Below are 117378 nucleotides of genomic sequence, written 5' to 3'. Positions count from 1 at the left end.
CAGGCACAAGGCTCCCACCCTGCCTGGCTGCACCACTCAGCATGGGCATGGCAGTCACATCCTCACACCAGGATCTCATGACTTGGCAGCCTGTTTTTTTACCCCAGAATGCCCAAGAGAAAGTCTGTGATGGTATTTATTCAGTCTCCGTAAAAAAAGACAGCACAATAGAGAGACGTAAAAGGTGGATACATGTCACAAACAATTACTAGCAGTGATTTAATGCCAAATGAAAATATAATGAGTAATAAAATGGACTTATTTTCTTGTTCTACCTTTCTCTTGCCTGTCAAGTTGTTGCATCATGTGCTGCACACATGTCACTGGTGGCACCACATCCCTCCAGCAGTGGAATGATGGATGGAGCAGATTCACTGTGGATTAGCTGCCTGCCCATGGCTGCACAGCAGTGATTGCAGCAGGAGCAGGGAAATTATGGCAAATTGCTCCATTCCAGGAAATGCAACATGATTAGAGCTGATCCTCCTGGGGCAGGAGAGGCAGCAGATGTGGCAGCAAACAGCAGGACAGGTGATGGATCAGGACATCCCTGATTCCTTTTCCTCAGCAAATTCTGTGATTTGGAATGTGACTTTGGATAGGGACTGGCACCAGGGTATGCACAGACACACAGAGTGTGTGCATCACCTGTCCAGGTGACACAACAGCGGCAGATGATCACATTATCAGGCATGAAAATTGCAGGTTTTGTAACACCAGAGAGGATATTTGATTTTGGCAAATGCAAAGGAGATGGACCTCCTAAGACATTTGGAAGTGGTCCGAGGAAATATGGAGAAGGGTGGTCCCAGAGGGCTGACTGAAGGCCTCACCTTCACCAGGCAGTGAAACAACAGATGAAATTGCATAAAACAAATGTAACATGATCCATTGGGGAAACCACAATACTCATTTTCAATAGGCAGCAGTGAGCTCTGTGTGAGCTAAATGTCACTTAGAAATAATCCATCTCAAACAGAAAATAGCAGACCCCCTCAAAAAAACCCAAACAGAACTCAGAGAAGGGCAGCAAGGGCAAGCCAAGGTCCAGGCTGGCTGCTGCATGAAGGACAACTGTGTGGACTGGGACTCTTCAGCCTGGAAAAAGCTACTGAGGTGCCCATGACTGAGGAATACACAGCTGAGAGGGGCAAGGAGAACAAGTCAAATTAGCAGGAGGCAAAATAAGTGAAAAGGAGATGTTTCCTCCCTCCCTTTGGCTTTAGGCTACTCCCACACATGGCGATGGCTGTTCAATGTCAACAGGGATTAATAAAATCCACAGGACAAATCTGTGGAAAGAAAATCTCCTGAGGTTTATGCAGTATGAAGACATTACCTTCAGTTCAAGAAATGCTTGAGCTGCATAAGAATATTCAATTCAATGTGTGCATGCCCTGATCTCACACCCTTTGCTCTGCTCTGGCTGCTGCCCAAATGTGGGAGGCAGGATGCTGGGCTGGGAGAACCCAAGCTGGCATTCTCCTGATCCCATGCCTTTCTGTGGAAAGAGAAAGAGGATTTTCAGGTCCCACAACTTCAGGAAACCTGAAGTCCCAACATATGAATTACACATTATTTTACAATGAGCCCAGTCTCTTGGCGTATTGATCTGAGAGAACAGAACCCAAACCAGCTAAGAAGGGTGTCCAGTACAGGTAGGTTTCTGCTTTGGGCCTGGAACCCTGTCTGGTTTCAGATTCCCAAATACAGGAAAGACACTAATATGATGGATCAAGTCCAGTGAAGGCCACCAAAAAGACTGAAGGAGCTCAGACGCCTAACACAGGAGAAGAGGATGAGAGAAACTGGGATTTGGGCTTCAGGGAAAGGCTAAATGGAGACCTCCTTGTTTTCTTCACTGCCTCATGGGAGGGCACAGCCTCAGAGGTGCAGAGTGATGGAATGAGAGGCCAACATGCAAATGGCAAGGAGGAAAGTTCTGATTAGATATTAGGAAAATTACTTGCCCTGTGAAGGGGATCAAGCAGTACCACAGGGACCCAAGAGACACACAATCCCCATTTTGTGTGACAGTGTCTGTGGATGGGACAGGGTGCTGAGCAGCTGATTGACATCCTGCTCAGAGTGGGGGGCTGGACCAGAGACCCCCAGAGCTCCCTTCCCACCCTGGTCATGTCATGGTTTGGTGCTGCACCCCGTCAGTGGAGAGAAGCCTGGATGGTGAGTGCAGGTTTAGCTCAGATGTGACGAGAAAGAGCCTGCTGTGGTGTTTGATCCTCCCCCCGACGTGCAGGGCTTATATTCCTTTTCTGCCCTTTCAAGCTCTGAATGGTTCTTGTGCCTGTTGCCTGCTGAGACAGCTTCCTCTCACAGCATCTGCTCTGCCGTCAGTCTGCTCGGAGAGTGACAGTGCCCTCTGCTCCTGGCTCCGGGGGAAACGCGTTCAGCTGCTGGAGCCTGAGCCAGCCACAAACGCGGCTTCAGACCTCGTTAGCAAAGCTTTCTTCCTCTGCCTGCAAATCCAGCACCGACTCGCACAGTCACAGATGTTTTCTCACTCCTCTTGCACAATTTATCCTTCCTTTTCCCATCCTGCACCCTTAAGTTCCTCCCTTTCTAAAATGACAGGCTTCTTCCTGCACTCCAACAATAAGCTCTCACCTCTGGTTCTTCCCCAAATATTAACGGGTGGTGCCAGGGCAGGGCTCTGACAGAGGATGAGCACAATGGGCTTCCTGAGGAGGTATTTTGAGGAGGATTCTTTCTCTCAAGCATGGAGAAACAGTCCACAGGGAACACAGCAACCTCTAGCTGTTTGAAGAGATTCTGCATCAGCCAGAAGTGTCATCCTTAGCTATGGGAGAGTGCTGGGGTTAATTTAATGATAATTTTTATTAGCTATGTGTGTCGCATAGATAATAACTCTGCAGGATAGACGTGCCACAGAGCTGCTGCCACATACTCAGCCAGAACCTTCATTTTCAATCTTTTATAGATACATTTCCAAATGCCTAGCTGGACCCTGGAGAAAATAGGAAAAAGAAGGGTCTGTGTGATCTCAGACAGCTGGGGAGATGAGCACAAAGGAAGGTCCTATGCTATGCATCACCTTTTACTGTATCCATGGAAGGAGAGGACCAGTCCTTGTTGGAGCAGGGATTGCTCTGGGTCAGACTGAGTGGACAGGGTATAGCAGATTTTCCTGCCTTTGAAATGTAACTATCCCATTCTGCACAAAGGAAAGGACATGGAGGGAGAAAGTCTTGTGTGTTGGGTTTGGCTTTTTCCTACCACCTTCTTCTACATCTGTTGTAAAGGAAAAGCAGCAGTTAGAGGTGCATCCTTCAGCCTTGCTTAGTCCCTCTGGCCCTATGGCACAGCTCAGCCCTGCCCTGGGTTCCATAGGGCATGGATCCATGAGCACTCAGCCACAACTGCTTCTCTCTGCCATTCTGATGCCCCTGTTTGTGCCCTTTCATTCTGCCTCCTGGGAAAGACATCCCTGATGGCCTCACTTTTCCTTTGTCAGCTACAGGATAGAGAAATTTCAGCAGCAGAGTGAGAGTCTGCTCCATGGTCCCCCTCAAGCTGAAGTCCTGGTCCCCATCTGGCACCATGGGAGCCTGCTTCCTAGGACTATTAACACAGGGAGAAGCCAGCCAGATGCAAATTTGTCTGCCCTGAGTTCATTCCTCCAAGCTTTGTGTCACACTCCCTTCCCAGTCACTTCAAAGTTCTTTCGGAATGACAATCAGTCACTCCCTGGCCACCCTCTGTCCTCCCTAGCCACCATTTCCAGCTAATTTCCTTGTAGTCCTGATGCCTTTGGAAAGGTGATGAGTTTTGGATTAATGAGCCTGACCTTGCCCTAACCTTGCAAGTCTGGCACAGCGCTGTGGAGTCCTCCATGTGCCCCTTCTTTCCCAGAGGGGCTTGTGCAACCTCCGGAGGGCTGGCCCATGGCCACTTCCCCTGGGGCGCTGGTGATGCCCGGCCCAGCTGGCAGGGGCTTCTCGGAGGAAGGGGGTTCCACACACCCACCCTGGGCGTGCTGGCTCCACCATGAACCTGTCGGGCCGTGCTCCCCAGGAGAGACGTGAGTGCAGCCTGGAGCCTGGGGGGCGAGGGCGGTGGGCATGGGGGGTGTGGGCAGGGGGAAAGAGTGGCTGAGGGGATGAGAGCGTGGGTGACCATGGGGGACGGACAAGGCCACCTGTGGGGACACGGTGAGGACACCCGAGGGGATGTGGGTGAGTATAGGACATCTGTGAGGAGAGGGGCGAGTATACCTGTAAGGAGTGGAGAGGGGACTGTGGGGAGGAGGGAAGGACACTCCTGGTAAGCAGTTGATGTCACCAGTCAGAATGGGGACAGGGACGCCTGTGGCGAAGGGGAAATGACTATTGTGTGGATTGGATGAGGTCACCAGTGGGAACGGGGGTGAAAACTCCCGTGGGGAAGGGGTCAGGATATCTGTGGCATATAGACAAGTACGCCTGTAACGGGGGGAGTGGGCTGGTGGGACTGGACGGGACGACGACACACTGTAGGGAGGAGGGAAGGACACCCGTGTGCATGAGGGTGAGGTCAGCAGTGGCGCTGGAGAGGCCACCTGTACGGAGTGCAGGAGCGGGGCGAGGTCACCAGTGGCGGTGGGCGTGAGGACACCCCTGGGGAGGGCGAGCGGTCACTCGTGGGCATGCGGGCAGCCCCGGCATCCTGGCGAGGGGCGCGTCCTGCACCGTCCCCGTCGGAGCGGGCCAGACTTGCGGAGCCGGTCCGCGCGGTGCCGGTCCATATGGAGCCGATCCGGTCTGTGCCGGTCCGTGCGGTGCCGGTCCATACGGAGCCGATCCGGTCTGTGAGGTGCCGTGCGGAGCCGGTCTGTGCGGTGCCGTGCCGGTCTGTGCGGTGCCGTGCCGGTCCGTGCCGTGCCGTGCCGTGCCGGGCCGGTCCGTGCCGTGCCGGTCCGTGCCGTGCCGGTCCGTGCGGCGCCGTGCCGTGCCGGTCCGTGCCGGTCCGTGCCGTGCCGCCGCAGCCCCGGCGCGGGGCGGCGCCGCCCCCGGTGGCGGCGGGCGCGGGGCGGGCCGGGAGCGCGGAAGTGCGGGGCCGCGGGGCCGGCGGCAGCCGAGTGCGGGCCCCGGCCCGGCGCCGCAGCCCCCAGCCGCCATGGGCCGCCGCGCCGGCTGAGCGGGCCCTCGCCCGGGCCCCACCCGCCCCAGCGCCGCCGTCCCTCGCCGCAGGTGCCGCCGCCGCGTCCCGGGGACAGGAACCGCCGCGGGGCCGGCCGGCGGCCGCACAGGCCGGGGAGGAGCCGCCGGAGAAGCGATGCAGGAAGGTGAGTGACCGACCACGGGGCTGAGTGACCGTGCCAGCCCCCGGGGCACTTGCGAGAATATCCAGAAGAGCCGCATGTCATCCATCCACCCACCCATACTTCCATCCACCCATCCCCTTGTCCATTCACCTACACACCATCCATCCATCCATCCATCCATCCATCCATCCATCCATCCATCCATCCATCCATCCATCCATCCATCCAATCTCTCCATTTTTGGCCACAAGAGCATCCCTGTTCTTCCAATCTTCCCTGCCTGCTGGGATGGGTGTCCCTGTTGAAGCCCACCATGCCTGGCCACTGGCTGACAGTGGGATGCTGGGCAGTGACTGCAGTGTGGTTCCCACCTCCACCTGCTGTTTCTCCGCAGCCATTACCATAACGGAGCAGCCGGTGTCTGTCTCTGTCCCGGTGGGATATTCCTTCACGCTGCGGTGCCGAGCCCAGGGACGTACCTCGCTGCAGTACCAGTGGTTCTGTCAGTACCAGGTAAGGATGGGGTGGCCCTGGGTATGGCACCAGGCTGGGTCCCTGCACACAGTGGGGGAGCTGAAGGAGGGGAGGAAATCAGGCCCACTGCCTATGTTTTCCCTTCAGTCTGACTGCCGCCTGATTCCTGGAGCAACCAACCAAGACCTGCCCATCATTGCAGAGCAGACCCAGCTCTACACCTGCAGAGTCAATGACCTCCACAGAAATGCTGTCTTCTCTGACTGGGTGAAGGTAGAGGTCCATCAGTGCGTTGCCAGAGGTACAAGCTTCTCTTTGACCTTCTTGATGTATTATGGAATCACAGAACGGTTTGGGTTGGAAGGGATCTTCAAGCTCATCTTGTTCTGCCCCTTGCCATGGTCAGAGACACCTCTCAATAGACCAGGTTGCTCCAAGCCCCGTCCAAGCACCTGCACCTCATGCTTGCCATGGCTTTCCCAGAGTTATTCTGGGTATTGGGACTAGAAGAACCCATCTGGCTACTTAAAAGTTGACCAAAAATGGGGTGTGGTTTTCTTTAGAATGTTGACTTCACCTTTGCCAGGAAAGGGCGAGGATCAGGTTTGGGAAGCCAGAGGCAGGGCTTTGGTGTGGCATTTGCTATCACAGGCATTGCTCCCAAGGCTTCCCCGCTCTCCAAGGAGAAAGGTGCAGTAGTGATGGTCGAAGATGGCACTGTTTGCTGTCCCTGTGGAGGGAGGGCCAATTCTGTCTTGCTGCCTTGCAGGTCTGCCCCCTCGGCTGTGGCAAGGAGAGCCAGTCATTGTCCTGAACCCCCGGGAGCAGCGGGTGGAGGTGGGGCAGCCGCTGCAGCTGCAGTGTGCTGCCATGGGGGTCCCGGCCCCCAGCTACCAGTGGTACCGCAATGGGAACCTGCTGGAGCAGCAGAAGAGAAAAAAGCTCTGGGTAAGGTTTTCTGGGGATAGTACAGGAGCTTTGGGTGCTGGGAGAAGCTGATTGCAGGGTTGTGAGAAAGCCCTCCACGTATCACCCTGCTGCTCTGGCAGCTGGCTGGATGACTCTGTGTGAAGGGGGAATATGTTTTATGGATTTCTTTCAAAGTTATGGATATTCTTCTAAGAGGTGACCAATCCATAGACGTGTCAAGGGTTCTCAGCACATCTCTTGTGCCCTTTTATGCAGAGACTTGAGAACAGTTACTGTCTGTGTGTGAAGGGGACTGTGGATTGGGGACTGGGAGCTGTGGGAATCCTGTCTGCCTGCTGGAGACCTAGAAGGAAATGTGGTTGGTCCTGACAGAAGAGGGTCAGGGAGGCAGGAGAGGGGCTGGCTTTATTCTGTGTCTCTGGCTGAGTGTAAATCAGTGCTATGTTCTTGAATCAGGAAAGGAGATTCCCTCCCAGGGCATCATGTGAAAGGCACAAGGAGAAGACATCCAGTCTCTCCTCAGTAGTGGTCAGTGGTATAACACATGGTCTTAGATGGTGTTACATGGTGGCCTTAGATTGCAATTCTGATGGGAAAGTGCAGTCTGGGCACTAAGAAGAGGTTGTTTTTGGAGGTGGATGGTGCTGTGCTGGAGCCAGAAAGGCAGCAATGTGCTTGGAGGTGTTCAGGGCTTGAACAGACAGAACCATGGCCCCCCTGACTCAGTGGTGGCTTTAGTCCCTCTCTGAGCAGGAGCCTGGGCTGGAGAACCAGAGTCCTCACCAGCTGGTACTGCTCTGGTTCTTGTCCCTGTCCTGATTCTTTGTGAGGTAAAATTTGTGCAAACAGCGGGAAAAATACTTTTTATTCCATGAACACCAGTGCCTTTGGCAGATCCTGGCATGGAGCTTCAGACTTTCACCATAAATAATGTGATTTAACTTTTGATCTGCCTAGATCAGCCACACCAAGGTCAGTGACTCTGGCACGTACCTCTGCTGTGCCTCCAACAGCCACGGGGAGCACTGGACCAACGCCGTGGACGTTCACGTCGGTGAGCAGAGCCACCCACATCACTTTGCTGCATGTCACCTGCTGTGAGACATCATTAGAGGGGACAGAGGAGTTTGGTGCTCTCTGGAGGCGAACAAGGACCATGATAAACGGGATTCCTTGACAATGGGGCTCTGAGGGAGCAAAGGGAGCAGTGGCTGGAAGAGCCCCCGAATGCAGTGGTGTGCTGTCAGGCTGGTGGGATGCTGCTGGGCCCTGCTGTGGGTCAGGCACCTGCTGTGCTCAGTGCTCTCAGCTGCTTCCTGCAGACCTGCCCAGACACCTTGCCAAGGTGCTGCTTTCACAGCTCCCGGCCAAATCACAGCAGGCTCCTGTGGCCATACTCATTTCCAGTCTCGCTGACACAAAGGGATGTGCTCGGATACAGAGCTGGAGTGGGTGGTGTTTATTTGGGAAGGTTCAGGCCCCTTGGGCTGGCAGCTCAGGGCTGATGCTGTGTGAGTGATGGATCCCAGGGAGAGGATGTGTTCCCAGAGCCTCGGGCATGCTCCACCTCTGGCTGCTTTGGCTTTCTGCCTTTACCTTATGTGAGGCAGGAATAGCTCAGGAATAGCTTATAGCTCAGGCTGACTTTGCTGGCTCTTTACTCCACCTAGAGATTTTTCTATGCCATAAGCTTCTTATCCTGCCTTTTATGCTGGCTTTAAAATTTCTCCAAAGTGCAAATTGATCTTGTGTAGCCAGACAGCACTCAGCCTGCCTCCTCACAGCTGGCAAAACACATCCTGGGGGGACAGACAGTGAGAAAAGGACCCAGATTGGGTTGGGTCCAATGAATTACTGCTGGGGAGCTTTCACAAGATACAGGTGCCTCTGTAGGAGGTGGAAAAGAATGAGTGGTTTTTTTCTGCAGCTTTTCGGGCATCTCTTGTGTATCAGCAGCACTGGTTCAGGAGCCAGAGGTCTTCAAGACCCATGAGATTTATGCAATTTATTCTTAATTTCTTCTTTTAGAGCAGGGTTTAGGGTTCTAGAATTTTCTCCTGGGCTGGATTTTTAAATTTATTTCTGATTGAAATAGGAAAAGCTGGAGCTATTAGGGTAATAATGATTTTAAAAGACTGGAAGTGCTCAGGCAGGAGAGCTTGTGGACCAAAGTGAGTGGCTTTTCTGAGCCAGAACTGCTAAAACAACAGGGAAAGGCACAGCAGGGAGATGAAAAACTCTGGGAATATTGTTGCAATCAAAAGGATACTGCACATTTATGGGGAGAAACTCTTGTTTTGGAGCTTGTATTGACCTTGAGTCATTTTGTTTGCTTTGCTTTTGCTGCAGCAAGGTAGCAGGTGAGTCACATCAGGTATGAGTTCTCCATATTGATCCTCCTTCCCTGGTCTGCCACTTCTCCAGGCTTTGCTTCCCAGCTGCTCAGGATGTCCTAAATCAGGCTGGATTTCATAAATCCTCCTAGCATCACACCAGTGTCTCCAAGGTTAGCAGTCAGGTTATGAAGGAGTTGCCTGAGGAATGTTGCTTGTGCAGATCCTCTGTGTGTGTTTGATCCAGCTGGGCATTGTCAGGGCTATTGGAGCAGAACTCACACTGGGTATTGGGCCCAGGCTTACTGAACCCAGGCTTATAATTTCCTTCTTTCTTTCCCAGGTACGTGCCCAGGCTCTGGAAAGTTTTTTGGTGAGTACTGTCATCTTTTCTTCCTGAGCAATTATTCCCTTAATTAAAAGCCAGGCTCCAGGGTGGATGGGAGGACAAGGAATGGGAGTGCTTTTCCTGCAAAGACTGCTTCAAGCCTTTATGACCACATTGCCACAGGCTCTGCACTTTTGGATTAGAGCTGCACAGAATAAAATGAGTTCCATCCCCTGCCAAGCCCTGATCTTTTTCAGCAAGTGGAGTAAGATTATTCCTAATGAGTAACTGAGACTTAAGCTCTGTGCCTGCCAAACGATTTTAAAAAGCATTGTTCAAATGACAACTTATCCCTACTTGAAATACCTCTTCAGAGCAGGGCAAAGTTCCTTACTCCCACCACCACTGAGCAACACAAATCCCTTTTTTTTACAGTAGGAGGTGGGATTAGAATCAAAGCAGGAGCCATGGGTTTCTCTCCTTCAGTCCTGGGAAGGAAAGGACCCCTCAGCCTGGCTCAGTGCATCCCCCTCCCATGCACACTGACATGCCAGACCCCAGGGCAGGCAGAGCAGAGCCTCTGCATTCCTGGGATTTTGGTTGTCGACTGAAAACTTTTCAAGCCTTTCTGCCAAAATGATTATGTATTTTGTCAAAGTGTTCAGAAAGCCATGGGCTTTCTGGAGGGTGCTCCAGGCTTGCAGCAGCCTCGAGTCTATCCTTGCTCAGATTGCCCACATCCTCACTGCAGCAGGAGGAGGTGAGATCTTGCCTCCTGCTGAGCATTTACAGCTTTTTCACTCGGTGTTTGTTTCAGCTACAGGCAAAATAGCACTTTTAGTGGGCAACAACCGCTACCAGCATCACCCCAACCTCATGGCTCCTGTGAGGGATGTGTTTGAGCTGAGGCATCTTCTGGAGCATCTGGGCTTCCAGGTTGTCTCCCTGCTGGATCTGAACAAGGCTGAGATGGCGACAGCGGTCACTCAGTTCCTGCAGCTCCTGGGCAAGGGAGTCTATGGTAAGGCCAAGCCAGCTCAGCCACCTGTGCTGGGTGGGGATGAGGTAATTTTCTGAGCAGCTCTTGGATTAAAAGAGAAGAAATTGAATGTTGCTGTCTCAAAGGAGACCAGGCTTGGCAGGAGCCTTTGCATGGTTTAGTTTTGGCAGATGTTTCTCCAATATGTGGCTCACCTCCAATCCCAACAGCATGGGCTCATACTGAGTTTTTGGGGAGCCAGTTCTTCCAAGAGTGAATGGGAAAGTTTTGATTTTTCCTTGAATAAAAGAATTGAGGAGACTGACTGATTGCCCCCCCCACTCATGTGTGAGGAGGGGAGCTCCTTTTGGGCCCTGACTGCTGCATCTGGTCATGAATTCCTTGTTTCTCTTTCCTGAAGGTCTAATTTGGGCCCCTGACAACCCTTTTGCAGAAGAGCATTTCCAGCTGCAGGTGGCTTTGAGGTTGGGCTTTGTGCTGAATTGTGCACTGTGCTCAGTTAGGAAGCGTTCCTCAACCACAAACCCAACCAGCAGATCTTGTGGATCTTAAAGCAGGTGTTCAGATTTGGTGGTGAAAGTAGCATCTGAGATTGTCACAGCATGGCAGATAACCCTGAAAACACCTTGCAGGTGGTTTTTTTTTTTTGCTTCCAAACCTCAGTGTGAGGCTTACATGCCAGCTGAGTGGCACCCAGACAGTGAAATCAGAGTGGGCTGATTCCAGGCTGGCATTCAGCATGAGGTTTGGAGGTTGTGCAGTGGAGGGGACCTGGCCACGAGGTAAATGCTGCACAACCACCTTGTTCTGGGAAGCACTGACTCATGTGGGGAGCTGAGCTGGTGGAAGGGCCAGGTGCAGTCCTGGCACTCTGAGCACATCACCTGTGACAGAATATTCCCACGGCTTCACTTGCAGCTTCCTTTCCTTGTTGCTCTCTGAAATCTCCTTGTATCCCAGGCTTTACCTCTCCCAGGTCAGTCATCCCAGCTGCCATTCTTACCCTCTATCCATGGCACGTGAGGACCAAAAGGCATTTTATCCATGGCCCTTCCTAAGCGCTGGAGAGAAAAAAAGGCTTGGAAACAGCAAACCTTTCATATTGTCATGCCTTATTTAAACTTTTAGAGCTTCTCTGCATTCGTGGCCGCTGGTCCTTCCTGGCAAAATTGATTTTGTGTGCTGAGTTGTGTGTTTGTGAGGCAATGCCTGCTTAAGTTGAGGTTTTCTTAACAGCTCTCCAGGCTGAGTAGTGTGCTGTTTGAAGGCAATGAACCCCAGTGTGGGCTGGATCCAGCAGTGATTGGGTTCAGGATTCTTGCCACATTTGCTGGAATCCTAACTGAATGGTGGGACATTCAGGCTGCCTGCTGAGTGCCCCAGTTGTGGTGGGAGAGCAGCTCCAGGAGCAGCTCAGGCAGCCTGGTGGAGACCCCAGAGGTGCCTGTGACAGCCAGTCCTGTACACTGTGCATGTTGGACATGCTCCTGTGGCATCCCAGTGTTCTTGCTTGAGGAACCTGGAGGTGCCACCCCCTGTGTGGCAACCAGCAGAGCTGAAGTCAGGAGAGCAGATACAGAGGGAGGAGAGGGCTGGCTGGTGAACATGAACCTCCACGGGTTGGTGCTCATTGCCCCTTGTTGTATGGTCTGTGCTGACGAGGACAGTTGGGGTTTTTGGTGTCCCTCCAGAGACTTTCCAGACTTCCCACATCTCCAGACCATCCCAGCACAGCTCCCCTGGAAAGTGTTCAAAAAACAAGTGGCTGTGGCAGTGCATGATATGGTTTGGTGGGCATGGTGTGGTTCAGTCCAAGGTTGGACTTGATCATCTTGGAGGTCTTTTCCAGCCCTGGTGATCCTATGATCCAAAGGTTTGTCCAACTCATTGTATGGAGGTGGTGGATTATTGGGCTGCTTTTCCTCCAGATCTCATCTCAAAAAAGCTTCACAGGATTTTTGAAAGCCCCTGAAACATCCTCTAAGTGATCTAATTATTGCACCCTCAGGCAAGTGAGGAATCCCCGTGGATGTTATTTTAAGCATCCTAAAAAGTCCCAAATAAAAAAAAAATTATGTTGGAAATGCAACGCAAGCAGAAAATTGTGAGTGGAATACTAGAAATATGGAGCCACGCCTTTATTCAGCCTCATGCTGACATTTCCTGCATTATAAGCAGTGCTTGGAGCTTCCCCTTTTTAATTTGGTACTCAGAAGTTTTTTCTGTGATGAGCAGTTCTGACTCATACAATGTGGGAAGAACTCAGAATGAAACATCCCTTTCCTTCTCTGGGCAAATTGTTGACTTTCCTGTTCAGAAGGAAAGAATCAGTCTAGGAGAGGTTGGAGAAGTTGCTCAGGTGATGTGAAACTCACCTTTTTTGATTTGAACACAAGCCTTTGTGGTTTATATAGCATGGGGAGCACTTGGTGGTACATTCAGGTACTGAGCAAGACCTCAAAAGTTAGAAGATTTAAGGAGTGAATCATTCATTGTGGGCTTTCCTGTTACATTTCATTTTTTCCAAGCCTCAGTGATGGTGCCTGGTAACAGATGTCATCACTTCCCTTGCATGGACAGCAGAAGGATGAAAGCCACCAGTGCTCAGTGGCTCAAGGGGCCCAACCTGCATCTAATTTTTCTAGAAGGCTTCCTGTTTTATACTCTTTTCTAGTCTCAGGGGAGGGTTCTGTGGCTTTGATTTGCAAGCTACGAAAGTTTAAAGCTTCTGCAAATCAGAGCCTGCTGTCTCTGGCTGCTGGTCCACCAGAAGAGGAACCCAAATCTCATGGGCACCTGTGAAAATGGCCATTTGAGAAACTTTCCATTGTCCCCTGAGAATAGAAACCAAAGGTGACTCGAGGTCTTTTTGACTATGAGATCATGTTTTCCATTCTCCACGCAGTGAGATCATGCTTTCAGCCCTTCAGCTCCTGCCCCTGTTACTGCATCCCTGCAGAATCACACCAAAGTGAGCACAGAGCCAAGTGCAGGGGCAGGAGCAGAGGAAGGAAAATAGAGGAGAGGTTACTCACTGAAGTGTGGGCTTTGGCAGTGAATCTGAGTGGAGAATTTCTCCTGCTGTTGCCTCTTAGCTGCTTTTTCCCACTTCTGACCTCTCACTCTTCACTGTCCCCCAGCTGTAGTGACACAACTCTCTGTGTCACCTCATAGAGCTATTTTTAACCCATTTCAATTCCCCAGGTTTCACCAACCAGCATCCCCAGACAGTGGCATTGGTCCTGGGTGTTGCAGCACAGAGGGTTTGGAAGTGTGTAAACCCAGGGCCTTCAGGAGACAGACAGTGCAGGAATCCACAAGCACAGGAGAGCCTCTTGGGGCTGCTTCCAACACTAATGAAGGGAATAAATTGGGGAAAAGTTGAAATTGTGAGATCAACGTTCACCACTTCCATAGGTGCTACTAGTCTAGGTCTGCCCTGCACCTTTCAGGACAGGGGGTGGGACGTGGCCACGGGGAGCTGGTTACAGACCTGCAGGTTGGAATCCTGATTCATCCTCTCCTCTCCCTGTTCCCAGCTATATTCTACTATGCTGGGCATGGCTACGAACATCTGGGGAGAAACTACATGGTCCCTGTGGATGCTCCACAGCCCTATGCCCCTGAGAACTGCATCAGCGTGCAGAGGATCCTCCAGAAGATGCAGCAGCAGCAGACAGCCCTGAACATCATCCTGCTGGACACCTGCAGGAAGTGGTAGGGGCCTCTTTCTCCTTCCTCACCTGGGCATTCTGAGGGCTGGGGAGGGGAGCCATGCTCAGCTGTGGGTTTTGACAGCCCCCGTGGTGCTGCTGAGCCCCTGCCAGAGGTTATTGATCTATGCCATAAAAGCAACCACGCTGTCAGGTCCTGCAGGGTGTCCTGGGGATGGGTCAGTCATGTCTTAGTGCAGCCCTTGTCTGAGTTCTGCTGGAGAGAAGGAGCTGGAAACCCTCCCGTGGTTTTTTGAGGTGAAGAAGCCTGGCAAATACAGGCAGGTTGCCTCAAGCCTATGGAGGTATGGCTCTGCCTGGCATAAATTGTGGGCTGAAACTCAGCACAGGGTTTGTCTTTTGTGATTCAAGCCTGACCCACCTGACCTGATCTTGCTGACTGTGTGCTTTCCTGGTCCATATTTCCCACATGCTCATGCTGGGAGTGTTCAGTTCACCTCTCTTCTCCTGGCTCCATTTTTGTTAACATCTGTGAGAAGAGTACAATATGACAGGAAAATATTTTAAGCCCTGCTACTTCTTTTTTGCTGGGCTTAAATCCTTCTGAAGTGGTTGTGTTGTGAAGCTGCTGCTGCTGAGGTCAGGGATCAGCATTTTCCCACTTTCTGTGGAAAACCCATCATCCTCCCTTGGCCTGCAGACTTCTATCCTGCTGCAGGAAATTACTACTTGTCCAATTTCAGCAGAGGTGGGTGGACTGTTGCAGTAGAAGCTGTCATTAGTTCATTTGTTTCAGGCTCCTGAGGCAGATTTACAGGTCAGAGAGCACCTGGAGAGCAAATGTAGGAATATCTCTCTCTCTCTGCTGTGGTTCCTGTGCTAAGAATTGGAAAGACAACAGAGCTTTTGTTACCCTGAGAGAGCTGCCAGCCCCTGGAGGGATGATAAATTTTGGATGCCTTTTAGCTGCAGTGATGGGGCTGCTTGCTTTGAATAGCCTAAAGCTGGCTGTGCTGGGATTTGTCCCACAGCTCTGGAGCTTGGTGTCCCTTGGTGCTGCCTGAACTCCCCAGAGAGGAGCATCCCCTTTCTCCCTTCCTGCTGGTAGCAGAGTGTTGCTTCCCTGGTGCACCTGGCTGCCCTCCCCAGCATGATCAGAGGCAGGGGATGGCTGCAGCAAAGCAGGAACACCTGGATCTCGTGGATTCTCTGCTGGAGCTGGGCTGGTGCAGCTCTGGGCTGCTGGTGTGCCATCTGTGAGATGGGGAGGCAGTGTGGGCCTCACCAGTGCAAGTGTCAACAATCTGTGAAACAGCTTTTGAGATGCTCTCTGTCTCCCTTTGAGCTGCTGTGTCCTTCCCTGGCATTGCCATTGGTTCCTTTGCCCAGTGGAGTCTCAGTGGTGCTCGGAGGATGCAGTGTGAGATCTGCTGTTATATTTAGGCAAACTTGTGCAGCTGGTTTTCTCCCTCCTTCCCTGAAGTTCACACCTCCCCTTTGCCACAGCAAGCACAGCACTTCATGCAGTGGGTGTTATCCCTGATCTTGGGGCAGGAGCTCTCTCCTGAGCTCATTTTTTCTCTGGAAGTCACCATTTCAGCTCAGGAAAGCATCTGGATTTCATAGCTGTGTGTGTTTACACCGCTGTGCAAAACAAGGCTCCCAGGGCCTCCTTTCCCAACACCCTCCTGGTCAGACTCATGCATGAAGCTGTGTCTGTGCTGAGAGGGAGCTCACCCCATGTGTTGGCATCAGAAACGCCAGGGTGGTGAGAAACACATCTCCCTGTGCCAAGTGGGAGCAGATGCTCAGCCTTAGCAGGGAGGAATCAGAGCACAGAGCCTGTGTGTAGCCTCATACATTTATATACTGATTTTGGGTGGATGTGATTGCCTTTTCCAGGAATTCCCTGATTTATCCTAGGATCTGGAACCAAAGATTTCTGCTTTACATTAAGAGCAATTGAAGAGCAGATAAATCTCAATATTCAGATTTAGAAATATGTCTCCTTTCTCACGTTTTCTCTTCTGATCATCTTTAGGACAATTTACACAAGCCAGTTGAATTCTGCCATTGAACATCTCCAGACTGTGCCACCAGCAGTAGGTCACACTGGCTGCTGGCAGTACCCCTGTCCTTTCTGCTGTCCTTAGTGTGCCAGCTCCAGCCCCAGGAAACTGTGCTGGAATTGAATTACATGGACTAACACAGCCTCTGTCACTGTGTGACTGGGCACAGCTCCGAGTCACTGGTGTGAACTGGAGGCAGTCTGTCCCCACACTGTCAGTCTGGCTGCAGGCAGATGGGCAAGGTTTAGCCATTCAATGCAACCAAGATATCTGTTTTGTTGGAAGTCAGATGCTGTCACCATGGATCTACCCAATTCTGGGAATAATAGGGGCTGTGCTCATTCAGCTGTGTCTAGACCAAAGTGCCAGGAACAGTTCTGGGCTTTGAGACTTGTGTGTGTGTCCTGACCCCATCTCTCAGGGAGATCTGGGGGTGTATCACCCATAGCCTGTTTGGTTCCCTAAGGCAAAGGTGTGGGCATGGTCTGGAAGGGCCCTGTGGGGTGTTCCAGACTCCCAGCAAAGACAGTTGAGCTGCCACCCCTGAGAGATGGACGTGAGGAATGTGTGGGATTTGTCCCCTGACACATGTCCTTGACATTTGATGCTGACAGGTGTCCTCAGCACTGACTTGTGCCTTTGCCTCCTGTCCAGGTACAACCCAGGACGTGCCTTGTCCCAGGTGCAGCCCCTGGAGCCCTGGGGAAACACTGTCTATGGCTATTCCACGTGAGTGACTTCATTCCCACAGCCTCCCACAGCACCAGACTCTGGCACAGCCCTGTCTCCTCTCATCCTGTCATGCACAGAGGCTGGAGAGGCTTTCACCTTCCCTCTGGTCTCACCCTCCATCTGCTAGGTGTGCTCTTCAGGCACTTCTGTCCTTCCTGCTGCCAGCAGCCTGTGCTTCAGTTGAAAGTTGTGTGTGAAGGTGACACCAGCTCCTGTCACCTGATCTTCAGCCTGGTTCCCCAGGTGGATGTGCCATGAGCAGCTCACCCAAAGCCTCCTGAGATGCTGGGCATTATTTACTGGTCCAGTGACAGTTCCACTGGCTTTTCATCTTTGTCACCTGCCCGGGCTGGCAAAGGAGACTGTGCTGTCCTGTCCCATTCCCTTCCACTGCTTTTTCCTGTCCTGTGGCCTGCCCATCCTCTCTGGGGCACAACCAAAGCACTTTTTGAGCAGCTCACTCTGACCCAGCCAATAGAGTCTGGATGGACTTGGCCACCCCAGACTGACCTTGGACTTCCTGCCCAAGGCAGAACTGCAGGGACTCTGAAGAAATACCCTTACTCTTGCAGGAGTGAAGATGCAGAAGCCTATGAATTGCAGGATGGGGAGTTCAGCTCTGGGATCTTCATGAAATACCTGAAGAAACATATTCTGCAAGAGAAGAAGGTTACACACATGCTGGAGGATGTGTTAGAAGGTAAGAGAAGCTCGAAAACACTTGTTTCGGTGGCAGGGGTGAGAAGAGAGACAGCAGTGGCTCCACATTGCCCCATCGCATCCCATCGCATCCCATCCCATCCCATCCCATCCCATCCCATCCCATCCCATCCCATCCCATCCCATCCCATCCCATCCCATCCCATCCCATCCCATCCTGCCCTCTGTTCCTCCCTAAGCTCCAAACCACAGGCTGTTCCCCAGGGGAGCTTTCAGTGGCCTCCGAGCAGCATGGAGACATTCATGCAGGGCCTGAAAGGCAGGGAGATCAGTAAGGAGCCTGGAGTGATCCTTGTGCTTCCCACTCTTTCCCGCAGACATTGGCCGTGATCCCCTGGTCACTGGGAAGCAGGTGATGGAGATCAGGCACACTCTGAAGGAAGCCCGGTCCCTGACGGACCCCATCTGTCCCTCGGGAGCGGCCGCTGAGCACTGGGGACACAGCCAAGGTGAGCCACGCAGGCAGCTGGGGGTGCCTGTGGCTCTCAGGGACGCTGCTGTGCAGGGAGGTGTTGACAGAAGCCTCAGAGGAGCTGATGGTGCGGGGGTTTCCCTTGCAGAGCTGCCGAGCAGAACGGTGACGTTCCCGTGCGGGGCGCGGGTGGAGCTGCGCTTCCTGCGCCTCTTCTCCAACCTGATGTTCGTGTGTGCCAAGCCACAGCCACCCCTGGCCCACGTCACTGAGCCCCAGCTCCTGCTCCGCCAGCTCGCTGTGAGTGCTCTGCCTGTCCCCTTGCTGGGCTGCTTTCCCCGGGGCTGAGGTGGGGAGGGTGGTTGGGCTGAGTCCTGAGGAGTGGCTGGTCCCAGGTGAGAAAGGATCCCCTCCTCTGCGTGCACCTCTTTGAGGCTCCTTCCACATCTCAGTGGATTCCCTGCCTTGCTCCTCATGCATCACAAAAAAAAGATTTGGCAGCAGTTGGATGCCTTTAACCAGTTATCCCTCAGATTGATTTCTGGCCTGCCTGATTAAATTATTGCGTTTAATCTGATTGAGGCCAAGAGCTATTCTGTTTTCTGTGTTAGAAAGTAGGTCTGGCTTTTTGACTTCTTTAGCCTGCTGTGCTAATATATCTTAATGCAATAATATACTCCTTCCCAGCTGAGCTGCACCAGCTTTCTTGAACCCTTTCTCAAACCTTTCCTCCCAGACCATGTGTGGGCTTTACTGATGGTCTCCATGCCACTTGTACAGATTTAATTTGCTGCTCCTTCCTGTAACTATCTCCCTTGTTTTCTGTAGTCCTCTTGAAGCATAGCTCATTTGTGGTGGATTTTTTGGCCCTTGTTTCTCGTGGAGGGACACTGCTCCTCAGCACACTGGGGTCACTGGTGCAGCGTGGTGTATCCAGGAGGTTTGGAGCCTGATCCTGCCCATTCCTAAGCTGCAGCATCATTTCCCCTTGTGAGCATCATGCATGAAAATCGTGTCTGTGTATGTGAGCATGTGTTTGTGTGCTTTGCCCCACATCAGTGACTGGGGAGAAGGGGGACCCATCTGCCTGCTCCTGCCTCTGGAGCTGTCTCAAGAGGGATCAGGGGGACAACAAGGGACTCCAGTACAGCCAGATCCCTCTTCTTGTCCTCGTGCATGGTGGAGCTGGCTCCCAGTGAGCTCCAGTGCTGTCTGCAGGGGCAGCAGCATGTCCTTCCATGCCTGTCACCTACCCCACCTCAGACATCCCAGCAGCCACCACCCTGCTGTGGGATCCCTGAGATGCCCACGGGGGACACTGGGCTCCCTCTAGTGAGGAAAAGCTGGGAGAGCTGGGACTGTTCATCCTGTGGAAGGACAGGCTCAGGAAGAGCTCATCCAGGTTTGCAAACACCTGCAGGGAGGGTGCAAAGAGGAAGGAGCCAGGTTCTTCCCAGCAGTGCCCAGTGCCAGAACCTGAGTCCATGGGCACACACAGGAAATTCCACTTAAAACTAAGAGAAAACTCTCCTTGGAGGGTGGTTGAGTATGTTTGGGCTTTTTGAAAAATCAGGGCTGTGGGATTGGTTTTTATTTTCACTGATGTGCATATTAAATACACAGATCCCATAACACCAGGTGTCTCTGCAAGGTGCTACAAAGCAGATTTTTGAAGGATTTGGATAACTGAAGGTACAGTTTGAGGCCAAGGCTGTTATTCAGCAGATGCAAGTTCCTGCATGTGAGCAAGAATAAAAAGTATCATCAGCATGGGATGGGCAGTGAGTGGAGAACCAGTTCTGGTCAGAGCCCAAAACAGCTGAGGCCACAAAAACGGGGCACAAAACCATGGCAAGGTTGCAAACTAGAGCTCTGAGATTTGTGTGAGATCCTGAGTGGCTCTCCTGGCTGTTGCTGGAATGCTGGGTCCAGTTTTGGGTCTGTGCCTCATGGAAAAAAAGTGTGCCAACTAAAACACAGACAAAGTAATGAAAGGAAGGAGCAAGGCAATTGTAGTTGAGGCAAGAAAAGCAAAAACGTTGATTTTACCGGGCCTTGAAATTTACAAAAAGTTGTTTCCAACATGGAAGTAAGTCATGGTTTGAATTGTGGGCAGGAAGTTCCACAGTGGAGATGACATTCTCCCTTATCTCTAAGCTAACCCTGCCCCTGCAGTGGGAAGCCATTCTCCTCTTGTCCTGTCACTCCAGACTCTTGTCCAAAGTCCCTCTCCAGTTCTCCTGGAGCCCCTTTAAGCACTGGAAGGGACCCCAGAATCTCCTTGGAGCCTTCTCCTCTCCAGGTGAGCACCCCCAGCTCTCCCAGCCTGGCTCCACCCTCAGAGCATCTCCATGGCCTCCTCTGGACTCTCTCCAGCAGCTCCACGTCCTCCCTGTGCTGGGACCCAGGGCTGGAGCAGCTCTGCAGGTCAGAGCACGTGCTGGAGGATGGAGCTGCTGGACACAGCAGGGCTACACCCTCCTTTGTGCAGCCGTGCTGCCAAAGCCCTGTGTCAGCAGCAGCCTGATCTGCTTCCTGCCTCTTTGCTCTCCACTCACTGGCCTGATCTTCCCCAAGCTCCCTCCAGTTTATCTTTCCTGTAATGAGCTGCCAAGTGTGGAGATGGATTTGGCTTTCTCTTGCACAGAGATAAATGGTGTTTCTTCAGCCTCCAGTGACCTCCTGTTCCACCAGCCTTGCATGCAGGGGTGATCCTGATGCCTGCAGATCCCAGCCAGCATTTGGAATCCAATATTTTTCCTCATACTCTCCTGGCCAGAACCAAATGGCTTTGGCTGCTTGCAGGCAGCAGTTCAGGGAGGGCCAGGAAGAGCTGCCAGGGCTTCTCCAACTTCTACCTCCCTAAGTATCCCAACAGCCTCCTTCACCTGATAGGGATCACACTGGGAGGGTTGCCAGGGCTAGCTGGCAGAGGGAGGCCTTCTGGAAGGGGTGGTAGACTGTGGTCTGTCACCCAGTCTGGAGGGCTCAAGTCCAAGGCAAGAAGGGCTTGGTCACAGCCCCAAGGCTGCCAGAGCTCCAGGAGCACTTGGACAATGCTCTCAGGCACAGGGTGGAATTGTTGGGGTGTCTGTGCAGGGCCAGAAGTTGAACTCGATGAGCATTGTGGGTTTCTTCCAACTCGGGTTATTCCATGATGTGTGGTTTCATAAGGCCTTTATTCCCTTGTCTCTTCCTGGGGTATTGTTAGTGGCTCAGTTGGTACTGAGGAGGATCTCACAGACATGGTGATGTTTTGGTTAAATTTGAGCAACTCAGCAAGAATTGGCTGTTCTGTAGATGGTGGGGGGCTAAATCATCACTCAGCACAACTCAGAGCTGCCAGCTGTGCCTTTGGAAAACTTGCTTCCTCCATGACACTGCTGGCCCTACGGTGGCTGTGACACCAGCTGGTGCTGCTCCCTGCTCTCCTGCAAATCCCCCTGGACCCCCTTTTTCACAGTAAGATGTGCTCAGGTGTAGGCACAGAGTTTGTGGTAATTGGGAATGGGCTGGAGCTGTGAGCAGCACTGGCAGCAGTGAGCCACGGAGTGCCCAGGGGCACTGAGCAACCTCCAAAGGGAGCACAGGGCACACAGGGGCAGGGCATGAGCATGAAGGGGATAAAAGGCTGGGCTAAAGAGCAAGGGTAGGTGATTGCAGCTTCCTGAAGTGCTGTGGGGTTACTCTGTATGGGGTGAAGCTTTCTGGTCATGTATGGTGATACTCTGTGTGTCATGGCTGTCTCACCTGTAACATATGCTGAGACACTCCTGGTCTTCTCATTGCATATAAGTGTGCCAAACCTCTGCATTCCTGTAGCTTTCTGTAGTACTTCCGTTAGGATACACAGCATTTCCACCAGGCAATTGTTAATCAAAGCCCTGAGCACATGTTTGATGGGCAGTTGTGCCTCAATTTTTTGTGCTGATGCTGAATTTTCCTTGCGTTTCCTCTTGTTTTCCTGATGCAGGAGACAGATGATGTGGCCATCCAGAGGGAGAGCTGCCTGGACCATGTGGAGACTCTGCTGGCCTCCGTGTACAAGAGGGAGGAGCTGGACTGTGTCTTCCAGCTCTGTGCTCTGCAGAGAATTCAGGTAGAGAGCAGCCAGGTGCAAATTTCCCCAGTTCTGCACCCTCATGGAACTGGTGTCCCCATCTGCATGGCTGGAGCTGGATCTGCCTCTCTGACCATGTGTCAGTGTCACATCCAGACCAAAGGGGAGCTGGTTTATCTTCATGGCACAAAAGCTGCCCTCTTTTAGAGAATCACAGATTGGTTTAGGTTAGAGGGGGACCTTAAAAATCATCTTGTTCCACCCCTATCCATAGGCAGGGACACCTTCCACTATCCTAGGTTGCTCCAAGCCCTGTTCAACCTGGTCTGGGACACTTTCAGGGATGGAGCAACCACAGATTCTCTGGGCAGCCTGTGCCAGGGCCTCACAGGGAAGAATTCTTTCCCAATATTCCATCTAACCCTGCCCTCTGGCAGTGGGAAGCCATTCCCCCTTGTCCCCAGTCCCTCTCCAGCGCTCCTGGAGCCCCTTCAGGCACTGGAAGGGGCTCTAAGGTCTCATTGGAGCCTTCTCCTCTCCAGGCTGGGCACACCCAGCTCTCCCAGCATGTTTTCACAGGAGAGCACTGTCCTTTCACCTCACCTTTTCCATCTCAGCAAAATCTTTCTGATTTACAATCAGGCTGCAGAACCCAGCTGTGGATGCTCTTTGCTTTTGTGTATCAAAGCTGACCCACAGCAGCCTCTGCTGAGAGCAGAGGGGCATCACTGGTCATGGATTGTTCTATTTTTCTCTGCTGCCTGGCCAGGAGGCTGCTCCCTGCCCCATCAGCCACGGGGAGGTCAGAGCTGCCCAGTTATTTCAGGTGGAGGAATGTCTCACTGGGCTGTGTGCTTGCCTGAGAGATGAGTTCATGGGCTGGCCAGGATCTCCAGTCATCAGAGTAACACTGCCAAGCCTGATCCAAGCTGTGCCTCTTTGGCTCACTTCAAGACACCCTCAAACTATTTAAAGACCATGAGAGAAGCAGAATTGCTTCCCCCCTGGCTTGTCTCACCTCACACAGCAGTATGTACCTTGTTTATTCTTGGATTTTCCTTCCTCCCCTAACACACAGCCAGTGGATCTTACACCAAGTGCTGCTCTCAGGCTGCTGCCTGGATCTGCCTGCAGCCAGTTCTGCTTGCTCTGTACATGATGTGCTCCAGCATATGGCAGTGCTTTCAGTCCTTGCTTGTTCCTGGAGCTCTTTTCTGAACCTTTCCCTGTTTTTCTGCTTTGGTTTTAAGTGCAGACAGGAGACCTGGACCAGGTATTGCCTGCCAGAATTTTCTTGTTCCATTATACCTCTCCCTGCTCTTTACAGGTGTTTCAGGCACAGTGCTGTACTGGGGGTCTGTTTTCAGGGGTTTGACTGCCACAAATGTGGTTATTCTCTTATTTCTTCTTTAAAATTTTAATAAAATTTTAAATAGTGCTAGGCTGTGAGTAGGTCCCTGTAGAGCACTGCTGGTTAAAACTGTTGGCTTTTACAGTGTGAGGTGTGTTTTAGTTCATAGAATCCCAGAATGATTTGGGCTGGAAGTGACCTTAAACCTCATCAAGTAGGGATGCCTTCCACTAGATCAGGGTGCTCCAGCCCCATCCAGCCTGGCCTTGAACACTGTGAGTGGTTCATGCTTTCTTCTCCCATGTGCATGGTTTTGGCCATGGTGCAGCTGCTCCTGCTCCCCCGTGCCCCCACCCCAGAGGTGATGCTGGCACTGGCACTTCCCTGGTGGAGCTGATGGGATCCCACATGGCCTGATTTCAGGAGAGGTCCTGAAAGCCAAAATCCGTGGCTGAGGCCTGCAGGCACAGTGAGTTATATGAGTAAGTACAGCCCATTTTCTCTGGCAGCAGTGTTGCTCCATCGTGCCACAGCATGGGGCTGTGAGCCTGCACAGCAGCCAGCCAAGGCTCCTCCCTGGCAGCAGTACCAGGAGAGCTCTGCTTCCAATCTAACCCCCCCATTCACTGGGTGTTCTTTGTTCTCCCCTTCCAGACAGATGTGGTCCTGCAGCTGGATCTGCATTACACCCAGCCAAGCACAAACCAGAGGACTTGTGAGAGCCTGCAGACGACCCTGCAGAAATCCCTGCTGAGGCAGCTGTTCAGCCAGGGGAAGGGCTCGCAGCCAGCCCCTGCCCACACAGGCAGCGTGTGCCCACAGCGTGCCCCGGGGCTGAGCACTGAGCCCAAGGGCCAGGGCTCCCTGAGCACAGGCCACAGCCTGCCCAGCAGCGAGCCCGAGGAGAACGATGAGAGCGAGCTGGGCCAGCTCTGCTCGGCGCTGCCCCGGGCGGGCCCGGGCCGGGACAGGCCCTGAGCCTCGCCCGCGGAGCTGCTCTCAATCCAGGCCTCAGCTGGAGTGCTAAATCTGTCAGGATCCACCAGCTGCTTCCCAGCCTTGGCACAGCCCTGCCTGAATGAGGCCAAGGCTGCTTTTTTGGAAAGGTTTCTCCTGTCTGTGCGCTGTGGCGTGCAGGGCCTCAGTTCCCACTGGGAATGTTCCCTGTCCCGTGGGAGCGTTGGGATCAGCAAGGAGTCATTGTGGTGTCTGGCAGGGGACACGGCCACCCTCCAGTCATAACACTGCCAGGAAGAAATGGTGTTGCTGCAAGGCAAGGGCTCAGGCTGATGTTTTCTGCCTGGAAACAAAAGTTGCTGCATTGAGAAGCCCACGAACACTACAGACCCCTCTGGCTCCAATCCCAGCCGTGACTGCTGGATCTCCCCAGCCCGTGCAAGGGACACAGAGCTGCACTGAGGGAGCAGGTGAAACATGTGGGCTCTCCACGGGGTCCCAGTGTGGTTTCCTTGCCATGCCTGTGTCAAAGCAGGTGTTAAATTATGCTTTTATGTATTTCTGAAGCATGTATTTATAACGGGGGTGGGGAGGAGGCAGTAGCTTGCCAGGAAAAGGAGGGTCAGATGTTCCATCCAGTGTGTGTTTACATTGGAGGCTGGTGTTGCACTGGGCCAGGAATAGTGTCCAGGCAGGTGCACTGACACCTGCCCCTTCCAGCGTGGTACAGGGGCATTGGAGGGGGTTCAGCCCTCTGCAGTCCCCAGTTCTTCTCAGGTGCAGATATCCTACAGGAGTGAGAAAGGATAACTTCAAAAACATTATTATTAGTGCAGATTGCTCTGTCTGTGTGCCTGTCTGTGCTGTGGGCAGCCTGAAGCACTAGATGGAGAACCAGCTGTCCAGGGAGAGCCACAGGTGAGCAGAGCCCAAAGGACAGCCTGGGTGGGCACAGACCCCTCCCTGATTGCTTCCCTGATAAATGTTTGATTGCTCAGTAGCAGCCAGTGACCCTAGGGAAGTGTGGGGTCTCCATCCTTGGAGGAAAGTTCACTTTGGGCTGCAGAAGGTGCCAGTGACCTGATCCAAGCCGGCTGAGGGCTGGACAAGAGACCACTGGAGATCCCTTCTGTCCTGGGGAAGAAAGAGGTTGGAGGGCAGAACTTCTTGAGAGGTCAAGGGCAGTGGGGTGGGGAGAATGCCTGAGCTCTGTGTAGCTTTAAAAAAGGGTCGGAGGCAGAACTTTGTTTTGCTCTCCTTCAGCAGTGAAGATACATCCCTGTCTGTGGTGCCAGTTGCAGCATAGAAAAATCTGAAATGTTGCTTCCAGATAAACCATTCTGGAAGCTGGAAACCTGTCCAAAGAGAACAGAGGAGGTTTTTATTCTTCTCACAGTGAGTAGAGCCAAGGGAAAGAAGAGGGGCCCCAGCTGGCTGTGGACTAGAAAGTCTCCTAGAAAAAAGAAATCTAAAGCTCAAAAAAATAAAAAATTCAGAGGATGTAGTTTAAATAACATGGGCTGATAGAGAAGCTAAACCAGAAAATAATAAATTTCAGGATGAGCCAAAGATCAGCTCAACAGCAGCAACCACTGAGGACAGGTCAGCAGGCATTTGGGAGGAGCTGGGGCTCTCTTGCCTCTGAGGATTATTCACACCCTCCTGTGCTGTTGAGGCACTGAGGCACAGCTTGTTCCTGGCTCACGTTATCATGCCAGGTGTCATCCAACGTGAATGTTTATCTCATTCGAAGCAAGGCTGTTTATTTTTTTCTGAATAAAACACTATTGGTGTTTTTAATGCACAAAGCTTCACATGGCTCTGAGTTAACTCTGTTTATTTTCCCCCTAATTGCCAGGATGTAACTTAATATTGATCTGCTGGGGTTTCATGCTTCCAGCCTGAGCTTCTAGGCTCTTCTGGGTGAGCATTGTTTCTTTTTTTAGGTAACTAAAAATACTGAAGTTTGGATTTAGAAGGCAGATCAAGTGACTAGATAGGAAGAAGTGATGTCAGGTGAAAAGTGTAGATAAGAAACCAGTCCTCATTCGCTGTGATTTGTTCATCTGCTTTGTAAGTGTGGCTCTTGGGTGGTCTCCTGCCTTGGTGCCACCCACAGCCCTTGTCCCTGTCATCAGTTCTGCTCCTCCAAGGACACCCTGCAGCCAGGCCCAGGGGAACCACCACATTCCCATGGTGGTTCATCATGGTTTGTCATGTCTGGAACAAAGGTGGACTTTGTGTCCTGGGCCTCAGCTGGAGTCATTGCAGGGGGGGATGGAGCTATGGATCCTTCATCCCCACCTTCACATGTGAAATCCAAACTCCCTCACAATGGTAAATCTGTTTAGTGCCAGTAAATTTTCCTGGAAATCTGTGTTTCCATCTCCCAGCATCCAGGACAAACAAGGCATCTCAAGACTACCACGTGTCCTTCTGATCTGCACCTTGGGCTCCAGGGCCAGCTGGAAGGGTGGGAAGGGAGGAGGGCTCAGGCAGCAGCAAACAAAGCAGGATCAAGACATCAGCTCCAGTTTTCCTCCCCTTTCTGCCTCTTTACCTTCCATAGCCACTGCCCTCAACTTCCTCTGTTTCTGGGCCAGTCTGTGCCCAGGGGCTACAAACAGAACCATTTTTGTAGGTAATACAGGTGCTTTCCTTCCCCCAAGTCTTAAAAAAGCACCAAGTGAACTGAAGCTTTAAAACAATGTATGATGAAAATAGCAGCACCTAAATATTCAATAATTTTATTTTTAGAGAGATGCCCTTCTTTTCTGCTCTGCTAATGCAGATGTGTTGAAGGGAAGGACCTTGGACAACAGCCTGATATGATGTTCTGCTACAGAATTCATTTGGGATGCAGTTTTCTGCTTATTTGCTGAGGTTTGGCAGTTCCTGACAAAACAAGGCAAGTGTACCCAAAAGGATTGAGAAAACAAGGCAGTGAAAATCAGAGAAATCAGGGAATCTTGGACATTTCAGTCTGTTACTGGAAAATCCTGGGCCCAGGTGCAGTCAAGAGCTGTGTTACACGTGCATGGCAGATCCACCCCAGCCTGGCTCCCTTCTGCTGGCAGCAGATTCCTGAAGGTTTCTTTTCAGTTGGCATTTTTGTCATCAAAGGAAGGAAAAAGGTGGATTTGTCTCCTATCAGCCACACTCCAGCCTCAACCAAAGAAAGAAACACAAGACAGGTCCTTCATTTCAGGAGGCATTTCTTGGGGGGAAAAATCAGTACGGGGCAATGTTGAGTAATTTCATTTACCAGCTCACTTAACTCTTTCCATCTTTTTGGAACAAATCCTTCTTCCTCAGAGTAAATCTGAATTTACTCTTCAGAAGCTGGTAGGTTCTGCAATAAGAGGTTTTCCATGATGTACAGAACCTGCCAGATCATTTCCTACCCCACATTAGGGGCAGAGTGCTGTTGATGGAATGTGCTTGCAGTGTATTAAAATGTGTAGAGGGACATGCAGGGAAATCCAAGATTCAACAACATGATTTTGGTCTTCTTTCCCTAGTTTTTGGAAGTAGCTTCTCATACAGGCAGGAGAGATCCTGAAGGCATTCAGGAGCCATTCACTCCCAGGAAGGAAGGAGTTTCCCAAAGGACAGGTTGTGTTCTCTAGAAGTTAATGCTGCCTTTCATGTGGACAGGAGTGAAGAGGATGATCTTGTGAACTGATGGGATGTGGGAATCACCTGTTTTCTGAAATGCTGAGGGTTGCTTTCATTAGCTGAGGATCACTTCTGGAGCACCAGGTACTGGGAATCAGCTTCCTCTGAGCACAGCAGGACCATGCACAAGGCAAAAATGGGAGAGACAGGCTCAGCTCTAGTGAGGAGGGAACCTTTAAACCCAGGTGCTGCTCTCGCAGCCAGTGTGTCACAGACAGCCTTTATCCATCATGTTTTGCACATGGAGACACCCACAGCTCTGCTCTCCTCCCCCAGTGCTGGCAACTGTCCTGCTTCCAACAGAAATTTGGATTATGTCCCTCCCAACCAACGCTTTGGTTGTGCCACAGAATATGCCCAGAAGAATACAGGTGGTCTGAGGGATTCTGAGCACCAAACTGGGAGTTTCAAGACTGTTTCAGTGAAATGTCCCTGCTCCCCATCCAAAAAGCAAACAAGAACCTTGGTTCAGCTTAGCTGGATTCAAAACTTATAGAACAAAACTCGTGGCAGGGCAAGAAAATAAGGAAAAAGTGGTAAAAGAGTTTATTTGAAAATGTCAGATTGTTCAGATTCAGTTCTTTCAGGCCTCCCTATCAGGTGGATGGTTCAGGAATGAAACCAGGAGCACAGTTTGAAACAAAAGGGGTGAGTAAGTGAAGCCATCCACTGTCAAGGTGATAAACCTGAGATGACTCATGAGGAGATTCACACTGCTGACCTTCATTCAGGCAGCTCTGCAGAGACTGGGCACCTCCTGGGGAAGCAGGAGCAGGTCTGGTGTCACTGTGAAGCTTGCAGACCACGATTTTCTTATTAATGGTGAGAAATTATTGATAGCACAGACTTTTCATGCCTTCCCAGAGTTCTGTCCTCTATCACAGATTATTTCAGTTACTGTTTTGCAATTGTTACTAATCTCTTGAAATTAGGTCTGTAACATCATGTGGCACTGAAGAGAAAAACACATCAAAAAAAGGAGGCTCCTTGAAGCACTTGAAATTGCTTCTTATCTTCACAGTTTGGATAACCTTTCACATAACAAGCAACAATTTCAAATATATTGGTCATATCACCCCCTCAAAGGGATAGAAGACACACTTTGAAATTACAGACCAGACTTCATGTGCAGGAGAAGAGCTGACGTGGTGTCACACAGTGAGGAAGAACTAATGTCTCTTTGATAAATCTGTCTTCACTGAGTTGGATTTTCTTGCCACGGTGTCAGGAATAGTTGACGAGACAGACGTGTTATTAAGTGGTAAAAATAAACAGATGGAAGAGAAAAGTGAGAGATTTCAGCTCTGACTTTCCAGAATGTTGCAGCAAAGAATAACCTCCTCATTTCCATTCCCTACCAGAGATGAAAAATAGGCAATACTTACTCAAGGACTGCATGGCTGGAGAAATGGGGTCCCATGTCCCCAGCTGCCCCATGTGAGATGGGCAGTTTGGGGTCCCAGAGAGGGGTGCTGGTCCTGACCTGCTGCTCCTCCAGCTTCAAAGTCACCATTATGGAGAGCATTGGTGCCTGACCACATCAGCACTGCCTGCCTTGGGTCCTGCTGGGAACTGGAACCTGTTTTTGAGACCAAACCCCTGCACTTTCCCTCTTCTCTCACTCCTTCCCTCCATGGAGGATGCAGCAGTTTGGTCAAGGCTGTGTTCCTGAGAAGGGAAAGCACAGAGGACAGGCAGGCTGGAGATGCAGGCACTGCAAGAGAGCCTCACTCCAAGGCAGACATGGAGGGGCTGGAGTGTGTCCAGAGCTGGGAAAGGGTCTGGAGCTGCTGGGGGGCTCAGCCCAGAGGAAAGGAGGCTCAGAGGGGAGCTGCTTGTGGACCCCCAGCCAGGAGGGTGCAGCCAGGTGGGGATTGAGCACTGCTCTCATGGAACAAGGGATAGGATGAGAGGAAAATGACTCAAGTTGTAGCAGGGGACCTTTAGATTGGGTTTTGGGGAAAAGTTCTTCACAGAAAAAGTGATCAGGCATTGGTGCAGGTTGCCCAGGGCAGTGGTGGCGTCACCATCCCTGGAAGTGTTCAAAAAAACGTGGATGTGGCACTTGGGGACATGGTTTAGTGGTGAACCTGGCAGCTGGACTCAATGATCTTAGAGGGCTTCTCCAACCTTAATAATTCCATGATCCTATGATTCTATAAAATGTTTCATCCCCTGGAATGTGATGGTAGAGCACCAGCTCCTGCAAATGTGACACTGAAATAGGGTCAGGTGGCAGTGTTGTAAGTGTGGGGGAGCTGACCTTGGCAGCTGGGGCCCTCACCACAGCAGGGCACAACACAAAATCCGCTTTTCTGAAGAGCTGATGGTCAAGGGATGTTGTTCCCAAACCTGGCTCATGCCCAGGCCATTGGGCATTGCTGGAAGAGCAGAGGGTGGCTTCTGCTGTGTCACTGCAGCCACCTCTTGGCCTGCCTGCGTTATTCTTCTGTGTCACTTAATATTAAATTATAAAATATTAAATCAGATAAATACCTCTAACCTTTATGGATGATAAGAAAAGATATTGTTCAGCCTCCTAAAATGCCTTGTATTCACTGGAAAATGCTAATGGGATTATATAAAGGTTATTTCAGCCTCCTTTCAAGTCTGGAGACGTGGCAAAACAATCATGATGCCCTTTGTTTATGCCTTTTTAATGACTGCTTTTACCTTCAGGTACTTGATGCTTCTGCATCTTTTCAGGTGATCCTCTGGGAAGTCCTTGGACTGCTTTTTTGTGGAAACTTCCTGAGGAATGTAAATGTGCCTGTGACTTTAGAGGTTTGGAGGAGAGCTGGGGTGTTGGAGCACTCTGGGAGTCTGGCAAGGGTTTGATGTGCTTGTTTAGATGCCTTTGTGTATTTTGCAGGTCAGGAGCTGCATCCACAGGTCCAACAAGCTCCTGAGCTGTGTGTGCAGCAGTGCTTGCACCCCTGGGGCACTGCTCATGTCCTTCCCTGCCTGTGGGCCTGTGCCAGGCTGCTCAGGGAGGAGCTCAGAGTGTGGCACAGCCCTTTTGCAGCCTCCAGTGCAGAGGGACTTTGCTACACTCTGTGCAGCAGTGAATTTCTGGGTAAGAAACCATTCATGATACAAAGAAATACAGAAATAATGTCCCACTCACTCTGTCCTCTGGGAAGGACCTCCCAAGCCCATGATTTCCTCTCCTTTTTTTGCTGTTACTGGTCTTTTCCCCAGGTTTGGAATTTTTTTTTTTTTTTTTTTTTTTTTTTTTTTTTTTGCTAAACCTTGTGGTCCAAACAGCTCCAATGTTATGCAGGGAGCTTGTGGTGGCCTGATAACCTCCCTGCTTTCCAGAGCAAAGCAGAGCACCAGTGCAGCCCAAGGCAGCCTGTCATCATTTCTAGCAAGGGAAACATCACCAAAGAATTGGTTCTCAGCAGGGAACTCCACCTATGGCTCATCTAACTGGGCCTTGGGCACTTCCAGGGATGGGACAGCCACGACTTTGGGCAACCTGTGCCAGGGCCTCACCACTCTCACAAGGAAAAACCCTTCTGAGCCTAGTTTTATTGTGTTAATAGATGGAGTAATTGGAGAGGAAGAAGAAATTGTTCCTGGAGAGCAGAGGGCAGGTTAGCTGAGCCAGCAGGTTTGCATCTTTCACAGCTGGAAGGAGAAGGTGGCTGTCACTGCCTGTGGAATACAAAAGCATTTGGGCAAGAGCAGAGGCAGAGAAGGTGGTGCATCTCTCATGTCTGGTGGAGATACAAATGGCACATTGCATTACTGAAAATTATAATTCTCTTTTTTGAAGTTATTTTGCAGGTGTCCCTGGAGGGTCATGCCTGGGAGGGCAGAGCAGAGCAGAGCAGCTCCTCTGGGAGAACTGTGTTCTCCTGCCATGGGGCTTTTTCATGCATGTTGGCTGTGCAAATTCAACAGCTGTTGAGTTTCTCACATCCTTTTAAAAACATCTCTCTGGCATCTGTGTTAATGAGGGAAAATCTGCAATTTAATCACTAGCACAGCCTTTCCAGTTTGGGGATAGCCTTTCTCAGTGCACTGCTGGCATAGTGGAGCCCCTGGAGCCCCTCCTGGGCCTGCTGAGTGCTGCAGCCTCCTGGGTGCCCACCTGCACAGACCATCACACTGGCATCACTGCTGGGCTCCCCCTGACACTGCCTGCCCCAGTCTCCCTCTCCTGCAAGCCATGGAGTCACTGTGGTGGCCAAAATGACAAGAAGCAGCAGAATGACCCTCAGCTGTAACCACAGACCAGGCTGCAGCTCCACTGTGGGCGGGGAGAAGCCCCAGCCTGCACTTGAATTTCAGTGAACCACAATCACAGACTGGTTTAGTTGGAAGGGACCTTCATGCTCATCTTGTTCCACCCCTGCCACGGACAGAGGCACTTCCACTATCCCAGGTTGCTCCAAGCTCTGTCCAGCTTGGCCTTGGACACTTCCAGGCTTGGGGCAACCTGTGCCAGGGCCCTAATTCTGGATACACACACTTCTTCAGCTCTTTTGTGCTATAGCCCTTGAATGAAGCATTGGGCTTGTGAAATGGTATTGCCAAAGTTAATTTGCATCAAAAGTGAGATCTCAGCTGGAGGTTTCAGCCTTTGCACTGGCTTGGGCCAGTTCTACCCAGGATGTAATGGAGAACACAAAAAAACATGCTGAAAATTGCAATCAGGCTGCGAGGAAAAATGGAAAGATTTTGGGCAGAAGAGAGGATTTATTGAAAGCATAAGATCAATCCTTCTAAGTGGTCTGCATGCCTGTGTTGTCAGGGCCTGGAGTTCCTTGGGTCATGGATGCCTTTCTGTTGTGGTTTAACACTGGTCAAACACCAGGCACCCACAGAATCATTCACTTATCTTCTCTTGTTACAGAGGGCTGGGCAGATGAGAGGGAAAAAATTTAACAAAGGGCTGATGAGTTGAGATAAAGGCTATGAGAAAAAACACTCTAAGGGCAAAATGGGTTCAAATTTAAAGGTATAAAGTAAATTTATTATTAGCAATCAGAGGAGGATAATGTGAAGTAAAATAAGCTTTTGAAACACCTTTTTTTTTTTCCCCCCAGCCCCTTCCTATTTCCCAGCAACAGCACAGGGAGATGAAGCATGGGAGTTTTGGTCAGTTTGTCACTTGAGATGTTTTGATTGCTCGGGGACAGGAGTCTTGTCCCTGCCTTCCCAAAACTGCTGTGGTGTGGGTCACTCGTCCATGGGGTGCAGTCCCCCAGGGATAGGCTGCTCTAGTTTGTGAGCTCTCTCTATCTCTCTCTGGCAGCAGAAGCCTTCTCTCTTCATTTGGGTTTCCCACTGGATCACAGCCTTCTCTGGCATCCACTCTCTCTGGTGTGAGCGCTTTTCCCATGGGCTGTGAGTGGATCTGTGCATCCCCTTGGACTTCATGCATTACAGGGGGACAGTTTGTTTTAACACAGTCTTTACCACGACCTGCAGAGGATTCTCAGCTCCCACACTCGAAGCTCCTCTTCTCCCTCCTTGTTTCCACTGACCTCAGTGCCACCATGTTGTTTTCCCTCTCATGTTCTCACTTCCTCTTCTTCTCTGATGACAAGAAAAACTGTTGCTTGTAGGTACCATTGCCAACAAATTTCACTAATTTAAAAAAATTCTTGCAGGATTTCACAGCATCAAAAGGTCAATCTGGTCTAGGTTCCACACTGGGGAGTCACTCACCATGTTTTTGCTGCTGGCCATGGGACCCTGAGACAAAGTCCTGTTTAATGCTCATCTATTGCCATGGTTTGGCATTAGCCCAGCTCAACTCCTCCCACAGGACATTCAAAAACACATCACAGCCCTCCAGCAAACTCCAGTGGCTTCCTTCAGGCCACTTCAGTGGTGGGAACAAAAAGACTGTCCCAGACACACGTGGTCTCTGTGCCGTGGGCAGAAGTGCAGAAGCTCTTCCTGAGGTCCTGGTGAGATGCACATCCTTCTTGAGGAATGTGACATGCAGCAGTAGGACCAGAGGAAATGGCCTCAAGTTGCAGCAGGGGAGGTTTAGGTTGGATATCAGGAGGGATTTCTTCACTGGGTATTCTGTGACATGGAAAGGTGCTCCAGGAGAAGATGACATAAGCTACCTCCCAAAGAGGCCAGTTCCTTTATTACCTGTTTCCTTCCTACCTCAACCTACTTACCTACCTGGAGGTGATAATTTTCCTGTATACCTCATTGTAATTTTATTCTCTGGCTTCATCAATGCTTTAACAAGCCCTACTTAGCCCTTTCATAGGAAGAGGTTTTATGATCCACAATGCAGTGAGGCTGCTTATTCATTCCTGGCTCCTCTCCACTATTTTCCCTCACAGGAAATGCTGCTGATTCCCGGCAGGCTGCAGTGAGAGTGCTGAGTGCATTTCTCTGCTACACTGGCATGAGTCAATACGAGTTCAACCTTTGGAAAATTGTTTCTTGAAGGCCAGAGACATTTGTTTCTCCTACAGTTAAACATCTTTTGCTGACACATCAGAGCCACCACAGCCCATTGCTCAGTGTCCTGAGTGACAGCCCAGCTTAGCTGAGGCCCCATGGATGCCTAACAGGATCAAAAAAAAGACATGAAATGCTCTAATGTCTGCAGTTAATGGGGTCAAAGGAGGCCCACAATGGAAAACTTCATTTTCAGATGACTTTTGACTGTGCCATTACAGTGCTTTCTCGGCATCGTCTGTCATGTTTTTAAGGCATAAAAAGAATTTTCTTCTTAACAAATCTTATATTTTTTTTTAATTCCTGAAAAGCCCATTTGTCACACCCCCTTATAGTTTCCTATCTTTTTTCCTTTCTCTCAAAGCTTGGTTTGAACAAAAAGTATTCAGAACCCTGCACTTCTTACAATACCCTGTGCACTGATGGGGCTTGGAGCAACCTGGTCTAGTGGAAAGTGTCCCTGCCCATCACAGCAGGTGGAGCAAAATGAGCTTCAAGGTCCTTCCAACCCAAACCATTCTGGGATTTTATGACTCTCTAACTTTCAGGAAATTGATATTGCATCTAATACTGCTTCTCAGGAGCTGCAGCCCCACAACATGTGGCTGACAGCTGTGACCTCTCCAGGGGAGTAATTCCTGCTGATTAATTCCAGCCAGTCTCCAGAAGGTCTTTCACAGGGGCATGGAACTGTGTCCTGTGTGGTACCAGTTTGGGCTGTCCCACAGGGCAGAGGGTGCAGAACTAAAGGTGAACAGGGGTCAAAGGCAAGGCAGGAATGAGAGGCAACACAGGAGGGAGAGAAGATGCAGGAGGCACAGGAAATGCAGGGGGAAGAGGAGGTGCAGGTGCAATAAGTAGAGGCAGAGGTGGTGCAGGAGGCACAGGACATGTAGGAGGCTGAAGCTGCACTGACTTGTCTACATTTATCCCCCTGCAGTAGGTATGGGGGGCTCTGCCCTCATGTGTGAAACAGTGCAAGACACAAAGTTGTAGCCAAGACATTTGTGTTAACAAAATCAAAACCAAATTGAAAATTTAGCAGATTTTCCACTGTGCTGGTTTTTCCCTGGACTGAGAGCTTGGTGGAAGGATTACCCAGGGAGTGAGAGCAGCAGAGTGCCCTGATTTCCCCAGGGTGGATCCCAGCTCCTGATCCAAATGCATTAGTATGCCTTTGGTATGTCATTAATAAGTCAAATGGAAGACAAACACAGAGGATTTTTTTGCCTCACCTGTGGGATTCCTAGAAACTTGAAGGTTTGAAGAGCAAGAAGAAAAGTCCTCTGATTTCTAGTTATCCTGTTGTCCCTAGTTATGAAGAAAAGCCTCTGCCCCAGACTGGGAACAGTTTAAAATCCAGCTCCTCAGCACAGCTTGTGGGATAAAGCCTGAGAATGTGCTGCCCTGCCTGGGGCTGGACCCACCCCACTCACACCCAGCTCCATATTAAATTGCTCAGATGCTTCCCAGTCCCCCATGACCTTTTAACTACACCACGGGGAGGATCAGCAGGGTTCCTTGTGAGCACCTGGGAAAGTGCCAGAGGTCATCTCAACAACCAGAAGCACGAAGAAGGGTACTTAAATATGTAAGTGCCAGGGAAGAAGTGGCACAGGTTGAGGGGGTGAGGGGAGGGGCCTGTGCACCAGAAATCCCCATTTCTGAGCTATTTTATCCTTATTCTAGTAGTGGAATTAGCTTCTGCACATTAGCCCCTTGTTTTGGGGCTATGTTGCCCTTAATCCTTGTTTAACATCTGGAAACATATTGGTATGTTCTAATAAATACCTCTCCTACCTCTGTGTGATAATTTGAAGCAGAAGAATTTAATCTACTGACCTCTTCTTTCCCACCTTATCTTAAACTTGGTCATGTTGGCTGCCTGTTCCTCCTGTTGGGAAAAACATCCCACTCACCCCTCAGCTACACCTGTGCCATGTACTGACCTTGTGCCAGTCCCATCCCTCTTTTTGTGAGCGTGCAAAGCAATTTCTGGAGCTTTTTGGGGAAGTTTTTCAAGATACAACTGTACTGATACTGCTTGGAGTGTGCCACTGGCAGTTTAAGACAGAGAACCCTTATGGAATTATTTTTCCTGCAATTTTCTCAAGCTTTTGTTTAAACTTTTTACCAAAGTTTGGGAGAATTTCCAGGAGCAATGTGGGCTGTGGTCCCTCTACCCCAGCAGCTGGATCCCACCTGGGAGTCAAGTACCTCAGTCTTTTTTTTGCCCACACAACCGCTTGTTAGACTAAGTGTAAGCTGAACTTGAATCCTGGGAGCAGTTCTGGGCCCCTCATGACAAAGTTTTGAGGGCCTGGAGCACGTCAGGGGAGCTCAGCCTGAAGAAAGGGAGGCTCAGGGGGCACCTTCTGGCTCTGCACAACTCCTGACAGGAGGGGACAGCTGGGTGAGGCTTGGGCTCTGCTCCCAGGATGATGAGAGGAAATGGCTTCAAGTTGTATTACAGAAGGTTTAGGTTGGATATTAAGGAAATTTTCTTCACTGGAAGGATGTTCAGGCACTGACTCCACTCCCAGGTGGAGTCCCTACCCCTGGAAGGATTTAAACATAAATGGATGTGGCACCTGGGGACATGGTTTGGTGGTGAACATGGCAGTGCTGCATTAATGGTAGGACTCAATGATCTTGGAGGGCCTTTCCAGCCGAAATGAGTCCATGATTCTATGATGAGGGATGATTCAAAGTTTAATTCCTTCCCTGAAGAGCTTTACCAGCCTGGATCTGTTCTCTCTGGTTCACAGAGCCATCCCACTGCCATCACATGGGGCAAGTGGAGGCACAGAGGCAAGAACAGCTCAAGCCCTTGTCACCCTGGGAAATGTATGGGGAAACCATGGTGCTCCCCAGCCACTGCAGCCACTGGAGACATTGCTTCACCAGGAGAGGGAAAGGACACTGCAGACCAGGAGACATTGCTTCATCAGGAGAGGGAATGGACACTGCAGACCAGGAGACATTGCTTCATCAGGAGAGGGAATGGACACTGCAGCCACTGGAGACATTGCTTCATCAGGAGAGGGAATGGACACTGCAGACCAGGAGACATTGCTTCATCAGGAGAGGGAATGGACACTGCAGCCACTGGAGACATTGCTTCATCAGGAGAGGGAATGGACACTGCAGCCACTGGAGACATTGCTTCATCAGGAGAGGGAATGGACACTGCAGCCACTGGAGACATTGCTTCATCAGGAGAGGGAATGGACACTGCAGACCAGGAGACATTGCTTCACCAAGAGAGGATCTTGAGAAGGCTCTCTTGCCATAGACTGGAGAGTGGGAGTGACTCTCTCAGAGGCAACTGGAGAAGGAGAGGGGTCACTGTGAATCCCACTGGTGTTCAGCAGCCATGAGGAGCCCCTCAGGTGCTCATAAATCAGCAGAGCTGCTCATGCCAGCTCTTCTCGGGCACAGCCACACAAAGCCCAGGGCTCTGCTGTCAGCTCAGAGGATTGCACAGAGGGTCCTTGCTTGCCCAGACCTTGGAGCATGTCTATACTCTCTGGAGCCTGCAGATGAAGAAAACTGGCTGTCTGGAAGTTATTCTCCTGGTCTTCTGGTCGAGTAGTAGAATGGGTTTGGTATTGCACCAGAAAAAGCTGATGTGGGCAAGGTGCATCCTTGGCATTTCAGCAGGGTTTGACTGCAACCTCCCTGCAAGAAATCTTATCATGTCTCCAACTGGGAATACACCAAATTCCAACAAATGGGATTCAGAAGCATGTTAGGGTATGAAACAGTCATTCTCCATTGGGATTTTGCCACATTATGGTTCTTATTCCCGTTCCCAAACTCACTGGGATACATGGCTTTGTTCTCTTAGATTTGACTCGGGATTTAAGGTCAGGGCTCCATCACTGCAAGAGAGTATCATAACCACTACAAGTTGTGCTGGGTGAGGATGGATGTGGGGTAGATGCAGGTTTTTCTGTGTTTGTGGTGGATCAGTGGTTGTACAGAGGGATCTTCAGTGATGACATGCACCAGCTCATCAATATTTGTGTCAATAAAGAAAAAGAAAAAAACAGTTTGGGGCAATGAAGAGGGCAGGGAGTGAGGGAGACCAAAAAGCCAAAGTGGTAGCTGTAAATGGTTTTAAATGCATACAGAAGACATCTGTGTAATTAATTACCCTGGTTTAAGTTACACCACTTTTTTCATGTGTGGGTCGGTAACACCAAGGGCTACGGTGTTATCTTAGAGGAATGTTTGTGTCTGGGGATTCATACTCACCCTGCCAATAACAAATCTTCCCCCGAGTTTCTGAAACATTAATTACAGTTTTGTAACAGGCAAGTTTTGCAAGCAGCTCAAGGTAATTTACTACAACATAGACGTCTGGCAGAAACAAATGAATCGCTGATGTGAAAACTGACAGTTGCTTAGACATGAATGCTCAAGGCTTTGTAATGTTTGTTATTAAAAATAAAATGGGTCTCACTGTCCTTGCCTGCCTCCTTACACTTTTCAACACATCGGCACCTGGGAAGAACCATTTCCCCCAGCTAAAAAGCAAGCACCAACAACCCCAAACAGGTTAAAAATAAAAGTTAAGGTCTCACATGTAGTTGGATGTAGCTTGAGGGTATTTCATCCAGGGGTTTCCCTCTCTGAGGTGCCACCAGTCTTGCTCTCCACTCAGGCCTCAGCACCTCCCAAATGCACAGGGCTGCTCTGTACCTTGTCTCCTTAGATCAACAGCTTTTGTCTTTTCCACATTAAATTACAGAATCCCAGACTGGTTTGGGTTGGAAGGGACCTTAAAGCTCATCCCATTCCACACCCCTGTCATGGACAGGGACACCTTCTACTAGATCAGGGTGCTCCAAGACCTGTCCAGCCTTGGATACTTCCAGGGGTGGGGGTTCCACAGCCCTTACAAAACAAGCCTAAAGGAAAAAAATTAAATTTTAAAAGAAAAACAAAGAGGAGGAAGATGTTTTGCTTCCAGATTTGTCAAATCACCACACTGGACTATAAATAAGAAGAGGAAGGTGGTTTTTAGGTCATGCTGAAAGACAGAGACTCTCCTTAGAGCATTTTGTGTATCTGCTGTCTTGAGGAAGGGACCCCAGCCACCCCAGGGCTGTCTCTCCTCCTGGGCCATCCGAGGGATGGAGCTAAATTCCCATTGGCATTACATTTCTTAATTATCACAATCCGTCAAATTACCACAGCTTTCCGGCAAGCTACAACTTGTTCAGGACTGTGACAGCTCTGAGTAAATTGTGTAACAAATGTCAGCTCTCATTCTAGATACAATTTAGAGGTTTTCATAGATATGTGCTAAAATTAGAGGTAACAGTTGCAATTTTGAAAATGTTTTCTGTTTGTGACTCCCTTTGTCCTTTTGGTCGTTTTTGGAAACTGGCAATCGCCTCCAAAAGAAGAAAAGTGATGACACTGATTCGGAAATCAAGGATGTGATGCTACATGTGTCAGCTAGAAAAAAGACTTTCTTTGCCCATGATGACAAAGAAAAAAAAAATTATTTAACTAGATGAGAAACAAATGTAGTATGAGCAATGCTGTATGCCTGGTGCTGGGGGTAGATGGTTAAAATGTCAGTTCATAGGAAGACAACCTCAAGAAATACTGTTTATTTATTATGATAGGAGTGCGCATATCCACACCTTGATACAAAATGCTTCACAGCATCTCAGAATCTTGAAGTTGGAAAAGAACTCCTGAGGTCATCTGGTCCAGCCTCGAGCTGGGGCAGCTAATGCTGGCTGTTCAGAAAATCCCAGCTGGTTTTGAACACCTCCAAGGTTGGAGACTCCACAGCCACCCCGGGAAACCTGAGCCAGCCTCTGGTTACCATCACAGGGAAAAGCTATTTCCTGATGTGGATCAGAGTGTGCCCATGGCCTCTGCTCCTGGCACTGGGCACCACTGGGAAGAACCTGGCTCCTTCTTCTTTGCACGCTCCCTGCAGGTGTTTGCAGACCTGGATGAGCCCTCCCCAACTCTGCTGTTCCACAGGATGAACAGCCCCAACTGTCTCAGCCTTTCCTTACAGGCTTCAACCACTTCATCATCTCCATGGCACCTCGCTGGACTCTCTCCAGTATGTCCATGTCTCTCTTGTGCTGAGGAGCCCAGAACTGCACATGGGTGGAGAGCAAACAATATCCATGACCCTCTCCTCATCCCCTGAACTTGCCATAGAATGGCAAGGGCCTTAAAGTTCATCCTTTTCCAGACCCTGCCATGGACACTTCCACTAGCCCAGGTTGCTCCAAGCCCCATCCAGCCTGGCCTGGGACCCTTCCAGGGATGGGGCAGCCACAGCTGCTCCGGGCAACCAAGAAGGCCTCACAACCCCCACGGGGAAGAATGTCTCCCTAACCTCTAATCTGAATCTACCGTTCTAGTACTTTCCACGCAGAAGGCATCAGGGATGGAAGCCCTTTGCAACCTGTGCTGACAGATCCCAGACATCTCCGTGTCGTCGCTGTGTTTGCAAACGGCTCCAGGGGTTACTGGCTCCGCCGCCTTCCCAGGGACCGGGGCGAGGCTCCAGCCTGGAGCTCCGCACACCTTCGCCCTCGCCTTTATGTGAGATCGGTGTAACAGCGAGCAAACCGCAGCAGGGCGGGTGTGGGACACAGCGAGGAAGGAGCTGCAGACACGGAGCGGGCACTGCAGCGGCAGCCGCTCCCGGGGCAGGCTTTGCTGAGGAAACCTTGGAACAGCGGGAGCGCGGGGCCTCGGCGGCGTGAGGGGGCGGCGGGAGCGGCCGGGCCCGTGGGCACCTCTGCCAGGAGCCTCCCGGAGGGAGGGCAGCGACAGCGGGGAAGGGAAGGGAAGGGAAGGGAAGGGAAGGGAAGGGAAGGGAAGGGAAGGGAAGGGAAGGGAAGGGAAGGGAAGGGAAGGGAAGGGAAGGGGGGGCGGTTCCGCTGAGCCCGGCCCGCCCCGCCCCGCCCCCGGCCCCACCCGCCGCCGCCGCCGCCATGTTGCGGCCGTTGGTGCCCGGTGCGGGGTGAGGCCGCGCGGGCCCGGTGGGCCCGGAGGAGCTGCCTGCGTGGGTGAGTCCTGCCCGCCCGCCCGGGCCCGGCCGCGCCGGGCCCGCCCCTCCCGCTGCCCTCCGCCCTCCCGCGCTCCCTCCCTCCCTCCCGCCGGCCCCGCGGCCGGGCGGTGCTGCCGCCCCGCGGGCAGGGCGGGCGGCCCCGCCGCCGGCGCACCGAGCCCTGCGCGCCCGCACCGGCTCTTCCGGCCCGCAGGCCGCCGGCTCTCCCCATTCTTCAGGTCCCTGCGCCGCTCGGCTGCGGTGCCCGCGGCGGCCCGGCCCGGCCCGGCCCGGCCCGGCGGCGCCGGGACAAACTAAGTTGGGCGGGCGGCCCACGTGCGGCCGGGCCGGGCCGGGCCGGGCTGTCAGCGCGGGGGGCGGCGGGCCGGCCTTTGTCTCGGGTGGGGACGGCGTGGGATGAGGGCGGTGTGTGTGGGGATGCGCGTCTCTGTGTGTGTGGGAGTGCCACGGGCCGGACGAGTCCCCAGCCCAGCGGCCCCGTTCGCACCGGGAGCCGCGCCGGGCTCATGAAACTTTCACGGGTGTTACAGCCCCGGTCCCGCCTGCCGTGAGCCGCCCTCCGGGTTAGCCCTGGCCAGCTGCGGCTGCCCCGTGCCTCCCCCGCAGCCCTGACACGGCCCCCGTGCCCTGCCTTCCCCGCGCTTCCCTGCCATCCCTGCCTTCCCATGGGATTCCACTGTCATGCAGTCTCTGCATCCCCTCCCGGAGACACCAGCCGGGCTCGAGCAGCCCTTGGCAGATGTCTTCCCTTGTACGCTGTTGTTTTGCAGAATTACCGGTATTTAGTGATGGCAATGCACATGATAAATAATCCCCTACAGCAGGGGATTGGAGCTAGGTGGTCATCAAGGGCCCTTCCAACCCAAGCCATTCTCTGATTAATTTCCTTGGTGTAACTGGGGTTTTGTGCTTCGATATTGACTGGCAATCTCAAACCTCTTCCCTAGTTTGAAGGCTGCAGGGCGTTTACTCCCAGTTGCCAGAAGTCCCTGGGAATAGCACTGCTAGCAAAAGGTTTGTAAGGAGTGAGTGGCTCCTGTGGTGCCTCTCCTTGACTTTGAAGCTTATCCATAGCACATGGCCCTGGGATTTGACATCCTTCTCCGGGGCTTCTTTGGATGCTTGGAGCCTTCCAGGTTTGCTGATTCCTGCAGAAATGTGCTATAGTGAGGTTGAGTTTGCACACTGAATACACTCTTTACTCCATAAGTCCTTCTCCTTTGCTCCCTTTTTTCACCTCTTCTACTGCTTTCCAAGTCTCAACCTCCATGTTTTCATTGGATCCCAAGCTTGGGTTCTCAGTCCTTTGCACAAGAATGATGGAATAAGGACAAAGGTCTTTATTTTCAGCTTTCCTCACAGGCTAGTTTACATAATTTTTTACATATCCTTTTTTTTGTTTGTTATCTATGATCAGAAGTGTACAGTGTTAAGTCAAAAGTTTAAATTTATGTTATTTAAAAATCACTTCTGTCAATAAGATACTTATTCTCTAGAATCTGGGTCAAAACTTGCTTTATTCTGAGAAATTGTAGCTTTGTGTATGACGAGTTTAAGATGCAGTTCTGTGGAGAAATACTTGGGTAGAGATTTGTGCCCTCATGATTGCAAAGCCAGTAAAGCAGTGTTTTATAAGACTCAAAGATGAACACAAATCCTTCTGAAAAAGCGAGGTTTCATCCAAGTAAAGGATATTTTGAGATGCTGCAGATACATGGGATTTGTCTTGCATTTTAAAACAGATGCAGAGAGGTGTTCCACAGTAGGAAGGGGAAGGTCAAGAGTGAGTGGCAGGCTCATTTTTCTCTGTAAAAAACTCAGTCATGCCAGGTTATGGAATGAAGTGTCTTCCTTGCAGAAGGATTTGTGTGCCAGAGATTTTGGGAGCTGCGTGGTGCCTAGCTCTCTCCCAGCTGCTACAACTCTTCCCACCCAAAGGAATGGGAAGTTTCAGGTCCATGCCTTTGCCAGCTACAGTGATCTGTGTTGTTTCCAAAGTCCTTATCAAGTGCTGGGGATGTGGAGAGTGTGGATAATGTGGGCTTCCAGGGATTTCATGCCCAGCTGTGATGCCTTGAGGGACGTGGTTGCAAATTATTGCATAGCCCTCTGTGGGCCTTCATATTTGTGGTTTAATTTAAGAATGAGTTTAAGTTCAGCCACAGCAAGCCACTTTTAAGCCAAGTAAATCTCTGCAGAGTGTTTTGCAGTAGATTAACCAAAGCAGCACCTCTGGGACTTGTCTGGAGGAATGGCTGAGCTAAAGCTTAAAGACCACGGTGTCCCTGTGCTCCACTCCAAGCGATTTCTCCTGGCCCAGGAGTTGTTCCCCATTCCAGCAGCCTGGCCAGAAGGGTTGAGCTTTGCTTGGTTTGAATGTGATGCTTGACAGACTTCTAAAGTGAATTGTCAACAAGAGCAGCAGCCTTAAACCAGGCCCATTTTGGGAAGGCATTAGCTGGCTTTTCTCTCTGCCTTGTCCCATGGTCCTGCTCTCTGCCTGCACCTCTGCTCCCAGTTCTTCCCCGTTGTCCTGGAGTCCTGCCACCCCCTCAGTCTCCCTGGCTTGCTGCTGGTTTTGGCAGCATTGTTGCAGCCCCAGTCGAGTGTGGCAGGACTCACCTTGCCTGTGGATGCTCCTTGCCAAGCAGGAACTGGTGCCCTGCTAGTTCTGTTGACACATTTTGTTTTTTTTTCCCTCCCTCACGTTCAACATGCACCAGTTCACATAAATTTGGGGCTTAAATAAAATATATTAAGAGAATGACTCATTACGTGTTTGTGAAGTCTCTGTATTGTAGCAACTTGAAAATATTTTGGTTTAACAGTGTAAATCCAGTATCCCTGACAGTAGTGAACACAAATGTTCTAGTAATTGTACTGTCAATTTTCATGTACCTCACCAGAGCTTGATTATTGCTGTTGTAGGTTTCTGTGTTGAGTGCTCCAAGTCCCCACTTCCTTTCTGAAGAGCTTAGAAAGAAAGTGCTGGCTGGGAACACAATTTCATCTTACAGTTTGGATATAGTTCTTTATTCTGTCTTTGAGTTCTTTATTCTGTCTTTGGGTGGTTTTTGCTTCCCATCATAATTAAGGATTGCCCCTGTTTCAAATAATCCTTGGAACTGTTGTATTGAAATATTTACTGAAGACTTCTATTATTTAAATTGATCAGGGTAGGGAGTCATCTCACTTTTCAGGTCTGTGTCTCTTGGGCCGCCTGTTTGCCCCTGCCTTTCTTCTTCAAGAAAAGACTGAGTTCTTCAAATGTGATAATCTATTGAGAAATCAGCAGCAATTGCTGCCTATTAGCTCTACAAAAAGCCCACCCAAACAAAAAAAACCACAACCCTCTGCTAATGTACTTCAGAACCTTCTGTTGAGGCTCATGATGATGGCTGGCTTTGGATTGGTGGTGCACCTGGCAGGTTGAAAAGATGTCCCCTGCGTGAGCTGGGTGTGGTTTCAAAGGTCATGCTTGTACCAGCTCTGTTCTAGGGGATCCTGGGATAAGGGCATGCTTGCTGTCTCTCACTGTGCTGCTTGAAGCACCTCTGAGGAGCAGCTCTGCCCACATCCCAAGCTTTGGGCAGCTGTGATTTTTGTCACAGAAGATGTTGATGCACATGAATCTTACAAAGTTTATCCATGGGGGAAATGTATTGACAAAGTATTTTTTATGCTTTTGATTGTAGCTTTCATCATGGGGGACATGAAAACCCCTGACTTTGATGACCTCTTGGCTGCTTTTGACATCCCTGATCCAACTAGTCTGGATGCCAAGGAGACCATTCCATCAGCTGGGGAGGAGAGTGAGAATCACCTGAAGTCATCGGGAATGTGCATCGATGAGAATGTGTCCTTATCCCACTCTCTGCCTCCCTCTGATGCACCTGTTGTCAGTGTGATAGTGAAGAACACGAGTCGCCAGGAGTCTTTTGAGGCAGAAAAGGAGGGGAATCACCTTGGAACTGGTCTGTTACACAATGGGTTTCGTGGCTCTGATCTGCCAGCTGAGGCTCATGCTTTAGTCCACAGTTATGGCAAGTTTGAGTCAACTTTTATTAATGGTGACAGCTCAAGAGGTTACTCTGATAAACTGGATGAGTCCAAGTCAGAGCCTTTGCCAACATTTAGTCAGTTTAGCCCCATTTCCAGCCCTGAACCGGAGGATACATTCAAAGAGAACAGTATTGGGGAAAAACCCAAACATGCCCAAACTCCCTATTTTCCACCACCTTCAGTATATGTACCAACAGGGGCTTCAGTCCTAGATCATCTTAGGAAGGTGCCAGAGCCTGAATTAAGCATGTTTGATCAGTACTGTAAAAAGGAACAGAAGACAGAAATCCACTGCCAGCCAGAGAATAGGCTGGAAATGAGCAGGAGGGAGCAAGACAGAGCAGTGGAGAGGTTTGCAGAGTCAAGCAAGGACTTGTTAGATACCAACAGCTTTCTTGGGGAAGGCTTGGTGTTTGGAGACCTCCCTCACAACAATTTAGGAGACGGCAAGGGGTCTGTGCCCGAGTTAAACATGTCTTCATCCATACCACCTCGGCAGAGGCTAAAGCCAACTCATTCCAAGCTGTCATCCTGTGTGGCAGCTTTAGTAGCTCTTCAGGCCAAAAAGGTTGTGTGTATTCCAAAAAGCGATCAGCCAAATTTTACCAAGGAACCTGGTCCTTTTAAAGACGGGACGAAGGGAAGTCCAAAAATGCCCAAGTCGCCAAAGAGTCCCCGCAGCCCCTTGGAGGTGGTGAGGAAGGCTGGCAAGCAGCCTGAGAGTCCTCGGAGTGTGTGCAGCGACAGCAGTGGGAAAGGCTCTCCTTCCATGGCAGCTGGCTCTCCGCCAGCTATTCCCAAAGTTAGAATAAAGACTATCAAGACATCTTCCGGTGAAATTAAAAGGACTGTAACTAGAATTTTGCCAGAAAATGATGAGTTGGGCAAATCTTCAGAAGAGTCACCTGCAGAAACCTCATCTGCTGAAGAGTTTATCAAATCTTTCCCATCCCCTGACACCAGTGCAGTTACAGAAGGTGAGGCTGGCAGGAATTCATCCAAAACCGGGGCTGCTGTGGCTATCCAGCTGTCAAATGTAATGAGTCCTTACTCAGAGAGTATGAAAATGGATATTGCAAACAGCACTTGCACGGTGTCCTTATCTCCACTGCCAAACTGCGGCAGCGGTGCCATAAAAGTGGGGGTCAAGAGGCAGCAGCCATCCAACACGGCCACCTCCAGCCTTCTTCCCAAAGCTGTGCACTTGGCAAATCTCAACTTGGTCCCCCACAGTGTTGCTGCTTCTGTTACAGCGAAGACGTCGGCGCAGAGGCGAAACCAGCCTCAAGTGACACAGATGTCCGTGCCCCTGGTGCACCAAGTCAAGAAAGCTGCTCCCGTTGTCATGGAGGCATTCCACAAAGTGCTACACAGTGCCAACCCAGTGCCGATATATACTCCAAACCTTAGCCCCCCTCCTGACACTAGTATTAATTTACCTGCCTCTGGGTATTGTTGCCTGGAATGTGGGGACTCATTTGCCTTAGAGAAAAGCCTGACTCAACACTATAGTAGGCGAAGCGTTCACATTGAAGTCATGTGCACTCAGTGTTCAACTATGCTCCTTTTTTTTAATAAGTGTAGCTTGCTTAAACATGCACGAGATCACAAGAGCAAAGGATTTATCATGCAGTGTTCTCAGCTGCTCATGAAACCAATTTCCATAGACCAAATGTTTTCACCTTCTCCTACAAGCTCTTCAGCCTCTCCAGCTCCTCAGACTTTCCTCTCGTCCTCTCCTCCACCTAAGTCCAGTGCTGCTTCAGGAGGTGGGGTAGGGATTTCTGCGAGCTCTCAGCCAGCCTTGCCTCTCTACACAGACCCACAGAGGCTAATCCGTCATGGACTTAAGTGTTTGGAGTGTAACAAGCAGGAGCAGGATTACACTTCTTTAGCAGCTCATTACCAGAGAACCTCAGAAGATAATGAGAGACTGGTAAGTCATCATTTTAATGTTATTAGTTAAATCTCTCTGTGTTTAAAGAGATTGTCCTCAAGGGGAAAAGAAGGCATCGTGGTGGCAGATGAGTTGCTTTGCCTAAAAAAGTGCTTATGGGGAGAATTTGGAATGCACATGAGCCCAGGCGCGTGCGTGTGAAGTGAAGTTTAGTGTTGTTTGCTTGCCTTCTTTCTGCCCTCTGCCAATAAAAAGAGCATAGTAAGGAGACTATGGAGATCCCTGAGTGTCAAAGAAAGGTGATGGAGATGAAAGATCGCTTGGATGAGGCGTGCAAAAAGCTGTAGGGGAGGATCAGTGGAGCGTTACCTGGAACAGGTTTTTGTGCTGTGAGCGTGGCTGGAGGAGATCTGGCACAGTTGAATGTTGCCTTTCCTGCAGCTGCTGCCAGAACCTTGTGTGTGGTGCATTGCACATCGGGTGTTGTTGCTGTTGGTGTGGTCAGCTGTGTATTGGACAGGCCTGCTGTGGTTTGTAGGGGGGAAGGCTGGGACTGGCTGCTTCTGCCCTTTGGGTGGTGCAGGGCTGTGGGTGCATAGCAGAGTTCAAGAGCCTTGTTTGTGGCTTCCTCCTGTGCTGCCCTGCTCAGGTCTCCACCACCTTTGTGGGCCTGGTTGGAATCCCCTTAAATCAAACTCCAGCTTAGGTTTCCCCTCATGAAGAGATGATGATTATTGTTGTGTACCAGGATCATACACTTTGTTTATGGCTTTTATTTTGGAAGACACCATCAATCTTGTTTAAGTGTTAACCAGCCTGCAGTTGAAGAGGAGGAGTACTCCCTTCTCCTTATCTCTTTGGATGAGGTGAAAGCTTTCCAGGTTGGTGTGGCTGCCAGCAAGGGCTGCAAAAAACCAGGACTCCATGCCAGCATTTGGGAGGATGACCACATCTCTTCTGTGGCTGTCAGCACACCTGCACTCTCCAGAGCCTCCCTGTGCTGCTTGAATGGCTTGCAGCAATATTGAGGTTGCTGTGGTCCCATTTAGATAGTTTGTTATCTTAAATTCATCAGCCACCAAAAAAAATAGATTATGGCTGAATGGTTTTGATCTCATAAAACATGGTGAGGCCAGAAGGGATCAGTGTGGCCACGTAATCAGGTTTCTTGCCTGAGGCAGGTCAGTGAGCACAGTGCTCTGTCAACACACCAACTTATTTTTCAACTATAATGCTTTTTTAGGAAATGTCAGCTGTCTGGCATTAAAACTTCCAGGAGAAGGGATACAGTGAATGCTCCAAAGTGATCTAAAATGTTAATCACTGGCATTAAAAATGTACTTCCTTATTTCTATTGTGGGATTATCAATTCAAGAGCTCCTTAAAGAGGAAAAGAATGTGTGATAGTAAGTATTTTTAGCTTGTAATCAAATAATTTATTCTGTAACTTAACCAAGAATAGAGTTTACGCCTCTCATGTCAAGTAGTTCTGCTAGATGTGAGATTATTTTTGCAGTATTTTTCTGAAGAGAAGTATTGGAAAAAGAGGCTACTTTTGAGCTCCTGAAACCAGTTCCTCCCTGTAGGATCTTCCCATACTTACACTCCCCAGGATGCATGCTCTGCTCTGGGAGTCCTTTTCCACTGTGTATTTGCTGTCCTCCAGGCTGCCCGGTGGTGTCCATGCTGTTCCCAGAACATCTGTTTCAATAAAGTTGTTACATTTCTAAAGGAAATAAGCATTTGTGCCCCATGCCTGTAATGGTGTGTCTGGATTTAGCAGTAGCTGATGGAAACCATCCCACTGCTTTTATCCAGGTGTTTGATGTCACTGGGCTGAGGTTAAAGAATGGGTGAAATTCAGTGTCTCACAGGGATCCCTGAGTCTCTCAGTTGTCCAAGGGAAAGGGTGTGGGTGACCTTCACATCATGTGTCCCACCCACACGGATAACACAGTGTAGCTCCCAGCAGTATCAAGGTCTGAGAAGCTGAAGGTTTTGCATATAGGGTATTAATGAATGCAATACTATTAATCATGGTGTGAGAAGGTTGTGGGTGAAACTGTTGGAATGTGTGTCATAAACTCCTGGAATAGTAGAACATGGCCACCACTTTCTGAAAGATACCCTGACTCTGCATGAGGTTAATTTCTTGGGTTGTTCTTTCTGTTTTGATCAGAAAAAAGAGATGTGCTGGTATAAGCAGGAGAGGATCAAGTGACTGAGTTTGCAAACACTTTCTTACATGGTAGAAGTGGTTAAAAACTGGTTTCCATCTGCAGGGTTGGGCCAGGACACTTGGTTTTTGGTGCAGTGGTAGAAATTGGGTGTAGAGAAATTCTTCCCTGTGATGGGGTGAGGCTCTGGTGTGGGTTGCCTGGAGAAGCTGTGGCTGCCCCATCCCCATAAATGTTCAAGGTAAGGTTGGATGGGGCTTGGAGCAGCCTGGTCTGGTGGGAGGTGTCCCTGCCCATGGCAGGGGGTGGCACGAGGTGGTCTTCAAGGTCCCTTCCAACCCAAACCAGTCTGGGGTTCTCTGATTCTCTGAAATTGGGTTGCTGAGGAAGGCATTGATGTAACACCTGTAGTGAACATGTTTTAGTGCCCTGGTAATGGTTCAAAACCACTATGTCCACAGGGCAGAAGAGGTTGATTTACATACTGGTGCATCTAATTAAAACCACAGTCCACAGCAGTTGTCGTGCTTGATCCACAGCAAGCTGCCATGGTGGGACAATCTGCCAGGATGCAGAAATAGTATTAATTGTTGTGGGCAAGCTTGGCTATGAACCACATCCCTAGATCTCAAGAGACTAATTATCTAGAGTTTTAACATAATTTTGTGTATTTTGAACAGAAATTATGTATTTCTTCCTCCATACCTGATGTCTGTCTCACTGTGTTGAAATGCTGGTTTAGAAGTGGTGGTATGGGGGGTGATTGTCATAGTTTCTTAAAGACAGCAAAAAACTGCACTCTGATAAAAAATACAGAACATTTCCAAATTACTTCCTTATTCAATCTCAGAACTCAGGCACAAACTCTTTGCCATGCCTCACTGAAAAACTAGGAAGTACTGATGCTTTCCACATAAAGACATGGCTTGATTTATGCCTTCTAAGGGGCTTCAAGAAGTAGCAGGGCAGGTCCCCTTTGTATTACGGCCAAAAGCTTTTAATCTGTGACTATTCAGATGTTTGGTACCAGATTGCCCCTAAAAAATGAGGATGCTTGGAAAGGGTAGATGAATGTATAATGGAAAGAGCAACTTCAGCTGCAGGAAAAGGGTAAAAGCAATTTATCCACAGCACCTGGGTTTGTACTAGAAAGTGGAGACCTGTGGAAAATAAGCCAGGTGATTTTTGATCCGTGTTCTTGAAAGCTTTTCTGTTAAATGACACCAAATCTGGATGCACATCCAGTGTGACTGTAACTTGTGAAACCAAGCAGGTTTTGAAGTGCTCAGTTATGGTGCTTTTAACTCAAAAACTGTTTTGACATGGCTTTGGTATGGCACCTTGCTAAAAAGGAAGGGCTGATCCAATGGAGTTGATGGAGAAAAGAAATAACAGGAAATAAAAGAGACTTATTTTTCAGTATGATGTTTTCAGTTACCCAGAAGCTGGAGGACGAGCACCCTGTGATAAGAGGCAGGAATGATTGGATTGGAGAGGGGGAATAGCCTAAGCTCTCTGCTCCACAAGAAAACTTACCCTGTGCTGATACTGAAGACTTTTCACTTTAGTTGGAATTTCTTACCATGACTTTGGGAATTACTCTGACATTTTCAGGTTTCCCAGAGTTGCTTGAAAGGAGATTGTTGTTTTTTCTCTTTCTTCCAGATGATGGTTTGGGAAATACCTGGTGTTACACTCCTACATGGCTGTGGATAAATCCTGCATAAATAGGATGGATAACTGTAAATTACTTTCCTAGGTGTGGCCAAAATGTGAGTGACATGGCTGGGTCACAGTTCTATTGCAGGAAGGAAGAAAGATAGTGATGTGGGGTAGACAGCAGGGAAAGGAGGAGATTTGGAGCAAGTGGGAGGAGGAGAGGGGGATGATGATGTAGTTGAGAAGGTGCTGTGGTTTTCTAAAGGAAAGACCTTTAAAAAAATGATGGAGAGCTTGACCTTAATGTTGTATTTTTAAACATGTACATGATTGCAGTTGCTGAGAGCACAGCAGGGTTTATTTTGGTACAGAGTATGTGTAGGATGAAGGCAGTTCCTCCCAGCTGAATACTGTGGTGGGATGGGATCTCCATGGCTTGCAGGGAGGATACAGGCTTGAATAATCCACTTCAGAAACATAAAGAACTGGATTTATTCGATGCATGTTTTGAATGGATCATCTAAGTGGATCACAGTGACTTTGCCTTTCTTTGGCAACTAGTGAGGCCAATTCTGCAATTTTTTCAAGCTTGTGAATCAAGTTGCTCAATGGGGTGTGTGTGCTGCTTTTCCATCACTGAACTGCAAGAAGGAAGCAGTATGGGAATTTGAATATCTGGCAGATTGCATTTGCTCAAACCAGAAGCTGTGCTCTGTGTAGGCATTGTACTTGACAGATGTTGCAGAGGTGCTACCAGATGTTCCATGTAACTTCAGGTCTGTTTGGTCTGATACAGTGGTGTGTTCTAGGGCAAGATTTTTGGGGCTTGAAGGGGGGGAAGGATATTTAAGTAGGTGTAGTTTCTGCCAAATTAATCTTTATTTTTGGAATAGAGAAATGAGTTTATCCTCATCTCCTTGATGTTCAATGAGAGGTTGTTAGAGTACTGCATGAAGAATGGATATATTGGAGGAGTTGGATTATGAGGTTGGAGCAGAATCAGGTAAACTCCCAGAAATAATTGCAGCTGGGATCAGATTTTTATGAGATCTCCTGAGGGATAGTTTTGGGTATATGTGTAGTTAATATTTGTATTAAGGAGACCTTGGAGGGTGACTGTGTTAAAAAATTTGCTGAACCAAAATAACAAAGTAAGAAGTCATGGAAAATGGGGAATACTTTACAGGAGGTTCTAGATGATCTTGAATACTGAGTAGGAATGGTATGAAAAGCAACCAAAGGCAGGATTTTTGGTCTTGAGAAGTCCTTGAATGACTGAGGTGACACAACTGTACAGGAGACATGTCAGTCTGCAGCACCAGTCAGAGCTGTGGTAATGCTCCCTCATGCTAGAAATAACGGAGTTGGAGAGGAGTGTATTGTTTTGTTTATCAGGATAGATTGGAGTAACTGAGGGAAGAATGACCAGAAATGGAAATATGACCTCTTAAGAGGAAATTAAAACCCCTTTATGAGTTCAGCTTGGCAGAGGTCTGGTAAATGAGGGTGGGTCTCTTTCAGCACTGAAGCACACAAAGGATTAAGGTGAGTATAGTGGCACTTTTTTCCCCCACCAGAAACTAAATCTGCCCTCAAGAAGTACTTCCTGTACTCGCAGGAATTGCCCTGGGCAATTCATCAGCATCAGACAGTTTTCCGGGCTCAAATTACAGGAGAGGAACAAAGCCCATGCAGCTCCTGGTGCCTACATCTGGGATGTGCTTTTCATTACTGTATCCACTCTCACCCTGTATCTGGTGTGATTTTTGTAGAAAGAAGTTTTTTAATTTAGGGGCAATAATAATGCAAAAACAGACTGAAATAGATTTACGTAGAAAATCAGAGGACATCTGTAATCATCACAGGAATGAGTTCTGGAAGAGCTTTGAAGCAGAAGTAACAGAACAAAGGACACAAACTAGTTTTGAGGGAGAGCTTATTTGTTTTCTTGGCAAGGAGACACCAGTGCACAATAACATGTGCAAGAATTAAAAGTACTTCCTGACCCTCTCGGGCATAATTGTCTATCTACTGGTAACCAGAGATGTTTAATCCTTTTTTCTTTTCCTTTCTTATTTGACTTGACCACCCAAAATCCACCAAGGTAGCTAGCAACTCGACTAAAGTACAAAACATAAACTCAGGACCTCTGAATTTTCTTGAATATTTTGTTCTCCTTGCTTTTTTTCTTCTTTTCTCCTTTTTTGTCCAATAACAATTTTTCAATGAATTGTGGTGTGTCCTGTTTATATACCACCTACACAAGTAATTTAAAAGCAATTTTATTGCTGCCTTTTCTTTTTCTTCTTCCTTCCCCATCTTAAGTCAATGCTTTATAATTTATTGGCTAAAACTTGCCAGGAGCTAGTAGAACCACATGCTGCCCTGATAATTTCCCAGCAGCAAAAAAAGAAAGGCAGCAGCTGTATTTTTTCCTATTTTTCTCTTCCTTCCCCCCTTCAAGTTCATGTTTTAATTTAGAAAACAAGAGGGTTGAAAATCAGCAAAAAAGTTCCCTTGGCCCCATAAAGCGCTGTTTTCTCCCTGTCCCAAACCAAGAGTGATTAATGCAGTCCTTAGGTACTAACGAGGATGGATTTTGGTTTTTATGGAAATTTTCCATGTGCATTTTGTAGAAGCAAAGGGATGGAAGATGTTATGATGAAAGCGTGTTGGGGAAATAGAGCTGCTGGGGGTGAAGACAAAGTGGCAGCATAGCAGAGCCTGCACCCAAGGCCACACCAGAGCATCAGGATGAGGAGGAGAGGCTGGTGAGGAAGAAAAGCCAGGGTGTGGCTCCATGGTCTGCTTACATCAGTTTGTGATCTATTGCCATGAGGCAGCAATCCCATCCTCTCCTCCTTCCCCACCCTGCCTGGCCCTGGTGGTCCTGCAGGACTGGAGTACTGAGAAAAGCTGGAGGGAAGAGGATAAGGAGCAGGGCTGTGAGCTGGAGGCCAGGACATGGCTGCGTGAGGATGAAGGGATAACTGGAGACAGGGGGATTGTCCTGGGTAGGATGGAAATGGGGCTGGAAGCTGGTGTCTGCTGGCACTAAAAGAGTCTTGCTCCTGCATTCTTCTTCCAGCTGGGCACCTATGATGCTGCCCCAGGCAACCTGGAGTTGTGACTGGAGGGCTCTGTGGGTGACAGGCAGGGGAACAAGAGCCCAGGTAGTGGAGATGGTCTGCTCTGTCCTGCTGTGAGGAGGAGGTGCCCTCTGAAGTGTCTAATGCTGCTGCAAACTCCATGGGCAATAAACACAATCTCCAACCCAGAGAAATCGTGGCTGCTGCAGCCCTGAAAGTGTTCAAGGCCAGATTGGACAGGGCTTGGAGCAACCTGGTCTGTTGGAGAGTGTCCCTGCAGGGTGGGCAGGAAGGATAACCCTGCAGGGTGGAGGAAAGAGCAGAGCCCTTTAACGTCACCACTGTAAGAAAAGAGAGGGAATGTGTCCCATGTAGCATATGGGGTCACGCTGGTGACTTGAAAGTGTGGATGTGAAAAGTAATTTAATCCACTGTGTGATCGTTTTAGTGAGTGGGAGTTGAGATTTCTAGTTGGAACTAAGTACCCACCCAGCCTCCCTCCTCACACTCTTCCATGCTCCATCATGGAGTCCTTCCCATGGGAGAGACAGTCTGTCATGAACATCTTTGTCATAAGTCCTTTCCACAGTGCAGTTCTTGAGGATCTGCTCTGGGATCAGTACTTTCTTTGGGTCCTTCAGGAACAGTCTGGAAGAGCATGGGCCTCCCATGGGGTCAGAGGTCCTGCCAGAAAACCCGGCAGGGGCTGCAGTGTCCTTCAGAGCACATCCACTGTGGTCCTCCCTGGATCAGAGGGGACAGCCTGTGTCACCATGGATTCATGACGGTGTGCAGGGGAGCCTGCTCTGCCATCTGGGCTCTCCCAGCTGCTGCACAGCATCTTGTACCTGTTCCTACTCTGTTATCCCAGAGGTGCTGCTCAAGGGCTCGCTCTTGGCCGGTGACGGGTCCATCACAGAGCTCTGTCTGACATGAGCACAGCTTCTGGTGTCCTCTCAGAGGTCACCCCTGCAGCCCCTCCAAACCAAAACCTTGCCACGTAAACCTGATATAGTGGGTCAAAAGAAAATATGTCAAAACTGAAATTCTTCAAATTACAGCTGAGATCATAAAGAGAAAAGAGCTACAGATTTTGCAAATTCAGAAGTAAGCTGATTTGATGCAATATTGTCTAAGATCTGTGATGCTAGTGGATTTTTCCATTGCAATTCCACTTTGTTTCTCTAAGCTGTCGAGTTTCTAGATTTACACCAATGCTTTAACCAGGGATTTTTCCATGTATAAAAAAATTGCATTTTGTGTTTATTTAATGGCCTTAGTTTCCAGAGATAAGTTTTTATTGGAGTGCCTTACTGAAGGTTAAGCATCCTGGTGTGTTGGGATGGTTGAGATGTGTGTGTAGGAGTTGGTCTTTGTGCAGGTCTGAGGAAGACACTGGATTTGGGAGTGTTGAAGAGTTAGTGAGGTTCAAGAATACAAATACAAAAGGTCAGTGGGAGGAGCAGGGATGCAGCAATGAGGCTGAGGATGAATTGATGTGAGGTGGGAGTGAGCTGAAGGTCAGGCAGGCTCCCTCAGTGGCACTGGCTCCTTAGGCTGAAAAAATAGGCGGCTATAATCTTAGGAAATAACAATAGCTGTTGTGCTTGGATATGGTTAATTAGAATAAAATCTCTACATTAGGGTTCTAGGTTTTTCTTCTTCAAATGAATAATCTTGAGTTTCTGTTGAAGGGGTATTTTTCATCCATGAATTGAACATGTTAATGCAATGATGTGTGTTCATTTAGAGAGAACCTGGGCAGGGTATAGTTCAGTTATCACAGGGAGAGCAGATTCAGTTCTCTGTCTGCTGCTTCTTCTCAGATTGGTAAAACATTGTGTAGCAGTCCTGTCAGCTGAATGGCTGAAATAAATCAAAAATAGTCCTTCAAGCATCTGGAGCTTGACTGCAGTGTGGCCCACAACCAGTCCTGGAGGGCTGTGGGAAGGGGAGCACAGGGGCAGAGGTGAGGTTGTGCCATTCTGTGATCCTGTGTGCCAGCTGTGCTCCCAGAGCCAGCACCTGGCACCACTGCAGTGGGGGCATCCCTGCTGAGGGCTGCAGGTGCTGCCATTGATCCCAGCCAGGCAGCAAGGGAGAGCCACTGAGACGTTAGCCTTTAACTTCAACCAGTAATTGGTCACTGTTTTTGTTTTTTTTTTTTATTTTAATAGCAAGAAGATCCTGCTAATCTCTGTGATCCCTTGGCTGCCCCAGCAGCTCTGCCTGAAGCAGAAAAATTATAGCTTGCAAAAGTCTGGATTTGGGGAAGAGCTGGGGCTCTAGGGCACCACTGGTAGGGGATTTTTGGTTTGAATATGTTAGGGGCAAGCATTTTTTGAAACATTAACAGTCTGCAAATGCAGTTTCTGTTCCCCTCTGACTGTTTAAGTCTTTAGTAATTTTTTTTTTTTTTTTGAGATAATTTGGCTTGTGAATCTTTTTCCTAGCCCTGGTTCAATGCCACAGGGTTGCTGCCTAAGTGTTTTTAACTGAAGCTCCATGATGATCATGTCAGGATGGACCCTTGTAGTCTGGGGGCAACTCTTAAGTAGATGTGGACTCCATCACCATCGCTTAACTCTGGAACAGCAAAGAGACTAAAACTGCTGGAATGTTTCTTTGCTCATGCCAGTTCTTTTCCACAGGCACTGTCTGGGGCAAAACTGTGTGCTACTATAAATGCCCTGATTTGCAAACACCTCTGTGGCCACAGAGTTGGGTTTAACAGACAAACTTTTTTTTGAGTAGCATATTTTTTTCAATCTGCACTGTATCTCAGTGAATATTTAATATTTTTTCCCCTTTTGAAGAAGCTAATAAGCAAAAATGGGAATCAGCTCAAGTATTCCAAAATGGCTGAGCTTCTGAGCATTTTTCTGTGTGTGTGTGACTTGTGGAAGAAAAGCCCAAATGAAATGTGGCAGGCAAACCAGAATTAAAGAAAATTTGTAATAAATAACTCTTGATTAAAGCGTAGGCTATGGGAGTATGAAAAACACAGACATTACACAACTGAATCCCGTCCTGGTAACATGTTTTAGAAATAACTGACTAATGAATGTCTCAAATTGCTGCCAGACTTCTTTGAAAAGTCATGGAAAACTAGGAGAGAGATAAAAAATGTGACATCTGGAACCAAGTTACAATTTCTCATACGCAGCAGAAGAGTTGCAAAAGGAAGAACCACTGCATGTCCCAGACTGAGTGCTTGGTGGGGAGCCCAGCATGGCTGCCCACTGGCTCCTGACAAGTGCAGCAGCCCCTGGTGCAAAAGGGATGAGCAGAACCTCCTGTAACCCTCCTGGCAGGATGTCTGGTCTCCTGTCTTCTGCAGGTGTTGAGAAAAGGATGAGTGTGAGCAGGAAGACACCAGTTATGTTTTTTTTTTCCTCTTACTGGAACCTTCCTCAGCTCTAGTGTGCTCCTTGCTTGGTTCATTTTATTATCCTCAGCCCTGCAGATTATTTTTGCAGCCAGCCCTCGTGGTCAGCCCTTATCTATAACACACTGAGTTACTGGGTTATGATCATCAATTTTTGCTGTTTAACTTTCCCAGATACTTTGAGGTTATTTTGAAGAGCCAAAATGCCAGCACAACTTCCTAGGCACCTTCCTCTGTCTTGCTCTGTCTTTTCTTCTAACCACTTACTTATCCAAGCAAACTCCTCTTACGTGGTGGTACCTTAGTTTCCTCAAAATCCTGTAGTGAAGGATGTTGCAAAGCAGTTTGGGAAATGCAGGTAGCCTGACCCATTGCAGCTCAGATCTTCCTCACTCATGTGGTTGGTGACTCCTCTGGAGAGCCTGGATGGTTTCATGGGGCCAGAAGGGAGAAGCTGCATTGACTTTTCCCAAGTCCAGAACTAATGCTGCTGAAGGATGAGATTTTCCTTATTCTTACTCATTTATCCTTGTGTCTCATCTCTCTTCTTTGTCCATTTACTGCCCAATGTCTTGGCTCTTCCACAAGACAATCTGAATGTGGAGGCTGGGGCTGGTTTATGTCCCCCCTGTGGTGTGTGGTGTCAGTGTGGGAATCCTTCTAGCTCCTTCCCTGGTGCCTGCAGGAGCAATGAATTAATTTAGCCTTATCCTCACTACTTTTATTCCTGCATCACGTGTCTACACTTTCTGGCAGGCTTTCTGCCAGGCCTAAAGTCGATAACCACAATTTTGGTGCCTATTACTCACAGTCCCCAAACTTTTCTGGCCTCTGTTGGCATGGTTTTGGTCCTGTGGAGACTTTCACATAACACAGGAGGTGATGGGAGCTGGCTGCTCCTCTGACATCCCCAGGCAGCAGTGCCCAGCCGTGGAGCTCATCAAATACTGAGTGGTTTTGGCATATTTTACATCCAGCACAAGAGAACACAGGGTGCTGAAAATTCAGGTTTTCAACATGTGCTGATTGATTTTGGGAGCAGTGGGTATGACATGCGGGGGAGGAGGAGGTGAGCCTCAAACTGACTTAAAATCAAAACTAAATTGGCTTTGACAAGGCAGGATCTGGAGAGAATGTTTCTCACTGAGTTACTAGGGCAAAGGTGCTTTCAGCTTGTGGTTGTGGTGGCTCTGCCTTACATACTAGTTGAGATCACAGCAAGAAGTCCCATTTTAACAATGCCAGGGAGATAAATTCTCCATTCTCAAGCCAGTTAGAAAAAAATATCTTAAACACAATAAAACTGCTTTTACTTATTACTTACTGTTCTTATTTACTATGAATTTATTGCTTATTACTTACTTTTGTAGCTCTTACTTGTGGATTTGAGAGTGCATTGGAGAATTAAAGGTCCCGTTCAGCTCCTTGCAGAGAGATCCTGGGGGATTTTCTATTTCTCATTTTCCCATTCCCATGGCCCTTTTGCACTGTTTTTCTTTGCTGAAATTAGGGGACTTCTGCAGCATTTGAAATGCTCTTGAGCTTCCTTTAATTGCCTATGGGTGTGTACATGGGAGTCTTACCATGTGGTTTTTCCACTAATTTCTCTCCTTCCTGGAGAAACAGTTTCTCCTCTAAATTTGAGTTGTGACATATCTCAGATCACATCTGAAGCTTTTCATGTATTTGGAAATTTCTGCAGTTTTCACTTTTGAGAGCCTAATTTTTTATTCCCTTCCACCCCATGAACCTTTCAGGTTTGTCACAGCTTTGCATTTCATTGTAAGTGATGCTTTCTCTTACCTGCAGGGGTTTTGACATTTCCCTGATGGGTGTTATGTAGTGGAGCATAGCAGAGGTGCTGCATGAAATAGCAATGATACAGAAAAGGGAGTTGGCCATTAATTTAATTCTATTTTTTGTCAGATTTAGGGGCTTCTGTCTCATGTTTCTACCTTGCCTGCCAGCAATGAAGCCCATGGAAATTACTTAGTTAAATTACTTGATTTGATAATCCATAATTAGCTGCATGCTCTTGTTCATTCTTAAGTTAGAGGAGTGATTTTGCATGGGATGATAAATGTTGGAAGACAGTTTTTGCTCCTGGAGGGCTCAGAGTGGGCTGGGATCTGCTCCAGCTCTACTCCTGCTCAGGCGTCCAGTAATGTGCTTCCTGCAGAGGAGGAGTAGCTGCTCCTGGGCTTTGCAGGAGTACAGAGAGTTGAGACACCTGTGAAAGGGAGCAGAGGTTTGACAGCTGTTGAAAATGGGATGATACATCCACATAAAAACTCTACATGTCAAATAAATTATGCTTCTGCAAAGAGGTTTTGATAGTAAGCATGTGTGTAAAAATGGATTTCATTAAGGATGAAACAGGCAGAGAAAGAGGCTTTGTGTTATTTCTGGTCATCAGGAAGTTTCTGTAAGGGAAACACATAGTTTGTGGTCTTGGGAAGTTCAAATTTTGTCTGATACAAAGAAATTTTGCAAGAGAATTTTGCAGTTGTTTTGATGGGGAAAGTGCACGTCAGGACTGCACTGCCTTCAGCAGCAGGTGTTTGGAGTCAGGCTGTAATTTTCCTCCTTTTTTGTGATGTGTTGGTGTGGGGTGAGCACTTGTTGAGAAAAGTGCTCTCCTCAAGTCAGGAAATGAAAGTGCTGAGCATTCACAATATCATGAGAGCTAAGAGGTGAAAGAATTTGCTTTCTTTTTTATGGGGAAAAAAAGGAAATAAAGCATAGAAGATGTGGTTTAAATATGGAACTTTTATTTGGGAATGGTTAGCTGTGGAAGATGTAGGGAAAAGATGATAGATTAGTTAAAGAGCTTTGTGGAGCTGATGCTGCTGCTAGAGGAGCATTTGTGTTCTTCCTTTAAACCTGCAAGTTTTCTACTGTGAATTTAGGGGGAAAAAAAACCCCAAGCAGAGAATAACTAACAAATATAACCTTTCTTCCATCAGACGTGTCAAGTGTGCCAGATGATGCTGCCCAACCAGTGCAGTTACTGTGCCCACCAGAGGATCCATGCCCACAAGTCCCCGTACTGCTGCCCCGAGTGCGGAGCCGTGTGCCGCTCCGCCTACTTCCAGACCCACGTCAAGGAGAACTGCCTGCACTACTCCCGCAAGGTTGGCTTCAGGTGCGTGCAGCTCAGGCTCCTGGGAGGCTGGGATTTACACCTCTGTTTGCTTGTGACTGTCCCTGTCCTGGCTGTGTTCCTTCCCAGTTTGTGTGTCTTCTCACTGGCGGAGCAGGAGACACACACACACACACACACACACCCCAAGAAAAAAAGGCCTTGACTTAGGATAAACATAACTTAGCAAAAACCAAAACATTCAGTGTCTTATCAATGTTGTTCTCATTCTGAATCCAAAACACAGCACTGTAGCAGCTACTGAGAAGAAATTAACTCTGTTCCATCCCTGGAAGTGTTCAAGGCCAAGTTGAACAAGGCTTGGAGCCACCTGGTGTAATGGAAGGTGTCCCTCCCCATGGCAGGGAGTTTAAAAGTCCCTTTCAACCTAAAACATTCTGTGACTGTGGACTGTCTTACAGCAGAAATGAAAGTGGATGTAGCTGGAGCCTGGCATGGTTTTCTGCATGACAGAACACATTTGAAATGGGAAATAATTACTAACTGGATTTAAGGGAGGTTTCTGAGAGCAGACATTATTTTGTGGCGTCTTTGAGCTGAAAAGCTCTTGTATTGAATTCATGTTGCAGCTGGATGTCTCAGGATTGATACTTAGAGCAAAAAGATTGCAGATCTTAATCCTGTAAATCTCCTTAAGGCTTGAATTTATATTTATGTCAGTTGTAATGGGCTGAGGATGTGTGCCTTTGTGAGAAGGGCACAGATTATTTCCTTCTATGCCCCTGCAAATCATCAAACATTTCTCATGAGCTGAGACAGGTGGAGAAGGCTCCCAAGGTTCTGGATGTGGTACAATATCTTCTCTCCCACTAAACTGCTTGCTCTAATAAGATGTTACTTTTCCCTATGAGCCTTCCCTCCTTGGCATGTTTAGATCACCTGAGCTCCATGCAGCACAGCTCTTAACATGTGATGATTTGCTTGGGAGATGAGAGTGGGTGATCTTTTGAGTTTCCTTAAAGTTCTGTTTTTTCTCTTGGTTGCCATGAAATACTCTGAGAATTCAAACAAACAAGGCAATTTCTGCTCTTGGGGATGTTCTTTTAAGATGTCTGCAACTTCAGGAAGCTCTGCTGTGTGGTTTGGTCTGAATCACACTGAGGTTTTCAAGGCCTTTTTCTTTTCAACTGTGAAGACAAGAGGCACATAACAAACTAATTCTGAGTTTAATTATATACAGATAAGGCTTTTTAATGTGGGATCTCATCTGAGGAGACCCAGCCCACAACAAAGAATTAATTCCATCACGTATTAAATGGCTGTGACACTGGGGCTGTTTGAAAATCAGTTAATCTGGGAAGGAGGAAAAAACATTTTCCCTGACATGGAAAAAGGGGTATGGAGGAGATGTCAGAAAATTAACTTGGGTTTGGTGCTGTTCTTGGGACTTCAGTGTCACCTGGGAATCCAGCAAGGAGAGCTTCCATCTGTCTGTAGATATCATTAGCAGATACCTACTCTCTGTTCCAGGGACATTAACGAAGCTCTAAACAAAGGCAAAGCTCACAAATTATGCTTAAGGATTTTTTATCTTTACCCAGCTTCTCTAAAAGCTGAGTTTCTTTAACTTCTCCTCTAATTCACATCTACTGAAGCTCATCTGTGAAAGATGAGTCCACCAGACAGGTCAATGTCTGGCTGTGCCAGCCTTGTTATCCTGCCTGTCTCTGCTGCAGGGCTGATGTCACTGACATTGTTGAAAACAGAAGAGATAAATTCTGGTTGCAGAACCATATCTAGATAATCTGTGGCATCTGCCCTGTGGTCACGGAGTGACTTCATTCTTTTCTTTCACATTTCTTACTTGCAGAGCTGAAAAGCTGAGGAATTCTTTAAATCCCTCCTGGGATCAGCTTGACTTTAGCTGCTTCTCTTTATGTCCCTATTTTTTTTTTTAATTTCTGGAGCACAGGTTTGGTTTTGTGATAAGTCCTTATTCTGTCTTCTTTTCTGCTAATAACCCTATGCTTTCAATTAAATTTGGGGTTGTTTTATTTGGAGTTGAGTCATGGCTAGTGATTGCACTGAAAATGAGAGTGGTGTTCTACAGTTCAAAATGAAACTCAGCAAGATTGTCCTTAATGGTCCTTTCTTCTTGGCTCCAAGTCTCACCTTCCCCACTTTTTCCAAGCCCCTTCCAACTGTCCCCACCAATTTGGGACTCATTTTTCTGCTTGGTGCCATTTGGAGAATTGAGGGGCTGGAAGGTGATTGCATAGGAAGCGTTCAGAAGGTTAAGACAATATATTGTAGCTGTTATCTCCTCTCACAGGATGCTTTCCAAGACTTCCAGCCAACCCTCCTTGCCCCGAGGGATCCAGCAGCACTGGGGATGATAGCAGGATTTGCAATTTGCAGGAATTACATGGCAAGCCCCTTGACATCCTCCATCCACTTTGTTCAGCTAATTAGTTTATGAGACCTTGTCCTTCTGGCACTAGGATTCTTAATTACAACGTGGCTGTTGTTTAGACTTCCATTTAGTGTAAATTAAATTAACCTGTGATTGTTTGACCCTGAGTTAGTGCTTGTTTCATTCCTCATTCTTAATGAAGCACTTCCCAAAATCAAGCGTCAGGCAGAACCATCTCTTTAATTCAGGGAGTATTTGTGGAGGAAGCCCCTTGGGTATTCCTGGATGTACTTCCATTTATACTTAGGGAATTCATTCTTCCATAACAACCTGGTTCCTGCTGTTACTGTATTAGAAAAATCTCTCTCCCCCTGTCTCACATGGTTGAGGATCAGGCCTGAAGGCAGAACTACTCCAGCACAATGTCTTCATGCTTCCCCAAAGGTCACACCAGCTTCTGTCACTGCTTCCCTCTTGAAATTTAAGAAAACAGCAATTCTGTGTTTTCTTAAAAGTGTGGGGGAGAGAGTTTGGCTCCTTCAGGCTGGCTTCTGCCTAATGATCTTTTGAAGTGCAACTTCAAAGGCTGGGCTTGTTTCCTAAACGCTGCTGGGAGGCTGGTTCGGAGGGAAGGATATTCCAGCAGCTTGTTTGTTTATGATACAGGCTTGGAGCAGTTCCAGTGCACCATAGCTGGGGCCCATCTGTGCCAGCAGTGCTGAGCACACGTCCCCCAGCAGTGCTGTGGGCAGACACAGCCCTCAGGGAAAGCAGGGAAATGAAGGGAAAACCTGTTTGTAAGGTGAGGAGGTTATCCCTTGTGCATCTCTCACATCCCACCAATGCAAGGTTGGCCCTTGCATTACCAGGCTGGAGTTCCCTGCTCTAACATCTGGACATGCAGTGCTGGCTTAAGCAGAGTTCCACTGGTGCCATTTTGATGGAATATCCTTGGGAGAGGCTGTTCTGGTCCCCGATCAGCAGAGGTGCACCCATGGGATGGCAAACCCTGTGGCTGGTGTGCTGGAGGCAGGTGAGGACAGGTGGCTGCATCCTCACGTGCCCTTGTAAGCTGGAGTGTGGCATCTCAGAGCACAGCAGGCAGATGTGGGGAGTGTTAAAGTTAAATGAAGTGAGGCTGCTGATTGTTGCCATCCTGTGGGAATATTAGGCAGGACCTGTCCCAGGTGTGTGTCTGGAGGAGAGGCAGGCTGGGAACAGCAGGGTGGCCCTGCTCCCCTCTTGGTCTTGTTTTCAGCTGCTGAGAAGAATCCTTTTCCGTTTCTCTCTCTCTTCCTTGAGCACCCAGACAGCCCTTCCAGACAAGCAGTTTCTAGGCAGCACCTGTATCTTAATGATTTTAATGAGCTTTATCAGTTCCTTGGGTGTTTCTACTGCTGTTCTCAGTATCTTTGCTGTTGCTGTTGTAATTTTCTGGAGCTCAGTGGAGTAGCAATTGCTGAAGATTTCCAACTTTCTCTTTATTTTGTATAAATAAAATTTGGGGACTGACTGGTACTTGTGCTGCTTTTTCACAGAATCACAGAATCATGAGGTTGGAAGAGACCTCTAATATCATCAAATCCAACCTATGCTCTGACACCTCAACTAGACTATAGCACCAAGTGCCATGTCCAGTCCTTTTTTAAACACATCCAGAGATGGTGATTCTACCACCTCCTTGAAAGAGCATTCCAGTATTTTATTATTCTTTTGGTGAAATTTTTTTTCCTGATATCCAACTATACCTTCCCTGATGTAGCTTGAGACTGTGTCTCTCTTTTTGCCACAGGGAGATCTCATCAGATTAAAAAGTTGTTTATACAGACTTGTTTAGTCTTTCACTTGTGCCCTGTGCTGGAATTGGCTTTCACAGGTACAGGGCTGGCATTCTGTTGAACCACATCTTCATTCTTTTTTGGGTTGTTTTAGTCTCTGAAGGTTTCTTTTATAGATCTTGTTGGTACCATTTAGCTGGGAGTTCTGCTCAGAATTCCTCCTTGACTCTTCCACATTAATATGATTGAACTGATTGAATCAAGGACCCACCACAGCCTGATCTTTCCATTTGTGCCATATTTTTAACTCTTCCATGGGTGTGATGGGAGTGGTGCTGTGGCTGTAACTCCTCTCTGTCATGCCTCCCCCAGGTGCATCCACTGTGGAGTTGTCTTCATGACCCTGGCCATGCTCAAAGTGCACATCCACGAGAAACACTGCGAAGTCTTCCACAAGTGTTCTTTTTGCCCCAAGGCCTTCAAGTCTGCTGACACCACCATGGCTCACGTGGCCAGCCAGCACCCAGCAGAGCCTCACAAGACTACTCAGTAAGTGTTTTGGCTTTATCTCTTCTCCTTTGCTGGATGGCTCCAGGATTCCCCCTTTCTCTCACAGTTTTTTTTTTTTTTCTGTATTTGGTTTCTGTCCTTGTATAAGATGATCTGCTGCTTTGTCTGCCAGCAGGGGTCTGTTCCAAACCAGAGCAAGCCTTGGTACAAACAGTCTCCTGTGTAGGAGGAGAGGGCTTTGGTCAGGCAAGAGCTAAACATCCATAAAAGGAACTTACTTGTCACCTCTTTGTCCAGCAGGACCCTCAGTGGTAGATGGCTCCAGGGCATCTGGCACTTGAAGGGAAGAGGAGAGTTATTCCAGGCAGTGTTGCCCCCAAAAATCACTAGAGAGAAGCCTCCTGATTTTTCCACCCTGTAGCTGTTCCCTCCAAGGCTTGAGCTAGTGCCAAAAATCTGTGCTTTAAGTGAGGAACTATGGAAAGGTGGGATTGCAAGCAGTGTGTAGCTGGCTGGTATGCTTTGTGTTTGCTCCCATCTGTCTGTGCTCAAACACACGGGGTTATGCATATGCATAGAAGTAAACTTATTTTTAGCAAGCTGTGGTATGTGCCTGAGGCATTTTGATGTTCTTCCCAGTTGAGTTACTGGTTCAGTTGCCCACGTGGGTGTGTGTTGACAATGCATGGAGAGCACAGCCCTCCTCAGAAGGCCATCCCTTTCTGGAGCTGCTGAGATAACTTTTTACATTATGTTCTTGAGGCAGAGAGACTGAATTTACTTTCTTTAATTGTTTAAGGGTGATCTACAAATGCTCTTGTGAGATGGTCTTTAACAAGAAGAAGCTGCTCCAAGAGCACTTCCAGCAGAACACCAGCAAGTTGTTGGTGGGAGTGTTCAAGTGCCCACAGTGTCAGCTGGTGTATATGCAGAAGCAGCAGCTAATGCAGCATGTCAAGGTAGGTAACTCTCCCTTACTGGTGCAAGATCTTGTTTTTTGAGTTCACAGAGAATATACATCAGTCATGTGAGGCAAGTGGGTCAAGAAGTGGAAGATTGCTGAAGAATATCTTAGTGGAAAATACAGACTACAGTGATTTACAGGATCTGGAAATGTCACTGTAGTGGTTTGTGTTAGTTGGTCTTAATGCTGGCAGTTCCTCTCATCTAGATGCATTTTAGCTGTATGATAAAAACTTGTTTATACAGGTAAATCTCTTTGATTTTTAACTCTTCTATTTTCATGGAAGCACAGAATCACAGACTGGTTTGGGTTGGAAGGGACCTTAAAGCCCATCTCATTCTACCCCCTGCAGGGACACCTTCCACTGTCCCAGGTTGCTCTGGGTGCTGTCCAATGTGTCCTTGAACACTTCCAGGGATGGGGAGTCCCCAGCCTCTTAAACTCAAGGAAAATAATTAAATTCATGTGGCAGCTTCTTCAGCTGGGAGACAGGAACAATTATTCTCTGCCCACAGTGTTACTGGGTTTATATAGTGAAAGCTGAATCTGCCATTTTGGGTGCTCCCCTGGGGAGCTTTGGCCCCTTTGCAGCTGCCTCAGAGGGAGGTTATGTGGCATTTAAGAGCCTGATTCCCTGCTGCTCTGAACCACACCAGGCTATGAGAGTGGACTGAGAGAGGCAGAAGTGATTGCCCTGGAAGTACCAGCCTTACAGGTCTCATTATTCCATAAATGTAAAGGCACTACATTTTTCTGTTATCTTACTCAGGATGTTTTTATGTTCAGTGCTTAACAACACTCCACAAAAATCACCTCAGAAGATTTCTCAGTGGCATTCTGAAGAAAGAGCTTGCCCTTTGATGAGGGGAAAAAAAGGACTTTTTTTTTTTTAAATCAGTGACTTCATTTTGTTTATACTAACACTGAGAAAGCCAGAAGATTTTTTTTAGCTCATTCCTGAAAGCAAGACCCATTCAAAACGCCTTCCTTGCTCTCTCCCCCATATCTTTAACTTGCAAATCTGGAAGTGCTTTGCATGCAGTAATGAATTGCAGTTTGAAGCCCTCCTGTGAAGTCGATGATTGCTAATCTTGGTGCATTATAGCTAGGAAAATAGAGTTGAGATTAAGGCTAGAATTTTCAAAGAGATGTTCTTCCCCAGTGCTAAAAAACTGGGGCTGAGATACTCACCCTGTGGTTCATTGTCAGATCCCAGCCCAGGGACCTGCCTGCAGCAGTTTGTGCATCAGCACCCCGAGATCTTCACCACAAAACTTTGTCTCTTAACCTCTGAGGTAACTGAAGGCTTTTGGCTGTGGCAGGGGAGTAATTTTACTCCCCCATCTCCTCTGAGATCACCTTCATGTGGTAGAGCTTTTAGGAGGTGCTGTCTAGTGTGTGCCTACATGCAAAATAAAGAATCCATGTGCCTCCTCATCTTCCTCAGGTTTAGAGCATCACAGAGCAGGAGTTAGCTCTGCTTCCAGGTATTGATCCTGCAGAGAAATCACTTCATTTTTCCATGCTCCTCATTTGTTTGGCCCCAGTGGTGTAACAGTGGAGAAATGGGCACTCCAGAGATTTCCAGACGGGGAGAAAGGTGATGTGTGTGTGTTCCTGAGGAGCTGGCAGTGCTGTGGCTTCTGTGGTCATCAGCTGGGCCAGGTGCAAAGTACACAGACTGCTCAGCTGAGACCTTGTGTTTGGAGGTTTGTTTGGTGTCTAACCCACAGAAAGACTTCCAAATGCCTGGGGCTTTCATGTGTTGAAACTTTACCCGTTATTAATTACTGTGCACAATTAAACCTCTAAATTAGCCTTTTGTGTGGATGAACTGTTGTTGTTCCTGGGGGAGTTTCTTGAGGTTTCTTTGGTATGTTGCTCTTTTACTTGCTTTTGCTTTCCCACAGCTCTTCATTTTTTTAGATTATTTTCCTTATGTTCAATTTTCTTTGTTAAAATAACTTTTTGGGGGACTTTTGGATTTTGGCCTGTTAAATAACCAAAGAGCCTAAAGCCATATTCCTTATAAGGCTGGTTCCTGGCTTTATGCTTGGTTTTATATGTCAGAAGTGAAGTTTTGAACCATGAGAAATGTAAATATCAATAGATGGGGTGGAATTGAAGGAAGTAGACTTGGAGAAACTTAAACATTTTCTCTTCCCATCCCTTGAGCAAAAATGAAGCAGCTTTAGATCCTCCAGGATACCAGCAAACATTTCATTCAGAGCTTACCAAAGCTCTGTGTTTTTAGAGCTTAGGCTCTTGAAATAATGACAGTTGAAATTTCTCTTCCATTACATCTTCCCTGTTTAACCAGAGTTCCCAGGGCTCATCCAAAATGCTAAACAGGCAGCACCAAGGAGCGGCTGTTGTCATGCAGGAAACAGAAATAGAAGTTTCATGTTTCTTGGGAAGATCTCTTGTCAGGGAAAGCACAGCAGCAGCTTCTAGGAGAAATGGAAAAACATACAGGAGCAAGACAACACCACCACATTGTTTGGCCAGTGGGGATTTAAATAATGTATTTAAATAGTAAATGGTATTTATTTATAAATAAAGGTGTGAAATATGAATTACATGTAAATGTTACATGCATTTCCACTGTTACTGTTGCACAGGGTGTTCATGGAGTCCCCCGTAATCCTGAAGAGCTCTCAAACTTTCGGCAGAAATCTGAGAAGGCTTCAAGGAACCAGGTTCATACCTCACCAAAGGAGCTTCTGGTAGCCAATGGGACTTCCCCCTCTCCTCTGACGAGGAAAGACATGAGGGTGGAAGGACATAATCCTGAATCCAAGTCCAGACTGAGAAGAACTGGTTGGACTTGCAAGGAATGTTCACAGTGGATCCCTGATCGGGAAACCTATGTGTCCCACATGAAGAGAAATCATGGAAGGGTAAGGACTGGGATGAAATACTTGAGCTAGTGAGCTGGGGAGGAACACCAGTCTCCTGCATTCCAGGCTCCTTTGCAGGGCTGTCATTACAAGAACTGCAAATCTCAATTTTTTGTGTGCTTCATCCAGCTCAAGCTTTGCGTTGCCTTGACCTACTTTTGTCAAGCTAATCCTTGTTGCTGGCAGAACATGGGCCAAGATGCTGTGTGCAGCCAGATTTCTCAGTACTTTGGCATCAGGACTTCTTGTTTGATATCCTGAGTCACCCAGACATGAATGGGAATCTGGATCATGGTGTTTGAGTCCTTCTAGCTTGATTTGGAGAGGGCTGGGTTGTCCCACTTAATGATGCCCTCACTTCAAGAGAAGAAGATGAGGGCAGGCTGAGTGCTGGATTTTCCCATTTGAATGTCACAGAAGTAGGAAATTGGACAAATATTTCAGTTTAATACATATATGTATTCATTAAACAAATCTAAGAAGATTTTAACTGGAATGTACATGCAGGTTATGTAAAGGGATGTAGAAAAATTTGGAGGAGGCTGGTTACAGGGCAGACTTTCTGAGGGGGATGTGGATATCATACATGGATAACAGAAAGGCCCATGTCATGCTTTTTAGCATCTTGCCTTTTTCTTGTGCTGAATTTTGACGAGCTAGAAGGGTAAGTGGACTTGTATTTAACTGGGGTCCTGCTGCCTTCTGAGACTAAAGGGACCTTCCATTGAGGGAATTCTGCATGGGGTCCAGTAGTGAAATGAACCACAGGAAAAGCATATATGTAATTCCTAATAAAACATCAATAAAATCAAGCACGTGCTTTAAGTAGTCCTGGTTTTATAAGATCAGTGCTGGTATTACCCAACTGTAGGGCTGAATAAAAGTGGAACCTCAAAGTCTTTGTGATCTCTATCACTGAGTTACATATTATATAAGGGATTTTTTGCTTCTGAGAGGTAATGTCCAGGTGAAGAGCAGGAGAATTAGAATCCATTCAGCCCTGGATTCATGGAATCCTTCCACGTCCCTGAAAGCTGTTTCTCTTTCCCTGCCAGTCCATGAAGAGATATCCCTGTCGGCAGTGCGAGCGCTCGTTCAACGCCTCCAACAGCCTGCGCAGGCACATCCGCAACAACCACGACACAGCAAAGAAGGTCTACACCTGCTGGTACGTACCCAGGGCCACTGCAGGCTGCTTTCCAGCAGCAGCCTGGCCCTCTGAGCTTGGAAGGTGTAATATCTCATGTCTGCTACTCCTGTCCACTCCAGATTGTAAGTTACTGAAGGAAAGTGAGGAGAAGAATGTGTTAAACACAAGAGACTTAGTGGCTAAAAAAGAGTGTTAAAGAATGTGTTAAACACAAGAGACTTAGTGGCTTTTTGACTGCACAGTCAGTGTCTTTTGGAAACTTAAGGGAAGGTGTGGTTTGATATCTACAGGTGGTAAATGAGATTAATGTTTTGCTTTGTTGTGAAACAGCCAATAAAATACTGGGTCAGTCTTTTGCTGCTGTGTGGTTGGTGTGGTCATGCATCACTCTTGTGCCTTCTCCTTGGGTGCAGAAGGTGTGTAAAATCCTAATAATGAACCAGATCTTGCCACTGCGGTAAAAAGGCAGAACTGACTGCACAGGCTGCAGGGCAATTGCTTGGGAAGTCACACCTCAAGGTTGGAAAATGGATCTGGAGACTTCAGACAAGTTATGGAAATCAGTGGTGAATGAAAATCATTGCTGGTCAACATATGTTAACTGTATACAATCTCAGTTCAGGACTTACAAAGCCAGTGCTTACAAATCTACCGTTATAACTGCTGCAGACAAAGTTGTTTGCTGAGTGACCTTGCAAAATTCCTTCCTGTCTCATTCCAAGACATCCTTTTGAAATAGGATGAAAGCACATTTGGGTTGGAAAAGAAGTTTGCAGTGATGTAGGCTGGGGGAATTTTTCTAATTTATCTAAAATTTTTTAATGCAAGCATTTCTGACGTGTGTTGTCATCACTTCACTGCACTCAAGTTGCTCAAACCTCATCTGAAGAGTACAAGCACATTCCTCAAGTACTGTTTCTTTGAACTATCCTAGTGAGCCACAACAGCTTTTAGTAAATTGATACAGCATTGGCATTACCACTGGGAATACATTCCTGAGATAGTTTTTAATCTAGGACTTCTAAACTTTCCATTTCTTGTAACTGCTCTGACTTGGAACCTCTGAGGAGATGAAATGTTGGCTCCTATTGTGTTTGATTCAGCTTTAAGTTTGTGGGTGATGGTCTTGGGTGTTACACTCATCTGATCTGTGTAAATCTGTTCTCTCTGGATCCGTTGTTTTTAAAGTGGAATGTTTCAGGATCAAAATGAGCATAAGATGTTACTGGGAGTTTTGTGTGGAAATTCCTGACAGCCTAGGATATGCCAGCCTGCTGTGTGTTACCTTGTTGCTTTTCAGAACAAGACACAGCTGTGGATCCACTGGTTCACCCAAGGGGCAGTGATCATGCCAGCAGAGAAACACAGCTAGCAATCCAAGGGAATTGTGGTTGCATTTAATTCTGCAGCTTGTGGTTGCTCCTTCTCAAAATCTGTTGATGAAGTCTTAATTGGGCAGTGGTTGTGCTCTCTTCAGTCATTGTAGGGCAGAGTCACTGAAATCACAGCACTCTGCAGATGAAGCCTCTTCCTTGAAATACTCTCCAAGAGCTGCTCCTTGCTTGGATCTGAGATCTCTTGTCCTGTCTTCTATTTGATCTCTCTTACCTTATAGAGCACTGCTCTAAAAATCTTACCCTCCAGTCTCTGCATTCCTCCTTGACTCTTTTCAGCACTGTGTAAGGCATCACACGTCCACTGCTCCTCCTTTCTTCTGGTTCTGGTGTTTCTTTTCCTTCTTCCTGTTTGGCATTTTGTATCACTCTCACCTGTTACTCTCTTCAGGGGTTTTGATGCCTTGACTTCATGTCACCCTTTTCTCCTGGGTTTCCATGTGAAACATGAATAAAATCTGACATGGATCTGATTATTGACAATTGTGACTCCAGCATGCTTGCTTGTAGGTGACCTTCCTGTGGCTTCTAACATTCCCAGCTGTGATTTCCCCTTTCTCCCCCTGCCCTGCTTAGGTCTCTGGCATTGGATAAATTTGTAGGGAGCAACCAGTGATGGAGGACTTAGTTGAACATGCTCCTGCCGTGCTTGTCACTGGAGTAATTCAGGTTAGGCAAGCATCTTTCCCTGCTCACATGAAAAGAATTCTAAATTAGGGCAAATTGCAAAATATTGTGATGTATTGTGTATTTTCTTTCATAATTCACTTGGTTATTGTTTTCTTACTCTTCTTTCCAAGTCTTAAGTACAAAGTGTCTGAAACACTTGATTTTCAACATGTTTATTTTTGATAAATACCACTTAATAACCTCTCAGCTTTCCTCCACGAAGAAGAAAAATTCCATCATCATTAAATATTGATTTAGCCTCTGAGCAATTCCTGTTAAAACCCAGAAGTAGTCAGTGAGCATTTTCACATCATTTAATTTCCCTCTAGTTACTGGAAGATCAGTAGGAATCTTCTTCTGTCCTTTTGGAAGATGTCTTTGTTACCCAGAGACACTTCAGCTCCTCTCTGTTGCCCTTAGTCCTGTCTCAGATGCAATTAGGGCACTTCAGGGACTCTGGTGTCACTTGTCCTTGCTCAGGTCTGTGTGTGATTGACCTTCATTGTGTTGTGCTGGAAAGAACAGCCCAGATACTCAATTTTGGCTTTCCCAGTTGCTAACAGAGCCCTCTGTGCACTTGAGTGGGGCTGGTTTATGTCTGCAAGGCCTGGCACTTATTCCAGGAGATCTCAATCATCCAGGAGCAAAGGTGCAGACAGCACATCCCCTTCACAGCTCCTTTTGGAGATGTCAGCCAGCTCTGGAGCAGCTCTGGAGTCCTGCCAGCTTCAAACATGAGTTACATATAAATGACATGTTCATGAGTGATTCTGCCTAGATTGTTGGTATAAAAGTTGGAATTTCAACAGTTTGGTAAGAATTTTAACTGTGTTGTTGTACAGCCTGGTGGAGGTAGTGCTGGTTCTCCCTGGGACTTGGGAGTGCTGGGTGCAGGACTGGGTTGTGCCACACACTCCTAGGTCACACCAGTCACCAGCCCCCTCTGTGTAGTTCTCTCATCTCAGAGTCCATTTTTGTTGTTCTCCCATGTGTTTTCCATCCTGATCATTTGTCCTCTTTGGCACTTGTCACAGAGTTCCTGACCCCCATTAGTCCCTGTATTTATTTAGCACTGTAAAGAAGATGTGCCCCACTCCCATTCATGAGCACTGTGGCAAACTCCAAACCATTCTAGGTTTCTCTCAGGGTAATGTTTTATTATTAAAACAATGCTTTGCTGTGTATTTTGGTAACCTGATGGTACATTACTCATCAGAGTCTGTCTCCAATTACACCTCTTGGTTTGGCACAATACAAAGAGCATTATCCTCTAATAAATTGTCTTTTTTTATTTCCAAGGTACTGCACAGATGAAAATCAGACATTTCCTCAGCCATTCATGCTGGAGAACCACATCAGCCTCATGCACGGCATCAAAAACCCAGACTTATCCCAGATGGCCAAAGCGAAAGCTCCAGAGAGAAACAGAGCAGAAGTAACTGATCCCTATTTTCATGGAAAATTAAATGTACAATTAAATGTGCTTGGCGAGTAGCTGTTCATTGGGGGTGTTACGTCGAGCTGTGGCCTTGTGCCAGTCAAACCCTCCCACCCACAGGGCAGGTCTCCTTCCCTCACTCCATTCCATCCAGCCTGCTTCCCTCTGGCAGGGTCAGGGTCAGCAGTGCGAGTGCAGCTGAGCTGCACCAGCACCAGGACAACATGCATTGCATCTTGCATTTCTCAGGATTTTCTCTGGCATTTATTCAATCTATTTTGTAATTTAAGTTTGTTATTACCCTCGTTTTCCCCTGGTAGCCTGTTCACTAGCATGGCACATTTTTCTTCTTTCTCCCTAATTTTTTCTGCTACTTATAAAAGATTTATTTTCTGTTAAAATACTTGCTAGATCCATTACCTATGAGAACTGCATTTTTCTTAAGTAGGAATGTGTAATTTTGTATAGTAGCTGTAACTGTTCTACTGATTTTTGTTTTGGATTGGAGTGGAGGGTTGCCTGCTTGGGCTTCTTTGCTCCATTTATTTTAAAAATACACATTTTGCATATCACTGCAGGGATATATATATAAGAACTCATCCTGACGGGAGAAGATTTTAAGTTAGAGGGGATGAGTTACTGAGGGATGCCACTAGGACAAAATCTGAGTGGAGGGCAGAATGTTCAGAGTTTAGTCTGAGAAGTGTTGTCTGGGCTATTCACCACCCCTGTGTGCCTCAGCTGCCCCTCTTCTGTGGGCTCCCCCTTCCCACACCATACTAAATTTATACCCAGAGAGGTCATGGCTACCCCATCCCTGGAAGTATCCAAGGCCAGGCTGGACAGGGCTTGGAGCAACCTGGGATAGTGGAAGATGTCCCTGCCCATGAGAGGGTGGAACTGGATGAGCTTTAAAGTCCCTTCCAACCCAAACCATTTCATGATTCCTTGATTCTGAACTATTTCCCCATCACGTTTCTGGCCAGCCAGCCTCTCCCAGCGTTCCCATCTCACATCACAGGACAGTAGCTGAAATCCTGTGCACTGGGTGAGGTGTTTGGGTGTGGGGAGGGAAGGGAACGCCCCAGGAATCCCTAGGCAGGACTTCATTCTCAGGCAGCTGCAGACACGCGTGTGGATTTTAGCACTTACTCTTCCACGGGTTCAAATGATAAACTAACTCTTTAATCTTATTTTTTGAAGGCAAAATCTCCAAAGAGGATGGCAGTGGATGAGCTGGGTCAGGCAGAGAGCGCTGCGGGTTTGGACGCGCCGCCAGCCAAAAAACTGAAAGCGCCTTGGAAATGCGCGAAGTGCGGCTTCGCGACGGACGTCCGGACTGAGTTCCAGGAACACATCCCTCGGCACAAGACAGACAGCTCCACCTTCCAGTGCTTGTTCTGCGGCCTCTGCTACACCTCCCACATCTCTCTGAACAGACACCTCTTCATCGTTCATAAAGTCAAAGATGAGGAGGAGGAGGAGGATGAGGAGGAGGAAGATGAAAGGCAGAAGTTACAAATAGAGATGGGTAAGAACGGACACGAGGACTACAATGGCGAGTTGAACACTACGGTGGAAGAGGAAAACAAATACAAAGAGTGCAAAAGGGACTCAGCTGTTTGTGAGCACAGTCAGACGTGTGGAGCAGAAGGCCCCAACAGCACCTCACAGAACAATCATTCAAAGTCTCTTAAGACTTAAAAGCAAAAAAAAAAAAGCCCTTTTGGTTGATTGGGGTTTTTTTGTTGGGGGGTTTCTACTCAAAATACAGGGTGGGGACGGGGCAAATCTTTGAAATACTCTGTTGATTTCTTGGGATGGACGTTCCTATTTGTAAGGGAAATTTAAAACAGAAAAAAAACAAAACCACCCCTGCCATTGCATCCTAAGCACTAACTCTCTGCCAGCCCAGAGAGGTGAAAAGGGAAAGCAGGGCCAGAGCCCTCAGTGGGATTTGGCCAGCTCCTGAGGATCCAGGAGCACTTTGCAGCTGCAGTTTCCTTCAGACGAGCTCTCCTCCTTTGAGTGTGCACCGCCTCTGCCCAGAGCCCCAGCCTCGCCTTCCCAATCTCCCTTTATTTCTCTTCTATTTATGGCTTCTTTTCTCTCTCCCCATCCTGCCTTTGTGTTACTCATTTTAACTCATAAATAACTCAGCCAAACGCGCTTGTCAGGACCGTGTGGGCTGATCTGGGATCTGCGTTACACGGCACGGGTTCGAGCTGTAAGTTGTGCTGGTTATTCTTCAGTTATGCCCAAATAACAACATTCTTTTCCAAAACGCAGTTTAATGAAATGTCTTGGACCCGAATCATCCTTGAAAGAGGATTTTGTAGCCCCAGTGCTCCCCGGTGAGTACGGTGTTGAGGAGGGCCGTGTTGGCCGTGTGTCTGTGGAGCTGTGCTGCAGGAAGCCATCCTGGGCTGGCACTGCCAGGAGCTGTGCTGCAGGAAGCCATCCTGGGCTGGCACTGCCAGGAGCTGTGCTGCAGGAAGCCATCCTGGGCTGGCACTGCCAGGAGCTGTGCTGCAGGAAGCCATCCTGGGCTGGCTGGCACTGCCAGGAGCTGTGCTGCAGGAAGCCATCCTGGGCTGGCTGGCACTGCCAGGAGCTGTGCTGCAGGAAGCCATCCTGGGCTGGGTGGCATTGCCAGGAGCTGTGCTGCAGGAAGCCATCCTGGGCTGGCTGGCACTGCCAGGAGCTGTGCTGCAGGAAGCCATCCTGGGCTGGGTGGCATTGCCAGGAGCTGTGCTGCAGGAAGCCATCCTGGGCTGGGTGGCATTGCCAGGAGCTGTGCTGCAGGAAGCCATCCTGGGCTGGCACTGCCAGGAGCTGTGCTGCAGGAAGCCATCCTGGGCTGGCACTGCCAGGAGCTGTGCTGCAGGAAGCCATCCTGGGCTGGCCAGTGCCAGGTCTCATCCCAGTGGGGAGCTCCGAGTGGCACCATCGCCAGGAGGGGATAGATCCCCCATCAGTGGGGTCAGCTGGAGTGAAGCCATTCCAGAGCTCCCGGTGTATCAGTGCCAGGGCTCCCTGACAGCTCATTTTGAGGGGAGAGGAGCAGAGCTCAGCTCACAGAGGTGCTGGGACAGCAGGAGCACGGCAGGGGCTCCATAACTCCTCTCCTGCTGCGGCTCAGCACTACCCATCCTTCAGGAGATGTTTCTTTCCATGTAGTCACATTGACTCTCTTTCCTCCCTCATTCCGTGTCACACCCATGCTTTGTGTAATACAATTACCTTCTATACCATTAATTTTTTTTTTCATTCTGTTGAGCCAGAACTCCGCTTGTTATTGTTTACTCTGACAATGTTTAAATAATTTAAGAACTATTTATCTCCTTGCTTGGGCTCATCACCATGTGGTCTCGCCGTGCTTGGGTACAGCTGGAGCTGTCTGGGTGTTGGAGGGTGTGCGGGTTGGATGTGGGGTGTCTGTAGGGTGGGGGGTGGTGGGGAGGGGTTGGCCGAACGGGGTGAGAAGTGCGCGGGGTGCCGGGCGTTGGCTGAATGGGGTTTGCTTCGGTGTGTGAGGAACAGGCGCGAGTGGCAGCGGGCAGCGGCTGGACAGCTTGGGACTGAGGGGCGCGGCTGGCGGGCTGCGGGGCGCTGGGCGCGGTGCGGTGCGGTGCGCGGGCTCGGCCCGGCCCCATTCCCGCTCCCGGCCCCATTCCCGCTCCCGGCCCCGTTCCCGTTCCCGTTCCGGTGCCCGGCCCGGCGGAAGCGGCGGTGACGCGGGCGGAAGCGGAAGCGGGGCCGTGCGGGCGCGGCGGCGGCGGCGGCGATGCTGTCGCTGGACTTTCTGGACGATGTGCGGCGCATGAACAAGCGGCAGGTGCCGGAGGGGCCGCGGGGAGCGGGGAAAGCCGGGCGGGTGGGATGGCGGGCGGGCGGACGGGGCCTGACCGACCGCCTTCCTCCCCAGCTGTACTACCAGGTGCTGAACTTCGGCATGATCGTGTCCTCCGCCCTCATGATCTGGAAGGGGCTCATGGTGGTGACGGGCAGCGAGAGCCCCATCGTGGTGGTGCTGAGGTCAGTCCCGCGGTGCGGGGTTTGGCCGGAGGGATGGCCCAGGCGGAGCCGCAGCCCCAGCGGGCGGGGAGCTCCTGGGAATCCGGGCTGGGAATGGCGAGGGAGGGGTGGACAGAGCATCTCGCCTCCTCTGTCAGCCGGCTGGTCAGAAACAGGGACTTTATACCCGGGCAGGGAGTGACGGGACACTGGGGTGCGACAGCGCTGCCGGAGGGCAGGGTTACAGGCGGCGGAGTGAGGAAATCCTTCCCTCTGAGGGCAACCAGGCCTGGCCCAGGCTGCCCCATCCCCGGGAGTGTTCCAGGCCAGGCTGGACACGGCTTGGAGCAATCTGGGATAACGGGAGGTGTCCCTGCCCCGGGCAGGGGTGGAACGGGATGGTCCTTAAGGTCCCTTCCAGCCCATCTGTGATGATTCAGTGGCTGTCCATTACAGAGGAGCTCAAGGGTTTCACTCTGTCACTGTATGTTCTGGGTGTCACACACTGTCCTCACAGCAGTGCCTGCAGTGGGTACCAACAGTGCTACTCCCACCTTCCTGCTGCCTGGGCAAATTCCCTGGGCTGCCACTGGGTGCTGGCATGGATATTGCACCTGCCCTGTGCAGGGATATTGCCCCTGCCCTGTGCCTGGGTATTGCACCTGCCCTGTGCAGGGATATTGCACCTGCCCTGTACATGGATATTGCACCTGCCCCGTGCAGGGATATTGCACCTGCCCCGTGCAGGGATATTGCACCTGCCCCGTGCAGGGATATTGCCCCTGCCCTGTGCCTGGATATTGCACCTGCCCTGTGCAGGGATATTGCACATGATCTGTGCCTGGGTATTGCCCCTGCCCTGTGCAGGGATATTGCACCTGCCCTGTGCAGGGATATTGCACATGATCTGTGCCTGGATATTGCCCCTGCCCTGTGCAGGGATATTGCACCTGCCCTGTGCATGGGTATTGCACCTGCCCAGTGAGTGAGACAGGGTGGTGAGGTCACATCCCCTCTCCAGTGATTGATCTGCTGTTCTGACCTGCATCTGCTGTGCTCTGTGAAGATAAAACTCGCAGTACTTAAAGTTCATTGTTCTGCTTTGCATTATTTATGTGGAATTAGGAAGGATAAGTAGTTGGGAACAATTGCCATTTACAAGACAGAAGAAAAATAACTTGAGTCGTGGTGTCTGAAATGAGATAATTAAACAAAGCAATGAATCACAGTAACAAATTTTTGGCAAGTCCCTTTGTCTGTTTCAGATGGGAATGCTTTCAGTGCTTTGTTTCTCAGGATAATCTGTCTATCTCTAAAAAATAAATTAAATCCAAAAAAAGCTTCCCATCCTTACAGAGCTGCCAGCATTGCCCTGCCAGTGGTGAGCTCAGAAATCAAAAGATAGTGTTCATCATCAGCTTTTTGCCTATTAAAAAAGCTTTGGATGTGCTTGTAACACCAGGTACTGGCAGTGGTCTTTCCCCAACAAATCCAAGCTGCTGGCAGTGTGATGATTGAAAACCTGATTGCAGTAGAGGTTCCACAGTTGCCCAGTCTCCAGGGTGGTTTTCTCAGAAGCTCTTCCAGGTTTCAGCCTGGTCTTGAACACTTCCAGGAACGGGGTATCCACAGCTTCTCTTTCTCATGAGGTTCTTGGGAGATGTTTCTTGAAGAGCCATGAACTCCAAAGCCTGGTGCTGAGTGTTTCAATGTTGTTCAGTTGTTCCTCTCCTCTTTTTCAGTGGGAGTATGGAGCCTGCTTTCCACAGAGGAGATCTCCTGTTCCTCACCAACCGAATTGAAGATCCAATCAGAGTGGGAGAAATAGTTGTCTTCAGGATAGAAGGAAGGGAAATTCCCATAGTCCATCGTGTCCTGAAAATCCATGAGAAGTATGTTAAGAGTCTGCTGATGTTTCCCTAACTGCTGTTCTTCACCTGCTTGGGTAAACAAGGGGGGGATGTCAGTCATGGAAATCCAGGTCGTGTAGGAAGTAACACAGGAGTTTCAGACAGAAAAAGTCTGTCCTGCTTTGTTTTCTTGTGAAGATCACACAGCAGAAGGCACAAGCTGTGTCAGTGCCCTGGACACTCCAAACTGTAGAATCGTGGAATTGTTAGGGTTGGAAGGGACCTTGAAGCCAGTCTCATTCCACCCTGTGCCATGGGCAGGGACACCTCCCACTGTCCCAGGGTGCCCCAAGCCCTGTCCAGCCTGGCCTTGGACACTTCCAGGGATCCAGGGGCAGCCACAGCTGCTCTGGGCACCCTGTGCCAGGGCCTGCCCACCCTCACAGGGAGGAATTTAATCCTTACATCCCATCTAACCCTGGCAGTGGGAAGCCATTGCCCCTGTTACTTTAGGGCTCTTGTTTGCAGTCCCTGTCCCTCTCTCTTGGAGCCCCTTTAGGCACTGGAAGTGACACCACTGCCTGTCTCCTGTGCCATCCTCTGTGTCCCGAGCTGCTGTGCTGTCTGCTGCAGCATGGCTGTGTTTGTGTGTGAAGTGAGCCTTGTTTGTGGGGCACAGCTGTGGCAGAAGGTGTTTCGTGTGTAGCGTGTGTTATTTTAGAGCTTGTCTCTGTGTCCTGGTCTTTGCTGTCCTGCACACTCAGGGCCTTTTGTCTCTAGAAGGTTGTGGTGCTGTCCTCAGAGTCTTTGTGTGCTGTTCACTCTCAGCTCTGGGGAGGTTGTGTGTGTGAAGGAATGGAACAGGCATTGCTTTCATGGCTGATCAAGGCTTCACTGCAGTCCTGAGCTTTCCTGTTTTGCTGGATGGAACTGTGGCCTCTCCAGGCCAGTCTGTGGGGACACAAGCCAGCTCTGTGAGTTGTTTGAGTGAAAACTGAATCTAGAACTCAATCCCTGATTCTTTAAGACATCTTGGAGAGGCAGCAGCTGGTTGGGGTCCCAGCATCTCTTTCTGCTGAGTGAATGTTTTCTGAGTGGTGTGAGCTGGAGCTGAGCCAGGTGGCATCTGAGATTCCTCTGGTTGAGACATGGATGGGATGGAGAGGGTCCCTTTCCCAAAGCTGTTGGAATATCCAGACCAGTTTTCTGCTCCAGCTGAAGCATGACCAGCCTTGTGCATGTAAATACAGAGCTGGAATCCTGGCTCTGAGGCAGTGAAACAATGTCTCACCCAGCAGGCAAAGCACCTTCTTTGCTGTTCAGATTTATTCTGTACCCAGAACTTTGAACAGTGTCAGTTTGCAAAGTGCTGGTCTTTGATACCACTGATTTAAAAATAACTTCAGTTTATGGGCTGAATTTGACATCTGATGTTGCACGAGCATTTTTTGTGATGTTGTGGGAACTCTTTCAAGTGAAATGCAGTTTTTCTCCTCCCCTGTTCTGTGCAGCATTTTCTCTCCTGATGTTGCCCACCCTTCTTTTTTTGCCTGGCTCTACCTCTAGATATTAGGGTATCAAGCACTATTTTTTGTTTAAATGTTTTGGTTTTGTTAAATGTTTAAACGGGGCCATAGTGCCAGTCCTGGGAGGGTGAAACCATTCTGCAGAATTTTAGGTTTCATTTAACTGAAACAACCAAACACAAACCTAATCTTTTTTTTTAGGAGAGATAAACTGAAAAATCCATATTGCAACCTGAACCTGGGAGCTAAAGGCAGGATTTGGGTGTCAGTTGCTTCTTCCACTACTTAAAGAATAATTTTCTAGTGCCAGTTTGGAAGTGAAAAGTCTCTGCAGAAGCTGACAGGAGTGTCAAAATGCAGGCAGACAGAAACAGCATTCTCTGTGATTTTGGGGCAACTCGCCCTAGTTCACATCAATATTGTGTCAGTGAGAAAATGTCTGTTACTTGCTGGCCTTTTCTTCTTGTTTCAGCCCAAAATTGAATCCATTCTTTATTACTAACACAGAGTCTGCATTCCAAATTTACTTAGTGGTCTTGGAGCAGGGTCACTCACCTCAGAAGTGCACCAAGGGCTTCTCATGCTGCGTCGTGGCAGAGCCTTGACTCTGCTCAATAAGGTGCTGCACTCCTACACCATCACTCTTCACAGCTAAACTACATTACCTGCACCTCTGGGGATCTTTATTTTTTCCCAGACAGTGTTTGTTGTTCCCACCAACAAGCCAGATGTGCTTTGGGGAAAGAGCTGTGGGTTTTTTCCCTTTTTTCTTTCCAAACTTCTCCTGTTGGTGTTCAGGCATGATGAAAACAGCCTGAGCTCCAAAGAACTGCCTGCTTTCCTGCCTGCATTCCATCTGTCATTTCTGTGAGAGCTGAGATTCAAGCACTGAGGATGCTCCTGCTCAGCACCTGCCTGCAGGTGCCACAGGAAGGTGACAGTGGCAAATCCCTGAGTAGTGCCATGGGCTGCTCTCCAGCATCTGAGTGGGAGTGGCTGGGAAAGAATCTATACACCTTTTTCCTGGTCAAAGCAAAGATTCATCTGCTCCTCAATCCTGATTCTGGCAAGCTAATTCATCTCAGGATTAATTAAAGACTAGAGAGAGCGTGTAGTGATAATTTCCCTGCTTACTGCAGGTTACAGTTTCAAGCACGAAGTCCTTGTTCTTTATGAACAGCATAATTTCCTATTTTACGTGGAGTATCAGGTCAATTTTTCAGCCAATATAATTTTTTGCCAACCAAAATACCTCTGCAGAGAGACATGGTTTAGTTTGCACTGTGGCTATTTCTGCATAGCACCTTCTCTGCCTGGTTTTAACCCATTACTTCTGAGCTCCTTTTGGTACTCTGGCTCTTGCATAGGAAGAAACAGTGAAAAGCTGTTGGATTTTTGCTGTCATTTGTGGTGGACTGTGTCAAATCTCCCATCAGTTCTGTCTTTTCCAGGCTGGAGAGTCCTGGTCTGTAGTTCTTGTATGGAAGTGGTTCCAGACCTTGTTAAGCATTTCTCAGCCTTTGCCAGTTCTTCTCTCCATTGCAGAAAAGGATCAGGGGGCTCAGCACTGCCCAGAGCATTCCAGATGTAGGCACATTGTGAGTTCATGCAGCATCATTTTGGTATTATTTGGGGTTTTTTCTGTCCCCCTTTCCTAATCAGTTCTAATTTTCAGCTTGCTTTTGCCCACTGCTGAGTAGAGCTCTGTGCTTCAATCCCAACCTCTCCTTTTGTGTGGTAGTAGGGAGACCAGAATCCAACATTTGTGTGAAGCAAGAGAATCATCAACACAAGATGGGTCAAAAGCCAAGAGGCAGTAGCTGCACCTGCACTAGAAACTGTTCTGAAACTCTGCTGGAGATCTTTGCTGGGGCCAGAATTCATTCTTCCTATGGCAGTTTTTCCCAAACCATCTGCTTTCTGCTGCATGTGACAGTTTCCCTCTTTTGTCCTCCTTAAATTGTAGGACATGGGTGCTTGTAGTGCCCTTGTGTTGGTCTCTCCATGCTTGTTGTAGAAGAACTTTTAGCAAATTTCTGTCCTGCCTTACCTGGCTGTCTTGTCTTTACCAGGCAAAACGGAGACATCAAATTTCTGACCAAGGGAGACAACAATGCTGTGGATGACAGAGGGCTCTACAAGCAGGGGCAGCACTGGCTGGAGAAGAAGGATGTAGTAGGACGAGCAAGAGGGTAGGTGAAGTGGAAAATGGTGGGGCTTTTCACACTGCTGTCCCCAAAAGCCATCTGGTAACTCCCCCCTTGGGCTGGCTGTCCCTGCTGGGTTTGTAACCTGCCTGAGAGTGTGGAGAGTTCAGTTCTTAGTTTGGCTTAAGCAGAGGCATCCAGCTGTGAGCTGTGTCCTGAGATGTTGGTGCTGGATGGACACAGAGGTAAGGGTAGCGTGGGCTCAGGCTTGATCAGAATTGTCATCAGGTTTGTCCTGGGAGGCTCAGTGTCTGCAGGCAAGTGAAATCTGAGCCAGGCATAGGCTGAAACACCCTCTGGGCTGGTTGTCACTCAGGCCCACTGCCACAGGGAGGAAGAAGTCACCAGCCCATTGGCTGCAGCCCTTGGGATGCTTGAATGACTCTCTCTGCACCCTGGAATAGTGTTTCCTTTAACAAAACCTTTATTCTTGTAGATTTGTGCCCTACATTGGAATAGTGACTATCTTAATGAACGATTATCCAAAATTTAAGGTAAGAGCTCATCTATTTCCTGCCTGCTTTTCCCACCCCAGCTATAATTCCTTCATGAGAACACGGGCAGAACCCTGTGCCCTGCATGTTTGCTGCTGTAGATGTCAGTGTGCACTCCTGTGTCTCCTCTGCTCTCTCTTCCAGTATGCAGTCCTCTTTTTACTGGGTTTATTTGTGCTGGTCCATCGAGAGTAGTCCCTTGCACTGAACTACGAGATGAAGGTGCCATGGAATTTTTTAGATGAACCTGTAAAGTAGCTGATGGTCCAGTGTACCAGGAGAAAGAAGAAAGCATGCATTTCAAAGCTTCGTGCCAGTTTGGGTTTGTTTTGGTTTTTACTGCGTAAGGGCGAATGTTTGTCACAGTATTTCCAATGGTTTGTCACATTTTAGCCTTTTTAGTGAATTTTTATATTAAAAATTTGAGCCAAAGTGTTTAGTGCTTGTACTTTGAAGCTGAGCTTCCTCTCCAAGTGCCTCTGGGACCGTGTCCTCAGTCTGTGCCTGGCCGGGCCAGGTGCCCCCTCCCTTGTGCTCACTGAACTGTCCACTGGTGAGTTGTGGCCATGACAGTTCTTTTCCACTTCAGAACTGGAATAAAGATTTTGCCTCTTGCCACGTTTTTTGTTATTGCCCTGATGAGAGCAGCCTCCTTGCCCAGGTTCTGGGGGATACCTGGGCTTTGCTGTTACACACTCCCAGAGCCACCATCTAACTTGTTCTCTCTCCAGAGAGCAGTAGCAGCTGCTCCTCTCACCTGTTTTGGGGGAATTATCTCTCCTGAGCTGTAGGTCATTCAATATTTCTGTGTTTCTTTAAATCACACTGAAATAATCTGCCAAAACACTGCAAAGTGGGGAAGAAGATGGCAAAGGATTACTTTGTGCATTGTGGCATTAGGTAACAGAAAGATTGAGATGGGAAATACCCACAGCTCTTGATGATTTAGCAGGATGCAATAATAAAAATTGCTTGGTTTTGCAAAAGGGTTTCAGGTGTCCTGTGAGCTGGCCACATCTCACAGCTCACCTGAAAGCTACAGACTGCCCTGGGGTCTGAAATAAAAAACCCACTTGTCACCACTGTTTTTTTCTGAGCTTCTCATTCAGGCTTGTGATCCTGCTGGTGGAGGTGTTGTCAGAAAGAGCCCAGGGAGGAGGTGCAGGGCAGTGATGCTGCAGTTTATCAGCTCTTCTCCGTGACTGCTCCAGGATTCCAGAGCAACAGGAGTCATTGCAGATGGTCACTGCAGCCACACACAGCTTGTATAAAGCAAAAGCAGTCAGGAAAGCAAGGACAAAACCCAACAGGGTGTTTATGGCTGTTTGCAGTTTCTTGCATATGTCTCTCATTGGGTTTGTCAGGCCTCTCCCATCTCTGGAGGTGAATTGTACCATTTTGCTGGTTTTGATGTTACCAGGTGCTTTGTTCCCTATGTAGGATAAAGCAAACATCACCTGTAGGGCACTGCAAAGAGTCCACAAACAGGTCCAACCCCCAGCACTGAGCCTTCAGCCTGCAGCTCTGAGTAATCAAAGCTTCATAATAAAAATGGCAATAAAATCTGTATCTCTTGCCCCCAGTGTTAGAGCCCTTGGGAGGAAAATGTGGATAAAGCTTCTCTTTAATTCTTGAGTTAAGGATGGGATGTTCTGTCAAAAGGCAAACCCAGGCAGCAGTGGGAGAGCAGAGAATCTCTGAGAGCTGCTCTCACTATAGAGCACCTTCCTGAGGCATTTCTGCCTTTGCAGCTCACGTGGAGCCTGAGTCTGTCCCTGCTTTGCCTTGAGCCTCAACAGCTTTTGTGCATAAATGAGTTTTACACACAAAGGGCTGAGTTGAGCTTGTCTGGAAGCTGCTAACCAACACCTCCCCAAAAACACTTGCTGGGAGTGCTGCTACTGCTGCTCTCCACATCCTCTCCCTTTCAGACCTCCAAAATTCTGAGCGTGTGAAAGCAGTTGTGTTCCTGTCACTGAGTTAATTTAACCCAAAAAAAAAAAAAGGCTGAAACACAGAGGATTATGGAGCGAGGTTTAGCTCTCAAAGTGCTAAGCCTACAGTTCTTCAGGAGGCTGATGTGGCCTGAGGGTGGCAGCTGCTGTCAGGAGTCCCTGGGCTGGGGGACACAGGGCCCAGGGAGCTCTTGCAGGAGGGTGTGCTCTGCTCTCACCTGGTGCTGTGTGAAGGAATTGAACAAGAAGGGCTTTAAAAATACAGGGTGGGTGGCGTGAGGGGTGATGGGAGCCCCTGGTGCAGCCCAGCTTCAGGGGCTTCTCTCCAGGGTCTGCAGGCACTTGAAGAACAGGAACAATTGCCCTAAACCAGGGGCTGCCATGTGGCACTTGGGAATTCATCTCTGCAGGCCCTGTTCTGCCTGTTTTCAGCTCTGTGCAGCTGGGAATGTGGTTCTGTTTCCTGCAGTTGTGAAATGGGGACTTGACTCCAATTAGGCAAAGAATAATTTGGCAGTCAAGCCCATCACAGCTCTGGCACCCACCACCTCCTGGTGCCACCTCCTATGCCAGCTCCCACATCGCCTCCTGCCTTCCAGCAGCACCTTTCCTGCCACAGTGGGATGAGGGAGTGCTGGGGATGAGCCTGCACAGGCTGGAAACTGGGGATATGGGGGCAGGGTGACACAGAGCTGTTGCTGGCTCCATCCCCACCAGATTTATTCTGCTTTGCTGAGCAGAAAAGCCACGGAGTGAGCAGGATGTCTGGCTGGCTGGGTGCTGATGCTGAGGTGTTTGGGAGCACTGCTGAGCTCCCACAGAGCCAGAGTGGTTGGTGATAGAACTTGATGTGTTTATGTTTTATGTCAGTTTTATGGTACTTTTTTTTTGAAGGTGAAACTGTCTGGGCAGCTCCAGCAAAGCCAGTGGCACTGGAGGCTCTGGAAATGGATGGAGATCTTCATGTCACCACAGGAATGGGATTTGCTTGTAAAGTACGTGGGTGTTGAAAGGTCTGGTTTATAAAAGAGAAAAAAATGAAGGAAAAAGTCTGCCAGGGCTCATTGCTCCTGTGTCTGTTGTGGTTGGTTACAGCCAAACAGGGCAGGTTTTCTGTGAGCAATTCCAGTGCTTAATTACAGTTCAGTCACATCCGCAGTTCAGGCACAGATTCCTTCACGGGCAGGAGCTGTTCCATGAAGCAAAGCCATGCTGGGCTGTGTCTGAGGGCTGCTGGAATTCTAGTGGGTGATTTTTGCTTTTTGTATCAAAGCTAAATGCATAAGCAAGAGCGTGATGGTTGGGAAGTGAGCCGTGAGGGGTGATGTGCTGCAAGCTGGAGCTCTGTGAGACAGAGGCTGTTCTGTGTATTTATGATCCTTTAGTGCACGGTTGTTGGTTGAACAGCAGTGAGCATCACGGTGCTTCATCCAGATCTGTTGCTGCTTATTGCTTTGCAGGGGTTCACAGGGCTCAGGTTTTGTCAGATGGTCAGTTCCCCACTGTCTTTAATGAGATTGGGTAATTTCATGGTGATTTTCCTGCCCTTAAAATCAGAACAGTTCAACTGTGGTTTTTTCCAAAGAGCATTTTCATGATGAAACCTGTTCCATGCTTGAGAACCACTCTTTGCTGGAGAAATGCACAAAACAAAGTGTGCAGCTCCCAGGGCAGCCCAAAAGTTGGCCAGGAGAAGAAGAGACAGAGAAGGAAGAGAAGGGTGCTTAGAGCACATGCCTTGGGGATGGCCCCTGTGCCAGAGCAAGGGCAGTGCGAAGCAGCTGCTTGTGTGACCCCACAGTGCCAGTGACTCAGTGGCTGAATCAGATGAGGAATGTCCTGGTTCCATCCCCCAGGAAGGTGCACTGGGGTGATGCCAGAAGGGCCCAGCCTGTGCCATTCCCACAGTGTCAGCAGCTCAGGGTGGGAGTTGATGTGTGGTGGGTGACTGACGTGACTCTCTCATCTCTGGGAGAAGAGAAGCAGCACCCACACTGTGCTTTCAGCCAGCTGAACAGCCTCCTGCCCCTTTTAGCTCTCCCCAGCCTCCTAACACTTTGTTCTCTTTGTCATCTGCACCCAGATTCTCACCTGTCAGGAACCACAGGTCTCTGCCAGAGTGGATCCACCAGCCCAAGAATGTTGGATTCATATAGGACACAGGGGCTTTCCTGAGAAATCCACCTTGGTGGCTCTATTTTGCCCTAATTGGGTGGCTTTGCTGTGGGTTCCTGTCTGCCCAGCTCTGAGAGTCCTTCACATTTGCTTATCCCTCAGTTTCTGTGAAAACCCACCAGCTCCATCACACACAGTCCTGCTTCCCCTTGGGGCAGGACCTGCCTCTGTGTGCTGGCCTGCTGCTTGAGCACATTGTGTGTCAAACCTACTCCAGCTCATGGGGAAATCCATACACTTGTTCAGTTCCAGCAGTCCTGTGAATGCCTGATCCAGCAGCGTTCCCTAAACCTCAGGGGAAATGAACATCTTCACAGAGAGCAGTCTAAATAGGGATGGACTAGAAATTCAACCTTTGTGATCCAGGATGGAGCAGATGCTCTCAGTTCTTGCTCCTTCTGTCCAGCTCCTCACCTTTTGACCATTTATGCTCCTTCTGTTTAACAACTGAAAAACCCTTCCCAAATCTCTCTCTGCTCAATATCTTGGTGTCACCTTTGTTTTCCAACCTCCCCTTTCCCCATAGAAACAGTCCTGAAGGAAAAATGACGTGGAGGAAATGAACTTCTCTGAGCCTTGATTCACTCAAACTGGCATGTCAGATTTCTGCTGTATAATTCTGGCTGGGACACTTCTGAGCTGGGCCTGGGTTTGCCTGGAAGAAAACACTATTTTCTTCTCTAAGTCTTCTTGCAGAGCAGTTATTTGTATTTGTCCAGCAGTGTGGAGTGAAAGGGAGACCTCGGGGAAAACCACAGCTCATTTACAGCTTAAATGAAAATTGAAAATGAGTTGAAAACAAGATGTGCAAGATTTCAAATTTTATCTTTTATAAACAACAGCTATTGCCTGTGGACGAATGGATGTAACAGAGGGATTTAATCTTTGTAAACAAGAGAAAAATGCATCAAAATAGACCCTCAGGCACGAGGCAGGACCTGGCTTTGGAAAATGGTGAAGAAAAGGCTGAAGCAACCTAACTGCTACTAAGAGTTTTATTGGCACAGGAGCTCTGTGAAGGAGACAAATAGGGACATTCGAGGCCTTTGCTCTTTGTATTTGTTTTTTATTAGAGCCATCAGTTTGAACACATTATTTGCCTGCCCAGGTGGATATTTGCAGGGCCTGGGAAGCCTCAGCTCCACAGCATGGAGTGTCTCCCTTGCCAGCCTGGCCACCTCTCTCAGGGTAGAGTCAGTGCCAAAGGAACTAAAACATGGAATCTCAGAATGATTTGGGCTGGAAGGGACCCTAAAGCCCAGGCAGTCCCACCTCCTGCTGTGGGCAGGGACACCTTCCACTATCCCAGGTTGGTCCAAGCCATGTCCAACCTGGCCTTGGATGTTTCCTGGGATGGGGCAGCTGCAGCTGCTCTGGGCACCCTGTGTCAGGGCCTCACACCCTCACAGGGAAGAATTCCTTCCCAGTATCCCATCTAACCCTGTCCTCTGGCAGTGGGAAGATATTTCCCCTTGTCTTGTCACTCCAGGCCCTTGCCCCAGTCCCTCTCCAGCTCTCCTGGAGCCTGTTCAGGCCCTGGCAGGGGCTCTGAGGTCTCCTTGGACCCTTCTCTTCTCCAGGGGAACACCTCAGCTCTCCCAGCCTGGCTCCAGAGCAGAGGGGCTCCAGCCCTCAGAGCATCTCTGTGGTCTCCTCTGGACTTGCTCCAACTGGTCTGTGTCTTTCTTGTGCTGAGGACTCCAGACCTGGATGCAAAGCAAAGAAAAAACAAAATGGGCCTTGCTTTAAAGCCCTTGAACCAGGGTATTTTCAGGTTGGTCTGTTACATTTGTTAGTGAGGCCCTTTTGGCTGTGCAGTTTTTACAGCCATTTATTTTGCCTAGTTGTGGTTTCCTTTCTTTTCCTGGTGAAATCCTGCTTTAGCTTTAGGTGCATTTAGAGGATTTGCTCCCAGTGCCTGTTTCACAGGTCTGTTATTGCTCATCTTATCCCTACTTGGACAGGAGTTTGATAAGGAACAGAACACCCTAAGAGAGTAGACTTGGAACTTGTGGAAGGAATTTGGAGGCTTATGGGCAAGGTGAACGCACAGGGATCATCCACCTGTATTTCCCAAATGTATTTGGCAAGGTCCCTCAGCAAAGGCTCCTGAAGGAAGGAAGCAGCCCTAGAACAGGTGGTGAGATCCTTACAGGAGAGATTGTTTGCTGAAAGGTAAAGAACAAAAGGGAGAAGGGAAGAGGGAAGAGACTGGGTAATAAAGGAGATGAAGTTTAAATGTACATAAATATAAAATGGTGCACAGGGAGAAAAACCAATTTTAACTCTATTTATGAAACAACGGGTTCCAAGTTAAATGTTGTCATCTGAAACATCGGGGTTGTTACAGATTGTGCTGTGAAAATGTCAATTCTGTGGTCAGCGGCCATCCAGAGCAAACTGTGTGTGTCAATTGCTGGGGGAAACAGAACAAAACAACCCCTGCTCCCTCTGGCTGCAGGCATCTGGGGATGCTGAGGATTCCCGGAGCTTTGAGGTGGTTTGGGTGGAAATGGACATTCCTGGAGGGTGTGGGGCTGTGCAGGGCTGCTCTCACCCAGCCCCGGAGGGTAAATCCTCCAGAGAGGGGAGGGGAGCTCTGTGCAGACCCTCCTCTGCCTCGAGGATATAACCATTGGCAGCTGCCATTTTCCAGAGTCACTTCTGGGGCTGCCAGCAGCCCCATCTCCTGCATCACCTGGGAAAGTCGGTGTGCTGACCTCTGCCAGCAAAACTGATCTATAAAGTAGAATTTCTACGGATTTTTTTAATATATAAGGTGGGAAGATTCCCTTGGAGGATGGTAGGTGGTGGGATGTGAATCTCTGCTGAGCTGGAGAGAGCTCAGAGAGTGGCAGAGAAGCACTGCAGTGTCAATTCCTGCCTGGAATGCTGGAGGTCCCAGTAGGCTCCAGACTGGGTGTCTTGCTCAGACCCACCAAAGTGGGACAAAGGGAGAGGCAGAAAATCTACCACAAACCCCACCAGACTGGTGACCAGGTTCTGGAGCTCAGGTCCTGGGTGCCAGTTATTTTCCCTAAAATTAGGAGCAACTTCTTTGTGAAGGCTGGAAAATCCAGAAAAAAAAATCAGGTCTCTCTGTTGGTGTCTGGGGCTGGTATTTACCAAGGTTGCTGTGGAGGAAGGAATTGCTGCTCCTGCCTGGATCACAGCACTGCTGCTGCTGCTGCTCAGTGAGTGAGCACCTTTTTACCAGCTGTTTTCCAATAAAGCCCCACTGGCTGCCCTGAACTGTGCTCCCACTTGCAGCCTCCAACACATCTCTGAGGAGCTGTTCTGGTGCTCTTTCCAGACTTGAAATCAGGTTATGAGCTCATATCTCCCCCACACACATCATGAGGTCAAGCCTTGGTACTCAGCAATTAATCTGACATCCCCTCAGGTTTTGAGGGTTTACAGTGGCACTGCAAAAGGGCAGGAGCTCCCTGATTTCCTTTTCCCAGCCTTTCCCAAGCTCCCTTAGCAGTGCCACTGGGATGGAAAATACCTGTTCCTCTGCTCCCACCGTGGCTGAGACACCACCAGCTGAAAAAGAAGGAACATCTGGGTGCATTTTGTTGTGCATCTAATTAGAGCAGTGCACAAGCCTTCATCCTGTTTGAAACCCTGCAGCTTCCCACTGCTCATCCCTTGTCCCTGGGGCTGCCTGTAGGAGCACTGAAGGAATGGGACTTAACCCTGCCACGCTTCAGTTGGTGCCATAATTGCCCAGGGCTCTTTCATCTGCCTCTGTAATTGGGATCACTTTATCCCTGCCTTCATCCTCCCTAATCCTACAGGTAACCCTTCAGCTTGCTGTTCTCCACAGTGGAGGATTGCTGCTCAGCTTTCCCAAAAACACCCCTTCCCCAGGGTAAGGAGGAGCCAGACTCAGCTGTGCCAGTGCTGGGCAGCACCAGGATCTTCCTTCACATTCAGCTCCTTCTCTGGACCTCCCATCCTCATCCTCCTCCTGCCTTCCTACAGCCCCCACCTTCTCCATGAGTGAATGTAAAACTTTAGAAGAAAAGGCTCGGGATGACGTCCATCCATTTCAAGCTGTGTTTTGTCAGTGCAATGGCAGGGCAGGACACTGCGGGAGGGACACAGGCTGAGAGAGGAAATGGAGGAGGGACAGGGGTGTTTCTGTCTGTCCAGGTGCAGCACTGGGAGGGGACAGCAGAGCCCAAGCAGTTGTCCCAGCCACCAGCACCACTGGGACCAGGGGCCTCAGGTCTCCTGTCTCTGCTGCCTCAGCGGGGACACGAGGCTGCTGTGATGTGGATGTGAGAGCTGGGGTGCTGCGAGTGCCACATCTGGGGGGAGCACTGCACTATGGCCCCCTGGGGTCACCTCCTCGAGTGGGCTGAGCTCTGCCTGCTCAGCCCTTCTGCTGAACACAGGGAAGGAGCACGGTGAGAGAGCGGAGTGAAATCCCGCTCTGGAGTCCAGGAGCTCCAGCACACCTGGACAAGGCTGGCAGAGGTGTCACACCTGAGAGGGCCATGTCCATCGCTGTGGCACATCTCTGAAACAGTGAGGGAGCCCTTGCTGATCTGACCACCCAAGGGGACACTCACACACCTTGGGAGGATGTCTGGTAACACAGGAACACTTTGGGTTTTTTCTTTCTTCCTTTCCTGTAAGCCTAGAGCTGAGTTTGCAGTTGGAACTCTGATCCCCTGCTGCTGAAGGGGAATGTGTCACCTCCAGCCCTGCTCTCCTGAACAGCAGCACGTGCTGGAATGGCACTGTGAATGAATTCCCTCTGCCATTTCCCAGGAGAACTGGGTCATCTCATCCCCACCCACCAGCACCTCCTTGCAAAGTTACAGAACTGTAAATCCACAGAAGCTGTCAGGGCCTTTAGAACACTGATGGGCTGCACCTGGTATGGACTTCTCTCATCCACACGGACCCAGGAACCACCTGAACCCTGCAGTCTGTCATTGATCCGTGCTGTGGGAGCTCAGCAGTGCCTGACTGGCTTAACCTGGCCCCAGGCCCTCCTCCTCACCATGGACCTGCCAGGATTGTCTGACCCTGGGTACCCCCACCAGACTCACCCCAGCCTACTGTGGCCCACACCCTGAGAGTATCCCTGTGTAGATATGGAACCTGGAGGAATCCCTGCTGGCTGCAGGCAAGGACAAGAAGAAATAGAGCACAACCTGCGCCTTGGAGCCCTCTGATCAAACGCTTCCAGTTTCACCTGGAATTCACTTCATTTGAGCCCTGGGCACACAGTCCATGCCCCAGGTCCCACTGTCTGTGTCCCTGGCATGGCTGGGCACAGCTCCATCCCTTTAATGGAAAAGGGGGAGCTCACGGGGAACATGATTGTCCATGGAAGGTTTGGGTGCAGTAATCAGAAAATAGCGGTCTGCAAAATCTCAGAGGGAGTGGGAAAGGTGAGAAGTGGTACACAGGCTCCGGCTCATGCTCTGCAGTGTGTGGGATCCTCTGGGAGGCTGCTCTGGGAAGTGAAGGAGCTGGGCAGAGCTGGCAGGTCCCGGAGGACGGGATCCCCATTACCCATCCCGATAATCGGGCACATGTACTGGGAGATGGCTTTGAGCTAAACTGGGAACGATCTCCTGGCTGAGCTCCAGTGCAAAAAGGCAGCGTGGAGAAGGTGGAAGCACGGACATGGAGAGATCTGGGCATGGCGATCGGACTCAGCGGTGAGTCCGTCACTGGCCACCTCAGCGCTGCCTCTGCCACGTCTGCCGCTCCGCCGGGGCGCTGGGACGGCACAGGACAGGCACGGGCAGGCTCGGAGCGTGTCGGCCGGGCCGGGGCCGGGGCGTGTGGAGGGGCCGGGGCGTGTAGCGGGCCGGGCTCTGTGGCGGGGCTGTGTGACGGGGCCGGGCCGTGTGGCCGGGCGGGGTTGTGTGGCGGGGCCGTGTGGCGGGGCCGGGCTCTGTGGCGGGGCTCTGTGGCGGGGCAGGGCCGTGTGGAGGGGCCGGGCCGTGTGGAGGGGCCGGGCCGTGTGGCGGGGCCGGGCTCTGTGGCGGGGCCGAGCTCTGTGTCGGGGCCGTGTGGCGGGGCCGGGCTGTGTGGCGGGGCCGGGCTCTGTGGCGGGGCCGAGCTCTGTGTCGGGGCCGTGTGGCGGGGCCGGGCCGTGTGGCGGGGCCGGGCTCTGTGGCGGGGCCGAGCTCTGTGTCGGGGCCGTGTGGCGGGGCCGGGCTGTGTGGCGGGGCCGGGCTCTGTGGCGGGGCCGTGTGGCGGGGCCGGGCTCTGTGGCGGGGCCGGGCTCTGTGGCGGGGCCGTGTGGCGGGGCCGGGCTGTGTGGCGGGGCTCTGTGGCGGGGCCGGGCTCTGTGGCGGGGCCGGGCTCTGTGGCGGTCCCGCCCCGCGGCTTTAAGCGGGCGGCGGCGGGCGCGGGCCCCGCGGCGGCGATGGCGCTGCGCTGCGTGCTGCTGCTGCTCTGCGGAGCCGCGCTGGGACCCGCCGTGCACCTGGACTTCGCCGAGCACCGCAGCCAGGCCGCCAAGATCAAGGTCAACCCCCGCGGCAACCTCTGGGCCACAGGTACCGGGCGAGGGCACAGGGACCCCGGTGCGGGCGCGGTGACACCCGCGCTGTCCTGCGGCTGCCTGTGCCAGCCCAGCGGGGACGGGCATGCTGGCACTGCCGCGATGTCACCTCCACCTGCATCCCTGGGCAGCCCGTCCGGCATCCCCCACAGGCTGAGCAGTCTGGCATCCCTGGGTGCGAGGTTCACATCCCCGGTGGCATCTCTGTAACCGCAGAGATCTCGTCAGCGGGAACAGAGAGGGAAGTTTCCCAAAAATCCCACGTGGAGCGAGGAGCTGGCGTTTCTGGGTTTCTCTTAACTCGGCTGGTTTGGGCATTAGGTGCAGGGTGGCCGGTGCCAGCTCAGCTGGAGCCCTGTGTCCCCCAGACACCCCGCGTGTGCTGTTGCAGGTCACTTCATGGGGAAGAAGAGCGTCACAGGCTCCCAACACCTGGAGGCTGCCGAGGAGCCTGCGGTGCCCGTGGTCTTCGGTCCCTCTCTCCGAGCCCTGCTGGAGGACATGATGGAACTGCTGACCCGGGAGCTCCTGAAAATCCTCTTGCAAGAAAGGCTACTGGATGAGAACCAGGGGAAATACGACCTCACTGGCCAGGTGAACATTTACTTAGCTAGAGGGAGATGCTCAGAGCAGAAAAGTGGAGGAGCTCTGCTGGAGAGGGGAGCACCTGCACAGCTGCTGGAGGTGCACTCCCCTCTTTACCCTCTTTTTAGCCCTCCTTAAGCCACTTCCTAAGACCACCCATAAAGGGAGAGAGGAGAAGTGTCCTGAGGCTTGTGTCTAGCTGGGCAGTGACAAGTAGTCCCAGGTGCTTGGGAAGGGTGTGAGGATGAGCAAGTAACTCTGCAATGGAGCTGTGACAGCAGTGGTGTCCAGGGGGTGTTAATAAGCTTCCTCAGCCAGATGCAGGAGAGGATGGTGTCCCCCATTCCAAGGACAGGGAAATCCCTTCTCCCTCTTATCTCCACAGCAGGAGACCAAGAGGGGACACAGTATGTGAAGGGAAAGGCATCTGTCAAGCAAAGTGCTCTGTGTCACTGTGGCTGGGATCCCTCGATGCTGAGGGCACAGAGCCTTGCAGGGAGTACATGTGCATTGGTCATGCTGCTGCAGAGCAGGTTTTGGGGAGCAGGGAGAGGGCAGGAGCTCCGCTGCTGCCACTGTATATCAGCAGACCCTCACTGTGGCTTTTACCTCGGAGCTCGCTCAGCTCCTGGTGTAAAACCTGCCCCTGGGAGCAATGCACGGGCACAGATCCTCAGGCAGGATGCACAGATCGAATTGCTCAGTCCAGAGATGGAATTTCTGCATCCATAAATGGAATTAGTCTGTGTGGTCTGCTTGTCTGTTGCCTCCTGCACACCTCCCTGGTGTCTCACCCTTTCCAGTCACTGCAGGAAGTAACTGGGAGTCTAAAAAGGATGAAATCCTCTTAGGTCAGTCCCACCTGTGCTGTCCCACTGAGGCAGATGCCTGAGGAGCTCTCCAGCAGCACTGCATGCAGGTGAGGCTGTTTCTGCTGTGCAGGGTTAGGCAGGGCTCTGTCCTCTCTGGCACAGGTGGAGCAGAGTTGGCAGGACTGGGAGCCACTGGTTGCTCAAGCCCCTTTTGGACTCACTGCCAGCAGATTGAGGTAAACTGGTGCATTCCAGAGAGCTGTTCCCAGAGGGCTTCCCCCAGTGAAGATACAGCTGGGCATGTTGAAGGCACCAGCCCATCCACTCCCTGTGCAGTGTGCTGTGCTGGGCTGCTGCAGTGTTGGCACTTCAGATGCAGCTGGAGGGGAGATGAGGGCTGTGGAGGTTCTGGACCCTTCCTCATCCCCCACAAGGAACCTTTGAGCAGGAGGGCACTTGTTGGGAAGATGGGAGAGCTGGCAGATGTGCTGCCCTGCCTTGTGGTGTGGTGTGGATTTGGTAGAGCTGCTCCCTGGGGCTCCCCCCTGCATGGGAGGGCTGCTCCTCTCTGCTCACGTTGCAGATGTGCCTGTGCAAAGTGCACAGGGGCTGTGCTGTGCCCCAGGCTCCAGCTGGGTGCCAGAGCCCTGCCAGTGCTCATTCCCAGAGCTCAGGGTGGGTACAGGGTGGCACTGGTGCCAAAGCCCTGCTGCTGGAGGTGATTTGTCTGTGGCCATGCAGGTCCTGGCCAGTGCCCACCTTGGTGCCTCTCTAGGGCAAGCTGGGCTGGTGTGCCCACACATGGCATCACAGCTGAGCTGCTTGATGTGCAGCTGGCTCCTGCCCCTCACTTTCTCTTCCCAAAGCCTGAAGCCTCTCCCTGTCAGTGTTCTGCTCCCCTTGGTCACCTTGCTGGGTGCTGTTTCTGGTTTTGCTTCTTGGGCACCTCTGAGCACTTCACTTCCCCAACTCCTGCCCCTCCTGCTCCCTTCTCCCACCCATCCCCAGGGCATCCTCACGTCTGTACTGTTGTGGGTATTACAGAACTGCTTCTCCCCATTGCCTCTGAGTGCTGTCCACATTATGCTGTTCTGTGTGACCTTATTGTTTCTTGCTCTTGTGGTTGTCACAGTGCCAGTCCAAATTCCTGCCACCCTGACATCTTTCCCCCCCTCAGCATGACTGTTGTTGGACCCCAGGTGTCAGCACCCAGCCTGAACTCATCTGTGTGCCGTGTTCCCACCTTCCTCACAGCCTTTCTCACTGCTCTGCCCTGTGAAGCTCCTGTTCCATGCCCTGCTCAGGATCTGTTGCTTCCTTCTCAAGCCACGTGTGGCAGACAGGGTTTGGCTCTCAGCGTGCTGGGGCTTCACAGTGCTGCCACGTTGCTCTGTGTGACAAAGACTGGGCTGGCAGAGGAGGATCCTTCCCATCCTTTGGCATCTCCTTGGGTGTGTGGCATTGACTCCCCAGGATGCAGAGACCACGAGTGTGGAAGGGAACAGCTCCAGGGTTTGGGGAGAGCCCTTCTGCTGAGGATAGCTGCTGCCCTGTGTAGTTCTGGGACCTGTGGTCAGTGCCAATCCTACAAACCCTCTGTGACTCTTCCCTGCTGTGTTTTCTGTCTCTTTTTGCCTTCTGCTGAATGAGGCTCTCCCCTGAAGCTCAACCCAGTGGCTACTGCCTCACTGGGATGAAGTTTCCCTCAGACATCTGATTGTGGTTCAGCTGTTGGAGCCCAGATGGAAGCTTCTGGCTCTGTCCTTCTCTTGTGCCATGCCAAGCCACCCCTGCAGTGCCAGGGTGCTCCAGCATGGGATGTTTGTCTGATCTGCCCCACGGTACCAGCATGGGTGGTGATGGTGGTGGTTGTGTGCACGGCCCCATGTCTCACTGTTGTGTCTTGTTTTGTAGGAGACAGGGCTTTTAACAAAGGTGCTGGAGAAGTACTTCTCAAACTGAAGAGATGGGGAGGATGAGGTCTGCAAGGTCAGCTGTGCCTGGTGAACAGAGGAGAGCATCGTCCTTGTGGGTTTCTACAGCAACATCACTTTTATTTATTTCTGAAATATTGTTAATAGTGATGGTGTGTGTGAAGGTGGAGCCTCCCTGTATAGTTCCTGTATGTTTTGTGTTTCCTTGACATCTGATGTGCCTGTGTGAATAAAACTGGTTCTTTGCACAGACTCTTCTGTGGGGGGTAGGGAGGCAGACCCCCAGGGCTTGTGAAGGGGAGTGGGTGCACCTTGGGGCAGGCTGAAGGGAAGCTCTCAACAGCTCAGAGGGGTTGGGTTCAGCCCCTGCAGCCTCTGCTCACTGACATGATAAATCAGCACACCTGGGTGAGCTGATCACACCACTCATACTGGAGCATTTGTGACCCTCTTTGCTGGGAGTGTTCCCAGCAAAATCTTGTCCTGGCAGTGGTGGGATTCTGGCTCAGAGTCCTGGCCTTGTGGCAGCTCAAGGTTAGCTACAGGCTCCCTGGGCACCAAGCACTCAGTCTGGTTATGAGGCTGCTCTGTGGTGATGGCTCAGTGCTCCCTCACCTCATGCAGTCAGACACTCACAGGGGCAGAGGTGCAGCCCTGGGCCCTTGGCTGTGCAGGATGGCAGGAGAAGGGAGCTGGGGCCTGGCTGAAGTGGCTGATGGAACAGTCCCATGAGCAGACTCTGGGTTTATACCTTCTCAAAGTGCAGCTCACAGAGGCATCCTATGGCTGCCAGCCACTTGTGGGGTCACAGAATGGGCTGGGTTACAAGGCAGACCTTGTGGCCACATTCCAGGGGCAGGGACACCTTCTGCTATCCCAGGTTGCTCTAAGCCCTGTTCAGCCTGGCCTTGGGCATTTCCAGGGATGGGCCAGCCACAGCTTCTCTGGGCACCTCGTGCCAGAGCCTCACCACCCTCTCAGGGAGGAATTCCTTCCCAATATCCCATCTAACCCTGCCCTCTGGCTCTGGGAAACCATTTCCCTTGTCTTGTCACTCCAGGCCCTTGTCCCCAGTCCCTCTCCAGCTCTCCTGGAGTCCCTTTAGGCACTGGCAGGGGCTCTGAGGTCTCTCCTGATCCTTCTCTTCTCCAGGTGAGCAGTTGCTATCATGTCAGCCTTTCCTCAGAGCATCTCCATGGCCCTGGAGATGTCCCAGGAAGAACAAAGCCTGGCAGCAGAGCCCAGAGTGATGCCATAAATGAAACCATAACCCACAATTCTGGTGATAAATTCAGCCTGATTCTTTGATCCCACAGTGGGAGAGCCCTTTGCCTAAGAACAGGAACTCAGAGCCACCTCACACCAAGCCAAGGGGTGATCCAGCATCTGAAGATGCTGATAACTATTAGAGGGATCAAAGGATGGTAGGAGACCTTCCCACCATGCTCCCTGTTCTTCCAAGGACAGTTCAGATCCTGTGGAGCCTCCTGTTCCTCCCTGGAGCAGCTGCTTGGCCCCAGCCTCTGGGAAGAGCAGCCCCTTGAGCCTGCCAGGTGCCACATGCTGCTGGTGAACAGCCCACCTGCAGCACCCCTGCAGCTATTCCCTTTGTGGGTTCTTCATGGTCTCCTGCCCACCAGCTTTGCTCGAGAGGGTTTTCCACTGTCCTGCAGCCATTCATGCAGCAATCCTTCCTCTAAAATCTACTTTTTTGCCAAGACTTGCTGCTGTGTTCTGGGATGTGGGTGACCCCCAGCTCACCTTTTCATTAGCTGGAGTAAAGCTTTGACTTAAAACTAATTATTGGCAAGAAAAATAATGACACTGTGGATTGTGTTTGACATCTGGAGGAAGCCAGATGCCCCTCAGGCAGCTGTGTGAGGGACTGACAGCCCTCACAGTAATGGGGTTCCTGCCTGGATGTGTCATGGGACCACCCTGACAAGCTCACTGGAGGGGGAGCAGGTTCCTGGCCATGAGGCACGCAGGTGAGATCCTCATTCTCCCTCTGACCCAGCCAGAACCTCTCCAGCTGTCTGTCTGTCTGTCCATCCCCAGCCCCCCATCACTCCTCTCTGGGTTGAGATAAAGAAGGGTGAGGTCACTTGTTAACTGCTGCCATGGGCAGAACTGGCTTCCTTGGGGAATATAAGCTAATTTATCATCAATTAATTTAAGTATTTGATTCAGGTTTTGGGAAAAAACAACCTCCCCACTCCCAAGCATTTCCACACCTGGGAAAGCACCTCCCTCCCCTTTGCCAGGCTCACCTCCAGCACCTCTCCTGCTCCTGCTGTCCCTGCAGGTGACACTCAGTGCCCTTGTGGGGACAGCAGCTGAAGCAGGAGGGACACACCTGCTCTTCCAAGGGTGAGGCTTGCACAGGCAGTGCCCAGCATGGCAGTGATCATTCCAGGAGTGTGTGTTCCACTCTCTGCATCCTCTCTGAGCTGGCCCCGAGCCCTGAGTGCCTGTACCTGCCTTGGACACCACCCTGTGAGCACAGGGGGACTCAGGCTGGGGAAATCTCAGCAGATCTTAGTTCAGCCACCTGCCCAAAGCAGCATGAGCCCTGAGCCCAGACTGGGTTACTCAGGGCTGGAAAACCTCCGTGTATGAAGGAAGGCTGGCTCCACTGCTCAGCTGCTTCAAAGTTTCTATTTATCCCTCACAGGCAAACAACTACTCAAGCCCTAAATCACTATTCCCTCTTGAGTTTAGATTACAAACTGAGAGGATCAGGAAAGCTTTTGAGGAAGCTCATCATGTTTTGGCAATTTGCTGGCTCTGCCCTGTCATCCGCCTTTCTGACATTTACCTGCTGGCCCACAGCATGCACAGGCTCAGCACAATGTCCTATCACTCACCAGCTCATGTCCTTAGGAAAGTTCCAGGACCAAAGCTTTGTGCCCAAGCTTAGGAAATGAGTAAATTCTTCACTCTGGGTTTTTTCCCAGCTCTGATTTGTTTCCCTTGCTCCTCTGGTTTGAGGCTAACTCTCCATGCTGCTGCTGGGGCTCAAGTCCTTGCTCACAGCTGTTTGTGCACACTGCAAGCAGAGATGCAACCTCAGGGTCACTGGGACGACTTTCCTGGGGTGTTCAGACCTGGAACATGTTTTCTTGGAAGCCCTGAGAGCTCATGGGCTCTGTGACCTTTGCTGTTCCCGGGCTTCCCCCACAACCTGAGGCTGTGGCATGGCCCCAGGGGTAGGAAAAGAATGTAAGGGGACATAAATAGACATAAATCACCTTCACAGCTGGCATTTGTGTCTTTGGCTGTGTGACTCAGAGCAGGAGCTGGCTCAGAGGGATGTCAGTGAAATCCACTGCCACCACTTGGTGTCATTGCTGTCCCAGGCTTGGGACAGTGCTCGCTAACAGAGGACACACTCCTCCTGAGCTCTTGCAAAGACATCAGGCCCCAGGTTGGGTTGTTCCCTCCTCTGAGGTGCTTGGGGACCTCTCTTCCAGAGGAGACAACAAGCCAGGCAGTGAGGAAGGGAGGGAAGGAAGCAGAAAGTGAAGCAGGAAGGGAAGGAGGCTGCCACCAGGAATCAAAACATCAAATTCCATTGCCTCCCCATGCTCCTCCAGGGAAAGCTCTTCACATCCTGGTATGAGCATCCAACCCTGCCCTGACCGAGGTAAATCCAGCCAGGACAGCAGCTGGGACAGCCCGAGGAAGGGAGTTTCCAGAGCTTGGCACTGTATCCAGACGATTTCCAGGGAGCAGGGCATCCTAGTGCAGAGCAGGAGAGGCTAAATGCAGTGTTCTCGAACCACAGAGGGATCCCAGGTGGCCAAAAGGCCGACAGCAGCTGGCTTGTAGCAAAACCAGAGTGGCCACAGCCCAGGGCAGTGCCTGTGCTGGCACTGCTGGAGCACCTCCAGCCCTGGGGGGAGCTCTGGGCCCCAAACAGGACATTGAGGGGCTGGAGCGTGTCCAGAGAAGGGAACAGAGCTGGGGAAGGAGCTGCAGCGCCAGGAGCAGCTGAGGGAGCTGGGAAAGGGGCTCAGCCTGGAGAGAAGGAGGCTCAGGAGGGACCTTGTGGCTCTGCACAGCTCCTGACAGGAGGGGACAGCTGGGGGGTCGGGCTCTGCTCCCAGGGAACAGGGACAGGATGAGACATCCTCAAGCTGTGCCAGGGCAGGCTCAGGTTGGACACCAGGAGGAATTTTTTCATGGAAAGGATGGTGAGGTATTTATTGAAAGGAGTTGCTCTGGAGAGGGAGTCCCCATCCCTGGAGACATTCAAGAAATGGTTTGATGTGGCATTCAGTGCTCTGGTCTGGCTGGCAAAGTGGGGATTGGTCACATACTGGACTCAATGGTCTTGGAGGTCTTTTCCAACCCTAGTGATCCTGGATTCTGTAATAAGGCATACAGAGGCCTTTTCCTTATGATATGACCCACCAGCTCACTTTTCCCCGTCACTCACCAGCCTCTGGGAAAATCAAACTGGTAAAGATGGCACTGAGAGGGTGATGGGGCCTTCAGACACTGGGGTATGCATTTAACAAAGGCCAGCTGCTCCTCAGTCAGCACCAGGGATTGCCTGTGGGGCTGGCCCTGCCCAGCCCAAACCTTCAGGCACAGCAGAGTGGGATGAAGTTCCTGCAGTGCTCATAAAGAACATGCTGCAGAAAACAACCTGGGTTATTCCTGCCTCAGGCAAAGCCAAACCCATTGTGGGATTCCTTCCACTCAAGGACCTGAGTGCACTTTGTGGGTGAAGCGGGAGGATGGGAAAGGGCGATGTGTGCCTCAAGGTGATTTAATTTAGGGTGAGAACAGCCAATAAATTCAATTGTATGAAGTTAGCTGGTACATAATGCTGTGTATAATCGCTTCTTGACGCTCCTCATGCCACCAGGCACCTCCCAGCACTGTCTGGATTTGGGGTTCTGAACCTGACTCCCCTCTGATCATCAATTAACAAAATATGAACTTTGATGAAACTGGACGAGTGCAGTGGTGATGCAGCAAGAACTGGCTTTAACAAGGAACAAACTTTTGCTGCCCTGAAAGACAGCTGGAACCCAATGCCATGGTCAGAATGAGCTCAGTGGGCTTTCACAGGCGTCGTGCATCCATGAGGGAATGATCCGTGTGTGAGGGCATCCGTGAGAGCACAGGAAAGGTGTCAGGGTCTGGCAGGTGTGGAACCTGGCACCATCAGTGATATGGGTAAGGGGTGGCTGCTGCCCTGGTTTTACTGGGATAAAGTTAATTTTTTTCTCAGTAGCTGGCCCAGTGCTGTGGTTTGGATTCAGGACAAGAACAATGTTGACAACACAGGGATGTTTTGGCTGTTGCTGAGCTTACTCTGAGTCAAGGACTTTGCAGTGACTGTGAGTAACCCAAGGAAAGAGGCAGGGGTGCTTGGCAGAATCCCAGCTCCCTGCCTGCCCAGGCTGGGGGTCCCAGGGCTGTGTCTGACCCAAAGCCCCCTGCGTGGCCCTGCTCAGGAGAGGCTCTCACAGAGTCTGCACCAAGAGCTGCTCCTTGGAGCAGGGGACAGGGATCATCCCAGGACAGACCCACAACGTCTTCTTTTATGGGCTTTTTTATGGGATGCAAACAGCTCTAGACAGCAGGCACAAAGCCAGCTGTGGGGTTGGGTGAGAGCCCTTCTGCCACAGGACCCTCCCCACAGGACTCCCAAAGTCCCAGGGCGCTGCAGTGCAGTGAGAGAAGGCCCAGCACAATCCAACACTTTCTTTTCATTTCTATTCATTTTAACCTTTCAGGGCTGAGGAGAAGCAAGGACTCCAGTGGGAATGAGGGATTCATACATTTTTTGGTCCTTCAGGCTGGTGGAGTCCAAAATGGAGTGAGCAGGACACACCTGCCAGAGCACTGGGCAGTTGCAGCAGTGACAGCTCCTGGTGCTCGTGGTCCTGCTGTGCTGCAGGGGAGGTGCCACAAACACCTCCTGCCATGTCCCCCACCAACCTTTGCACTCCTGCTGCAATGCTGAGGCCATGCCAGGAACTGCAGAGCTGCAGGATTGCCGTGGGACTGATGGATTTTATAAAATACGCACAGCTCAGTACCAGCACAGAGGTGTTTTCCTGCTGTGGGAAGAGCAGCCAGGCTGTAATTCAGGCAAAATCTCCTTCCCAAAGGAGCAGGCAGAGGTGGATGCAGTCAGACCCCTTCCTGCCCCAGGCAGGAAATGGAGAGAGTGAACTTTAGGGCACTGCTGTTGTTCCATTTCCTGCTCTCACAGTTCCCACAGCCCATCTCCCAGCCTCTCCGTGCCAGGGAACACCTCTGCCTTCAGGAGTGGATCTGTACCTGTTCCAAGTGTTTTCAAGCCAAAACCAGCAAAAACTGGCCCAGGGTGGTGGCACTGATGAGGGAGGCACCAGCCTCCAGCATGGCCTCGAGAAGCAGCTCCAGCCTGGTCACGTTGCTGGTGTGGGAGGCAGCAACCTGCTCCAGAACCTGGGCCCAGGTGCCATGGGAGGGATAAGGGAGCTCCCCACAGGGCAGGAGGACTTGTGGGAATCCTTACCTGGGACTTGGTGAAAGGGGGGCTCAGTTTTTTGTGCTTGGGAACATTTTTGTGGCAGGTGAAGACCTTAAAAGGCCCTGTCCCTTCATGAAGGGCCAGCCTGCCTTTCCCTGGGAGGTTGGGAGACACCTCCCCACCCAGAACCAGCTCTGCAGGGAGATCTGTGAGACTGTGGTAACAGGGTCTTCAGCCTCATATAAATTGTGGTGTGTGGCTGCTGAAGGCCTCTGGCTCAGCCCCTGACTCGCAGCAGGACTGTCACCAGCTGCAGGACACCAGCCCAGCCTGAGTTTGGTGGGACAGGACCCCTGGGAGTGAGGAGCTCTGCACATCGTTGTCTTGGGGTGTTTTTGTAATGATGTTTTATTCCCTAATTGTCTGCTTTACACACAGAAAATGGCTGCTGTAGATTTAAGATGGACCTGGGGGCTGGGGTGGGGAGTTTTGGGCTCCTGCCTGATTTTGGTTCAATCTCTGTCCAGGCTGGACTGGGGACCCTGCATTGCTTTTTTGTGGGATTGGTTTTTAGCTAGCTTCAAGCCAGAAGGTTTTTCTCCCTTCCCTGTGGTTAGATAAAAGGTAGGAGAATAGAGACAGTGGTGAAGGTAATCTGGCCCCTAAGGAGTTACAGCTGTGCTAATTATCAAGCATTAAGAACAAGCCTGCTCTTAATAGGCCACAGCTGGATCCAATTAAGAGGGGAATTATAAAAGAGCAGGTTGGGTGATCGAGAGGGGAGAGATGGAGTTTGTTGTCTGTGCTGAGAAGAAGGAGTCAGTGCTGTGAGGAGCTGTGCCTGAGAAACCACAGAGAAGGTACAAAACCTTTGCAAGAGGATAACAACCCTTCCCTCCTCTCAGCCTTTTTCCCCCCTTGAAATGTTTTTGGCTTTTCTTATTTTTCCTTTCTGGGGAGGCAGTGGGAACCTTGGAGGAGCTGAACCAACGTGGGGAAGGGCATTAAAATCCACCAGCTTTGGCTGCAATGAGGAGAGGTCCCACACCAGCAATCCAACAGGCTCCCAGCTGCTGTGTGAATTCTTTTCTCCCCCTCCCAAAGAAGGTCAGGCACCACCTTCACCTCTCAGCCACACAGTGAGGTGGGGATGGGTGTAAGATTCAATTTTTAATTTTTTCCCCTTGTGCTTTGCAGGTATCTTGCTTTGATAATAAACAGTTTTACTTTTTTTTTTTTCACTTTCTTTCCCCAGTATCCATTTCTCTCATTGGCAGAAGAAAGAAGAGTTACTGAAGCCCTTTCTCCTTAGAGGAAACATTCATTCCAGGGCATTTTCTCCTGAATTTTGCCTCCAAAGCTGAGACCATTGTCCATGAAAGCTTTTGTGATACCCAGAGCTGGTAGAGAGCATGCACAGGAGACCTGGCCAGCCCCAAATCTGCCTTGGATATCTTCCACCACAAAGTTCACTCTGCTGATCTGAGATCTGGAAGCTCCCACCCCTCAGGAGCTGGTGTGAAGAGATTCCAAGGCTGGCAGGGAGATAGAAGAGAGAGGAGTTTCCATGGAAAATGTATGTTGCTTAAAATTGGCCTCTAATGGCAGGGATTACAAGAGAAAGCTCTCTAAGCTGCAGCCAAGGATGAAAGTGATGATTACCACACAGTGCATCACCAACAAGCCCCAGCAAAGCTGGGAAGAGTTCAGCTCCCTGATGGTTCCATTAAACTGGCAGGAAGGGCTGTGACCTGTGGGGACAAGGCTGCCCAGGCTGGGGCAGCAAAACCCCTGATACATGCATCCCACAGCTCATGCCCTTTCTAAAACCCACCCCGGGGCAGAGGAGCTCTGTCAGAGCAGGGAGATGCTCTGGGGTGAGCCTGGAGGGGCACTTTGGGAGCTGACGGAGAGGAAACACCTGTAAGAGATGCAGGATGGGAAGTGAGGTTCTTCCCCTCTCCTCCCAGCTCCCAGGGATCAGCTTAGATCCTCTTGGGATCCCTGCCCACACCCCTGCTGCAGAGCTGGGGCCAGGGCAGCCTGGAAGGGACACTTGGGGTCTGTCAGCAGCTGGACCTGCAGCCCCAGCCCCTTCCCCACTCAGACACGGGTCTTGGTGCCCATGGAGTCTCTGGGATGGGTGGAAATATTTGGGAGGGCAGTGGGACAGCCAGGTCCCTGTGCCCTGTGTCTCTGAGAACCCATGGAAACTGCAACACTGGCAGGAGCTGAGAGGAGCTCTTTGGGACTGGAAGTAGAGATCAAGAGCAAGGTGCTCCTCCTGTCATGTGCCACAGAAGGTCAAGACCATGTCCAGAGATTTGTTCCTCTCCTGCACGATGGCTCCTGGAAGGGCAGAGGGCTGAAGCCCCAGCACCATTTCTAGATGAGGATTTCCTCAGGGTGGCTGAACCCCTCCTGTTTCAGTTCCCACAGGGATGGTGTGAGGCTTCTGCTGGGCTCTGCCTCCATCTCCTGGCAGTCCTTTCAGTGACCCTGAGCTGCCTCCATCAGCAGATGTGAAACACACTGCTCAGGGGAGTGGGTGGCAACAGCTTCTCCTTCTCTCAAAATGTGTAACTCCCAAACAGAGCTGGAAAAACAGATCCTTCCCTTCCCTTTCTCCATCATGTCCCAAAGATTCCTGGGCTTCATCCCAACAGATCCCCAGCTGCAGCACTGTCCCTGGCAGGGTGAGGACAGAGGGATCTTGGGGACAGCTGTGGGGCAGGGTGACTCCTGGGGATGAGCACCACATCCATCACTGCGGCTGCAATGGGTCAGGCAGAAATCCTCCTTGTCCATCCCCAGAATCACCTCCCTGCCCAGGCACGTTCCCACTCTTTCCTCACTTCCCAGCCCCGAGAGGGGTGGCTGATCCAGCACTCCACATCCGCTTGCACAAGAGGTGATGGCTGCTCCCCCTGCCCCCCTCCCTGGGTGACCTGGATCCCGTGACTCATCCCTAATCTGGGCATCCATCTCTCCAGAGGGAGTGAAGCAAAGGGCTGCCCCAGCAAGGGCAGGGTGCTGACAGAGGGAGAAGAAACTCCCTGGAAAATGTGTAATGTTCCCTGAAAACTGTGTGATGGAATGCACACCTATATCTGCACTACCTGCAGATATACTAGAAAAATTTAACATTTAAAAAGGAGGAAAACACAAACAACCAGTTGTAGTAATTGCCTTTTCCTATATGCAGAGTGCTGGGTGAGGGGTAAATCAAGCAGTTTTCTCAGGATGGGACCTCACCAGCACTCCAGGGAAGGGGAGCATCCCACTTCCACAATCATTCCCCATTTCCATCCCTGCTGGGGACAGATGAGAGAACCAGAGCATTTCTGGGAGCTCCCCACATGTCCTTGCACACAAACCTTGTGGTGCTGGTCACCTTTAGAGAAGAAGGGCAGCTCCCTCTGCCTTGTTTGCATTTTTGGGAATAGGATATCTCCCCAAAGGATGAGTTTGTGATGCTTGCTGAGCAGCCCCAAACCCACAAAGGCAAACCCCACACATTGGTTTATCCAAGCCAGTGCAGGGCTCACCCTCTGCTGCCTCTCCCAGCTCCAGGGAGTGCAGTGAGGGATGCTTTAGACCCTCATCCCACACTTCACACGGTTACATCTTCCCCCTCTTGATTAATTCCATCCTGCCATTACCAGCCACTCCCTCAGTTATCCCCTCCCACACTGGAGTGAGAGGTGGTTCCACCTTTCCAACAGGTCCAAAGCCCCACGGGTGTCCCTGTGATCACCCCAAGGATTTGCTGGGAGGTCCCTGTCTCCCTCTGCTTTGCAGAGGCTGTCAGAGCTGGAGCTGGTGCCACCAGACAGCTCCTCAGCACATCTCTGCACACACATTCCCAGCCACAGCACCTTTCCCACCCTTTCATTTTTGTAAACCACTCCAGGGGAGGGATTCACTGTTCAGACTGGGTCAGATCAGTTGGGGATTTGAAGGGAAATGGCAGTCTTTGCCCAAAAAATGCCTTTATTTCCTGTTGGGCATGCATGAAAACTCATTTTTACCTCCCTCTGCCAAGGAGGTGGTACCCAGCCAGCCCATTCACTGGGATGCAAAAAAAAGAAATATCCAGGGGATGGCTGTGCCAGTTGCAGAGGGAAGACCCCAAACATGGGTCAGGAGAGTGTTTTCTGCCATGCTGGTCCTTCTCAGTATCCACACAACCTTCTTCAGCCAACTGAAATGCCAAAGTGGAGGAGCAAACCCAAAAGTTTGAATTTCCATGATCTCCACGCCATGGCCAGATTACAAACCTGAGCATCTTCTGCACAGTGGGGCTGGGAGCACCCCTGGAGACCTTGCCAGGACCTTCTCAGGGAACCCCCCCGCGGGATGGAGCCAGGGCCATCAGGAGGCCAGGCAGGCACAGCCCGTGCTCGATTATCCCAGCTGGGAATTCCACCAGGCAGCGCTTTGCAGACCTCTGCTCCCACCAGGATCCGGAGGCGCCTGGCAGCTCCAGGGTCTCCATGCCATGTGGAACTGGGCTATTTTTTGCTGTTCTCCAAGAAAAGCCCAGGAGATGGAGCCCACCCTTGCCGGGGCTGTGCCCTGCCCTTTGTTCCCTGACGGGAGCGGCCGGGGCGCTCCGGGTTAGGCTGGATGATCCAAGCGCCTCGGAGGCGGGCACTCCAAAAACCTCCGGGAGCAGCACGGCCGTGACTGCACGCCGGGCTGGCTGCTGGCCCGCAGCCTTGGCAGGAGACATCACGGCTCATCCCGGCTCATCCAGGCGCTTCCCGGAGCTTCCCGGCTCCTCCCGGAGCATCCCGGCGCCGGCCGCGGCTCCCCGCCCGGCAGCGGCTCAGCGCAGGTAGGCTGGCTGGGGAAGGGGCTGTGGGTGCTTCTGCTGCTCCTGCAGGGATATTCCCCATCCCCGGGGGATGCCGAGCAGCCCTTTCCCAGCAGGAAGGGAGCTGTGAGGTGCTGCGGTGAAAGCAGCGTTTGGGCAGAGTCCCAGCGCCGTCCCCAGTGGCTCCGGAGGGGCTGGCACAGGGGACAGGCGGTGTCGCTGTCCCCTCCGGGCCATTGCCGTGATCCACCCGAGCCCCAGCACCGCTGGGCTGCTGGAAAAGAGCGGAACAGCGAGGCTGGGAGCGCAGGGGACATTCCGGGGATGGAGAGCAGATGGGGAGTGAGCTGTCCGGTGGTGTTTGCATGCCTTGAGTATTGCACCTGAATGCTGCAGCGATGCCCCCGTGGCTCCCAGCCGTGGGCTGAGCACCGGGAGGATGAAGGGAGACCCCTGAGAGCACGGCCAGTGTGGAATGCAGTGTCCAGGGGCACTGGGATGCCCACACAGCCGTGCCAGGGACAGGCAGAGCGCTGGCCGGGGGGCAGGGGACAGTTCTGTGGGGAATGCTGCATGGAGTGGGTGTGTGGAGAGCATTTTCTCACCACTGTCTCTCTGGGGGCCAGTTTTGGATCCTTCCAGGCGGCAAGATGACTCTGTGGAATGGCTCCTACCCCTTCTACCCTGGAGCCAATGCCTGCTTCCCCTTTGACACCACCCGGGCTGTCATTGTCACCGTATTCCTCTCCCTGCTGGCCACGTTCATCATCATCCTGCCGGGGATCCCGGGCAGGGGGGTAAGTGGAGGGGCAGGGGCAGTTCAGACCTCTGGTTCCTGCTGTGCATCCCACGTTCCTCCTCTTTCCCAGCCTCGGGAACAGATTTGGCAAGCAGAACTGCCCGCGGGCTATGGCCAGAGCTCTGGGATCTCTGGAATGCCATGGGGCTGAGTGAGCTCCAGCCCATCCCAGCATGAGCACCAAACTCCACCACCCCAGATTTCCGAGGCAGCTAGGGCTGCTCTTGGCTGGATTTCTCTGTGAACAAGCCGAAATTCTTTCACCAGAGTGGAATAGCAGGGTGAGGCTCAAAGCTCTCACCCCACCTTCCCAGAAAGCTCAATGAAAGAGGGAGGTGTGTGCTGGGCATGTCCCAGCACTGCTCACCCGGCTCTGTGTGGCCAACAGACCCTGCTGGCAGCCACATCAGGGCTGCCTGTGTGCCTGGCTTTGCAGCAGGGCTGGCTGAGGGGCTTCTGTCCCCCAGGGGACCCTCTACCAATGCCTGGTCACTCCTTTTTGCTACAGCTGTGGCCAGCTGTCAACACATCCAAACACATGGGGTTTGGATAAGTGTGGAAATCGCAGCTGAAGACTTTTGGAGGGGATGTTTCCATCCTCCTCCCCAAAAAAGGGTTGTCATAGCTTTCTCCAGTGTTCTTTTGACGATCTTCTTCCTCTGCCTGGCTCTCCCTGCTGCCTCCCCCCACCCCAGCAGGGATGCCACAGGGGTACCCCACGCCAGCCACCCACACAGCACACGGGGTGACTCCCCAGGGAGGGACAGGTCTGCTTCTCACCATTTCACCTTTCTAAGGTGCTTGGTGCTGAGGTGCCCGTGGAAAATCTGTCTGACCCCTGTGCCTCCACTCTGCTCCCCCTTCCAGAGACTGTTTTGGTTCCTGCGCTTGGTGCTGGGGCTCTTCATGGGAGCAGTGATCCTCCGTGAGTGCTGGGGCCCTGGGGGAGCTCGTGGGTGCCCAAGAAAGGGAGGGGAGAGGTGGGGGAGGGTGAGCAGATCAGTCAAGGGCCAAGTCCAGCCCGCAGGATGAGCTCATGGGAAGATGGAAACATGTCTTGTGTCTGGGGCTGCAGACACATGGCACCCATCTGCCTGTGCTCTGAGGACTGCTGGTCATATCCAGGGCAGTCACTAAAAGCTCACCACCAACTTCCAGGGAATTCAGGCACGCTGGCAGGGGCTTAGGGGAGAAGAAGTGCCCACACATCAGCCCCACTGCCACCAGGGCTAGGATCCGTGCTGGGGCTGGAGAGAAACCAACCCAAGTGGGGCTTTCAGGGTCATGGGTAGATCTTGAGGAAGGACACAGAGGATTTCTGCCCCGTGGGGGTAACAGCCCAGTCCTGCACTTGGGATGAGGAAGGTGATGCTCAGAGCACGGCGACCATCCTGGCAGCACCAGGCAACTTGCTGCGAGGCTGGAACTAACTCCTGAGATCTTCACAGATGTCCAGTTCACCAGGGACTGGGAGAGTGGCTGGGTGCAGGCAAACACCTCCTACAAGTCCTTCAGCCCGGTCCAGGTGAGCGCGGACATCGGGCTGCACATCGGCCTGGCCGGGGTGAACGTCACGCTCAGGGGTGAGTCTGTGTCCCCACCTGCACCTCGGGGCTGGCCGTGGCCCCAGCAGGCCTGCAGCTGCCCTGCAGGGCCCCTGGCGTGCCTGCAGGCTGCCGTGCCCCTGCAGTGCCCGTGCTGCAGGCTGGCAGTGCCCGGGGCTGGCGCGGCAGGAGCTCAGCGCTCCCTCCCGCAGGAAACCCGCTGCAGCAGGTCAACGAGACCATCAACTACAACGAGCACTTTCCCTGGAGCTTTGGAGAGGATTACGACCGCAGCTACAGCCAGGGGCTGCACAAGGGGCTGCCCAGCCCCATCCTGTACGTGGCAGAGAAGTTCAGCTCGCAGAGCCCCTGCGCCGTGCACAGGCAGTACCGCATCGCCGGCCACTACGCCTCAGCCATGCTCTGGTGAGCTGCAGCCGGGCTCAGCCTGCCCTGGCAGCTGGGAAGGACCAGGGAGAGCACAGAGAGCTCTGTGGAGCACCCTTTGTCACTGTAAGCCGTGGCTCTCTGCAGGTCTGGGGTTCTCATGGTTCCCGGCCTGTCATGGATTCACAGAACTGTGGAATCATGGAGTGGGTTGGGTTGGATGGGATCTTAAAGCTTGTTGTTGCTCTAACTCCCACCACAGGCAGGGACACTTTATCCCAGGTTGCTCCAAGCCCTATCCAACCTGGTCTGGAACATTTCCAAGGATCACTTCCCTAAATGTCTCCCATGTAAAACCAGGACAGGCAGCCACAGCTGCTCTGGGCACCCTGTGCCAGGGCCTCCTCACCCTCACAGGGAGGAATTCTTTCCCAATATCCCTTCTAACCCTGGTCTCTGGCAGTGGGAAGTTATTCATCCTCATCCTGTCCCTACAGGCCCTTGTTCAAAGTCCCTCTCCAGCTCTCCTGGAGCCCCTCCAGGCACTGGAAGGGGCTCTGAGGTCTCCCTAGAACCTTCTCTCCCAGCCTGGCCCCTGGGCAGAGGGGCTCCAGCCCTTGGAGCACCTTCAGTCCATGTCCCCAGACTCCTCTTATCAGTCCTCTGCCTTGGTGCACAAAACTGCACCCAGAAAATTTCACTGAAGGGAAAACAGACTGTGGGCAGCTGTGGGCTCATGGTTCGAGATCTCTGCCAGGACCAGGACAAAGAGTCCAAGCTGGGATCCACTCTGAAGGGTCTTCCTTGCATGCCCAAGTGGGCACAGACCTGCCTGAGGGGAGCAGGAGGGACCATCAAGAGGGAGCTCATGGAGCTTGGAGCCCTCGTGTGTGTTGTGATTGTGAAGTCCCAGGGCACCAGTCCCAGTCTTGGGAAAGGCACTGCAGGGCAGGGAGAGCCTCGCAATTCCCCCACGAATGTAGGTTCCAGGTCCCTGTACCCATCTGCTTTTCAGGAAAAATAATTATCCTCACCCAAACATTCCTGTATTTCAAAGCAGAAATGTTAATGAATTTTGTTGTTGTTGTTGTTTTTCTTGGAATCAGAAAAATTTCTTAGCTCTGCTTTGCAGGGAGCTAATGCAAGCCCCAAGCACAGGGCAGGGCTGGCAGCTGGGTGCACTCCAGGTGCTGAATCAGGTGTGGGCATGGCTAATGGAGCAGTTCTCCAAACAAAGGTGTCCCTTGGTGCCATTGTCCCTCTGAACACGTGGGAACTGCCCGGGGGTCACCAGTTGTGGACAATCACAGAATCAGGGAAGAAGTTACTTTGGTGGGACTGTTACAATCTGGTTATTAGAGACATCCTCTGGCCAAATTAGGGTGCAGATGAGGCCATTTGCTGAAGTCAATAGTATGGATTTTATGTCACAGGAAATACGATGTAGACAAAGACAGAAAGAAATAGAAAAGGAAATGGGAGGAAATAGAGTGAGAGAGAGACAGATTAGGTAAGGAGATATGACCACCCATGGAACCAGAGCCCCGCTGGTGCTCCTCTTCTGGTCTTCTCAGAGGTGGGGTCCCAGGGAGCCCAGAGCTGGCTCAGGCTGAGGTGAGAACACCCAGGCACCCTCCCTGCAGAGGGGGATTTTACACTTTGCAGGGCTGTGGATCAGGGGAATTGCCCTGTGGAAGTCTCAGGGTCTCTGGGTGCTTTGGGGGTGTTCCATGGTTTGTGATCCCTTCTAAGACACGACCCTGCCTCTCACACTGGTGTTGGACCATTTCTGCCCCCTCGGAAGGGGTGAAAACCCTCAGGCCGAGGTGTGAACACAAACAAGGTCCCGTGTGAATGGATCCTTCCCGGGAAGGGAGGGGAGGGTTCCAGCTGAGCCTCTTGTGTAAGGGACCGCATTGGAATGACAACAAACATCACCTGCCTCTCCAGGGTCTGCTGCTTCTGATCAGCCCTCTCCCTCATCTGCCTCAAAACCCCTCCTGCCCCACTCCTGGGGCCCAGCACAGCACCTGCTGCCTCTGCAAATGGCAAACCTTTGGGCTGTTAAACACCAATATTTCAGTCTCTCACAGAGATTTCTGCTCCAGGCCCACACCCAGAGCAGGGCTGATGCCAAAGTTGAACCAAGGTGCTTGGGGGCATCAGGAAATTCAATGCTGAACATTCCCTGGTGTGGAGATCCCTCTCCACTGCTGCAGGATCTGTCCCACAGCTCCACCACTCATGCCATCACACAGTTTGGGTTGTAATGGACTCTGGATCAGGCTGTCCAGCTGTCTGCTGCAGCAAGGCCAGCTGGACCAGGCTGCCCAGGGCTTTATCCCTCCACTGGGATATGGAGAGCAGACCCTGAGTAGATCCTCCAAGCCTGATGTTTCGTGCTCAGTTCTGTGGTCCTTTTGCAGGCTGGCCTTTTGCACATGGCTCATTTCCATCCTGCTCTTCTCCATGTCCATCCTGCTCTATGGTGGCCAGATGCTCCTGCTCACTGGCACTCTGATCCTCTCCTCACTGCTGCTCTTCTCCACTGCGAGGAACACCTTGAAGTGCCCCATCCAGTTCGGCCCAGCTGCCTTGAGAACAGACTATGGTGAATCCTTTTGGCTGGCATTAGCAACAGGTGAGTGCTCAGCTTGCTCCTGGGGCCTTCCTTCTCCAGCCCTGCACAGGTGGTGGCCCAACAGCACCTCATCCCTCCTTTCCCCATGGCTGGTCACAGAAAGTGATAATTTTAGGTTAGAAGATTCAGATTAGAATTATCAAGGTTGGGGAGAGAAAGAGATGAGCAGTCCAGAGATCTGAATGTTTGAAGCTGCCTGCTGGATAGAGATTCCCTCTGCCTTTCAGGACCTGCTCCTCTTCCAAGCACCAATTGTTTCCTTTGATCAAACCAGAATTTTCCATGTTACAACATCACCTCCAGGGACACCCGCCCTTTCCCAGCAGCAAGGGGTCACTAATTCCCCCTGGGTGCTCCTCTTCTTCAGGCTAAACAAACCCAGGTTCTCCAGCCTTTCCCTGTGCATGGTGGGCTCCATCCCCAACTCTCTGCCCCCGTTCACTGACCTCTCTTTTGTACTGGGGAGCCCACAGTGATGCCAGAATCGAGGTGGGGAAAGAGAACCCAGCACCTCTGCCTGCCTGCTGGGTGATGCCACCCGTCCCTGGCGTGCAGCTCAGAGCTCCTGCAGAGGTGTCACTGTGTGTTTGCAGGGCTGCTGTGCCTGCTCCTGGGGCTGGCCATCATCATCCTCAACTCCGTGCAGCCAGAGAAGCTGAAGCTCTTCTTTAGCCTGAGCAAGAGCAGCCAAGAGGAGCTGTGGGACAAGTCCTGCCTGCCAGCCCAGCCCAGCTGCTCTGCACAGGGTGGGTTTATGGTGCCCCTCGGGGAGCTCTGCCACGGCACAGCCACCCAGCTCTGAGGCACGGGGCAGGCAGGGCAAGCCTGCAGGTGCTGCTCCTGAATTCACCAAATCCACCAGGAGCCCAGCTGGGAAGAGACATGACAAGAACCAAGTGATGGGAATATCCAGATTTGGAAAAGTGTCTCAAATACAACAGTTTGTGTTGGGTTTGGGGTGTTTCTTTTGTTTTTGTTTTGGTGTTTTTTGTTTCTGTTTTGCTGCCCTTCCCCTCAGTCCATCCTAACAAACCCTGAGTCCTCCCCAGGACACAGAGATTAAACCAGAACAAAATGGGGAGAAAGCAAGTAACTGCAGACTCGCAGTTATGAGCCAGAGAAGAAGCAGAGCCCACAGAGCCCCCTCACCCTGCAGACCTTCAGAAATTCCCCCTGCCCTTGGATGCTCTTCCCTTCAGCAGCCAGGAGTGCAGCTGGAGTTTGCTCCCACACCTGCTCAGTGTGAGGAGCAGGATGGCAGGGAGGAACAGGAGGATGCTGGAGGAACCAGAGCAGGAGGGAGGAATTGGGAAAGGAGGTGCAACAGTGCCTTGGAGAGCAGCTCTAACCACTCAGGGAGAGGTGAGCAGCACCTCCAGTCTGGGCTACTCATCACAAAGTTTCCTTAGTGGGTGACCTTGAAATGTGCCAAGGAGACATTTGTCCCCATGGGAAGGATCCTGCTGCTGGGAACTTGCCAGAAGTGACCTTCAGATGTGCCCCGTGGCCCCTTCTTAAGAAACCAGCCCCCTAAAAGTCCACAGTGTTTCAAAGGAGAGGGTTTTTAGTAAAGTTTTATTGAAAATAATTCCTGTGCAGAACAAACCACATTAGTGACATACAAGTATCATCTGACAGAAATAAGTAACTTACCAGCAAGGATCTCAGAAAGAAAAGTCAAAATATTGAAATTATGTACAATTAATTGGAATGAAGGTGCCCAGGTTTCCAGCATTCAGATATAGAATCCCAGAATAGTTTGGGTTGGAGGGGACCTTAAAGCTCATATTGTTCCACCCCCTGCCATGGGCGGAGACACCTTCCACTGTCCCAGGTTGCTCCAAGCTCCATCCAACCTGGCCTGGAACACTTTCAGGAATGCAGGGACAACCACAGCTGCTCTGGGCAACCTGTGCCAGGGCCTCAAGACTCTCACAGGTATGAATTCCTCCCCAATATCCCATCCAACCCTGCCCTCTGGCAGTGAGAAGTTATTCCTCCTCCTTCAGGCCCTGGCAGGGGCTCTGAGGTTTCCATGGAGCCTTCTCTTGTCCAGGTGAGCATTCCCAGCTCTCCCAGCCTGGATCCAGAGCAGAGGGGCTCCACCCTCAGAGCATCTCCGTGGCCTCCTCTGGACTCTCCAGGAGCTCCATGTCCTTCTCTGGAGGAGCTCTGCAGGTGTGGTCTCACCTGAGTGAGGCAGAGGGGCAGATTCCCCTCCCTCCCCTGCTGCCCAGCCAGCCTAAGTGTGCTCCAGCTGGACAGGGATAATTCCCCACTCTCCTTCCTTTCCTGTGGCATCCTTTTGGCCCACACAGGCTACAAGTTTTGTCTAACAAAGGCCAAATTTGAATGTGGAAAGAATCACATCAGCACATCCCCCACAGCAAACTCCATGGTGCATTTACTCAGTCTTTGTTTCTGGAGCAGTTTTTGTATTCCAGCTCCTGCAGCATGCAGCCTGCAGATGCTGGATCCATACCTGGCTTTCCTGGATACACCTAAACCAAAAAATGTCATGTTTGG

General features: G+C 50.4%; 5 protein-coding genes and 3 long non-coding RNA genes across 16 annotated transcripts; 6 read left to right on the top strand and 2 right to left on the bottom strand.

The window, feature by feature from the left end:
- The first annotated feature begins 5060 nt into the window (after positions 1 to 5060).
- Positions 5061 to 38912, top strand: LOC135280816 (mucosa-associated lymphoid tissue lymphoma translocation protein 1 homolog). 3 transcript variants are annotated; one of them, XM_064389106.1, is made up of 14 exons: positions 5061 to 5302; positions 5676 to 5794; positions 5903 to 6056; positions 6525 to 6703; positions 7643 to 7739; positions 9362 to 9391; positions 10164 to 10367; positions 13886 to 14063; positions 16744 to 16818; positions 17394 to 17521; positions 17859 to 17990; positions 18102 to 18253; positions 21927 to 22052; positions 37209 to 38912. In XM_064389106.1, exons 1-14 carry the CDS (start codon positions 5293 to 5295, stop codon positions 37818 to 37820), a joined length of 2196 nt encoding a protein of 731 aa, XP_064245176.1. In that variant the 5' UTR covers positions 5061 to 5292; the 3' UTR covers positions 37821 to 38912. The 3 variants fall into 3 exon arrangements, with proteins under 3 accessions (XP_064245176.1, XP_064245177.1, XP_064245178.1); XM_064389107.1 differs by lacking the exon at positions 37209 to 38912 and adding an exon at positions 24019 to 26135 and having other exon boundaries at positions 5063 to 5302; XM_064389108.1 differs by lacking the exons at positions 5061 to 5302; positions 5676 to 5794; positions 6525 to 6703 and having other exon boundaries at positions 5919 to 6056.
- Positions 27446 to 28140, bottom strand: LOC135280819 (uncharacterized). The gene is made up of 2 exons (XR_010347641.1): positions 28024 to 28140; positions 27446 to 27487 (listed from the first exon to the last, which is right to left on the bottom strand). It is a non-coding gene; the product is annotated as an uncharacterized LOC135280819 (long non-coding RNA).
- Positions 38913 to 40052: 1140 nt separating the features above from the next.
- Positions 40053 to 41208, bottom strand: LOC135280818 (uncharacterized). Its single transcript, XR_010347640.1, has 2 exons — positions 40820 to 41208; positions 40053 to 40399 (listed from the first exon to the last, which is right to left on the bottom strand). It is a non-coding gene; the product is annotated as an uncharacterized LOC135280818 (long non-coding RNA).
- On the top strand, positions 40961 to 76671 carry ZNF592 (zinc finger protein 592). 5 transcript variants are annotated; one of them, XM_064389101.1, is made up of 9 exons: positions 40961 to 41028; positions 45196 to 47498; positions 60739 to 60917; positions 65439 to 65615; positions 66376 to 66535; positions 69162 to 69440; positions 70496 to 70608; positions 73953 to 74088; positions 75295 to 76671. In XM_064389101.1, exons 2-9 carry the CDS (start codon positions 45204 to 45206, stop codon positions 75793 to 75795), a joined length of 3840 nt encoding a protein of 1279 aa, XP_064245171.1. In that variant the 5' UTR covers positions 40961 to 41028; positions 45196 to 45203; the 3' UTR covers positions 75796 to 76671. The 5 variants fall into 5 exon arrangements, with proteins under 5 accessions (XP_064245171.1, XP_064245170.1, XP_064245174.1 ...); XM_064389100.1 differs by lacking the exon at positions 40961 to 41028 and adding an exon at positions 41397 to 41498 and having other exon boundaries at positions 75295 to 76670; XM_064389104.1 differs by lacking the exon at positions 40961 to 41028 and adding an exon at positions 41699 to 41718.
- A 933-nt stretch (positions 76672 to 77604) lies between these two features.
- Positions 77605 to 84799, top strand: SEC11A (SEC11 homolog A, signal peptidase complex subunit). 2 transcript variants are annotated; one of them, XM_064389110.1, is made up of 6 exons: positions 77635 to 77929; positions 78020 to 78129; positions 79851 to 80000; positions 83557 to 83676; positions 84128 to 84185; positions 84330 to 84799. In XM_064389110.1, exons 1-6 carry the CDS (start codon positions 77879 to 77881, stop codon positions 84378 to 84380), a joined length of 540 nt encoding a protein of 179 aa, XP_064245180.1. In that variant the 5' UTR covers positions 77635 to 77878; the 3' UTR covers positions 84381 to 84799. The 2 variants fall into 2 exon arrangements, with proteins under 2 accessions (XP_064245179.1, XP_064245180.1); XM_064389109.1 differs by having other exon boundaries at positions 77605 to 77929; positions 84128 to 84799.
- A 9785-nt stretch (positions 84800 to 94584) lies between these two features.
- NMB (neuromedin B) lies at positions 94585 to 98436 on the top strand. Of its 2 annotated transcripts, none has more exons than XM_064389181.1 (3): positions 94585 to 94848; positions 95245 to 95447; positions 98165 to 98436. In XM_064389181.1, the coding sequence occupies exons 1-3, from the start codon at positions 94716 to 94718 to the stop codon at positions 98210 to 98212; spliced, it is 384 nt and encodes a 127-aa protein (XP_064245251.1). In that variant the 5' UTR covers positions 94585 to 94715; the 3' UTR covers positions 98213 to 98436. The 2 variants fall into 2 exon arrangements, with proteins under 2 accessions (XP_064245251.1, XP_064245250.1); XM_064389180.1 differs by lacking the exon at positions 98165 to 98436 and adding an exon at positions 96290 to 96376 and having other exon boundaries at positions 94615 to 94848.
- Positions 98437 to 105451: 7015 nt separating this feature from the next.
- On the top strand, positions 105452 to 108564 carry LOC135280778 (uncharacterized). Its single transcript, XR_010347619.1, has 3 exons — positions 105452 to 105522; positions 105627 to 105769; positions 105918 to 108564. It is a non-coding gene; the product is annotated as an uncharacterized LOC135280778 (long non-coding RNA).
- Positions 108565 to 109398: 834 nt separating this feature from the next.
- Positions 109399 to 115854, top strand: DUOXA1 (dual oxidase maturation factor 1). Its single transcript, XM_064389034.1, has 7 exons — positions 109399 to 109502; positions 110108 to 110278; positions 111148 to 111205; positions 111729 to 111863; positions 112037 to 112250; positions 114638 to 114852; positions 115446 to 115854. The coding sequence occupies exons 2-7, from the start codon at positions 110132 to 110134 to the stop codon at positions 115652 to 115654; spliced, it is 978 nt and encodes a 325-aa protein (XP_064245104.1). The 5' UTR covers positions 109399 to 109502; positions 110108 to 110131; the 3' UTR covers positions 115655 to 115854.
- Positions 115855 to 117378: the final 1524 nt, after the last annotated feature.

The sequence above is a fragment of the Passer domesticus genome, chromosome 14, assembly GCF_036417665.1.
Source record: "Passer domesticus isolate bPasDom1 chromosome 14, bPasDom1.hap1, whole genome shotgun sequence".
In the NCBI taxonomy this organism is placed as follows: Eukaryota; Metazoa; Chordata; class Aves; order Passeriformes; family Passeridae; genus Passer; species Passer domesticus.
Note: the sequence above shows the minus strand (reverse complement) of the source record. Positions and strands in the feature narration are given on the sequence as shown.

Coding starts and splice junctions, on each gene's coding strand:
- NMB (XM_064389180.1), top strand. CDS start 94,716: ATGGCGCTGCGCTGCGTGCTGCTGCTGCTCTGCGGAGCCGCGCTGGGA. Junction 94,849..95,244: donor CGGCAACCTCTGGGCCACAG/GTACCGGGCGAG, acceptor GTGCTGTTGCAG/GTCACTTCATGGGGAAGAAG. Junction 95,448..96,289: donor AATACGACCTCACTGGCCAG/GTGAACATTTAC, acceptor AAATCCTCTTAG/GTCAGTCCCACCTGTGCTGT.
- ZNF592 (XM_064389101.1), top strand. CDS start 45,204: ATGGGGGACATGAAAACCCCTGACTTTGATGACCTCTTGGCTGCTTTT. Junction 47,499..60,738: donor CAGAAGATAATGAGAGACTG/GTAAGTCATCAT, acceptor TTCTTCCATCAG/ACGTGTCAAGTGTGCCAGAT. Junction 60,918..65,438: donor TCCCGCAAGGTTGGCTTCAG/GTGCGTGCAGCT, acceptor TGCCTCCCCCAG/GTGCATCCACTGTGGAGTTG.
- DUOXA1 (XM_064389034.1), top strand. CDS start 110,132: ATGACTCTGTGGAATGGCTCCTACCCCTTCTACCCTGGAGCCAATGCC. Junction 111,864..112,036: donor GGTGAACGTCACGCTCAGGG/GTGAGTCTGTGT, acceptor TCCCTCCCGCAG/GAAACCCGCTGCAGCAGGTC. Junction 114,853..115,445: donor TTGGCTGGCATTAGCAACAG/GTGAGTGCTCAG, acceptor GTGTGTTTGCAG/GGCTGCTGTGCCTGCTCCTG.
- SEC11A (XM_064389109.1), top strand. CDS start 77,879: ATGCTGTCGCTGGACTTTCTGGACGATGTGCGGCGCATGAACAAGCGG. Junction 77,930..78,019: donor GGCGCATGAACAAGCGGCAG/GTGCCGGAGGGG, acceptor CTTCCTCCCCAG/CTGTACTACCAGGTGCTGAA. Junction 80,001..83,556: donor GTCCTGAAAATCCATGAGAA/GTATGTTAAGAG, acceptor TGTCTTTACCAG/GCAAAACGGAGACATCAAAT.
- LOC135280816 (XM_064389106.1), top strand. Junction 6,704..7,642: donor AGAAGAGAAAAAAGCTCTGG/GTAAGGTTTTCT, acceptor TGATCTGCCTAG/ATCAGCCACACCAAGGTCAG. Junction 16,819..17,393: donor ACTGTCTATGGCTATTCCAC/GTGAGTGACTTC, acceptor TTACTCTTGCAG/GAGTGAAGATGCAGAAGCCT.